Raw genomic sequence first — 144,179 nt, forward strand, 5'->3', positions numbered from 1 at the left:
CATATCATTAACATAGACTAGGATTACCAAAAACTCTCCTTCATGAGTTCTAGTAAACAAAGAATAGTCTTGTTTTGATTGTTGAAAATTCAAAGTTTTCAGAAATTTGCTCAACTCCTTGTTCCACTGTCGAGAAGCTTGTTTTAGCCCATATATAGACCTTTTAAGTCTGCACACTTCTCGTGCCTCAGCCTTAGTATAACCAGCAAGTGGAAGCATGTACACCTCTTCATCAATAAAACCATGCAAAAATGCATTGTTTACATCTAGTTGACATAAGTGCCAACCCGTCGTAGCAGCAAGAGCAATAACTGTTCTCACAGTGGCTAACTTAGCAACAGGAGAGAAAGTTTTAGTAAAATCTTCACCCTCAACTTGTTGATACCCAATGGCAACAAGTCTTGTTTTATACCTCTCTATAGAGCCATCTGGATTTAGTTTTATTTTGTAAACCCATATTTGGAACCTATAGCCTTCTTGTTCTCAGGAAGATGAGTAAGCTCCCATGTATCATTGTTTTCAAGAGCAGAAATCTCCTTTTTCATGGCAAGAACCCAGTTTTCATCATGTTTAGCTTGATTATAATTTTTTGGTTCAACAAGAGATGAACTCACAAAGAATGGACTAGAATCACTAGATGTAACAGAAGGAGGAATAGACATATGCCTGTGAGGTATATAACCACCTACAAAACCTTGCAAAGCAGTACAAGGTTTAATAATTCTGGCAGATTGCCTATGAGCAACATCAGAATGAACCTCATAATTAGTATTAGGACTAACTATGTGGTATAGTAGAAGTAGAATTATGTGAAAGGAGCAGATGTAGAAGGTGAATCATTATTAGCAAAAGAAGAAGTAGGAACAACATTATGTGTGATATTGGCAGAAAGATTAGGATGTGTCTGAGCAGGAGGAGAAAGGGGATGACTCTGAAAATGAACAGCAGGAGAAGATAGAAGAGAATTCTTATCAGAACAAGAATTTACAGTCTGATGTTCAGAGCCAAATTGAACCAGTTGAGTAGCAGGAGAAACTGAAGGAACAAATTGTGAATTATAAGAAGAATGAGACATTTTGTATGGAAAAATAGTTTCAAAGAAAACAACATCTCTTGATACATAAATAGTATGTGTATCAAGATCATAAAGCTTAAAAAGCTTTGTATCCAGAAGGATATCCAATGAACAAGCATCTTCTTGTTCTTGAATCAAATTTATCCTTCTTGACATGAGTGTTATATGCAAAGCAAAGAGAGCCAAAGACTCTAAGTGTATTATAAACAGGAAGAGAATGAAACATTACCTCAAAGGGAGTTTGCCAGTTCAAGACTTTACATAGAAGTTTATTGATTAAGTGAATTGCACTAAGAATACATTCTCCCCAAAACTTCTTGGGAAGTCCTGCTTGAAATCTCAAAGCCATGGCTATTTCAAGAAGACTCCTATGTTTCCTCTCAACCCTACCATTCTGTTGAGGAACATATGGAGCACTTTTTTCATGTAAAAATACTTGTGCTAGCAAATAGGTGTCTACATGATTCTTTGATAATCTCTGTCCCATTATCTGCTCTTATTCTTTTAACCTTCTTACTAATCTGTTTCCACCATAGACAAGAAATCTGCTACAACTTTTTCTACTTGCATCTTATTATGTAGAAGATAAGTCCAAGTGATTAAGAAAATAAGAAGCGCCATCCAAGCTTCTAACTCTATAAGCTCCCCATAAATCCATATGTATCAACTCAAAACATTCAAGAGCTCTGTTAGTATTCATAGTGAAAGGAAATTTATGATGTTTGGAATGATAGCAAACACTAGAATTATCACTACTACATTTTCTATCAAAGGCAATGGTTTAAAGATAGCTTACGCAACGGTTCTTTTAATACCGTTGCAATAGATGGGTCTATTGCAACGACCATTGCTAACTACATAATTGATTGGGCTACTGCAACGACTGAGTTATTGCCGTTGCATTAGATTGAGAAAATGCCCCTGTTAATCTTAAGTTACTTTGTTAAAATAGCTACTGCAACGGTAAGCGCCCAAATAATTTTAGTCTATTAATTTCCGACTTTTTGTTTACGAAATTTCAAAACTCAAACACACCGTCACACCCCTCTTTATCTAATTGCTCCATAAACTTCTGCTACAAAGTTCTCAAACCGGCGATTATGCAGCAAATAATCAATTTCTCTCTTCTCCAACTTCAAAATCCTTGTTCAGTTCCCCGCTTATCATCGCCAATTCGCCACTTCAAGACCTGTATAAAAATGGCGGAAAACAACAACCCACCAACTTAAAACCTAGATATCTTAGAACCCTCGACCAAAATCCAAAAGATTTAACACCATGAAAATGAAAGTGGCGTTGATTCTTTCTCCTTCTTCAAAGTTGAACCAATAAACCATTTTCTCTCTCCTCTACCTTCTCTTTCTCTCTCCTCTGTACTTTCCAGTGAACCACAACTTGGACGATGATCAGCGTCGAAGATTCGAAGGCGGTGTTTTCGCTGCTTACTTCAAAATAACGTTCTTTCAATGAAGTTATGGCAGATTTCAACTCTAAATTTCATTCGTATCTGCACTTCAAGATATGCACTGCTCTCGCTACTCTTATTGAGGTTTATCCCTCCTCTTGATTTTCAATTTTATTCAATATTGAGTTTGATTTGATTGCTTTTTTCAAGTCGTGCACTGTGATTTTCGGTTTTTGGTTTTGTCGTTGGAATTGTTCAACTTGATTAGGGTTTATGGAGTGTAATTTGGTTGGAGTTGATTTTGTTTGTGTTTCCAGTGAACTGAGGTATGATTTTAGTTAAGATGTGGTGATCTTTGTAATTAATTTGATTACACCACTCGACTCAAAATTTGACAGTTGCTAAGTATCAATTTAGTTTTATGTGATCAATTTCGAAGTCTGAACTCTGAAACGGTACTAAACTTTTAATTTTTCTCTCTTTCGATTAAATTTATCTTCTCTCTTTGCAAACCTAATTATGTTTGATTTCTTTATAAATATTTTAGGTCGTTGATGTTCTTCATCCTGGTCGCGCTAATGTCTCAAAGGTTTGATCTCCTAATATCTCGATCTTATTGTATTTTTTTTTGAAGATCAGTTTTTTTTCAATGAAATATTATGTAGTTTTGATTCATCGGTATTGCATGTTTGTTGATGATTATACTCGATTAACTGTGTTGAGATCGCATATATCTTGATATAATGATAAGTGATAAGTCTGATGCTCATTTGGATCATGTTTTATTACGCATATCGTTCATTGATTGAGAGTGAAAACATGTAATTGATGATTGTCTTATGTAATTTGCACAGATTTAGATTGTAATTTTTGTCAGTAATGTATCGTATGTATATGCTTACGACATTCATACTAGTGTCTGATGCTGGTGTATTCTCTCACATATGAAGTTTTCTGAGGATGCTATTTTTGAGTTATTGCTGTGTTGTTTTCTTGCTGGTTAGCTTCATGTGTTGTGGCTTCTCTGTTTGTTGATTAATCTTTTCGAAGAACGTTCATCGACTTGAATAGTTGAATGTGACTAATTGTTGTTGAAGCTTTTATCTTCTTTACTTCCTCTTTCCCATAATCCATGCAGCAGTCATTACGAATATTCATTATCATATAAGGAAAAAATAGTCATGTGAAATCATATTAGATTCATGTTAATATGTTGCTTCTAAATATCAACTTTTCAAAAGTTTGACCAATACATAATTGAAAATATCAATTAAAGGAGTGCATTATAGACTTTGAAATTTTAAATGTTGCAAGAATTATGGAACAGAGAAAGTATGTTTTTATTTTGTTCGTATTGTATGCGATTTCCCGTTTCAGCTTGAATCATACAGGCATGTGGATTTGATTAATCAAAGAGATATAGAGTGTGTGCATAAAGCATGCTCATCTTCCTTTACAGGGTTTCAAAAGTCATTTTTTTTTTCTGATGGCAACATTGCCTCTTAGTATTTTGATGTGTGAAGTTTTACTTTACTGCTCTCGCTAAGGAAGTTAATTTTTGTTGAACTATTTGATGATGCTCAGCTTGTGAAATGTCATGAATATATCTATCTATTATTTAAACGCTATGTTTGGTAATCAATTAGAAATGTTTGATTTTTGATTAATTCAATTATATATGTTTGATTTTGTAGGTGGTCCCAAAACAAGAAATGGAACACTATGTTTAATAAACTAGTTGCTTGTTAATTGGAAGGCATGGAAGCACTTTGGATGTAGAGTGATTTATTAGAGCCTTTTAGTATGTAGAAGTTCTATTGCGAATTTTGTTTAGTTATTAGTTAATAGACGTATATATATTTTGTAAGTTTTCCCATCGGCATGAATAATGTATGCATAAATTTTCTTTAGGATATAAAATTTCAAATTAAATTTATAAATATATAGTTTTATATATATTAATCTACTACTAGGCTATTACAGTATTACAGTTGCATTGGCTATGGAGGTGGTGCAATAGGTGTTAAAATGGCATAATATTCGTCATAAAGGCGTTGCAATAGCTATATGATAGTGTTGTAATATATAGAGAGGCGTTGCTATAGAAGCCAAAATGGGACTCAATATGAATATTAGGGTCGTTGCAATAGCTATCGAATGGCGTTGCTATAGATATAGAGGCGTTGCAATAGACCTTATAGATGACGCAACGACTCTTTATATCTATTGCAACGGCTTTGTGGTAGCCGTTGCAATAGGCCCCAAAAGTCGTTGCACTAGGCCTATTGCAACGCCTCCAAATGCAATGGTTCAAAACCGTTGCAATAGGTCTACTGCAACGACTTTTGGGCCTATTGCAACAATTTTTGTGCGTTGCCTTTGCCTTTTAATGTAGTAGTGTATATTCAATAAGACCCTTACACCATTCAGCATTAACATATATCATTTTTGACACTGAAGGGTGTCCTAATCTAGCATGAAGAAGATCTAGTTGATTCTTGGAATCAATCTTAGATTTAAGCATGCTAGTAGCTGTTTTATTTGGCAAACTATGAACATGTACATCACTATCATCACCATTATTGACATTTTTTTACTGTGTGGCAACCCACAAACTGATCAACATTACCTTCACCTGTTGTATTCTGAACAAAATAGTAGAGACCATGTGTCTTTTTGCCAGCACCAATGAGCATAGAACTAGAAGGGTCCTGGAAAACATACCCATTTCTAGTAAACTTGACTTGAATATCAGTTTGTTTAATCAACTTACCAATTGACAACAAGTTGTTCTAAATTCTTTGACTAACAATACATCAGATGACACCAATTTATCATTTAAAACCACATCTCTCATAACACCAACATGTAATTGAGTCCTATAAGGCAGTCCAACCTTAGTAGGTTTATTAGAGTATGTACAATGGGGCTCTCCAACTAGCTCTCCAAGGAGAGAAAAAATGGAGAGCCACCTCTTACCCAACAACGGGGCTTTTTGTAGTGTCTTGGATGTCTCTCCATGGAGACACTTTGCAAAGTGGTTCTTGGGGGAGATACATTTGGGGTTGAAGGAGAGATATCTCTCTAATATTTGGGGCCCACATGCTATTATAATTACTTAAGTTTTCTTTTCTTCTTACAACCATTTAATGATCTTTTTTATAAAAATAAAAAAAATGGTAATAATTACTATTCTAACAATTATAATTTTTCTTTATTTATAAAATGAGCCTAATATTGGATATATTTCATACACAAAATCTATTATCTTTATTTAATTTATGAAATTAAATATTAGCATTCAAAATTAATATTTTTTTAAAAAAAATTACACACTACATAAATTATGAAAAAGATTTTTTTTTGTAATTATATTTAATTTACATGAATAACTTTATTTATATAACTTTAATCATAATATAAAACGAGGTTCATTTATTGATATGGGGACCACAAAACAATAAAAAGTTGAATGGAGAGCTCTTTAAAGAGTTTTATTGTTGTTGGGTGTTTTTAGACATAGTTCTTGAGAGTACCTTGAAGAGAGAGTGTGGAGAGCTAGTTGGAGAGACACCAACCATTGTACATGTTCTTAAGAACTCTTTTGTTTGACAATATGATCTCATCATATGTCATGTGATCACAAGCTCCAGAGTCTACAATGCATACACATTCATTTTGCATCTTGCTCACAGTACAATTAAAAGAATAAGAAATTGTACCTGCAAAATTTGCGTAAGAACATGTTGCACCACTACCATCACCAACTTGTTGTTGCTTGTCTTTTATTGCTTTCATAACCTCTTGACAAATAGTGTTAAGCATTTCACTATTAACCATTTCAGTTGCACCAACTGAATCATCCAGAGGACTATCTTCTTCTTTATCAGCTGGAGAATGAACATTAGCAACAAACCTTCCTTCATGACTTCCATTAACCTGATACTTCCATTAACTTGATATCCTTTAGAAGCCTTAATTGAATTGTACCAATAAGGGTAACCAATGAGTTTAAAACATTGATCAGCAGTATGTCCTTTCCCTTTGCAATGATTACATAATTTGTGCATTTTGTCCTTCTTGAAATCTCTCCAATCCTTCCTTCCTTGCCCAATTCCATTACGAGATTTAGGAAACTGTCCAGTAAGACTGAGCAACCATTGCACTACTACTCATATCACTACTCTCCACAACAAGATTACTCATCTCCTTCTGTTTTTCTATCTGTTGAGTGATAGAGAAAACTCTATTTATGCTAGGCAGAGGATCCATTGACAATACATTAGTCACAGTACTATCAAATCCTCCATTCAAGCCTAACAAGAATTTCATCATCTTGTCTTCTTCTTCAAATTCAGCTATCTTTTTCAAAAACAAATAACTACACTTGCTCAAAGCACCACAATTAACATGAAGGAAAATATCTCAAGTTCTGCATTTCATCCCACAGCTTCTTTAATTTGCCATAATATGTGACAATAGTCATATTTTCTTGAGTGAGATTATTAATTTCTTTCTTTAACTGAAAGATTAATGGACCATTAGATTGTCCAAACCTTTCAGTTAACTCACGCCATAAATCCACAGCAGTGGTAATATATCCAAAATCATCAGCCAACTCAGTGTTCGTAGAACTTAAAATCCAGCTAACAACCATATAATAAGCTCGTTTCAATTTAGGATAATCTTTATGATTTTCAGCAGGTTTTAGTATTTCACCATTGATGAATCCTTCCTTGTTTTTAGCTATCAAAGCACGTTTTACATTTCTGCTCCAGCGAATAAAATTCGCACCATTAAAAACAGTCGCAACTAAGGATGATGTTGGATTATCAGAGTTAGCAACGGGCATCTACTAATCCGGAGAGAATATTGGCTATTATTAGAGACCACTCCTGCAGAGCTAGAACAGAGAAAAGAGATACCAAAGGATTAACAGGTTCGCGGAAAATGAAGTTGGAAGATGTTGGTCTGCGGTGCTTAGATTGGACAATAGGGGACAAGCATACAAGCAACGTACAAACAATAGTGGTTGATGGCGCATGGAAGAAAAATGTACGTTCAAATAAGTGGCAAGCAGCAATCGCATGGAAGAATCTAAATAATGAGCCGAAAGAGGAATCAGCAACGAAAATCTTCGCCAATTCAGCAGAACAAGCAGAAGCTTATGCGATTTCGAAAGCGATATCGGATATGGCTTGGAGAACCGCGGGTGTCATAATAAAAACAGACAGTGGAGAGGTCATCATGGCGTTGAAATGCAAGTACGGTACAAACAAAAACATAGACAACATCATAAGAGACATTCGGAGAATAACTAACGGTTTCATGTTTGTTTCTTGTATCAAAGTTAGTAGGGCAGAGGTGAAGTTAGCTCACAATCTTGCTATACAGGCAAGGAAAAGCTAATCTCCTCTTTTTTTTACTTGTTTTTCCCGTTGTCAAAAAAAAAAAACAAAAAAAAACAAAATAAGGATCAAAATTACCTCCACTAATCAATTGCGAAGAATTATTCACAGAAGTTTCACTTATATTAACATCTTCATGCGTTATTGTTATCACAATCAAGAATCAAATCAATTTGTAGAAAGAATTACTTAATTTTCGTTGCGAGATTTGTGCAAGAAATTTCGCAATTGCAAGAAATTTCGCAACAATTCACAACGAAACACCACAATTCGCAATTGCACGCCTAGCCCTAACTAAGAGAAACTGCGCTGGTAGTTCACGAAACCCTATAATCATCTTCTTTTCGATTCGCTCATCAATTGCTCGCCATAAGCGTCTTCTTCATCAGGTATGCCTTCTTCTCCTTTTTTTTCGTTCCAATTCTTCGAATTTCTCAATTCGCTCATCAATTGCTCCTTTTTTTTTTTTTCGTTCCAAGTCTTCGAATTTCGCTCACAAATTGCAAAGCTGCGAGAATTTGAGTTGTATAACGGAATTCTCTGAAATTTCAATAAAATTGTTCTTGTTTGCCATCCACTACAAGAAAAACAAGCATTGGCGATCATTTTTTACGACCAGACGGAATTCTCGTTGTAAAAGGTAACAATCAACGACCAGGTCCTACATTTGATCGCTATAGCTAAATATTAGTTGCGGCCTGGCTAAAATCTCGTCGTAGATATCAAATTCTCGTCGCAGAAACAACTAAAATGTCACCGAAATGAAAGCGGGATTTTTTTCGCGGGTGGAAATATTCTAAATTTTATTTACAATGACACAAATATTCTGAATTTCGTTATTCTTGACTCACCCAACTAATTTTAGAAGACTTTTTCCCAAAAAAAAAAAAAAAAACTAGTTTTAGAAGACTAAAATATTATTAAAACCTAATTAAAAAAACTTGAGAACTCACGCAAAACCCTTCGTCTTCCATACATTTCATTGCACAGTAACATTACACATCTCTCTGACTATGGCGGTTTCGGATTTTCTCAAGCAATCCGAATCTTGATGCATGGTGAAGTTTCATGAAAATTCTGTTTTTATCTCACAATTCAATTAGCTTTAGTCCAAATTCTCAATATTCTGGGTCGAAATCACATATTGCGGTTCAGTAGGAGTTCGAGAGCGTAATTTTTTTGTCGAATTCCGGTTCATCAGGTTTCAAAAGCATCAAAATTCTGGGCCGAATTGCCACTTGCGGTTCATCAGGAGTTCGAAAGCTTCCAATTTGCCCCAAGAATCTGATAATTTCAGCATCTTCCGAGTTTAGAGGTTTGATATTTCTCATTGATTATTTTTTTTTTCAAAATTGTGGATGTTTTGGATTTTTGGCTATGCAATTGAAATTTATGAAATCCCTCTGTTTCTGGTTGTCCGGTAACACGACATTGTATATATCTTAACACGGAAGAATCATTTCGTTAAATTTGTTTAGTTTCCATCGAAGATAGTTAAATCAAGAAGATTGTTGCGTAAAATTTTTGGGTCGAATTCCCAATATTGTTGGGTTGCTGCTTGTTTATTTTTTTTTTTGATTCAAGGGAGGCAAAGCCAAGGAAAAGAAAACAATACAAAAGAGAAAACCAGCTAGGTGGCAAAACAAAGCTACAGCAAAGAAGAACCACACTAAGGAGGTACCAGACGTGGGAAAGCCACGCCTTGGACATCCTCAGCTAGAATTCTAAACAATAAAGGATGGGGGTTATGTGGGTTGCTGCTTGTTTATGGGTTTGGGTTCATTAAATTTGCGTTTTGTTTTGTTGCAAATTTCGTCATTGAATGATGATCTCTGGACTATTGTTTTTATCCTTCCCACATTTCACCTTAAGGAGATCTTTGTTTAGCTCTTATAATCCTGTAGCAATCCCATTTGTTTATATTAGGGAGTAAGAGGTACAAGAAAAACTTCAAAGTTCAAACCAACCAAAGAATCCCTGAATTTTAGAGTGGGACTAATCAGACCGTTGAATGTTGATGTCTTTAGTAAACTGTCTTCAGTCTTGTGCACTAAGCTTCATTTTATTTTATTTGCTAACTCTATTGATTTGATTTTCATGTTAAGTTCCTTCAAAGAAAAGGAAAGAATGAAACAGAAAAAAGTTCACCAATGTTAATTTCCTCCATTGATAGTTGGCCTGCAATGATTTTGTCCCGTGCCTTTGCTTTGGGACTAACTACATCATTAACCATGCATCCAGAAAGAACAATTCATGGGAGCAAAACAAATATAAAAAAGGTCATTTGCTCACAAATAGAAGACAAGCTAAATAAATCAAAGATAGAACATTTTTTTTTTGGAAATTAAGTAAGGTTTATAGCTCAATCCACAAAAACAACCTAAAGCTAGCTAGATAAGCCAGCAAACACAACTAAAGTTGGACATGCCCAACATTACAACTCATTAATCCAACTACTATCATTATCTTTAACCTTAGCACTGAATGATTCTCTGCTTTACATTCATTTTGATATCCTGCACAGCCTTGCTAACTGTCATTACAACCTGATCCCACTGGGAAGAATTCCTATTTCTCCATATTACATAAACAGTAGCTGTAGTTGCAGCTAGTAGGACCATTTTCCTAGTCCTATTACCTTTATACCTATTCATAGTCCACCTGCAAAGCTGGATTAGGTTCCTTTGTCTCCATGGGATACCTAGCCAATGCAACACTTCAGACAGGCACAGTTCACTGAACTTACAATCAAACAGCAGGCGATTGATAGTTTCAGGATGCTGCTGGCAAAGCAAGCATTGGTCATTCACACACACATTCATTATCTTTGGCCTTTGTCTTGTTTTCAGTCTATCCTGAATAGCTAGCCACATAATCAGTCGATGTTTAGGTATAGTACACCTGTTCCAGACATATCTAGCCCACACCACTTGCATGTTGCCCCTCATCAAGAGCTGGTAGTATTGTTTAATGCTAAACTGGCCATTCATAAGCCATTGAACCCCATTTGTCTTCTCATTCATCAGGTTTTTAGCTTGACACACATACTTCCATGGCATGACTAGGGGATGTATAACTAGCCCAGTTTGACTCTTTAATGTAAACACCATGCACCCACTTCACCCATAGGTTATCTTATTTTTGAGCCACACCCCAGACAAGTTTGCTAAGAGCTACCATATTCCAAATTCTTGTGTCTCTAAAGCCCAGACCACCATCTTTTTTATATCTGCACAACTTTCCCCATGCTACTGCACCTGGCTTTGTATCATTATGGGTACCAGACCATAGAAAGCATCTACAGATTGAGTTGATCTCTTTCAGGATACTCTTAGGAATGATGAAGAGCTGTCCCCAGTAAGTGTGAATGCTCATGAGCACACTATTGACTAGTTGACACCTAGCTGCAAATGATAAGTGTCTAGTTCCCCAAATCTTTATTCTTATCATCATCTTCTCAACTAAGGCTTGGCAGTCCTTAGCCTTCAATTTTGATGTAGATATTGGCACTCCAAGGTATGTAAAAGGAAGTTGCCCAACTTTAAACCCACTAACCTCTGTCACTCTTTGAATGACCCCCTGAGTCATGCCAGTAAAGTAGACCTCAGATTTGTGCTTGTTAACCTCCAGCCCTGATGTGTGAGAGAATAGTTGGAGTCGTTGTAATAACATGTATATGGATTTGAAATCACCATGGCAAAACATTAAAAGATCATCTGCAAAGCAAAGATGCTTGAGATGTAAGTTTTTGCATTGAGAGTGGAATTTGAAACCTTCCAAGTCCTGTACATATGATAGTATTCTGTCTCGGTAATCCATACATAGAGCAAAAAGCAAGGGAGACATTGGGTCCCCTTGCCTGATACCCCTTTGAGCTTCGAAGAAACCAGTTGGCACACCATTCAGCATAAAGGAAAACCTAGGTGTTCTAACACATACCATAACCAATTCAATGAATTTCCTAGGGAAGCCCACTCCCTCTAGCATTTGCTATATGAACTCCCAATTGACTGAGTCATAAGCTTTCTTCAGAGCTATCTTCATCATGCATCCAGCTCTATTATTGCTTCTATTGTAGTGTTTAACCAAGTCTTGACAAATCAAGACATTATGGAGTATACTCCTGCCAGTATTGAAAGCTTCTTGATTGCTAGAAATAATCTCAGGAAGAATATTATTCAATCTCTCACTGATCAGCTTGGTAATACACTTGTAAATCATAGAGCAACAAGCAATAGGACGAAATTCACTCACATTTTCAGGAACTTTAACCTTTGGTATCAATGTTAAGGTTGTAACATTAATAACCTTCAGAAGCTTACCAGTCTTAAAGAAATCTAGCACAGCTTCACAGATTTCATCACATATCACCTCCCAGCAGTGCTTGAAAAAGCAGCTATTGAAGCCATCAATTCCTGGAGCCTTGTCATTAGGGATGCTAAACATCACTCTCTTGACATCCTCTTTTGTGAACTCAGCTAGCAGCATCCTATTGTGATCTTCAGTCACCAGCTTTCCTTTTTGCATGATAGCTTCCATGATAGCTTTCTTTTGCTCAACCCCAGTAAATAAGCTTTTATAAAAGTTGACAAAAGCTTCCTCTACTTGCTCTTTTTTATTCAGCCACTTGCCAGTCATGTCATGTATGGCATGAATTCTATTATGTCTTCTCCTAGCTTTGATAGCTTCGTAGAAAACTTTAGAATTTTCATCTCCACATTTTAGCCAACTCAGTTTAGCTTGCTGTTGAAGCTTAGTGTGAAGCATCTTCTGTGCTTGTTTGTATTGACTTTGAGCCTCTTTTTCTGCATTACAGAGACTAGAATCCCTAGGATTCTCATGCATGGCATCTTGAATTTCCACCAGCTTAGCTTTAGTGTTACTAACAGCTATCTCAGCATGCATCAGTCCATCCCTGATTTTTCATCCTTCTAAGAGCTAGCTTAATGTTCTTCAATTTCTGCACAACTCTGTACATAGCACATCCAAAAATCTGCTTCTCCCATTCCATTTTAACAATCACCATCAATTCTTCATGTTGACACCAGTAATTACAGAACCTAAAGGGTTTCTTTAAGCTCATATCACACTACTAGAAATAGAGTACTTTCTCAACACAATTGCCTCAACGCTTTACTTAAGTGTTAAATATAATCAATAAATCGCGTTTTTTCTCAACGCTTTTCTGTGTTGCAATATTTCTCATCACAGAAAAGCGTTGAGAATTATCACCACGTGCCTACCACATGATGTCAACCTAAACCCCGCCGCTATTTTCAAACTTTTTGATGAAAAAATAATTAAGTTGTCTCTCTTAACCGCGCGCGTATTAGGCGGTCACCACCACTAACCACCTAATAGTAGTGGATCGAATACTCCGATCGAGTGTGAGCACACTAATTCTCAACCGTAATCTCAGAGTTTGCAGCGTTAGTTCTTGAACTTGCTAAATTGGGGTGAGCAAATTGATCTTCATCTTCAAGGTTAATGGTTTACGAGCAAATTCTTCATATTCAAGGTTAATTCAAGCTGTTATTTGACGCAAATTCTGCAAATTACAGATGACAAATTCTGTAAATTGAAGCTGCTAATTGACGCAAACTCCATACTCGTTGATTTTCTTCTGCAAATTACTCAAGGTCAGTGATTTTGAGCAAATTCTTCATTGTTTGCTGTTTATGAAACGAAAAAAGTTCCAAATTAATCCAAACTCTCATTCAATTAGTTCCGACGAAGTTGTAAATTCGCTAATTTCCATATCTTCTTTTGTCCACGCAACACCTAAGTGAAATTCTTGGGAATTTTGTTGAAATTCAATGGGCTTTCTCTGAATTTATGTTATTTTTTGTTTCTAGGTTGTATTTGCACTACTTTTCAAATTCCGTAGGTTTGTGGGTACTTAAGTCAGTTTCTTGGGTATCTTACTGAAGAGGGGAAGGGTGGCAGAGGATAGGTTTGTGGGTACTTAAGTCAGTTTCAAAGGGATCTTGAGTGCATATAAGCCCCTTGTTACTTCTAGGGCATGTCTTGGCAAAATTCTATATTCTAGATGAATGTTCTTGAATATCACAATGGTGATGGATAGTACAGCGGGAGAGAATACTAAAGTTGTCTTTTCGATAGGTAAAGTTTCAAAAATCAATTGCTGGTTACACATAATGTGATGTTGATAGAAGATGGATAACTACTCCTTTTTCCAGTGTTCTTTTAGGTCCTACTCCCTGGTTCAAGTCCGTGATTTGATCTTATAGAGGATAAGTGCTTATCTGCTGTAGGGTTTGGATGGCTTCTATACTTTTTTTTTATCTTACTTGAGATGTCTTGGTTTGATGAGCTGTGATTGTAAATGTTAGAAGAGCAATAAGCCTCTTAAGAACTTATAATATGAAACTTTAACTAAATCAGATACTAATTGACTGAAATAAAGAGAGAGACGGACACACGGAGTAGGGATGTACCAGTATCATCAAGTATTATAGGAGGTTGACCTTTGTGAGGTATGGGTGTATCTGCATTACAGCAACATATACAGACCTTTGAGACTGATTTATCAGATGGAAGCTACTCATACTACTACCTGGATTTTGGAGTAGTTGACTGCTAAAGACGTCACAGCATAAGGAAGGGAACAAAGTTCTGGTAAACAGAACAGTGTGTTTTTTACTTGTTATTTTTAAGGGGTGAGGTGGGGGGAGGTTTGATGGATAAACACACAATGGTATGATATGCCCCTTGTTACTTCTAGGCAATGTCTTGGCAAAATTCTATATTCTAGATGAATGTTCTTGAATATCACAATGTGATGGACAGTACAGCGGAGAGAATACTAAAGTTGTCTTTTCGATAGGTAAAGTTTCAAAAATCAATTGCTGGTTACACATAATGTGATGTTGATAGAAGATGGATAACTACTCCTTTTTCCAGTGTTCTTTTAGGTCCTACTCCCTGGTTCAAGTCCGTGATTTGATCTAAGAGGATAAGTGCTTATCTGCTGTAGGGTTTAGATCGCTTCTTCTATACTTTTTTTTTTTATCTTACTTGAGATGTCTTGGTTTGATGAGCTGTGATTGTAAATGTTAGAAGAAAAGAACATGTCTGTCTCTGGAGGAGATAGTGCAACAAATCCACCTCGCCCACCCATAGTGATAACCTACAGTAGACGTGGCAAGAGGGGACCACAAGGAGAAAGAGAAGAGCAACGTTCACCTGCAAAACCGACTGAAATAGCAGAGAATAATCAGGGTATGGCAGGGAATATTCTGGAGTCCCAGGAATGAATGAGCTGGAGGGTGAGGTGTCCTTAGGAGCAGAAATCAGGAGACTTGGGAGAGCTATAAATAATAGAAGAGGGAAAGGGTTAAGGCATCCAGAAATTGAGTAATTACTAGAGTAATTAGGAGAGATCTTGGCCTCTCGAAAGCCCTGACTTATCTTGTAAACCTTGTTCTCTTAAATCAATCTATCTCTAATTCTGTGACAATTTTCTGTGCTTATTGCATTTGTTCTGTTAATTGTTAGTATACTGTGTTTGAGAAGGAAGGAGATCTGGTTTGTTACAGATATTGTGTATACAAAATTTTAGGCCATATATTGTGCATACAAAATTTTCTTGACATCTAAATGTTGAAAGGTAGAACATTAATTATTAGTTTACTTCAGATTAGACCTACAATTATTTTGTTTTAGTTTCTTTTGCTGCTGAGATTTTTATCTTCCTTTGTACCATTATGTTAAGTTATCTTTACTGCTGGTAGGTGTTGATTGCTCGCGAGTGCTATATTTCATTGTCCCAGAATAGTTGGATCTGCATTTAGTGTTTGTGTGATTGTGCCAGGTGAGTGCATCTTTTACTCTTAACATATGATGATATATACATGTGTAGTATAATAATATTTGATTCTAGGCACTTAAATGCTTACCTATGTTGAATTATAAGTCTTATTGTGGGTACTCTTACGAACATGATTACATATATTCCATAATACTATGATAGTTATTCTATGTATGCTTTGATTGTACTCTCTGTGAAATTCTTGATAGTTTATCATATATTCATGAGTATACAATGGTACTTTTGTTGCCCTCATAGTTATAATGGGACACATTCTTGGATGATAGATTCAGTTTGCATTGAATAGCTAATCTTATTTTTTTTCCTTTGTTTTTAATGTAGACATACCTATGAAAAAGCTTATATATAATTAGAGTTAGAATTAATGTATAAATAGTGGTAAAAAATAGGGATAAGCTCACACGTTCAAAATTATGATAGTATTTAATCTAACATGAACTTTTCGTTTTTATGATTCTTCGTATTATTGTTTTGTGTAGCCATGGATACGAATTGGATTAATTTACGAAATGATTATCCGGCTTTTTATAAAGTTCATGAATTTCATTGAGCTAGCTAAAGAGACTCTTATAGAAGGAAAAACTCGATGTCCATGTAGTAAGTGCAAGTTGCGTAAATGGTATACCGCGATGTAAGGGACATATTTTGTTAATTTCACAAGGAGTATAGGAATTGGATCTTTCACCGTAAAAATGATGAAACAAGTAGTACCCAAGGACCTCTTAGTAGCCAAGAAACGATAGTAGGTCGAGACGATATTCGGGGCTTGCTAAATGATGCATTTAGTGTTAGCATTCCACCATCCACTTCTCAACCTCAAGATCAATCTTTTGAAGAACCACATTTGGAGGAGGAAGTATTAGGCGACATGCATGAGGAGGATGATTTCCCTTCTGAGGTAGATACTGAACTTCCATCCTTCAATACCAAAGAAGAAGAAATCAAATATAAAAGACTAATCAGGATACACACACACTAGCATAGGTGTATGGTCATATTCACCCTCAGGAAGAATATGAACCTCAGCACTATCCTGTCCATCCACACTTGGTTAGCTAACACCCTATCAATTTTAGAAAAAACTCTTTTCTCTCCATCCTGTTTATTACACCAAGTGTAATATCTCCCTGTAGCTTTCACATCACTGATCTGACACTCAGTAATGCACTCCAGCATTGGTGTAAGCTCAGCTCTTCTTACACTACTACCAATCCTATCATCAGTATTAAAGTCTCCTAGGATTAGCCAGGCACCCACCATTCTTCTATTGATTTGTTTCAAGCCAGACCACAATTCACTCCTACTTTGTTGGTCATTAAAACCATAAACAAATGTGCACTCAAATCCAATAGCCCCTGTCTTTGGTTGTACCCAACAGTGGACAAACTGGCTATTCACAATTTTAATATCCACGGTAAAAGCATTAGGACACCATCCTATCATAATTCTGCCATTCTCATGACACTTCAGGTTGTGAGGAAAACACCACCCACTACAGACATTCATATACGTACTCCCTAGATTCTTCATTTTGACTCTAGTTTCTAGAAGACTAAATAACTTAATGTTGTGAGACTCAATAAACCTTCTCACTTCATTTTGTTTATTCCTGTTATTTAGCCCTCTAACGTTCCAAGCCATGATGTTATCCATCAGTGTTAGGGGTTATCACCCCCTGCCCTTTATCAACCAATTCCTCCACCATATCATCTTCCCCACTGTTTCCTTCCTTCCTGCATCTCCCTACTTTCATTTCTCCCCATCATACTAGTCTCTGCTTCCTCATTTAACACATGAAACGAGTTATGGGTTGGGATATTCGTTTCTTTTTGCCTCACATTCTTATGTCTCACCCCTATCTGCTGAAACCCATTTTTATCCTTCACAACTTCACCTTTCTTCACCCACATCTTCCTCCCTCCTTTATTCCTGCAATTCTCCAATTCATGCCTAAAGCCTTTGCACTGAGTACATTGAATGGGCCTCCATTCATATTCAACTTTTTGTTCCATCCTATTCCCATGTTCATTACAGAATACAATGCTATCAGGCAAAGTATCATTAATCCCTATTTCCTCCATAACTCTTGCAAAGTTCAATTTCTCCTTCTCTTTCGTTGCTTGATCCATTTTAATAACTTTACCCACCATACCAGCTATCTTAAACAAACTTCTCTCCCCCCAATATTTGAAAGGAAGCTGAGGAAGCTTAATCCAAATAGGCACATTTGAAACATCATCTTTATCCATATGGATCCCATAGCTTAGTGATCAATGGCTTTTGATGAAAAAACATGAATCCACTCGTCGTCACCTTAATACAAGATTCCAAGGAATCAAATCTCACAATGAATAAGCCTTTGCCCACCATAGCTATTTTATTAATGCCTAGTTTCCCCCAAACTCTTCTAAAGTATCCATCCATCACTGACAATGGTGGGTTAGCCCCCAATACAAAGCACACAACAGCAGATGACCAAAGATCCCATAGCTTAGTGATCAATGGCTTTTGATGAAAAAACATGAATCCACTCGTCGTCACCTTAATACAAGATTCCAAGGAATCAAATCTCACAATGAATAAGCCTTTGCCCACCATAGCTATTTTATTAATGCCTAGTTTCCCCCAAACTCTTCTAAAGTATCCATCCATCACTGACAATGGTGGGTTAGCCCCCAATACAAAGCACACAACAACAGATGACCAAAACTCTACTTCCTCCTGAATGTCATCAGAATCAATTTTCACAAGATTGGAAGAATTACTCACTTGGTTTTCTTGTTGATCCACATCCTCTACAAAGCCTTCTTGCAGTACCCATCTCTTTTTCACTACTCTGTATAACATTAAGCCATTCCGATAATACCGATTGTTCCCCCACGACCCCTTATTCTTCCCTTTCCCTTTTTGGGCACTCTTCCTAGCTCGCCCTCTTGCCATGGCTACACTGAGAAAACCAATGGAACAATGTTTTCTAGAGAGAAGGGAGAGTTTCTCGCAAAGATAGAACATTATTAAGCAAAGATTAACTGTGACTCACTCTAGTGATTAGCCTAATAGAATATATATCAAGAATCCCAGATTTGTTCGAGGAGTGAGAGTATCTTTGTTGCTACTAGATGATTGGAACTTCAAATTAGACTCCTCCATCTAACTGTAGAAGCTAGTCTGCTCCCATGAACTTATCAAAATAGCCCAAGTGAAGTAGATTATACACTTTCTCCAACTAAGTAGCTAAGTATTTACGACGAGGAGCAAAAACTGGTTGTAAACTTTTTAAGGACGAAGCCTTTTACGACGAGCGACGACCAGGCGCGTTTCTCGTCGTAAAAGGGCTTTTACGACAAGATTGGGCGTTTCAACAACGGGAAATCTCGTTGTAGATGCTTGTTTTTCTTGCAGTGATTGTCTTCTGCTTGTGTGCCTTTTGTAATTTGTCCCCAATTGTTGTTTTTTTTGATGAATTTTGTAAGTATCAATCTGTTTTTTCGAATTACAATAGGTTTTTGTTATATTTTAGGTTTTATTAATTAGAGATCACTGCCTCATATTATGTTCATGTGGATTTTTGTCAGAAAATATCAGTTGGTTAAAAATCTCAATTAATTACAAGATTTTGCTGGATGCACTTTTAGGCAGTATGGTAGTGTAGAAGATGAAAAGAACACTGATTTATTTATTTATAAATGCCAAATTTAGTGCAATGTTGAAAAGGCGTAATGTATTATGTATACCTGGCTACTGCTTTCCATGTGAGATCTGACCCATAATTGCCTCCCACAGGCTCATCTTCAATATGTTACTCCTTTGTCCGAGTTATTGCCATGTTAAAAGTGTAATTTAAACTGATAATATGACAATGTGATCCAATCAGGGGTAGTGTGCAGATTATTTTCATATATTAAATGGACAAGACACCCTATAATTTGCCAATATGTTGAAATTATAGTGTTGCTTTGTTTGGCTTCAATAATTCCCCTGTTGGTTTTAGACATGCATATTAAGCGTAAGCATATGAAATTGATTGAGAGAGATTCAGGGGTGCCTCTACCATGATTATGTTGAGAAAGTTTTGATGTATGGTGATATCTACGTAATGGGCACACATGATTATTATGATCTCTAGTTCTAGGTAGAGACTGGTTGTGACAATGCTTTTAGTATTCCCAGTTTTATTTGGTAGGATAAGTTTTTATATTAGAGGAAAAATTTGAACAACCTTTTGTAAATTATGAACCTTATAGTGTTCGTGTTTCTAGTCTAATTTATTTTCTGCTCGTGTTACCTATTTCTTTGGATATATTACATGTGCTAATTATAATTTTGGTCTTATTTTTCTTCTTTTGAAGGTACTCGAAAATAATAATAAAGGTCTAACAGATAGGACACTACTTGAGGTTTCAAATTGGCTACCATCATTGTTTTGCTAGATCTTAGTATTAGTTAGCTTTGTAAGGCTACAACTACATTTTTAGTGTGTTTTAATTTGTAATATTTTTAGAAACATATTAGTTATGAAGTATTATTAATGAACGTGTGTAGGGATTTTAATTGTATGAACTACGTTTATGATTTATCATTTATGATAATATATACAAAGTTCGAAGTATTTTTATGTAATCTTCAAGTTCCATTGTTGACTTTATATTATAAATTACTATATATTATATTACTGTGTTATTATATATTATTATTTGTTAATTATTTAGTCCATACAAAATCTAGACGCTTTTCCTTGTCAAGAACTTATGACAAATATAAGCATAATTTTCCATCCAATTTCTCTCAACACTAAAAGGCGTCGTGACTAATTGTAGTTGACGAAAAGCGTCTTGAATTAAGACACTTTAAAGTGTCTATGTCGACTGATTCTGCTCGGCGCTTTTTGGAAGTGTCGAGAGCAAATTTTTCGACGCTTTTAAGCGTCGCCAATTGAGCCAAAAAGCGTCTTCTGTATATGTAACTTCTTATGAATATACATGTAGCTACTAACTAAGTATTAATGGTTATAGACATGGCTGCTCCACCACCTATTCCTCTAGATTCCCCCTGGAGAGGAGTTGCCTCTTGTTTTGACCCCCGTTCGGATATCGCGATTGACGAGCTCCAGCTTGAGTACGTGGCGATGACCGTCGAGATATACAACACTGCTGTGGTTGACGCTGATCATGACTGGCCTCACCCTCCACTGTCCGAGATTGTATACCGGACCTTGCGCTATGATTTTCTTCACATCTTCAGGTGGGATACCCGGGCTTTCGACGAGATTTTTTTGCATGGATTCCATGCCCGACCTCAGGATGCGGGTACTACTGATCAGGTGTATTTCAGCCTCACCGATCATGTGAGCAGGGGCGTTCGCCCTTTGGCCATGCAGGGTCCCCCGCATGTGTTCATCAGCTGCACTTCTTCAGCCAGTTACACCCCGAGCGTCTCGGAGTATCGAAATGTTTTTCGATACGAGATATATGCTCCAGGTGGGATCAATGTGGCGGAGTCTCTCCCGGATTACGCTTTTCCTTCCCAGGACGAGGTGTCTTTTGTTCAGCACATCCATCCTTCTTACATCTTCTCGGCCCAGCTCTTCCGGCTACGTCCAGGACGGTGAGTAAATCTAAACTGTATTATTTTAGTTTTATCTCTATAATATAAAGGAATTCATGTGGCACCATGGTGTCCACATGAAATTCCAAATATGTCCTTGTAAGATAATATGATTAGCAAAATAGCATGTGGCAAAATGTAACTAATATTTTATACAAAATCAATAGCATGTTTCACGCCTGATGCTGTAGAATAGTAACAATAGCATGCATGTCCTGATTCTGAGCAACAAAATATTGACTTGCCTAATTTACAAAATACATAACTATATTTACGTATATTTAGCTAATCCTATAGTTGACATATATTTAAAATCAAATATTGCTACAATTAGTGAAGACTTGCTACAATCATGAAACCTTGAATAATATCTTCAAACAAAAATCCCACTTTTTATTGATGAATTTGGGATTTTATCAGAATATGCTATTATATTGCTTGAAAATCACATTTCCCTCCGGTGTTATTGCTTTTTCTCTCCCATGATATTCTAGGTTTTATTTATGTCTCCTAAAATTAACAACTTGTATATATATATATATATATATATATATATATTCCTCCAGGTCAATTTATAATTCCTCCTTCCCTCCCATTATATTTAACTTTATGGCTGGGTTTTGCTCCTATTTTTTTTGAAAGTATGAATTGTTTATCATTGTACAGAATCCTCCCATTTGCCACTAAGCTCATAATTATCCTCAGTTATTCAACGCTTGAAACGACGGTATGTGATTGCCTTTAATATGTGCTATTTTATTCTATTTTTATTATTTGCTAGATTGCTAATCTGTTGTGTAATCAGGTATTCCAGGCGGGAGCGGGTTGATGACATGCTGCACCTTAATGATGGATTCGACGCGGCCCCGATGTTTCAGAACTTCTTCCCCCGCTATTCAGTCCAAGTGTGTAATCGAGCATTACAAGTACAATATCACTAAAGGTAAAAAAAGTAAGCTAAAGTCAATATTGTAATCTTTTTTAATCTATTTGCTACTGTACGTAGTATAGTTTTAATGCAAGTAGGCTGGCATCCTTACTTAGCTTGCTGAAAAATTAAAGTTTATTCAGCTAATAAATACTCCGTAGTTGGTAACATCTATCTGATTTAGATTTCAGGTAGCATTATAGTATAGGTTTTATGAATATCTTACTGGACAAAAAAGGGTTTTAAATAAACTGAATCGACCTTTCATTTGAGTTGATAATTGAGCTTTTGTCTCCATTTTCTCCGATACCCCTGACATGTTAATTTTTTTTCCAATTCTTTTAGCTGTCATAAAGGTTTAACTTTATAAACTTCATAATCGAATTTCATGCTGGAGCCAAAAAAACTTCTGTGTTTGATGTACTCACCTTTTGTGGTAAATACATTTTTTGACCCTCATCTGTTCTCCTTATTGTGATAGAAGCCAATATAGCACTTGTTCATGTTGGACAATTTTTTCTGTATCAAGACATGCTACTTAGACCTTTGGTTAATTTAGTATTCTTGTTCTGCGAGATCGATTGTGGATCCTATCTGTCTTTAAAGTTCCAAGTAAAAGCGAAGATCTTAGATTTTGCCCTTTTGGCTGCTAACCAGCTAGGCTACAGCCTACAGTTGCATTCATCTTAATGAATTCATCTTCATACACCCTCATGAATGGAAGAAATTCTTTGTGCATAGGCTGTTGTGCTGGTATTTGGAAATTGCTTCCTCAAAGCAGCAGAAATCTTGATTTGGTTGCCTTGTTGGGTTTTCATACTTGTATTTGAACTTTGAAGGTCAGTTGGAAAAGATAACTTAGGTTGACTGGCTTTTATAGGTTTACTTGGTTTTATAGTTTATGAGGAAAGTGGAAAGTGGAAAAGCCAAGTAAAAATTGTCTGACTGGCTTTTATAGGTTTACTTGGCTTTTATAGGACTCATTTGATGTGGAATAATAGATGACAGATTTTCTAACTCATTTGATGTGGTAGGAAGGTTCAAGGCCACCGATACAGGAAAATTGCGTGCAGAATACAGTCGCCTCGTTGAAGGATTGGCTCAAAGGGGAAATTTATCGAGTATGTCATTACTTCGTAGACAATTTTCTCGAAGATGGTTTGTCGCCTTTTTCTGGTGGTGGCAATTTGTTTCAATATATTGAAATTTTTAACGCTTTTGCTATTACTTTTTTATTTTAGGTGGTGATACTTGGCTTTCCAACCCGGCTCTGCCTGATGATATCTTAAAAGAGGCGGTAGCAGGGAATATTCGCCGAGCAGAGCATTTTTTATCTGTTTTGCGTAGATTGGTGCAATATATCAAAGGCCGGTTACAAACTGATAATTTTAAAAAGGAGTCACCTGTTTCTTTTGTAGCATCCCTACATGCGCAAGCTGGACTTGACCAAAAAACCTTGAAATTCTGTTATGACCGCCTGCACTCCCTGATGTTGACCCTTGAAATAACTGATACAGATGAGTTCTCAAGTATTCACTTGCTATAAAGCCTGTATTTGAACGTTTCCAGACAGTTGTAATTACCTTTGGAACTCTGAGCCTATCGATCTGTACCTACGTCTTCTTAATTTTAATCCTGTAGTCAGTCGAAGTTTTACTATGTCCTTGACGAGGGAGTGCATATGTCCAATGGTCCTAACTCGTGGAAGGTGAATGCTTTAACTTGGATCTTCATCTTGCATCTGTTTGACTTTTTGATTGAACATTTTGTGATGATCTGACCCTATATTTCAATTTTGCTGACAGTATATTTGTCTTTGGTTAACATGTAAAGTTTCTACTCTTAACTCTTCACATATCTGTTTATATGTTTGTTTCAGTTATCAACTTCCAGTTAGCACGAAGTATGATATGAGAAGTGATCCTGGTGTTGGAAGAAACTATGGGAGACTATTTCTTCGTCAGTTATTCATATATGGATGCCATTGTTTATACTTGGAATGAAACTGGAATTCTAAAGGTACAAATGGTGTATTGGTGCATGAGCTCTTATTATTTTCACTCTTACATACTGATTATCATTTGCAATCTCGTTACTCCGCTTGTTTGCTTTATGCATTGATCTGTTGATACTGGTCACTGGATGTGTTTATACTGAGATGTCTGTGTTTGTCCCTTTGTGTTATACATTTAGTTGTATCTAGTGCTTACCACCATAGTAATTTTCTCATAATCCCTTTTTTTCTATTGCATTTGCTTTTAGGTATATCAAGTTCATATAGATTAGCTAGTTCATCAAGATTACCTGAAAATCCCAACATTTTGTTACAAACCCATGCATGAATTTGCAGTTTGCATAGTTAGTTCATACAGGCTGCCGAGAATCCTAAAGTTGTCCATTTATATACTAAATATTACCCTCTTACATGCTATATAGTTTAACAGAAAATGTAAACGGTTATCTGTTTGAATTACCTGAGTACCACCTTTGTTTCTCAACATTTTGCCCACTTTCCTTATTGGATAGTCTCTAGATAGTTTACCCATTTTCTTATATGAATACCTTTTCAGACAATTTTTTTCTTGTGACTTGCTATCTTTGAAACTAAATAATGAAAACCGTCACCTAATCATCATACTGCTTTAAAATGGACACTGATGTCTGATGGTAGTAAAGATCACCATTTTCCCTACATTTTCCCTTTACAAATGTAACTGATCTTTGAAATTGCTTTTTAAGGTGTTGTATCAGCAACTTTTAAGTAAGTGTTTATCCTGTTATAGAATCTAGAGGTAGGAGAAGCTTACAGTGACATACTTTTTTTATGATTGAATTTTGACATGTTTATTGCTTACTTCACTTGTATTATAGGGGAAAGGTAGCCGAAGGTATAGATTTTGATCGACATTATGGAAGACTAGTGATCATGTTTGGTGTTCCATTCCAGTACACTTTGAGCAAGTGAGTTGATATGTTCCCTTCTTCAGATAAACTTGCTATTGCTCTTGTACTTTTATTACTTCTGCCCTTGCAATTGCATGTTGCATATCTTTTTATTTTCTAACTTCCTAAAAATTTTTTTCCGATTCTGGATTAGAATACGAATCAGAGCCATAGTTCGTCAGTGAATGGATCTTTACATCTTAATACAGTATCTCAGTGTAAGCAGTGGTCAAATATGTTCCTATTTAACTATCTATATTGGTTAATGATGAGGACAATATTGAGAACAACGAAGCCCGCTCTCAGGGAAATTGAGAAATGGATTCATTTAACATCTTATTTGTCCATCGGTTTTTAGTTTATCTTGTTTACATGAGAAAGACTCCTAGCTGATATGCAAAGTCTCGTATTGGAACTAGTTTGTTTAGTAAGAAAATTTGTCGTCATTTGAGAGATATGAGGGGCCATTTGGTTTCAGGCCACCTAGGAAGGGAATCGAATTATTTGAACCCAGCTATGTTTCTTGCCATTTGTGTGATAGTTTTCTCCTAATTCATTTTCTTACCCCACTTTTTGGTAACTGGTTTATGCAAATCCTCTTTTCTGCATTCTCCTCCTCTCCTAGGCATTTCAGTGCCATTTTGAATCTCATGAGCTCTCTATCCAAATTAACTTTAGAGCTTTTGTATCGCACCCCCCTCTCTTTGCACTGATATGATATATGTCGGCACACCACCTCTGCTTACGCCTCCAACCACCAGTAAGCAACTAGACAACTTTCTCTTCCTCACATGCAAATGAAATATCCTTGACTTCTCTCGTTTTAGAATTACTGTGCACTTCTCCTAACATAAAAATGCCAAAGCAATCCCAAATTTACATCTGGAGCATGTGACATTAGCATTGATTTAATGTGGCCTAACACATGGCATAAGAGTGCCAGAGTTTACTGCTTTTCGGGCTTATAAAGCCCAAGTAGTCGACAATCAGCGTGGTCGCGATCGATAAAACAAACGATACAATACAATATTTTTGCTCAACTAAAATTAAGTCGTTTTTCTAGAATCCACTTCTCCCCCATACGACAAGTGAATAAAAAAATGGAAAAACTACCGTTAAAGCAGCCTAAGCGAGAGTTACAATATCCGATTTGCATCATGTCCCCTATTTCTTGAAAATATTCCATTACTGTTTGCTAATAGTAGTGAAATTCATGGTACAGAGTAAAAATAAAATCAAACTATTAATTGAATGAACCCATCCAATAAATTCAATTATCGAAGTATTCAGAGACTTTTTAGAGTTTGTATACAAACTATATTCTGCTTTCTTCACGACTATTGCTAACTACTAAGTAGTTAGATATTACCTCCCTTTAAATTCACGGCCCAATCAGTAACCAGTCCAATAGCAATGGCAAAGTTGCAGAATGTTCTTCCACTACTTACTAAAACGAAAATCTTTCTTTGAATCCTAGACGCAAGAGTTTATAGAGCTTTCACTTTTGAGAACCCCTAGATACTTGGAATCAAGTACATATCTAGAGACCTCTTTGTCTACTTCCCTTCAGCTGGCAGCGTTTGCTGCCACAAGAGAGGTGGTCAGTGGGTGGTACAGCGCTCCTGTTGATTGTCCTTGCCTATTTTGATACAGTTCTGGTGACTCAACTGTTTTGTGGCCTAACCTAAATTATTGGTCTTTGGGTTGAATAAAGAAGGTACAGTTCCACAAAATTGAAATTCCTGGGAAGTTCATATCCTAAAAAGGGTTTAAAATGATTGGTTGAGTGAGTAAGTTTCACTTAAGTAGAGGTTAGTAGGTAAGTCACTTTCTCCATTTTGTGGGAAGTTATTTTTTCTGTGTATTTGTCAATTAACAACTTTTAGCCTTTCACTTCCTCTGAATTTCATTTAATTCATCAAACTAGCACTTAATCTACTGTGATGAGAGGATGACAGTGTTGGGTTATACTTCATCTGGAAACTAGTTAACGCAACAAGTGCTTTTGGCGCGTATTTTTGAGGAAGTGATTTAACGGTGTAAATGAGCAATTAAAAGTTAGTTGTGTTAAAAGTGTTTTGATTAACTCTCTTTTACACCGTTAAATCTCCCCCTCAAAAGACGTGCGGAATATTTATATCAGTTTACGAAGAAAACATATATGTTGGTTAATTGCTTTTAAAAATCAGGGTTTAACTTGTGATTTTGACATGTATTACGTCTCAAACACTAATTGTAACTTGTAAGGTTTATAACCCAGTCATGGTCGCTCAATTATAATAATTGCAGTATTAAAATATCAAACTCGTTTGATAGCTTAGATGAAGATTTCGTCAACCTTTAATTTCAATTATGTCAGTTCAATTTAATTTTATAACTACAATTCAGTCAAGTTCAATCCAAAAGCACAGATTGTGACACATGTTAAACACATTTAAGTTAGATGAGTAAGTGTTAAAAGTTTAAGTTATCTAGAATAAATAGGTGTGCGTGTGCTTGTTGTGAAATAAGTAGCTTTGAAATTGACTAATAAATGGCATAGCCTCAGCAGGCAATTTGATTATGGCCTACTCACCTTCTAATCAGAATAGTGTGCAGTTGACCAGCACATACTATTGCCGGTTCTTGTCCGCGGAATTAAGCGCGACTAATAAAAGGTGGCACGTACCTTTTCAATGCAGGTAGTTTATTCCATGATCAAGGGATTTAGTTGAAATAACCTAATTTTTATTTTTGATGGCCATTTGATAGGCTGTCGTACACCCGTCAAAAATAATTCCTGCGAAACCTTCTAACAATGTAGTAGGGTAATTAGGGTCGAATCCACAAAGAGATGGCCGTTTTAATCTAGTTTATAGAGAAACTAAACAAGATCACAAATATTTGAATTAAAGTTCTAAACTAACCAAACTACTAAAATCAAAGTAAAAAGGATCTAGGGCAATGGTTCACCATGTTTTTAACTATAATCTATCAAAACATCATCAATAGTTCAATCAATCAGATATCTAGAGCACAGGTTAATCCTTGGTCAGGCATTAACGCTCTTAAATTAACATATGCTAGTACGGTCACTCAACATAATCAGATTTGCTAATTGTAGGTAAGCCTCTAAAGAGTACTATCTCTCGATCTATGACTCGATATTGACAATATTTAATCAAACAATTGATCAGATTGCAAGATTACTAATATAAACACTAATCAATTAGAAATAACAATGACTAATGAAACCATCAATAAACATCCATCAAGAATTATAGCATATAAACATGGATTCCCAAACCCTAGAAATAAAAATTACTCGATCATGAAATAAAGAATAAAAACTAAATCTAGAAAGAGAAAGGAAAACATAATTAAAAGAAATCAATGAAAGAGAGAGAATGAAATAATAAAACTAATGAATTGAAGAAGAACATGAAAAACTAGGGTTTAAAGTAAAGACTATAGAGAGAAGAAGATAGGAGAAAAACTAAAACTAAACCCTAAAGAATAATGTGAGGGGGGGGGGAGAGAAAGAATAAAAACCTATCTAAATAATATCTTTTAACCTAATATGACTAGGAAAGTAATTTATAAGATAAGGAAAGTCTTAAATAAATCATTAATAGGCGGATTAGTGATCCGCGCGTACGCGTGGCAGATTCCAGCAGAAACCGTGCAATCTTCCGGAAAACATAACTTCTTGACTAGAAGTCTCATCGGGGCGTGCCACCTATCGTTGGAAAGCTCTTCAAGTCTAGTTTCGAAATCTGCTGGAATTACGCGATTTTAAGAATCACATCAAAAGTTATGATCAGAAGAGTAGACGTGACTCTTTTTCACATTTCTTCGAATAATTTTCCGCTTCGTTTTTGCTCAAACTCATACTATGACATATCCATACGATCCTTATGCATTGTAGCTTCTTTCCAAGTGCTCCTAATCCTCAAGCTTAGCTAATCATACTCCAAATACGTTATCAATGCCTGAAATTCATCAAAAACAAGAAAACATACCGGATAGTAGTAGAAAAGCATAACTTAAGAATATAATGCAACAATGAACCTAAATATGGAACTAAATGCTCTAAAATGCAACCTAAATGAACCTAAAAACTATATATAAATATGACTTATCAAACTCCCCCAAGCTAAACTATTGCTTGTCCTCAAGCAATAAGACATAGACATCGGAAAAGTTAGACAATCTACAATATTGGACTACAACAGGGCTAAACACTCAATTGAGAACACGAGAGATATAATCACTACATAAACCAAGCATCGAAACAATCTCGAACAAAGCTGCATAGCATATCATGTATCGCAATCGACTTTCCAGTCATACCACAAACCATCTCTCCCAAACTGGATTTAACCAAACATGACAGACCTCACTATAGTTATGTGCACTCAAATTTCTCATGTGATTAAGGTTTAAATAATGATTCTCAACCTAAATCAGTCGACTCCGATGAAGCAAATACTCTTTAACTTTGACTTTTTGACTCACTTAATACTCAACAATACATTACATAATGACCAAGAGGGCTTTTAAGGGTTGTAATGGGGTTGAGGTTAAAGGTATGGAAATAATTTGGGAATTGTGGTGGAAAAACCAAGAAGGGGGAGCATCATATAACTGAAATAACCATAAAAGGTCATAACAACTCCATGTAACAACCAACAATCTCCAAATATAATCAACCACCTTTTTCACTTAAGAAATTCAATCATAACCCTTTTTAATTCACTTTATTCATAACTTTTTTTTTCCACTTCTTTTTCATCTCATTTTTCAACTTTTTGTGTGTTTCTTTTTTTTCAAACATTCATTTCAATTTTCAAGTTCACTAAACATATTTTTCATTCTTCTAACCAAAAATAAAGCATTTCAATCCAAACCAAAACTAATACTCGCTCCTCCAAGCTAGGCTTGGGACAAGAATCAAATGAGGCCAAGGCTTGTAATGTAGGTAACAATCAAACAAAGTCAGAAAAGGCTCAGCGGGGCTAAAAGGAAGGATAATATGAAAACAAGAATAATCTGGAGCTAAGATCATCAAATGAAACGCCTCAATCATATCAAAATGTATGCACTATCAAATATCAAGGAGTACCAAGTCAAAGTCAAGATCAATGCAACAACGAGGATAACTAATCAAACATGAAAGAACATAACTGACACAGATACGTCAGTTTATAGGCACAAAAGCTCACTTAGGTTAAGGTGTCTACATATATAGTAATGTTAAATCGAGTCAGAGAGAGATCAATCAATCTTACCACAAACAATCAGTTGTGAAACAATCGTGCTATGAAGTATCATGAACAAGATGAGTGACACTTAACAAATGTAGTAAAATATCAACAAGGTTCTCAAAAGTCTTAGCAGTAGTCCCATAGATGCAACTAAATGAGATGAAATCTAATATGAGATGAAATATGCTGATGCAACTAAGAAAGCAGTACAATTTTTTTGGTTACACGTAAACTTCCACTCTTAATAAGCAGTACAAACCGTGCAACATCCTACGAAAGCGATAAAATCTACGCTATGAAGCAATAAATGATAGAATATTCCTCCCCCAAGCTAAAATTTGCAGTGTCCTCACTGCAAGAAACAAGATTAGAGAAGGAACCAGAACTAACCCACGGGATCACCAAATCACCAACTTCACCCACCAAAAGCCACAACACACCACCAAGACCACACACAAACTCCAACAATCCAATAAACCAATAATTCTCGCGAAACCTTCTAACAATGTAGTAGGGTAAGTAGGGTCGAATCCACAGAGAGATGGTGGTTTTAATCTAGTTTATAGAGAAACTAAACAAGATCACAAATATTTGAATTAAAGTTCTAAACTAATCAAACTACGAAAATCAAAGTAAAAAGGATCTAGGGCAATGGTTCACCATGTTTTTAACTATAATCTATCAAAACATCATCAATAGTTCAATCAATCAGATATCTAGTGCACAGGTTAATCCTTAGTCAGGCATTAACGCTCTCAAATCAACATATGCTAGTACGGTCGCTCAACATAATCAGATTTGCTAATTGTAGGTAAGCCTATAAAGAGTACTATCTCTCGATATATGACTCGATATTGACAATATTTAATCAAACAATTGATCAGATTGCAAGATTACTAATATAAACACTAATCAATTAGAAATAACAATGACGAATGAAACCATCAATAAACATCCATCAAGAGTTATAGCATATAAACATGGATTCCCAAACCTTAAAATTAAAAATTACTCAATCATGAAATAAAGAATAAAAACTACATCTAGAAAGAGAAAGGAAAACATAATTAAAAGAAATCAATGAAAGGGAGAGAATGAAACAATAAAACTAATGGATTGAAGAAGAACATGAAAAACTAGGGTTTAAACTAAAGACTATAGAGAGAAGAAGATAGGAGAAAAACTAAAACTAAACCCTAAAGAATAACGTGAAAGGGGGGGGGGGAGAGTGAGAAAGAATAAAAACCTATCTAAATAATATGACTAGGAAAGTAATTTACAAGATAAGGAAAGTCTTAAATAAATCATTAATAGGCGGATTAGTGATCCGCGCGTACGCGTGGCAGATTCCAGCAGAAACAGTGCAATCTTCCGGAAAACATAACTTCTTGACTAGAAGTCTCCTCGGGGCGTGCCACCTATCGTTAGAAAGCTCTTCAAGTCTAGTTTCGAAATCTGCTGGAATTACGCGATTTTAAGAATCACATCAAAAGTTATGATCAGAAGAGTAGACGTGACTCTTTTTCACATTTCTTCGAATAATTTTCCGCTTCGTTTTTGCTCAAACTCGTACTATGACATATCCATACGATCCTTATCATTGTAGCTTCTTTTCAAGTGGTCCTAATCCTCAAGCTTGGCTAAACATACTCCAAATACGTTATCAATGCTTGAAATTAATCAAAAACAAGAAAACATACCGGATAGTAGTAGAAAAGCATAACTTAAGAATATAATGCAACAATGAACCTAAATATGAAACTAAATGCTCTAAAATGCAACCTCAATGAATCTAAAAACTATATATAAATATGACTTATCACCATTGTCATTTATGTGTCCATGAAGTGAACCCAAACATATTAATTAACTGCGAAACAAGCTTCAACAATAATTTGGAAATTGTAATATCAATTTGTCATAATTTCATTATCTTTTGCAAAACACATTAAGCTTGCTTTTGTATGTAAGGAGTTGTATAAAACATTCTATGATTCTCTCCTCTTCTAAATTTAAGCTTTCCCCTGGCTATATTAATATCTCACCAAGAAACTCACAAGCAATCGATTCTCATTCAACAAGAATGCACTACTGTACCGTAACAAGTCTAGCTATCCCGCCCTCTTCCATTTAACTTTCTAAAGAGGGTACACGTACTCCCATAAATAAGTAAAATTTGAAGCAAAGATGTCCGGTCTACTAAACAGTACAGTGACTCCTCTCATCAACCACTTTAGCATCTGAAGCTACAGTTGCACTCGCACCTAAATCTGATGATTTTACTCATCGTTCATCTAATCTGCCCGATCCTACTCCGAGGACCATTGTCATCATTTCATAAATCTTGTTTCCTGAGTTAACAGGGCTGTCAGGCTGTAATCATCATGCATATCATGTTAATCACAAGAAACTGCAACACAAGCTTTGATTCACTATTTGTAAGGTTATTTAGCAACTCATAGTGAAACCACTGGATACGATGGCCTTTTCATACAGGAGGTCGACAACTTTTTAGCCTCGGTGCTCTCCGGTGCATCACTACAAGCAGCCTATGCATCAAAATTGAAATCAAGCCCGTCAATTATAGACAACATGTAAAGTTAAGATATCACTAATTGCAAGATGAGGCCACCAAATCTAATATATAATAGATATGAATATAATAGATGAGACCACCACTCAATTAGCATACCTCTCCATGTTTGCCAGACCATCGAAACATCCCTGAAACGAGCACACAAGGGGATGAGGCAAGACGGGTTGAGATGAGACTTAAACCTTTGCGACCTTACCACCAAGCCATTGCTTCATCCAATCACACAAAATATTGAATTCCTGGGGGAAGATTGCCACTATATGGGAAGTATTCAACAAAAGCAAGATCAACAGCCCGATACTTGAAAAATTTCTTACCAAGTTTTAGGTCTTCCCCGCTGATATCAACAAACATCTTCTCGTTATATGTGTGTAGGTTTTGGATAGCAATTTCACCTATAGGCTCAATTAAGAATAGAACTTGTCCGGTGATTACCAATGAGAACAAATGCTACAATGTTTGCAAAACATCAAACAAATTCGGTAAAACAATAAGGTAGAAGTATCATATATTTTATAATATCAGGGATCAAATCAACAATTCTGTTCATGAATATTCCGATTATATACTGGAATTAGCTTCTCCCAAGTCCCAACAAATTGGGTACAAGTTTTTTGTCATACGATCACTCTAATTATCAGAGCCAGATACATTTAAAACAGAGGTAAAACATACCTTATGCAGGGCCCTTTTGTGACTTCTCCAAGAATGGAGTTGTATATGCACTTTTGAGGCTGTATGTTGCTAAGTAGCAAATAGCGTTCTGGTTCTCACACATATTTTCAACATAATCATCTAAACTTATAACATCCTCCTTTTTGATGAGGCTAAAGCGCAGTAGAGGTGTGATTCGTCTGTGATTTCTAGTGTCCTCTATACATCTGAGTTTTACAAACTTCCCAAAGTTTATCCCAAAATCTTTTGTAGTCCTAAAACATTCACAAAATAGTTTGAGAGAAACCTTCTTAGAAAAGGGGGAAACTCATCATTTGTATATAGCTAACCTCTTTATTTTCGCTCTCAGATAACTCTTGAATCGTGTCGAATGTTTTTCTTACTAGCCTTTTTCTCATGAATCTTACCTGCATCAACAGAAGATTAAAATCAGACCCAATAACAGTACAACATTTTGAAAGGATGGATAATACAAATAGAAGATGAAAACATCAATAAAAAATAAACATGGACAAACTGGGAAGTAGGACTTACGATTCTGCTTTCTTGAAAAAGATCTCGGGATACATTAAGCGGAGGATCATTTGAATACCACACCATTTACAAAGCTCATACTGTAAAGCAGATACGACAAGGCAACCAACAAAGAGTACTCGGACACGTAGTCTGCAAGCATGTAATTGTTGATAAATTGAGAGCAACAGTAGAAATCCTATAACACTTGAAATCAATTATGCACAAATTCACTGTCTGATGTTAATCAGACTAGGCCATTAGTGTCACATTGACGGAATAGGCTCAGCAGCCAAGAAATGTTATTAATTCACAATAAATTGTCAAGAGTCAACACCCATGTAGGAGCATCAAGTATAGTCCAAATACCCAAGCATAGAATTTGGTTTAGTTCCCAAAGAATGAGTTTCAGGGATAAGAATGATAATCTAATCGATATTAGACCAAAACAATTTATTAAAAGTGTCTAGTAACCTTTCCATCAAAAATAAATAAATTAAAATATAAAGTGTCTAGAAACCTTGAACTACTGCCTTTAACCAAAATTTCAATCCAAACATACAGGTACAAACAAGACTAATGACTATGATAATTGAAAACAGCAATCACAAAAAAATTTTTTCCACCTTGCAATACTACTACCAAATGTAATACTCCCTCCGTTACATTTTATTGGCAACATTTGCCATTTTGGTTGGTACACGATATTGGCAACATTTCCCCTTCTTTCTATTTTCGGCAATTTTTTTTCAATAAAATTACAAGAATGGTGTTACTATATACAATTAACCATATTTTCACAACACATTAAACATATACAACAACAAATTAAACATTTACCCCAACCCCACTAATCTAACCCCAAAACCATTAATCATCACCCAACACCCCAACCACCCAGCCTTCAACCACCCAGCCACCTCCCACTACCTATACACCACCTAGCCAACCACCATCAAATTTATTAAACATGGCATCACTTGATGAAAAAATAATTAATGTCAAGAACCCACTTATGAGATTTATTATGTCATCATGCAACCGAAATCAAGTTATGTATACTCTCATTTTAACCTATTTAACCATTTTTAATGTTTATTCAAAAAAGATCAGATCAAATCAGATTCGAAAATTAATACGAAGTATTTGAAGAAAAAATTAATAAGTTGTCTTCGGAATAATCTCCGTGATGCCAATTTTAATAGAATCCACAATTACCTATCTGCGACTAGAAAGGCAGAGTAAAATCCAACACCAAATTGTCCAATCAAACCATTATGAGCACCAAGATCTTGGTTTTCCTGCAAATGAGTGATATATATTGAGATTAATACTAATTAAGGAAAGAAAGGGAAGATTAATCTTATTTATAATGTGTTTCTGTCTAGAAATTAAGGTTGATGGTCAATGCTGAGCAGGTTTCTGATTCGAGCTGAGTTGGTTATCTGTTCACCGGAATTCTGCAAAACACGTAAAACTACCCCGGGGGTTGTTCCGGGATCACCCCTCCGACGCTCAAGTCAGTTGATGATTGAGGTAGAGAGAGAGTCAAGAGTGAGAAACTCAGATTAGTTAGGTGAAAATTGAATACCTTTGCCTTGATGGGACAAGGAATATTTATAGTGGTGAGAACCCATAGGAAAAGACCTTTTTGATAAGACATTTTCCCTAGAGATTGGCAAGATTGCCCTTTCTGGGATGATTCCTGTGGGACCCCTAGGATGCCCAAAAAAGGGCTGAGGGCCATGTCATGATAGGTGGGATCCACGAAGCTTATGTGGATTCTTAACTGGACTAAGTGGGCCCCAACATTTAGCCCCACGCCAAGAAGGGGTATAGGAGCCGTCCGACCAGATGATGCCCCTTCGTGGCGTAATTGTCCATGTTCTGGCCGACCGGATTGATGTGGGCCTTTTTCCACGTTCGAAGGGGATGAAGAGAGACCTGGTCGGGCAAGTGCCGACTAAGTCTTGGTAAGACCGACATGCTTCTTGTTATTTCCCTAGGAACACTACAAGAGGGGGGGTGAATTGTAGGTGTAGAAATAAACGTAACTTTTTGCGGAAATTAAAACTTAAACGAATAAACAAGCTAAAGGAACACAAGGGATTTTTACGAGGAAAAACTTCTTGGGCCCAACAAGAAGAAACAACCTCGACCACTAGGGATTTTAAACTCAACACTTTCACTAATTAGGCCAAACAACTCTGTTACAACCTAACTCTAACTCGAGCCCTACCTTGAGTTCCTAAACTCAAGTTCCTGAACCACTGTTCCCTTAACAGCAGTTCCTCTCAACTTCACTCGAAGTTTTCTCACACATACAAGCTTCACTCAAAGCCTTTCTCTTACAGAACTTCACTCAAAGTCCCTACCCCAAAAACCAAAATACAATTGATCGAAATAAGCTTAGTGGAATTAGAGTAAGAAGGCAAAGAACAAATGGCTATTATGAGAGAATGAAGGCACTGACACTTAATAAGTTAAACTCACTTAATTACTTAGTCAGACACATTTGGAACTTATCTAGACTTCTATATTTATAGTGTTAATCATGAAGAACGTGGGATAATGTTAGAGTACACGTTTTAATCCATTTACCCATGATGTTCCTTCCCCTAAGGAACACGTTTTTCATCATGTCCCATGATCCCATGAACTATAAATGAACGTGGATAAAATGCAGCCATTACTCCTAAATAATAGGAGTTCCTTCAACATTATCCGAAAATCAGTTTTTATAAACTCTTTTTATCTTTAAATCTGAATTTTAATCTTTAAGAAAATAATATCTTTTAGATAAATCTTTCTAACAACCGGATATTTATTTTCTTATTTTCCGAAAAATAATATCTTTTCAAAACAGATTTTCTTTTTAATAAACTGATTTTATCATTTGAAATTAGAAATAACTAATTTCCTATAATCTAGGCATGACTTACTCCATTATCTTTTAACCGTTACACGCCTAAGTCTAGTTCCTTATATTAGTTCAGTTCCTTTAACATATTTAAAGTGCCACTTGAGTTTGTTCCTTACGAGGAACAAACGCTTCATTCTCAAATATTCTGCCACAGTTCCTTACCATTCTTTCTTTGTTCCTTTACATTGGAACTAGAAAATAAAACGCCTAGCTTCTATTATTCTTGATCCAATGCTTGCTCCAGTATCAACATAGAAACTTCTTTACTTAGCCTTTGAAATCCTCTCTTGACTTCTTCATTGACTTTGTATTCTCCCAGTTCCTTGCATTGATACCTTAGACACCATACACTTAAATAATTCATTAGTTCACTACTTAGTTTGTTCCTTTGTTTCTTTGTCATTATCAAAACTAGGGTTCAACAATTTCCCCTTTTTGATGATGACAACAAAGGTACAAACTAAGGAAAATAACAAATAATATAAGTGAATGAAAATAAAAACATAAAGAAGAAAATGAAAAATAAAACACAATTATATGAGTAACTGAAGTTTTGATTTTTCATTTACCTTAACCTATTTTTGATTTTTCATTTACCTTATCCATTTTTTAATTTTTTTAATTTTTTTTCATTTTTTTTTAAGTTTATGTACAGTTTGTTCCTTAAATCCTTTTCCCCCTTTGTCATCCTCAAAAAGAATAGACTCTGCATGAATTGATGAATTGATTTAACACCTTAAGACCAATATGCAAGCACCATTAGTGGTTAAGTTAGAAAATCAAAGAGTAAACTTGCTCAAACATCAATCACATAATACTAGCCATTCCAAGGAAGAAATTATGCAAAGCATTTAGAAACATAGACAATATAGCAAAAGTCATTGATTATATAGCACTTGTTCCATAACAAAACAAAGAAAGAAAAGAAAAAGAAGAAACAAAAGTTGTGTTCCTTGATGAAAGAAACAGGAACAACAAAACAATAAAAGAAACTAAGAAAGGGAAGGGGAATGGTGTTCCTCTACAACTTCTTCTTCAACCACATCCTCCAACTTTTTCATCACCACCCCATGATTAGTCAACCTGTTCCTTCAGCTCCTCCAAAGTACGAGCCATAGTGTCCATCTTCTTTTGCTGCGCAACCACGGTATCACTCAATTTCTTCATAAGACTTAGTATAGTATCAGTTTTGGCATCCAAAGTCCAATGAAGATGATTGTAAAATTTTATCATATGTTGTGCAGGAAGGCAGACTTCATTAACCCAGTTAGTGTCATCCGGATTTTCCTGTTCCTTACCTTGGAACTAGAGGCAGATGGGGGATGTTGTGAAGGAACTGGGGAGGTTTGAGTGGAAGGCTCATCTGTTCCAGGAATGGAAACAGAAGGTGAAGGGTGATAAATGGGAGGAAGAAATGGTGGTGTGGGTGGAAGAGTTGTGGAGGTGGAAGCAAAAGGATTTGGTCCTTTTATTTCATCCTTCAACTGCTCAAAACTTGAAGGAACAGAGAAGGACGAAGGTGAAATGGAGGGTATTTTTGTGAAAGGAACAGAGAGTTTGGGAGATGGTGGAGGTAGTGGTTCCTTGAGAGTGAGGGTACCTGTTCCTCATTATCCGAAAGGACTAAAGGAGAGTCCTCATTGGAAGGAACAGGAACAGGAGCAATTTTTCGACGAGTGCTCTTTCTCACTCTCAAAGGAACAGAGGGTTTAGGCTTAGTGGCAATGTGTTTGCGCCTCTTAGGTTTTGTTCCTCCGGTTAGGAACAGGACAGTTATCCAAATTACATCATTTCTCTTCTAAATCAGTTGAGGCAGTTTTCTTTTTCCTGAGGAACTGGAACCATTTTCCTTGAATGAGAACACCTTCTTGGACAGACAAGCCAAGTCCATTTAGGGTCTTCTCATTCAAGATGTTCCCTTGTTTGATCCTATGGTGGTCCAACCGAAAGTCTTACTTCAAAAGTGATGAAGTAAAGAAGTTATAGGCACCGTACCAATCACAAATGTGTTCTCAATACAGTGAGTTAAATGTTGAATGAAGAGGGAAGGGAAATTGATTTGTATGTGTGGTCTAAGCAAAACATGTAACACATATCCAAGAGACCCACTTCATTCCTCTTTTCAGTTCGAGGAATGAGTGCTCTCCAAACCAAGTTAAACATACTTTGTGAAGGGGAGAGAGTAGGTTATGGTTAATTTGTTTTGGCCAGCTGTTCCTCCAAAATATTCTAAATTTTTCTTGAGGAAAATTCGGAAAGGAAACAGTTCCTTTCCTTTTAAAATACAAATCAGTTCCTTTGCAAGGAACTTCCCATACTTTGCTTAAAGTTGCTTGATTAAACCTTATTTTCTTGCCTCTAACTTCAGTTGTGCAAGTTCCATTAGTATTAACAAAATTTGCACAAAACTCGTCCATAGCTAGAGGAACAAGAGCATTATTAAAGGCGAATTCAAACAAGAATTCCATGCCTTGTTCCTTTAGAATGGTGTTAATTCTAGAAATTCAATTTTATTTGCCCATTCTAAATCGACGCAAAACCCAAGACATACCTAGATTCACTTCGTTCGACCCTTTTCTTGGAAGACGAAGAAACAGTTCCTTTGGAAGGAACAGGTGCAGTTTCTTCTTCTTCCCCCTGAGATTGTTCCGGGGTTTCTTCTTCATCATCTTCCCCAATCAATTTTCTTCTTCTATGCTCCTTCTAGGAGATTCTAATTGCTGTTCCTCTATGGGGTTTTCTTGAATTATGTCGGTTTCAAGGGTTTTAGTTGGAGATGAAGAAATTTCCATTTTTGAAGTGTCGGTTGTTTTTGGTGTTGGAAAAGGTGAGTTTCTTGAAGTTTTTGCCATGATTTATGAAGGTTTGGAGGTTTTTATGGAGTATCAAAGGGTGTGATGAGGTTTCGGATTTGGTGAAGATGAAGCGTTTGAGAGGAACACGGTTTCTTAGATGAATTGAAGAAGGAAGTTTTGCATGTAATAGTAATTATGACACGCGGGAAAGAAAGAAATAAAGAAAAAAAAATAAAAATAAAAATAAAAGAAAGAAAACGAAAAGAATAAAAAGAACCAAGATTTAATTAAACTGGTTCCCCTTATTTTTGGGATTTTATCGGATTTTTCGGATTTTTATGAATTTTAATTTTTGAAAGAAAATAAATGCTAAGGAACTTGTGCTATAGGAACAACTAATGCTACATTCAATATCCTTCATACTATGCATGTTTCTTGACCTTAGGAACAGTAAGGGGAGTATTATGTGACATTTGTGAGTTGTTTAGTTTCTTTGACTTCATGGTTTTGTTTTCAACATTCCAATTTGCAATGGTCTTAGGCAATTAAACACAATTATTTTTAGCACACAAAGTCACTCAAATTGATTCAAACATGGGGGAATTGACATAGGAACAATCACTTAATTTTTATTAAGCCTAACTCAAGCCTTAATTTTTTATATCTATCTCTTTGCAAAGGCTTAGTTAGGATATCAGCAATCTGATAATCAGTTTGACAAAACTCAAGTTTGATCAAACCTTTTTCGACATTTTCTCTTAAAAAGTGATGTCTAATATGTATATGCTTTACTCTAGAATGATGCACTGGATCTTTAGATATACTTATAGCACTTGTATTGTCACAATAAATAGGAACACATTCAAAGTTTATTCCATAGTCACTAAGTTGTTGTTTTATCCAAAGCATTTGAGAGCAACATGCAGCAGCAGCTACATATTCTGCTTCAGCAGTGGATAAAGCAACTGTGTTTTGTTTCTTGGTACTCCAAGAAACTAAACTATGACCAAGGAATTGTGCCATACCTGAGGTGCTTTTCCTATTAACAAGATCTCCAGCATAATCTGCATCTGCATATCCTTTTAGTTCGAATGTATCACTTCTTGGATAGTAGAGTCCAAGATCATCTGTTCCTTTAAGGTATCTAAGAATTCTCTTCACAGCAGTGAGGTGAGACTCCTTTGGATTTGCTTGAAATCTAGCACACAAACCAACACTGAAAGCTATGTCTGGACGACTAGCAGTTAGATACAAAAGTGAACCAATCATTCCTCTTAATTTTGTTTGATCAACACTTGTTCCTATGGAGTCTTCATCTAATCTAGTTGAAGTTCCCATAGGAGTGTGATTTCTTTGAATTTTCGAGGCCATATTTCTTTAATAGTTCCTTTATGTATTTTTGTTGGTGAACAATTATACCTTTTTCAGTTTGTTTGATTTGTAGTCCAAGAAAGAAATTTAACTCCCATCATACTCATTTCAAATTCATTGCTCATGAGATTGAGAATTCTTTGCACAATGTTTCATTAGTAGCTCCGAATATGATGTCATCAACATATATTTGAACAAGCAAAATATCAGTTCCTTTAGATTTTAGGAACAAGGTTTTATCAACCTTTCCTCTTTTAAAGTTTTTTCTAAAAGGAACTTAGATAATCTCTCATACCATGATCTAGGTGCTTGTTTTAACCCATAAAGAGCTTTATCAAGCTTGTAGACATGATTTGGGAGATTGTTATTTTGAAACCAGGGGGTTGTTCAACATATACATCTTCGTTTAGATAGCCATTTAAAAATGCACACTTAACATCCATTTGATATAATTTAAATCCCATGTAAGCAGCAAATGCAATTAAGATTCTAATGGCTTCTAATCTAGCTACAGGAGCAAAGGTTTCTTCATAATCAATTCCTTCTTGTTGGTTATAACCTTTTACTACAAGTCTAGCTTTGTTTCTTACAATGGTTCCATATTCATCTAGTTTGTTTCTAAACACCCATTTTAAGCCAATTACTTTTTGTTGTTTAGATGAAGGAACTAGATGCCATACCTTGTTTCTTTCAAACTCATTTAATTCAGCTTGCATTGCAATAATCCAATCAGAGTCAGTTAAGGCTTCTTCATGATTTCTTGGTTCCATCATTGATAGGAACGCATGAAATGCACAAAAGTTCCTTAACTGAGATCTAGTTTGCGTACCTTTGGATATGTCGTGATTATGAGTTCCACAGGATGTGACTTTTGTAATCTCCAAGGTTTTGGTTGAAACTCTCTTATAGGAACATGTTGTTCCTCATGAGTTCCTTGAGTGGATGAGGAACTCTGCTCAGTTGTTCCTCTGTTAGCCTCGGTGGACTCAGTTCCTTCATTTAGAGGAACAGGAGATCTTCTCCTCCTTGAGGAACAGGAATTCATTGATCTCATATTTTCGAATTCCTCGTTCCTTTCCTCTTTCACTTCTTCTTCTTCTTGTGAATCTGTGTTCCTTGACTAGGTTGCGCTAACCCTATCTCATAGTCATCAACCTGATATGCTTGGATTATGTTTGTCAGATTCATCAAAGATTACATGAATCTTTCTTCAACACACATAGTTCTCTTGTTATATACTCTATAAGCTTTACTATGTGAGGAGTATCCTAAAAATGTTGCTTCATCACTCCTTGCATCAAATTTTCCAAGATTATCTTTTCCATTATTATGCACATAACATTTGCATCCAAATGTTCTAAAGTAGGTGATATTTGGTTTCTTTCCAAAGTAAAGTTCATAAGGAGTTTTATTAATGATAGGTCTCATCATGGCACGATTAATTAGATTTGAAAGAGGACCTTACTTGTTTACCTCGTGCACATGCATCACATACTTGATCAATCTGAAATTTTATAGATGGTAATCCTAAAACAAGGTCTTTTGATCTAAGTTTCTCAAGTAATGAAAAGCTAGCATGTCCTAGACGCTTGTGCCATAGAAGTGAATCATCTTCAATAACACTAAGACAAGTTAAATTGATTTGAGGAACAAGGTCTAGATCCACAATGTATGTGTTCCCTTTCCTTGTTCCTTCCAACATAACCTTCTTAGTTTTAATGTTGATGATTAGGCATTTTTCTTTATCAAATTTTACAGTATTTCCTTTGTCACAGAATTGAGAAATGCTCAATAGATTATGTTTTAGACCTTCAACTAAAAATACATTTTCAATGGAGTGTAATGGTGACTTACCAACCTTACCCATAGCAACAATGTTACCTTTCTTATTATCACCAAATGTTACACTGCCACCTTCATAGGTTGTGAGTGAGAGAAACTTCGTTTTGTCTCCTGTCATGTGTTTGGAACAACCACTGTCGAGATACCAAGTGTTGTTCCCCCTCACTCCAACCTGCAAAAATCAACTAGTTGTTAGTTGAAGGAACCCCATCTTTCGTGGGTTCCTGTTCTTGACTAGGATTTGTTTTGACAACCCATTTTTCTTCACTTATTGTCACATTTTTCCCAATCATCTCAGATTTTAATTGACATTGATTTATGTAATGACCTACCTTGCCACAATACATACAGAACTTATCACTAGGTAGATCAACATATTTCTTTGTCTTGTTCCTTTTCTTGTAGTTTTCAAAACCAAGACCTTCCTTCCTTTTGGTCTGTGCTTTCTCAATCCACTTAGGAACTTTCATGATTTTGCCTCTGTTCCTTGCGACAACCAGTTCCTTTTTAAGATTACAGATCTGTTCCTTTAAAACATTTTTCTCTTTATTTATTTTTTCAATCTCAGATCTGTATCCTTTCAAAGGGGTTGATCTTATATCAAAGGAACTCAGAACAGGGACAAATTCCTTCAAGTGTGAAATTTCTAAATTAATTAGATAATTTTCATTTTTCAAACTCTCATAACATTCTTTGATTTTTAAGTTTTTATCAAACAAATCAAAAAATCTAGTTTCGACATCAGTTCTCATTTTCTAAGCCATTCTATGTGTTCCTTGCAAACCTTTAAGGCTTGTTCCGTTTGTTCACGTTTTTCACGTTCATCTCTACATTCAAGAATTGCATCATAAAGAAGATCATATATTTCAGTCCTAGTTTTACCATCTAGTTCTGATTCAAGTCCATGTTGACTTACCTCAATGTTTTCTTCATCTTCTTTTTCGTCGATGTTTGCCATAAGGCAAAGGTTTGCTGTTTCTTCAGTTGGTTGTTCCTCTTCATCTTCCGTCTCTGAATCTCCCCAAGCAGCTATCATAGCTTTGCGCACATTTGCCTTAGAGAAAGGTGTTTTTGATTCTTTGTTCCTTTCAGCAAAGCGTTCCTTGTTCCTTTCTTTGGTTTTGTCGTTTTCCCAAAGAGGACATTCTTTGATGAAGTGATCTGTACTTCCACATTTATGACAAGCAGCTTTGTTAAAAAATTTCTTAGTTTTACCTTTGAAGTTTCCGTTCTTCATGTTCCTGTACATCTTTCGAAATTTTCGAACCATGAGGGCTGCTTCTTCTTCTTCAGAGTCCGAATCATCTTCATCATCTGCTTTGAGAGCAATTGATTTTGATTTGGAGCTTTCACCATATTCAGTATCAAGGTGAAGCTCATGAGTCATAAGTGACCCTGCCAGCTGTTCTAAGTTGAACTTAGTGAAGTCTTTTGTTTCTTGAAGAGCCGTGACTTTAGCCATCCATCTATCCTTAGGAAGACTCCTAAGAACTTTTCGAACCTGTTCCTCAGATGAAATAAACTTTCCAAGAGAAGCCAACTCATTTATAATGTTAGTAAAACGAGTAAACATGTCTCGGATGCTTTCTTTGGATTTCATGCAGAACAGTTCATATTGATTCATAAGTAAATCAATTTTCGATCTTTTAACTTCATTAGTTCCTTCGTGGGTTACTTCTAGTAAATCCCATATTTGCTTTGCGGATTTGCATCCCATGATCCTATTATGTTCATGGGGTCCAAGTCCACAATGCAATAGTTTAATAGCCATGGCATTTACTTCCATTTTTTCAAAATCAGATTTATCATAATCAGAGAGGGGTTTAAGAGTTACCCATTTTTGTCATTTGTAGTTGTGACTTCGAAATCACCAACTTCAATGACTCTCCATACCTGATAGTTTTCAGCCTTGATGAATATCTCCATGCGGTTCTTCCAATAGTTGTAGTACTTCCCATTGAACATAGGAGGCCTTTGAGTGGAATAACCTTCTTCAAGTTTCTCGGTGGTATTCATTGTTCCTTGGATCTTTTCCTCAATAGGGTTTCCTATCTTACGTGAGTTCTAGCTCTGATACCAATTGTTATTTCCCTAGGAACACTATAAGAGGGGGGGTGAATTGTAGGTGTAGAAATAAACGTAACTTTTTGCGAAATTAAAACTTAAACGAATAAACAAGCTAAAGGAACACAAGGGATTTTTACGAGGAAAAACTTCTTGGGCCCAACAAGAAGAAACAACCTCGACCACTAGGGATTTTAAACTCAACACTTTCACTAATTAGGCCAAACAACTCTGTTACAACCTAACTCTAACTCGAGCCCTACCTTGAATTCCTAAACTCAAGTTCCTGAACCACTGTTCCCTTAACAGCAGTTCCTCTAACTTCACTCGAAGTTTTCTCACACATACAAGCTTCACTCAAAGCCTTTCTCTTACAGAACTTCACTCAAAGTTCCCTTACCCCAAAAACCAAAATACAATTGATCGAAATAAGCTTAGTGGAATTAGAGTAAGAAGGCAAAGAACAAATGGCTATTATGAGAGAATGAAGGCACTGACACTTAATAAGTTAAACTCACTTAATTACTTAGTCAGACACACTTTGGAACTTATCTAGACTTCTATATTTATAGTGGTAATCATGAAGAACGTGGGAGTAATGTTAGAGTACACGTTTTAATCCATTTACCCATGATGTTCCTTCCCCTAAGGAACACGTTTTTCATCATGTCCCATGATCCCATGAACTATAAATGAACGTGGATAAAATGCAGCCATTACTCCTAAATAATAGGAGTTCCTTCAACATTATCCGAAAATCAGTTTTTATAAACTCTTTTTATCTTTAAATCTGAATTTTTAAACTTTAAGAAAATAATATCTTTGAAATAATATCTTTCTAACAACCGGATAATTATTTTCTTATTTTCCGAAAAAATAATATCTTTTCAAAACAGATTTTCTTTTTATAAAACTGATTTTATCATTTGAAATTAGAAATAACTAATTTCCTATAATCTAGGCATGACTTACTCCATTATCATTTAACCGTTACACGCCTAAGTCTAGTTCCTTATATTAGTTCAGTTCCTTTAACATAATTACTAAGTGCCATTGAGTTTGTTCCTTACTGAGGAACAAACGCTTCATTCTCAAATATTCTGCCACAGTTCCTTACCATTCTTTCCTTGTTCCTTTACATTGGAACTAGAAAATAAAACGCCTAGCTTCTATTATTCTTGATCCAATGCTTGCTCCAGTATCAACATAGAAACTTCTTTACTTAGCCTTTGAAATCCTCTCTTGACTTCTTCATCGACTTTGTATTCTCCCAGTTCCTTGCATTGATACCTTAGACACCATACACTTAAATAATTCATTAGTTCACTACTTAGTTTGTTCCTTTGTTTCTTTGTCATTATCAAAACTAGGGTTCAACACTTCTTGGCCAGGTGAAGAAATCGAGTGGATGCCTCCCTTGGATGCCTGGTCCCAGAGTGATCGACCGGATATATTAGGGGAGGGGATTTGCTCGGCTGAAGGGGACCTGGTGAGACAGGGAGTGAGGGTGCCCCATGCTGACCGACCAGGTGCTAGGTTGCCGGGCGCTGCTGGAAAAGGGGCTAACGAGTCCTGGAGAGGTTGACCAGGTACCTCATAGTACTTAGTTTATTTGGCTAAGTGAAGCAGGCTTGAAGAGACCTGGTTGGACAGGGAGCTAGGGAGCCCCATGTTGACCGACCAGGTTCTAGGTTGCCGGGCGCTGCTGGAAAAGGGGCTAACGAGTCCTGGAGAGGCTGACCAGGTACCTCATAGTACTTAGTTTATTTGGCTAAGTGAAGGAGGCTTGAAGAGACCTGGTTGGACATGGAGCTAGGGAGCCCCATGTTGACCGACTAGGTTCTATATTACCGGGCGCTGCTCGGACAGGGGCTAACAAGCCCTGGAGAGGCCGACCAGGTACCTCCTAGCACTTAGCTTATTTGGCTAAGTGAAGGAGACTCGAAGAGACCTGGTCGGACAGGGAGCTAGGGAGCCTCATGTTGACCGACCAGGTTCTATATTTTCGGGCACTGCTCGGAATAGAGGTGTCAATCTGGGTCACTGGCTGGGTTTGGGTTGACCCAAGCTGGGTCGGAATGATTTGGGTCGGAATAATCTGGGTGACACTGTGTCATGGGTCGGAACTGGGTGGGTCGGGTGAACTCGATATCGAAATAACTTGGGTCGGAATAATTCGGCTTTCGGAATTACTTGGGTCGGAAGAAATCGGTTTTGGGTCGAAAGAAATCGAAATCAGAATAACTTGGGTTGGAAGAAATCGGATTTTGGAATTACTTGGGTCGGAAGAAATCGGCTTGCGGGTTACTTGGGTCGGAAGAAATCGATATCGGAATAACTTGGGTCGGAATAATTCAGCTTTCGGAATTACTTGGGTCAGAAGAAATCGGTTTTCAGGTTACGCATGTTGGAAGAAATCGAAATCGGAATAACTTGGGTCGGAAGAAATCGGGTTTCAGAATTACTTGGGTCGAAAGAAATCGGCTTTCGGGTTACTTGGATCGGAAGAAATCGATATCGGAATAACTTGGGTTGGAATAATGCGGCTTTCGGAATTACTTGGGTCGGAATAAATCGGCTTTCGGGTTACTTGGGTCGAAAGAAATCGATATCGGAATAACTTGGGTCGGAATTACTTGGAACGACTAAATATCGAACCGGCGGCTCCATGGCGTATTGATTTGGGTCGAGATTGTTATGAACTTATAACATGTGGTATTGTGATATTGTGGTATAGATTATAGTCATTATACTTTATACTTATAGTGGTATATTATATTCCCTCCGTTTCATATTAATCTACACACTTTGACATTTTACACTATTCACAAATTACACTTTGACCCACTTTTGTGATTTATACGTGAATAAAAACATAGTCATGTGGGATCTTGTTAGATTCGTCTTAATATGTATTTTATTAATATGTACTTTTTATAATTTTTACAAATACAAAACTAAAGATATATGTGCCCGAAGTTTTAAATTGGCATGCGTGAAAAGTGTAAGTGTGTAGATTAAAATGAAACGGAGGGAGTAGTAATCTGTAATTATACTGATATTGTGAATTGTGATTGAGTCATTGTGAATTTTTTAATAATACATTGAATCATTAATAGTTTGATAATTATATTACTAATTTAAAATGTTACTAAAGTAAGACTTATAACTTATAAGTTATACTTATATTATTGGGCCATTCACCATTATTGGCTATTGGTAATTGGCCTCTTGCCTAAGTTACTAAGTATCGCTCATAAGTTATTTACTTATTTAGTTATTTTCATTCATGATTGCATATGTATTCAAGTAACAAGTAACAACTAACATCTAACAAGTAACAAGTAACAAGTAACAAGTAACAACTAACAACCATAAGGATTATTGATTATAGACTTATAGTGTTTGGGTTAATAGACAATTAAACTTAAACATTTTGTTAGTTAGTGACTTACTCACTCTCAAGTCTGAATTAGTTATTATATAGCAACAAAAAGAGTTATAGGTTGACATTAAATCATTAATGAAAGCATCTTAATTCGTAATTATAAAATTGTTCGACTTTTCATCGTTCATGGAACAACTTAACAAGTAACAATGATCAATGTTAATTACTTAATCGAATATGTCATATGAAGATGATACATAATCATACACTATATCAATAAAGGATGAAGATGAAATATTGAAGCTGTGCAAGTAGATCATAGTCAATAATCAGAATGAAATAATCATGTCATTGTATCAGTAGAGGAGTAGAGGATGAAACATTGATGTAAATTATGATCAGTATGTAATTTTTTGTTTATTAGTTATGATTAACCTAACTTGTTGAGTATTAGGGAATGCTGTAATGGCCTAATGTTGTAATGATTAACCTAAATTTTTTGTTTAGGGTGTACTAGTTGCTGCTTTTGTAATGGATGTAATGGATGTTGGAAACTTGGAAAGGGCCAAGTGTTAATGAAAGTATGAAACAGAATTTTATTTGGCAGTTTTTGTTCAATTTTTTTTTATTTTCTTTTTGTTTGTCGAATACTTTAGTTCTGATTTTATTTATTTTATTTTATTTATTAAATACGAAGTATTTAAGTTAGCTCTAAAACAACATGTTATAATTTACATATAAACTCTTAAAATATTGTAATTTCTAAACATAACCAAATATAAATGGGTTGGAAATGTACATAATGATTAATACAATTCAACCATGGCTTAAATGCATGTCTAACAACAGAAACTATGTGTTCCATCTCCGCCTAATCGAGTACTACTCGAAAGATTAATGTACTTGTCGGAAAAAATGTGTTCCATCGATATTTAATAAAAAAGAAATATAAAACTTCAAATAAATGGTAATCTTATACGTCTTCGGTCTTGCACCCCAAAAACAAATAAATGGTGTTGGGTCGGGTTTACTTGGGTCGGAATGGCATCGAGTCGGGTTTAGTTGGGTCGGGTGCTAACAGGGTTGGGTCGAAATTGGGTCGGTGATAGCTAGGTTGGGTCACAACTGGGTCGGTGATAGCTGGGTTGGGTCACAACTGGGTCGGTGATAGCTGCTTTGGGTCACAACTGGGTTGGGTGGTAACTGGGTTGGGTGATAACTGGGTGGGTTTAACTGGGTCATTGGCGGGTGAAGTTGGGTGCGGGTTATTTTGGGTCGGAAACAGGTTAGGTCTGGGTCGTTATTCACGGGTGCAACTGGGTACAGGTAAAACTGGGTCGGCCCAACTCAGGTTGGGTTACTAATTCCACGGGTTAAACTGGGCACGGGTGAACACTAGATCGGAATGGGTCGGCTTTCCAACCGACCACTCTCGGCTCAGAACAGGTTGGGTCTGGGTCGCATGCGGGTTCACCCGTGGGTCGGCCCAGTTTTTGACACCTCTGGCTCGGACAGGGGCTAACAAGCCATGGAGAGGCCGACCAGGTACCTCCTAGCACTTAGCTTATTTGGCTAAGTGAAGGAGACTTGAAGAGACCTGATCGGACAGGGAGCCCCATGTTGACCGACCAGGTTCTATATTGTCGGGCGCTGCTCGGACAGGGGTTAACAAGCCCTGGAGAGGCCGACCAGGTACCTCCTAACACTTAGCTTATTTGGCTAAGTGAAGGAGACTTGAAGAGACCTGGTTGGACAGGGAGCTAGGGAGCCCCATGTTGACGACCAAGTTCTATATTGCAGGGCGCTGCTCGGAGAGGGGCTAATAAACCCTGGAGAGGCCGACCAGGTACTTCCTAGCACTTAGTTTATTTTGGCTAAGTGAAGGAGGATTGAATTGACCTGCTTGGGCAGGGAGCTAGGGAGCCCCATGTTGACCGACCGGGTTATGTATTGTCGGGCGCTGCTCGGATAGGGGCTAACAAGCCTTGGAGAGGCCGACCAGGTACCTCCTAGCACTTAGCTTATTTGGCTAAGTGAAGGAGACTTGAAGAGACCTGGCCAGACAAGGAGCTAGGGAGCCCCATGTTGACCAACCAGGTTCTATATTGTCGGACGCTGCTCGGACAGGGGCTAACGAGCCCTGGAGAGGCCGATCATGTACTTCCTAGCACTTAGTTTATTTGGCTAAGTGAAGGAGGTTTGAAGAGACTTGGCCGGGCAGGGAGCTAGGGAGCCCCATGTTGACCGACCAGGCTCTATATTGCCGGACGCTGCTCGGACAGGGGCTAACAAGCCCTAGAGAGGCCGACCAGATACCTCCTAGCACTTAGTTTATTTGGCTAAGTGAAGGAGACTTGAAGAGGTTGTCTTCTTGTCCGACCAGCATTCTTAATGGTGTCTTAATGGGACCATCGTTGTGAACGAGCAGGTAACATTAAGCTGGGCATCTTAGTGGAGCTTGCCACATGGCATTTGTCAGCTGGGTGGTTGAGCTGGATGGAGTTTCCCAAAAGCCTTGATGTTTCAACTTTCATGGGCCGCCTTTTCGAGGCGGAAACAGTGCCATTTGGAGGCATTTAACAGGCCCTTGAAGGGTCGCATCCCGAGGCACGCCTATATATTTGTACGGAGAGGAGAGAGAAATCATTTGTGCAATTTCTCAAACTTTGGCATTCTCTTTCTCTCTTTAAAAGCTCTCGCTTCTCTCTAACTTTTCAGCAACTTCTCCAGTTCAGTCGTCCGACTAGGTACGCTTTTGTTTCTTTATCTTTTTCGCTTTTTCTTTTAATAACCTCGGCCGACTCCCTTGTCCATAAATAATGGGAGAATCTTCCGAGTCGGTGACACCTCCGACCTCACCTCCATATAATTTGTCCGAGGAGGTGAGGGGGATGGGAATAACGTTGTGTCGACCCTAATAAGTTGCCCCGACCCTTCGACCGTTCCCGACGCGGTTCTGCTCCTGAGCCCCTCATCGTCAGTAGAGGAAGAGGCCGAGGGCACTGTTCCCTTGCATTGGGAAGTGTCCATGGCCTTTCCTTCCAAAGCTAGTTACTTAGACAAATACATTGATGATGGTGTAGTGAGAATTACCATGTCGGATGGCGAAGGAGAAACATCCACTTCTGGCCGACCAGAGTATCCAGATCTGGATCCCAAGGGGGGGGGGGGTCTGCGGTCAAAGTTTCCCCTGCCTTCGCTGATGAAGGCTCTTCTTGACGATCCGAGGGGACAAGCGACAAGGTTCCAAATAAGGGACCCTTACCTGCTAGTCCGACCGGAGGCCTTTCATACTGTTCTAACTCCTCCCCCGGGCTGTACTGTTGTGTACTACAAGTCCATGGGGATGGGTCTTCGGTTTCCCCTAACTTCCTTTGTCAAAGACCTGTTGAATGCGTACAACTTGACGATCAGTCAGATTTCTCCGAACTCCTGGGGGGAATAGTTGCTGTTCAGGTAATTTGTGCAATGTTGAGCGTCCGACCTACCCTCATTCTGTGGCGCCATATGTTCAAATCGGTTGAAATGATGGCGGGGGAAAACGATCCTGGTTGGTGGTATTTTCAGGCCCGACAGCGATACAAGGCGGTGCTCGACCTATCCACATCACAGAAAGGGTTCAGGAGGGAGTTCGTCTTTATATTTTTGGAGGAGACTGGGGGATCCCGACTGTCCGACCGGATATGGAGCCCAATTTCGAATTGAACTTTAGGGTGCCTGAATTTTCCGGTGAAGAGGCGATCGCCGCTTGCTATATGCAGACGGAATCAAAAATATTCCAAGGGGGAGAAGTTTATATGGCTAGCAACTGGTTGCCGAGCTGCCGTTTGTTTAAAAATGAGCATCTCCTCTCTGCTGTGGGACTGAGTCGGACGTTCCCCAAGGGTAATTTGGCCGAGGGGGTTTCATTTTTAACTGTTCTTGTGATTTCATTGCTGACGCTAACACTTCTCTTTTTGCAGCCTCTTCCTTAGCTTATTTACTTGAATCCGACCAAGACATGGCAGATAAGTTGAACAACGCAGCTGTGAGGGCAGGTCAGCTTAGGCCGAACTGAAGGCGAAGAAGCTTAGTGTTCCTCCGACTCCTAAGGTAGATTTCTCCCTCTTTGACGGCTTTGCCAGCTCTTTTTATACCCGACTGACTCCTTCTGCTTGCAGGATCCTTCGAAACCCAAGGCTTCAAAAAAGAGGAAGGAGAGGGCCCCTGAGAAGGTGGCTCAGACTGAGAAGGCGGTGGCTAAGGCCCAAGCCGAGAGGGCTAAGAAAACAAGGTCTGTGGAGGTGAACAGCCCGCGGCCTGAGGAGCGAGCCGAGCAGATCTAGGAGACTCACATATCCCTCCACTCTGACGACTTCCGTCCTTTTGGAAGTCCCCAGTACACCCCCGCTACTCCTCGTCGGGGGCCGACCGACGACCCGGAGGAGATTAGCTTAGTTTAGGCGAAGTCCTTCTCCGAATAGGATAGCCACGGGTTAGACACCCGTTGGACTAATGGCGTGGACTACCAGTTCAGCCCTGCTGATCAGGAATACATCAACGCCACGAGCGGGGGTCCGGAGTCCGACGACCTGTTTCGCTGTTGGATCGAGGTGAGCCCCAACCCTTCTGAACTTGTTTGTTTGTTGTTGTTTCTTTAAGTTGCTAACTGTTGCTCGTTTCAGTTCTCTGCTCGGCTGGCTAATGTGGCCACGAACAGGGTTCGCTTGGCCGACGAGGTGGCGGATCTGAGGCGAAGGGCAAAAAGCACTTCGATGCGCTCCACGCTGCGAAGGAGGGCCAAAGGATAGCCGAGGCTAATCTCGCCAACATCGAGAGGTGCATCAAACAGGACCAAGAGGAGTTCCAGAAAGAGCGGGACCAATGGGCTCTAGACAAGGCCGGGCTGATTAAGGCCAGGGAGGATGCTGAGTTGGCCAAGCTAGCAACTGAGAAACAGACAGTCGATGCACTGAGAAAGTGGCCGACCTGATGGCCAAATTGGCCGAGGTGGAGAAGCGCCCGAAGATCGAGGGCGAATGGTTTGCGGTCTGGAAGGAGTCAAAGGCCTGCGAGACCTTCGTCAACCAGGTCGGCTCGGCTTCCCAAAAGATGGGGCAGGACGATGCCTTAAAGCGGATGAAGGGGGCCCTGGCTAAGTCACATCCGTCTTTCTCCTGGGCCGAGGCCATGGCTAGCCACAAGGCTGTGCAAGACGCTGAAGATCAAGCCCTTCTCGCCGTGCTGAATATTGCCTTGTCGGAGGGTTCTGAGGAGGCTGTGGAGGTCGAATATGCCGAAGAGGAGGCCAATGGAGAGGACCAGCAGCCTGGGGTGGCGAGGTCCGAGGAGCTCACTAGGAGCACTAATGAGCAGACCGACCCCCCTGTTGCTTAGGCTTTGCTTGTACTTAGCTTTTGTTTTGCATTAGTTGGCCTTGGTAGTACCAGGCCTTAGCTTGTAACCAAACTTTTTGAATGGAATGAAACTATGATTTGCTTATACTCTTGTTTTGTCCGACCGACTTGGAATTTGTTAATTTGTTAAGCTTTCGTTATTTTGTTTTATTTTGCCGGACTGGTTAAGTCATGTTTTGAATGTGCGCAAATTAAAATTGAACTTTGACAAACAAATTTGACTGGTTATGTCTTGGCCGACTGGCTAAGTCATTAATATATCTGACTTGAAATGGTCCGAGTAATTACATGCCACATATTTGGCCAATTACAGTTATATGCCCCGATTGCAATTGAAAAACTTAGACATAGAACTTCTTGAGAATGTCTGCATTCCATGGCCGAGTAAGTGGGATTCCTTCAGGATTCTCTAGTCGGAATGTGTCGGGTTTGACGATCTCTATGACTCTATAAGGGCCATCCCAGTTAGCCCCCAGCTTCCCCTTGAGGTGTGAGAGTCTTGTTGCCTCGACTTTTCTCACAACCCAGTCGCCGAGCTGGATGGGCCTTGCCTTTACTCGGCGGTTGAATTGCCGAGTCACCCTCTGGTTGTAACGAATTGATCTTAATAGGGCATTACCCCTTGTTTTTGGTAATAGATCCAGATTGATAGGCTTTTCTTCCTCATTTTTCTCAAAGTCGTAGAAGGTTATCCAAGGTGAGGGGATGCCGACCTACACAGGGAGAACCCCTTCACTGCCATATACCAGACCGAACGGGGAATAGCCAGTAGCTTCTTTAGTGGTTGTCCGAGCTGACCAGAGTACCCCCGGCAAATCATCTACCCAAGCTCCCTTTGCTGCTTCTAAGGATTTTTTGATGCCTTTGAGCACTATCTTGTTGGCAGATTCAGCTTGGCCATTGGTTTGCGGTCGGGAGACTACCGAGAACCTAGTTTGTATGCCGAAGCGAGCACAATATTCCCGAGTGGGTCCGCTGTTGAACCGCCTGCCGTTATCGGGCACTAGGGCTCTAGGTACCCCAAATCTGGTGAAGATATTTTTCCATATGAACGCTTGCACCTATTTGTCAGTGATGGTGGCCAGTGGCTCGGCTTCTGTCCACTTGGTAAAATAGTATATGGCCACTATTAAGAATTTACGCTGACCCGAGGCCGGGGGAAGGGGACCGAGTAGGTCCATGCCCCATTTGTCGAATGGAAGAACAACTTGTATTGAAGTGAGGGGGGTGGCTGGAGATCTCGGGATGTCCGAGTGGATTTGGCAAGAGGGGCTCCTCTTTACCAGTTCTTGGGCATCTGCTTTGAGAGTGGGCCAGGAGTACCCTGCCCTCAGAGCTTTTCCAGCTATGGTTCGTCCGCCCTGATGGCTACCACACGCCCCTTGGTGTATCTCCCTTAGGATGTAGTTTCCCTCTTCAGGAGTTACACACTTCATAAGTGGTTGAGTGTATGATTTTTTGTAGAGGTACTCATCATGCCATAGGAACCAACCTGCTCGGTGCTTGATTCTATCAGCTTCTTTAGCCTCTTCTGGGAGTGCCCCATCCCTCAAGTATCTGACCACCTCATCCATCAAGGTGGATGTCCGATCCAGAGACAGTTGCTCTTTAGCATTTATGCTATGCTGGTGGAGTACCTCCCACATAATTGTCCGAGGGGCTGACCCTTCTGCGGAGCAGGCCATGCGTGCTAGGGCGTCGGCTTGCTGGTTTTCCGATCTGGGTATATGGCTGATGCGAAAGTGAGAGAGGTTTTCGACGAATTCCTGGGTTTTGGCCAAGTACATCCGCATAGTCTGTTGTGAGAGAGCTTTTCGACGAATTCCGAAAGTGAGACCTCGACCGCTGTAGCCCCTTCCAAAATGCAGAGCTGGAGCCCCAGGATGAGAGCCTTATACTCCGCTTCATTATTAGACCCTAGAAATTCAAATTTGATAGCGTACTCCAGTTTCACTCCGACAAGGGGTTTGAGCACCAATCCTGCCCCGCAACCTGACTTAGTAGAGGAACCGTCCGCAAACAGTTCCCACTCCTGTCTTTGACTGTCCGGGGGTCGGGTTGTACATTCGGTTATGAAATCAGCTAAGGTTTGGGCTTTTATTGCCCTTTTGGGCTCATATTCTAAACCAAAGTCAGCTAGTTGGTCGGCCCAGTCCGTCATCCGACTGGAGTGGTTTCTGCTTTCAATGACTTTGTGGAGGGGTTGTCCGGTGAGGACTTTACTCTAATGTGCCTGAAAGTAAGGCTTGAGTTTTCGACTAGCCATGACGAGGGTGAAGACCATTTTCTCCACTTCGCTGTATTTTGCTTCTGCCCCTCGGAAGGCATGGCTAATGAAATAGATTGGGTGTTGCGCCCCTTCCCTTTCAGCTACCAGTATTGCGCTGAGCGCATACTCTGATACTGCCAAGTATCCCCGGCAAGGGGGGACATGAGTTTCGGAAGAGTTGATAGGTGTTGTTTGAGGGAGGTGAAGGCTTGTTCGGCTTCTTCATCCCATGTGAAATCCTTTCTCTTAAGAGCCTTGAAGAAGAATAAGCTCTTATCGGCCAACCGGGATAAGAAACGTCCGAGTGCAGCTAAGCAGCCGGTGAGGCGCTGCACTTCTCGAACATTCCGAGGAGACTTCATTTCAAGCACAGCCTTGATTTTATTGGGATTGGCCTCGATGCCCCTCTCATCCACAAAAAATCCGAGGCACTTTCCCCCTTTTACCCCGAATACGCATTTTTTGGGGTTGAGCATCATGCGGTATTTTCTTAACGTGCTCCACGTCTCCTTGAGGTCGGATGGATGATCTGAGTGGGCCTTGCTTTTGACTATCATGTCGTCCACGTACACTTCTATGTTTCGACACAACTGATCACTGAAAATTTTGTTAACTATTCGCTGGTAGGTGGCCCCTGCATTTTTCAAGCCGAATGACATCATCTTGTAACAATGAGCCCCTTGAGGGGGTGGTGAAGGCAGTATGTACTCGGTCGTGCTCTGCCATCGGAATCTGATGGTAGCCTGCATTAGCATCCATGAAGCTCAGGAGGGCGTGGCCAGCTGTAGAGTCGATCAGCCTATCGATTTCAGGGAGAGGGTGGTTATCCTTTGGACAGGTCTTGTTCAGGTCTGTGAAATCCACGCACATGTGCCAAGCTCCGCTTGGCTTCTTGACCAGCACAACGTTGGCCAACCATTCCGAGTACTGACACTCCTCTATGAATCCTGCCTCGAGGAACTTTTTAACTTCGACCGCCGCTGCCTTGCACCTTTCTGGGCCTTGGTGCCTTAACTTTTGTTTGACCGGCTTGTATCCTTCTTTGATGTTGAGCTCGTGCCACATAATATTAGGATCAAAGCCGGGCATTTCTGAAGCTTCATAGGCGAACACGTCTTGGTATTCTCTGAGCACCTCCACCACTTGTGCCCTTGTTTCAGGATCTAGGGCTTTGCCTACTCTCACAATCCGACCGGGTTCTCCCCCGATCACTACTTCTTCATCTTCCTCAGCTGGCTGAGGTAGCTCCTATTGTTTGGGGTTCTCAGTGATGTATACTCCAAGGCTTTTCGGTGAACCTTCTCTTTTCCTCTTATTCGAGTCCTCTTGGACGTCGATTTCAGCTCTGTTTTTCAAGCTATAAACATAGCATTCTCTTCCGACCTGCTGATCCCCCTGTATCTTCCCAACTTTTCCATCATCAGTTTCGAACTGCATAAGCAGTTGGTATGTAGAAATAGCGGTCTTCGTTCGGTTCAGAGTGGGTCGCCCCATTATTATGTTGTATGGTAAGGGGATGTCAACCACCAAGAAGTCAATTGGTAGGCTTCTTCCCTTGCCCTTTTCACCCATCCGAGTGGGTAGCTTAATAGAGCCGACCGGATGTACCGAGTTTTCCTGAGTGGATGATCGAGGGGTGTGACATCCCTTTCGCTATACTTCAGCTTCTTCAGACACTCTAGTGTGATGATATCGGCTGACGACCCACTGTCGACCAACAAACGCTTCACTCTGGTGTGGGCGACCTTGACCTCGATGACCAGGGGGTCATCATGAGGTACACTTACCAACCGACCGGACTCCCCGATAGTCATGACGGGGCAATCCGCCCGGCCTTGCTGGACATCCAGCACTTGATCTTTGAGGTTTTGGAGGTGGGCTTTTCTGGCTCGGCCGGTTAGGCCTCCTGAAGCGAAGCCGCCTGCAATGACTCCTATGAATCCCTCCGTATCTCCGTTGTTAGACTGACCGACCTTCCGCTTCCCCTTCTCTTCGCTGGAGTGCTTGAGGTAGCGGTTCAGTTTACCCTGGTCGGCCAAGTTATCTAACCCTTTCTTCAGTTCTCTGCAATCCTTTGTGGTATGACCACATTCTCGGTGGTACTCGCACCATTGGCTCTTGTCTCGTCGATAGGCAGAAGTCCGAATAGGAGAAGGATGAGGGAGCATAGACTTGTTCTTGATATCTAAGTAAATTGCTCGTCGATTCTTGTTGAAACGGGGATTGTTTGCATGATCTGTAAAGTGATCCGACCTACCGCCTGTTTTTTGTTGCTTGGGCTGATCCCTATGACTTCCCTCTTCTTTTCTCTTCTTGCCACCGTCTTCCGAGTGGCGGCAGATGTCTGCCGCTTGGATAAACCTCTAAGCTTTCGTCATGGCTTTGGAGAAGGTTTTGACCTCACTTTCAGCCAACGTCCACCTGAGCCGACCAGGCTGTAACCCAGACATGAGGGCAGCGAAAGCTACTTCGTCCTGCAGGTCAGACACCTTCAGGGATTCTTCATTAAATCGTTTGATATAGTTGGCTAGACTTTTCGTTCTTTTCTTGTTTGACCCCCATAAGATGAAGGTTCGTTTTATTTTGCCTCTTCCCGGCTACGAACAGATTGGTAAACATGTCCTCGAGTACCGCGAAGTCAGTGATGATTCCGGCGGGTAACTCTTGAAACTAATTTAGCGCGAGCCCCTTCAGCGTGGTTGGGAAGAATCGGCACCACGTGGCCTCACAGCTGGTCTGCATGCTCATTTGAGCCTTGTAAGTAGCCATATGATCCTCCGGGTCGGTGAACTGCTCGATCAGAGGTGTTTTGATTTTTCCCTGGGTAGGGGTATCTACGATTTCCCGGCTGAACGGGGTCATAAATTTCAGGCTCCCATTGCCTAACCTTAGGGGCTTAGAGTGTGCCGAGTCACCTTGCCCCTCCCACTGAGCTGCTTTTCGATCTAGGAGCTGGCGGGCATCATACCCTTGACTGCGGCGCTTCTCGTTGAGGAAGTGCCTAGCATCTTCTGGCTTACGACGAGGGTCCCCCCTCGGCGACTTGGAGGCATGAGTTTCTTATCTGAGAGCGGATTCGCGACGAGCTGACCTCTCCCTAGGGGGAGGGCGCTCATCCTGCCTTGACGGTTCCCTCTAGGACCGATTAGGCTCCTTGGTTGCTAACCTTTGCCGGTTAGGCTGCCACGAGCAGAACGAGGGTGGTGCTCTTCCCTTTGAGAGCGTCCCAAGACATTATTGTCCCGCTGTTGAAGGGTGTTGTTGAAGTTGTTCTGACCTTGCCCCGAATGGAGGGTGGTCAGCATTTGCATGAGGCTTTGTTGTAGGGTCTGCTGCAGCTGAGCTGCTATGTGAGCTATGTCGGTTGTAAACAGCGGTTGGGGGTCAACATGTTGTATTTCCCGAGAGGGGGATTGTCAGTTCTCTTGGGACAATTCTAGGTTAGGATCCATTGTTTGAATGGTAGGAGACCGTGTTCAAGCTGACCTCCTATGGTGTGAGGGTGAGGGTGAGGGTTCCCTTTCGGACCTCTGGGGTTAAGCAGAGGGTTTGTTACGAGTGTTCTTTGATGGTGCCATAACTGCTATTGCTGAACGACACTGGGGTTTAAGTTCTGAGTAGCAATCGAGCTTTACTGAGTGGTGGCGAAATAACTTTTTGTACTATCCCCACAGACGGCGCGAAACTGTTTTTGCCTAAAAATTAAGGTTGATGGTCAATGCTGAGCAGGTTTCTAATCCGAGCTGAGCTGGTTATCTGTTCACCGGAATCCTGCAAAACACGTAAAACTACCTCGGGGGTTGTTCCGGGATTTCCCCTCCGACGCTCAAGTTTGTTGATGATTGAGGTAGAGAGAGAGTCTAGAGTGAGAAACTCAGATTAGTTAGGTAAGAATCGAATACCTTTGACTTGATGGGACAAGGGATATTTATAGTGGTGAGAACCCCTAGGAAAAGACCTTTTTGATAAGACAGTTTCCCTAGGGATTGGCAAGATTGCCCTTTCTGGGATGATTCTTGTGGGACCCCTAGGGTGCCCAAAAAAGGGCTGAGGCCCATGTCATGATAAGTGGGACCCACGAAGCTTATGTGGATGCTTAGCTGGACTAAGTGGGCCCAAACATCATGCACAATTTTTTAAATTATAATTTGCAAATATATCACAAGGTTTCAAGCACCTTCAATGACTTAGGAACTTCAAAGTGCCACTCTTGTGCAAAGCTTTCCAAGCAATCAATAAGCTTTATTTTTTACAATTGACCAAAATTGAAAATATCATTTTATTACTCTTCATAACCGAATATTGTTGTTACTATTAATGGCTAGATAAACAATAGGGTTTTATATATTAGAAAGTGATGGATTAAGTACAATAAATGGTGCTTTCGAGTTCCGACGCCTAATTTAGTTAGACAAATTAGAGTCATGGAGAATTCGTGATTAGTTGAGGCAAAATTAGCAGTTCAATATATCGAAATTTCCATAGTTGGAAGAAAAAATGCATACAGAGTATTAAATGCCAGATGTTCAGTTCCACATGTACAAAAGATCCCAAAGATTCAGTTGTTATTGTATCAAGAGCAAAGAAAGGATTATTTCAATATGAATATAACTATTGAATTAGTTAAACTACAGGCACTTTTACGGCCCGTTTGGTAAGAGGTTATAAATGGTGGGAATGGTAATGCATTATAGTGTAAATTTGTGCTAGAAATCCAATGTCATTACCAATGGTAATGCTACTTAATACAAGATATCCATTTTCTTCCTAAAATCTCATTACTATCCATTACCACTTGGGAAGGTGGTATTAGGTGGTAATGAAAATTTATAAAGGAAAATCATGTTTTGTGATAAAGTTTCATTCCCATGGTTATCGACATGTGAAAATCTTTACACATTTACACTAAATTTCATTACCATTACCACTATTTATAACCACTAACCAAACGGACCGTTAGCGCATTAGAATATTAGATATAAAAAAACATGCTTATTTATTTTGATGAACCTTAACCATTAACAACATAGGTTGGCAACTTGGCAGCACCATCCTACATATGCATGACTAAAAGTAAGTTTATTTGATACCAAAGAAACTTCATACAACTAAAGTTAATGAGCAAGGAAGGCCCAATCTGAATTTGCTTTATTCATCATAGGCGCATGACATGATTCTAAACCCAACTCAGAAACCAGTACTGTGCAAAATATACCTAATTTGGCCTCTGAGGTCGAGTTGAGGCTCATTTGATTTCTCAGTCATAAAATAGAAATTACAGTTTAGAACCTAAACTGTTTTTAAGATCCACTTCTTTTACTTGCGTAAGTAAAATAAAAGTTATAGAATAAGCACAGATAAGTGACTTAAAACAGACTGTAATTATGTGGAACCAGTCTCAAACTTCTAAAGAACTCTAATACAATGAAAAACACAAGGACAGATTGCAATTTGCTTAAGAGTTAATGTGTGACATAGTCCATTCTCAAACGCTGATTGATGCGCTTCACAAGGCACAGAACTTTCTATGCAATTTTAACCCAGCCATTACCGGTCCAACCTGCTTTCCATGTTTTGGGCGAGATATCTCCACGTCCCCAGCAATTGTAAGGCACTATGCCGCGTAAAGAAGGCCAGTTGACGGGAACAATCTCCCCGGGACCATCGATTATGTAGCTGTCGTCGGGTTCACGAGGGTTATAATGTAGGAGCACATAAGACTTGTCTTTGAAAAGGTAGACTTGATTGGACTTGTGCGAGGCAAAGGCAGCTCCAATGTCACTTGAGAAGATGGTATCCCGCAAGCATGGAAAAGCATCAGTTATGAGACCACTGGCGAGGAGCTTCCGCTTGGAGTAGTTAAGGAGAACATATCGTGAGCCTTGAAAAAGATAAGCTTCATCAACAACTGTGGATTCAAAGGCAGCGTCGAAAACAACATGCTCTAGCTCACCCAGGCAGGGAAACATTCTCAAGGTCGGCCTTTTGGCTTTGACCTTTATTAGATCACTTGTTCGGGTGTCTAAATCATACCTTATCTTGGCACACTGTGTGGCCGAAAACAAAAATGCTTCATTGACACCATGGCAACCAAAAGCAGCATCAACTCCATAATCGGAAAAACCAGAGGAGTAAAGGGAGGGGAAGCCATCGCAAACCAAGAGAGGGCCTTTGACTAGGCAATCATTCCCTGGTGTTTCGGGATCATACTTGATTACAAAATAATCGTTCTGCAGGAATATAAACACTTCATTATCACGCATTGATCGGAATGCCGCATTAACATAGTACTCCATATACTTTTCTTTGTTAAGTAAGGCCAACAGTTCTTCACGGTCACGCCGCCGTGGTCCCAAATCACGGATGCTTGCTTCTCCCTTTTCGGCATTCGTATTATCAGCATCTCTTTTCACCCTTTTATGATTTGGATTTGTATCACCAGTGTTGCTCTCATCATCCCTTTTCACCCCTTTATCAACTGCTGCACTTCTTCTCTTCTCATCCATAATGAAACTTCCTCTTGTAATTAGGGATTCGTCCTACAAGTTAGAGGATTTGTACAACTCGATTCACCATTATATTATATATAAAGAAACCCCCATCAGATAACAAACACAAATCAATCCCTCGTATGACTATTCGATAAATGAAATCAAATTCAACATATATTAGATAGATAATCCCAGATTCTAATGCGAAAAACCAATCAATTCTTCGAATTACAAACAGTTAGGGTTTTGAGACTTAGAACAAAAACGAGACAAGATTACCCCCATTTTATCTTTAGTTTGCATCAACAGCTATTAACAGTGACTTTAGAATTTCGGTAAAAACATTTTAAATTCTAGCAAGCAAATCTAGCATAATAAGAACTGTAATTGTAGCGTTTTGATGATTTCAACTGCGGCAATAACAATAGAAAAAGCAAAAACAAAAATTAGGTTAAAAATTTAGCAAGCTTACCATGATTCGATGAAGAAATTAAACCGAAATTGCAATTTCCTTGAATAATTTCGGAAGTTCACGAATCAATCGAGTTAAGCCAGACCGAATAGGCGACTAATGAATTCGCAATACCAGCCCCTTCTTATGACATACGACTACTCCGTTTTTTCTTTTTCTCTTCTTTCTTCTTGAAAATTCTATTGTGCTCTAGGGAGCCCGGTGCAGACCATATACCCAGTAAATTTGTTCCATTTTCGATGAGTAAATATTCGTTCATTTTGAGCATATTTTTCAGCAAAAAAATATGTTCTAGTTTTCGTAAAAAATGTTCTATTTTCAATAAAAAAATGTTCTATTTCAACAAATGTTCGTTTTAAGCTTATTTTTCAGCAAAAAATATGTTATATATTTTGTGAATCTGTTTTATTTTCGATAAGCAAATGTTCAATTTTAAAAAAATGTTCTTTTAGAACTTATTTTTCACCAAAAAATATGTTTTATTTTCACTAGAAATATGTTCTGTATTTGATAAGCATATGTTCTGTTTAAGTAATTGAATTCTAGTAATGTTCCACTTCAACCAAAAATGTTCATTTTCGTATTTGGATTCTGGTAATGTTCCACTTCAACAGTAAAATGTTCTTTTTCATAAATGAATTCTTGTAATGTTCCATTTCGACAATAAAATGTTCGTTTTCGTAAATATATTTTGTAACGTTCCACTTCAACAGTAAAATATTCGTTTTCGTATTCGTAAATGTTCGTTTTCTTATTCGTAAATGTTCTATTTTGTATTGTGGGAGCACACTTCTCATTGTGCTACCGGGAGCACAATGCACGCATTACTTTCTTCTTGCGTTTTTTCTTTTTCCTTTTCTCTATTTTGTTTATAAAAAAATAAAAAATAAAGCTGGACCGCCTCTGACAAATGTGCGAACCTCTTCTAGTTGTTGCTCATCAGTTAAAATAAAAAATTAAATGAAAATGAAAACAAATCCAATGGTTCCTTGGAGACTCAAACCAAGAATCAAAACAATGCGATGCTCAACCTACTTAAAATGGCGGATATGCAAACTAAAAGAATGTCTATAGTTAGGAGTCATATAGCCAATGTAAAAGAGGCTAGGCTAGCGTGGGTCTCTCAAACTTCGTACCCCATCTCGAAGCCAACCCTCCCTAACTAGTCGAAAACTTCTATGAATGTGCACCAATTGACAACCTAAATTGAACAGTCGACCAAGTGACACAAATCTTATATCTAAACTCCTTTTCACTTCAACTCAACCCCCGAAGGTCAAGGGACTTGCGAGATGTAACGTATAGGCTAAGGCGAAGGTAGGAAAATTATTTTGGCAAATGTGGTGCTCAAAACTATATGGTACAAACATATGTCATGAGTGGGGAAAAATAAAAAACCACACCAAAGATCATCTCCGAACGCCAAATGCAACTCTAAACCATTCTACCAAAACAAAACATCTCTCAATTAAAAACATTGATCACTAAGAATTTATTCTACTTATGAACAACTTTAACCTTCCTTTTTTTCTCTTTTTCTTTCTTACTAGTGGTTAGATCGCACGCGTTGCGCGCGTTAGGCTATGAGTAGCTAGATTAGTGTAGATGTTGGTAAAATAGCATACACGTATTTACACTAATAACATGTTAATGGCTTCCTATGTTAGCATTCTTATTTATGCAACCTATTTTGGACAAATCAGATAATACATAAAAAAGTGATTCCTTATGTTATCCAAGATATTATAGTCAAAGTATCTTGATGAAGGTAATTGTATTTACGATAGTAATCTAGTGAATGTAGTAACATGATAAATTTTGTTCAAGTTTTTCTTGTTCATAGCTACTATTATGTAGCTATCCCCCGTCTTAAAATGTAAGGCAAACGCAATATTCAAGGTCGAACTGCGACCATTAATTACGTACTCTTGATTTATATTGATAATAAAATAAAAAGAAAACAAGATTACTGTAGCAATTTTCAAATTGAATCTAATGGCATAACATGTACTTTAATATAACATGCATCACAAGGCCGGGCTGATTAAGGCCAGGGAGGATGCAGAGTTGGCCAAGCTAACGACTGAGAAACAGACAGCCGATGCGCTGAGCAAAGTGGCCGACCTGATGGCCAAATTGGCCGAGGTGGAGAAGCGCCCGAAGATCGAGGGCGAATGGTTTACGGCCTGGAAGGAGTCCAAGGCCTGCGAGACCTTCGTCAACCAGGTCGGCTCGGGTGCGCAAAAGATGGGGCAGGATGATGCCTTAAAGCGGATGAAGGGGGTCCTGGCTAAGTCCCATTCGTCTTTCTCGTGGGCCGAGGCCATGGCTAGCTACAAGGCTGTGCAGGACGCTGAAGATCAAGCCCTTCTCGCCGAGATGAATATTGCCTTGTCGGAGGGTTCTGAGGAGGTTGAGGTCGAAGATGCCGAGGAGGAGGCCGATGGAGAGGACCAGCAGCCTGGGGTGGGGAGGTCCGAGGAGCTCACTAGGAGCACTAATGAGCAGACCGACCCCTCTGTTGCTTAGGCTTTGCTTGTACTTAGCTTTTGTTTTGCATTAGTTGGCCTTGTAGTACCAGGCCTTAGCTTGTAACCAAACTTTTTGAATGTAATGAAACTATAATTTGCTTATACTCTTGTTTTGTCCAACCGACTTGGAGTTTGTTAATTTGCAAGCTTTCGTTATTTTGTTTTATTTTGCCGAACTGGTTAAGTCATGTTTTGAATGTGGGCAAATTAAAATTGAACTTTGACAAACAAATTTGACTGGTTATGTCTTGGCCGACTAGCTAAGTCATTAATATATCTGACCTGAAATGGTCCGAGCAATTACATGCCACATATTTGGCCAATTACACTTATATTCCCCGATTGCAATTGACAAACTTAGACATAAAACTTCTTGAGGTTGTCTGCATTCCATAGCCGAGAAACTGGGATTCCTTCAGAATTCTCCAGTCGGAATGTGCCATGTTTGACGATCTATGTGACTCTATAAGGGTTATCCCAGTTATCCCCCAGCTTCCCTTTGAGGTGTGAGAGTCCTGTTGCCTCAACTTTTCTCACAACCCAGTCGCCGAGCTGGACGGGCCTTGCCTTTACTCGACGGTTGAATTGCCGAGTCACCCTCTGCTTGTAACGAATTGATCTTAATAGGGCATTGTCCCTTGTTTCTGGTAATATATCCAGATTGATAGGCTTTTCTTCCTCATTTTTCTCAAAGTCGTAGAAGGTTATCCGAGGTGAGGGGATGCCGACCTCCACAGGGAGAAATGCTTCACTGCCATATACCAGATCGAACGGGGAAGAAACAGTAGCTTCTTTAGTGGTTGTCCGAGCTGACTAGAGTACCCCTGGAAAATCATCGATCTACCCAAGCTCCCTTTGCTGCTTTTAAGGATTTTTTGATGCCTTTGAGCACTATCTTGTTGGCAGATTCAGCTTGGCCATTGGTTTGCGGTCGAGGGACTGCCGAGAACCTGGTTTGTATGCCGAAGCGAGCACAATATTCCTGAGTTGGCCCGCTATTGAACTGCCTGCCGTTATCTAACACTATACCCCAAATCTGGTAATGATATTTTTCCATATGAACGCTTGCACCTGTTTGTCAATGATGGTGGCCGGTGGCTTGGCTTCTGTCCACTTGGTAAAATAGTATATGGCCACTATTAAGAATTTACGCTGACCCGAGGTCGGGGGAAAGAGACCGAGTAGGTCCATGCACCATTTATCGAATGGAAGAACAACTTGTATTGAAGTGAGGGGGGGTGGCTGGAGATCTCGGGATGTCTGAGTGGATTTGGCAAGAGGGGCACCTCTTTACCAGTTCTTGGGCATCTGCTTTGAGAGTGGGCCAGTAGTACCTTGCCCTCGGAGCTTTTCCTACTATGGTCCGTCCGCCCTGATGGCTACCACACGCCCCTTGGTGTATCTCCCTTAGGATGTAGTTTCCCTCTTCAGGAGTTACAGACTTCAGAAGTGGATGAGTGTATGATTTTTTGTAGAGGTGCTCATCATACCATAGGAACCAACCTGCTCGGTGCTTGATTCTCTCAGCTTCCTTAGCCTCTTCTGAGAGTGCCCCATCCCTCAAGTATCTAACCACCTCATCCATCCAGGTGGACGTCCAATCTAGAGACAACTGCTCTTTAGCATTTATGCTGCGCTGGTGGAGTACCTCCCACATAATTGTCCGAGGGGCTGACCCTTCTGTGGAGCTGGCCATTCGTGCTAGGGCATCGACTTGCTGGTTTTCCGAGCTGGGTATATGGCTGATGCGAAAGTGAGAGAGCTTTTCGACGAATTCCTGGGTTTTGGCCAAGTACATCCGCATATCGTATTCTCCCAAGACCTGAACCACTATGAGCTGGGAATCCGACCGAGCCTCGATCGCTATAGCCCCTGCCAAAATGCAGAGCTGGAGCCCCAGGATGAGAGCCTCATACTCCGCTTGATTATTAAACCCCAGAAATTCAAATTTGATAGCTACTCCATTTTCTCTCCGACAGGCGGTTTGAGCACCAATCCTGCCCCGCAACCTGACTTAGTAGAGGAACCATCCACAAACAGTTCCCACTCCTCTCTTTGACAGACCGGAGGTCGGGTTGTACATTTTGTTATGAAATCAGCTAAGGTTTGGGCTTTTATTGCCCTTTTAAGCTCATATTCCAAACCAAAGTCAGCTATTTGGTCGGCCCAGTCCGTCATTGATGAGTGATATTTATATCACAAATATCACTCTAAACCTCTCATTTATCCCTATATTTAACCTTTATTTTGTATTTTACCCCTTTTATATGTTTGTTTTGCTTAAATTGCACCTTTTTGTTTTACTAGTTGTTTTTAGATATGTCTTTGTTTTATTTTTCAAGTTACTTTTTACATTGTTTTCTTGGTTCTTTATAGGTCCAATTAAAATATACTTTTAATTTCATCTATAAAAGCCAAAGGAATGCACAAATGTGGAGTAAACCATGAATGATAAAAGGGACGGAGGCAAATGGAAGTTGAAGAAGCAAGGTTCACAAGATGGTCCACTTTGAACGACCATATCTTCCATACTACACATCATTTTTCAGTGATTCAAATTGGAGAGTAAAATTTGGCTCGTTATCTTTCCAACGATAGGTCACATGCTTGATTTGCATTAAAAACGAGAAAAGTTATGGTCATTTGAAGTTGAGTTGTTTGCCTAGTTTTCTTAGGAGCGCCCGCTCCCTTTTTCAAAGGAGTGCCCGCTCTTTGTTTTTTGGAGCTCCCGCTCCCTGGTCGCTCCAACTTTCTGTCTTGCCCAGTTACTATTGGAGTGCCCGCTCCTATTTACAAAGGAGCACCCGCTCCTTTCCAATTTTCCGGATAGCTCTGTTTTTTTCGCGACTCTTTAATGATGTAATAGTTGGACCTATAAGTAAGACTCATCCCTATTCATGAAGGGTAACCTAATTTTGAAGGAGGATTAGCCTCCATTTGTCTTAGATTAGGATTTTAAGTGAGAAAAATCTCAAAACCTAGAGAGAGAAAAGGGAGAGAACTCAAAAAGAGGTTGACGATTGTAGATTCAAGGGTGACACTTGTATTGGAACTTTCAACCATTAATCAATGAGTATTTCTTACTCTATCTCCTCTTTTATTGTTTTATTTTAGTTGCTTTTCTTAAATTAGTTGTTCATGATTAGTTTAATTATTTATGATTTATTCTATTTAGTTTAATGTTAGATTAATGATTATTATCATGTTATCAAAGTTTAATTTCTCTAAAGTCCTCATTTTTGTATTTATGGAGTAGTTTGTTGGTTAAAGTTTGGGTGAAAACCCAACCATGATTAAATTGGGCATTTGAGATTGGATTTAGAGATTTGCATGATTAAATTATTGCTTGTTTAGCTCTTCTAATCTATGTTGCATTCTCTTTGATCACTTGAATGTCGTTAGATGGAGTTGATTGATTTAGGTTGGCATGAGAGTGTAACCTATTGATTTCTATTATTGACTTGAGTTACTTTGAACCTCGAGATATGTTAGTAATTGATGAGAGTCCTTATTTAATGTATGTCTTTGAGGATTTCTCCGCCTATGAGAGTAGGATGGGAGTTGTGTGTTGGGTCAACAACTAATTCAAGTAGTGTTCATGTATTATCTCTATGTTTGATATTCTTATGCCTATTTCATGATTAGTTGGTGTTTAATCCCATCTCCTAACTTTAGTTATCTTTGATATTTAGCTTTTTCGTAGTTCTTAGTTGGTTATTGACAATTTCCGACTTGATTCCGGCCTAGCTTATTGTTTTATCAATACATTTTGGTGTTCCTTAGTCCCTGTGAATTTCGACCCTTACTTATAACTTTACCTAGTTAGTGATTTAGTTAGGTTTTGTTTGACCTTAGGAGATTAGTAACGACCTAGTTTTTCCTATGGCAGTCATCCGACTGGAGTGGTTTATGCTTTCATTGACTTTGCGGAGGGGTTGTCCGGTGAGGACTTTAATCTGATGTGCCTAAATGTAAGGCTTGAGTTTTCGACTAGCCATGACGAGGGCGACGATCATTTTTTCCACTTCGCTGTATTTTGCTTCTGCCCCTCGTAAGGCATGGCTAATGAAATAGAATGGGTGTTGCGCCCCTTCCCTTTCAGCTACCAGTACTGCGCTGAGCGCATACTCTGATACTGCTAAGTATATGAACAATGTTTCCCCCGGCAAGGGGGACATGAGTTTCGGAAGAGTTGATAGGTGTTGTTTGAGGGAGGTGAAGGCCTGTTCGGCTTCTTCATCCCATGTGAATTCCTTTCTCTTAAGAGCCTTGAAGAAGAATAAGCTCTTGTCGGCCGACCGGGATAGGAAACGTCCGAGTGCAGCTAAGCAGCCAGGCGCTGAACTTCTCGAACATCCCGAGGAGACTTCATTTCGAGCACAACCTTGATTTTATCGGGATTGGCCTCGATGCCCCTCTCATCCATAAGAAATCCGAGGCACTTTCCCCATTTTACTCCGAATACGCATTTTTTTGGGGTTGAGCATCATGCGGTATTTTCTTAACGTGCTCAACGTCTCCTTGAGGTCGGACGGATGATATGAGTGGGCCTTGCTTTTGACTATCATGTCGTCCACGTACACTTCTATCTTCCCACCCAACTAATCACTGAAAATTCTGTTAACTGTTCGCTAGTAGGTGGCCCCTGCATTTTTCAAGCCGAATGGCATCATCTTGTAACAATAAACCCCTTGAGGGGTGATGAAGGCAGTATGTACTCGGTCGTGCTCTACCATCGGAATCTGATGGTAGGCTGCATTAGCATCCATGAAGCTCAGGAGGGCGTGGCCAGCTGTAGAGTCGATCAGCCTATCGATTTCAGGGAGAGGGTGGTTTTCCTTTGGACAGGCCTTGTTCAGGTCTGTGAAATCCACGCACATGCGCCAAGCTCCACTCGGCTTCTTGACCAGCACAACGTTGGCCAACCATTCCGAGTACTGACACTCCTCTATGAATCCTGCCTCGAGGAGCTTTTTAACTTCGACCGCCGCTGCCTTGCACCTTTCTGGGCCTTGGTGCCTTAGCTTTTGTTTGACCGGCTTGTATCCTTCTTTGATGTTGAGCTCGTGGCACATAATTTTAGGATCAAGGCTGGGCATTTCTGAAGCTTCATAGGCGAACACATCTTGGTATTCTCTTAGCACCTCCACCACTTGTGCTCTTGTTTCAGGATCTAGCGCTTTGCCTACTCTCACAATCCGACCAGGTTCTCCCCCGATCACTACTTCTTCATCTTCCTCAGCTGGCTGAGGTCACTCGTATTGTTTGGGGTTCTCAGTGATGTATACCCCAAGGCTTTTCGGTGAACCTTCTCTTTTCCTCTTATTCGAGTCCTCTTGGACGTCGATTTCAGCTCTGTTTTTCAAGCTATTAACATATCATTCTCTTCCAACCTGCTGATCCCCCTGTATCTTCCCAACTTTTACATCATCAGTTTTGAACTACATAATTAGTTGGTATGTAGAAATAGCGGCCTTCGTTCGATTCAGAGTGGGTCGCCGCATTATTATGTTGTATGGTAAGGGGATGTCAACCACCCAGAAGTCAATTGGTAGGCTTCTTCCCTTGCCCTTTTCACCCATCCGAGTGGGTAGCTTAATAGAGCCGACCGAATGTACCGAGTTTCCCCGAAAGCCTATGAGTGGATGATCGAGGGGTGTGACATCCCTTTCGCTATGCTTCAGCTTCTTTAGACACTCTAGTGTGATGATATCGGCTGACGACCCACTGTCGACCAACACACGCTTCACTCTGGTGTTGGCCACCTTGAGCTCGATGACCAGGGGGTCATCATGAGGTACACTTACCGACCGACTGGACTCCCCGAAAGTCATGATGGGGCAATCCAACCGGCCTTGCTGGACATCCAGCACTTGATGTTTGAGGTTTTGGAGGTGGGCTTTCTGGCTCGGCCGGTTAGGCCTCCTGAAGCGAAGCCGCCTGCAATGACTCCTATGAATCCCTCCGTATCACTATAAGAAAATAGGTTTTGGGCGACGAAATTGAAACTCAAAGGCGACAAAACAAAATGTTGTAGCCCATAGTTGAAAACAAGGGCAACGAGCTGTATTTGTAGCCGTTAGTGTACATTATGGGCGACTAAATTCATTATTGTTGCCCAAATTTATATTTGGGCAACGAGATCAGTTTTGGGTTGCCCATTACCAAGATTAGGCGACGAAAGTTTATATTTTGTTGCTCTTATGTAGCAAATTGGCCATTTCAAATTATATTTCGTCGCACAAAGCCAAACGAAAATCGCGAAAAAGAACACGCTAATATGTTTCCACGAAATCACGTTGTATTTCACTTGTTCAACACATCAACTGCTCATCTCACAAACTCACACACACCCACTTCACTTCGCCGAACTCTCTCTTCCATCTTTTCCGGTGAATTGCTGCTGCTTCCGGCGACTTGATCTTGCTTCCGGCGACTTGGTGCTGCTTCCGGTGAGTTCATAACGGTTTTCAGGTGACGTTTCTTTAGTTAATTATGGGGAAAATTGGATTTGTGGATAATTCGATTGAATAACGAATTTATGCTCTACAGTTTACCCTAACTTGTTTTATTATGGTAGGTGGTGAGTCGGGTGGAGGTCAGTGGCGAGGCTGGCGGCAATTTTGGCGTCAAGGTACTCACGAATCAAACTCTATTGGTTACCTATATTTGATTGATTTCTGGGTTACTATTTCCCCTGAATGATGTTTAATTATCGAAGTGATTTTCTACAATTTCTTAGATTTCTGGGTTACTTCAGTATTCAATTCCCTCATTGTTATGAAATTTTGGGTCAAAGCACAACTTTGAGAGGTTAAATGATATTACCTTCCCCCAATTCTGATGTATTATGGGGTATTTGAGATCGAATTGCGTATAATATCATTACCTTTATGAGTCTTTATGAGGTTAAAAGAGTATGATCATTAGGGAGACAGTAAGCACGTTCTTGCTTCGGCTACCAGAGTCGTTACAAATCTTGTATCATATCTAACAAACTAACAGGCAGTTCATAAAATATTCAATTTATGCAAGTCTATAAGGAGTCAGAGAAAGGATGAATGTTAAAGCAATGGATGTTTGGTTTACATATTTCAGCAGCCCCAAAGATAAAGTAATAAAGTATAATTAAAGATCAGAATAAACAAAATTTAATATACGACATCAATCGATAACATAACATGCTAAACAAAAGAAGAATATCCGATTTTTTTATCTTGGCAAACAGGGAATAACAGATTTTTTCTTTTTACCAGAGGAGAATAACATATATACGTATAACTGATGGCAATATCATGATCATGTACTTACAGGAACTTGCTTAATCTCTGCAGTAGGGCTTCGTGCAGACTTAAACATATAATACAGTTGATTATACTTCTAATCACCTGAATGTGGGGCTTTGGAGATAAGGGCTCTGGATATATACATATATACAGTGGATTAGACTAGTGCAGACGTAAACATATAATACAATGCAAACTAGTGCAGACTTAAACATAATCAAGGCCAAAAAGATCGCCTTATAAAAAGAAATTACATTAGTTGTCTTGACTATTGAAGTACTCTAGGAACATGCATGACTCCATCAGTATTCCAATACCTAAACCTTCCCAGATTATATAAGAATCTCATAACTTACATATTTATCAAAATATTTTATGAGGACAAAAATAACATCTATCTATAACTCAGTTTAGTATATATTGTGAATTTGTGATAATGTTTGCAAAGCCGCACTTATATGTCATATGTCACATGGATTTGTATCAATTCATACGAAAGTTAAAATGAGAAGAGAATATGAACAGTTGGTGACATAGTAGACCCGTGTGTGAGTGGCACGGGTATTAGCTCATGCTCATGCACCTTTGTGATTAACTCCAATTGAACTCAAATCTTTATTTCGTCAATTTTAATGAGATTTATAACAACTATTTCCTTAGTTTCTTGTTTGTAACAAGTACATCTCCCCTCTTATTATATGATTATCAGATTCTGGATGAGTGGATTCTATCACCATTCACCATATTAGTTAATAGTTAGTATTCAAGTCAAGGACTTACAGTTTTGTAATTTGTTCCTGATTAGAGATGGCAGTGGATCCCGGACCCGACCCAGATCCGTGGACCCAAATCCGTTTTTTCGGGTCTGGATCCTAAAATTATGGACCTGTTGGATCCGGGTCAGATCCGGGTCCACTTGTCAGATCACGGATCCGGGTCCGGATCTCTACAATAAACCCGGATCCGCAGATCCGTTTTAATAAAGGCCTTCCTAAATTTCAAACCTGGTTGAAAAAACCCTAAGCTTTAAAACCCGAAGACCCCAACCCCCTACCCTCTTATCCGCCCCTCCTCTATCCCTCGTCAGTCCTCATCCTCTCTCTCTATCTCTCTCTCCTCATCCTCTCTGATTTTTAGTATGGGTTGACTAACCTCATGAAAAGCCGTTGAAGGGTATTGATTTGTTCACTAGCTAGCTGTTTTTTCATTTATGTACAATCATGAACTTACCTCAAATACTTGCGAGTAATGAATGGAAAACTGACTGTATGCTTACTGAGACTGTGAAGCGCAATCCAGAGGGCTACCATGGAATTTTTCTGGGTACCCAATGTAATTTCCAGAGCTAGAGGGGAACCATGTGTAATTTCCCTTTTTTTTATTTATGGGCCCTTTGTTCTATGTATTTTCTTAGTGCTACTCGTTGAAGTTTGGCATCTTTTAATTAGTGTACAGTTTTCCTTTCTTCTCTGGTCATTTTGTAAGTGCCAGTGTACAAAATATTCTGTTTACAAATCTCTTTTCTTCTCGGTTTTATTTTTATTTTGTTGTTCTTTCGATTTTGTTGCTGCAATTGTGAAGTATAATTTGAAATAATTTGTTGATTGCAATTGTGGTATTGTTTGTGTGAATTTGTTCATTTCAATTTTGTGATAAAGTTGGTAAATTGTTAAAAAACCAAGTAGAATAGTATGGATCCGTTTTGAACCCGTTTTGGACCCGAATCCGCAGGATCCATCGGATCTGGATCTGGGTCCAACATTTTCAGACGCACTGGATCGGGGTCGGATCTGGATCCGGGTCCATCTGGACCCGGACCAGATCCGACCTGTTGCCATCCCTATTCCTGATGGAGTCATGCATGTTCCTAGAATACTTCAATAGTTAAGACAACTTAAGAAGAAATAGGAGGTAAGACAGAAACTGACTTGCCAAAACTAATTTTTTTTGCATTTAATTACCTAAGCTAGTAAGTTTGGAGATATTTTTTTTCTAATTTAATAAGAGACATCTTTTGTTTTTCTTTCTTAAGGTTTTTTTCTTACTCGATTGAAAGAATGAATACTGATCGGAGTTGGATGAATCATAGTGGGATAAAGGATAGGCGAAAACCGGGGTATAAAGCAGGGGTCGATGAGTTTCTAGAGTTTGATTTCAAAGAAAAAAGTGATGAAACATTGTTGAAATGACCCTGTGTGAAATGTAGATTGCTTTTTGCCCAAAATCGAAAAGCAATGCAAATTCACTTACTAGCAGGGAAAAAAAATGCGGTCGCGGTCGCGTTCGCGATAACGGTCACGTTTTCGCGGGAACGGCCCGTAACGGTCAAATAGAACGTTTCGCGGCCGTCGCGGCGTGAATTTTTTGGAAAAATTCACTTAGGTGGCAATTTCATTTTGTTTTATGTATTTTCACTTTATATTGTGTCTAATAGTATTATAAACATTGTTTGGGATATTTACAAATATATTTTAAACTTATTTTTTTATTTAATTTGGTGTTTGTAGTGTTGTTATTCACTATAAGGCTTATTAATCGATAAGTAAACTGGATAATGCTTTCATTTGTAAAAATAAACCTTTGTTTTTACAGATGGAGGAGAAAATTAATTTAAAAGATCTGGGAAAATGGACAAGCTTTGAATTCTTGAATAGATGGAGGAGAAAAATAAAGTTTTAGAAAATTACAGTTGTAAAAGAAATTACTGTGAAAAAAAGGTTTTATAAAAGAAAAGTGAAAAAAGAGAAAACTCATGCACGTGATAACCATAGACTGCATCTCTTTTGTTTGACCAACTAGTACGGCCTATGGAGTAATAAAACAGAAAAAGGAAAAAAAAAAGAAGAGAGAGAAGGAGAAAAGAACGATATATGAGTTTCTCAGCAAACTTACCTGAGAAACTCTCACCGGCAGATATGGTGCCAAAGCCGACCGGACATCTCTTGCCGGCATATTCTACCTTGACAGACGACGTAGTGGCTGTCAATTGCATCCCTCTGTGTCACGCATATTAGGGTTTCTATGAAGGTGGGATATAATTTAGGGTTTAAAAGAAGTATTTCAAAGAAATTAATTGAGGGGTTTTGATCGAAATTGAGATTTAATGATCAGGTAAGATTTAAATTTTCAGTTTAAGTTAGATCTAATGATCATGAGCCTCTTTTCTCTTTCACTTCTTCTTCCTTTATCTTTTTTTCAAATATAACGGGCGTTCTTATATAAAACCCGTTACAGAACGGCATTCCACCGTTACAGAACGGCGTCGCGGCGAGTTTCGTGTGAATTTTAATTCCCGCCGTTATAACGGTGTTTCTCGGAACGGTGGGTCTGAAATCCGTTACAGAACGGCCGTTCTGTAACGGAACGGACGAGATTTTGATCTATGCTTACTAGTACATGGTATCGATAATGGTTACAATCCATGGGTGAGTCACGGAGAATCAGTTGAGCTTGAAGGCGAAACAGATGTGGTTTCAGATAACGAGGAAAATGAAACAGAATTGCCTTTTGACGACATGGCTCCATTAATTTTTGAAGCGACAAATGCATGGAATTCAACTACTTCTTCTGTGCTCGATGATAATGGAAACAATAGAGAGTTAGACAATCAAAATATCCTAAGGAGTTAATGACATTAGTAGAAGATATGGAGGCCGAGTTGTTTCCAGGGTGTACCACATTCAAAAGATTAGAGTTTATTATCTCATTGCTACACAATAAAGTTAGCAACAAATGGAGTGATAAACCATTTTCAATGTTATTGAAGACCTTGCATAGGGCTTTTAATTATGACAAGAATTTTCCTGCAAATGCTTATGAAGCAAAAAAATACACAAAAGCACTGGGGTTAGATTATGTAAAGATTGATGCTTGTGTTAACCATTGTATTTTGTTTCGAAAGAATTTGCAAGAAGAAAAATGTCCTAAATGTCTGCTCTAGATGGAAGGAGAAAGTCTGCAAGGTGGTGATGAGTATTCAGATGGCGAGGATGTCCAAAAGACAACTCGAGTTCCTCAACTGTTCTTGCGTCATTTCTCCTTAATTCCACGACTACAAAGGATGTTATATCTTCCAAGTTAGCAAGCATATGCGATGGCATAAAGATGATAGAAGATGATGGATAATGAGACACCCCGCAGATTCAGAAGCATGGAAGTCTTTGAACAAAACATTTTCAGACTTTGCTAAAGATGTACGTAATGTACGATTGGGTTTATCTAGTGATGGGTTTAATCCTGGGGCTAACATGAGTAGTAGATATAGTATTTGGCCAGTGATGTTGGTGCCACAATCTACCCCCTTGGATGTGCTGAAGAGTGATAATATGATATTATCTTATTAATTCCTGGCCTAAATCTCCAGGAGATGATATAGATGTATTTTTGCAACCTCTAGTAGATGAACTTAATGAACTGTCGGAGTTTGGGGTAAAAACTTTTGATGCATATGCGAAAGAGACTTTTAATATGCGAGTGGTGTTGTTATGGACCATTAATGACTTTCCAGCTTATGCCAATCTGTTTGGTTGGTGTACCAAAGGGGCCCTTGTATGCTCTAATTGTCATTTAGACACAAAATCTCATTATTTGAAGCATGGACACAAATATTGCTATAAAGAACATCGAAGGTGGCTACCAATCGATCACAAATGGAGGCTTAATAGGAGCTCCTTTGGTGGTAAGGTACAAAGGGGTCCTCCTCCAGTTCCTCTAACGGGGTTTGATGTTTTGGAACAATTAAATGGATACTCAAATTTGGAGTTTGGAAAAGCTTCTAAGGGAAAACGCAAGAGAGGTGAAAGATATATCGTGCATCAATGGAAAAAACGTAGCGTCTTTTTCCAGTTACCTTATTGGAGACATCTCTTGGTTCGAAACAACTTGGATGTGATGCATGTGGAAAAGAATGTTTGTGAAAGTATATTTGGCACAATGCTTGATTTACCGGGAAAAAATAAGGACTCCTTAAATGCCCGACTAGACTTAGTAGACATGAAAATGCACGATAAACTACGTCCAAAGTCACTTGGGAATGATAAATGGCAAGTCCCACCAGCACCTTACAACTTGACTTTGAATGAAAGGAGAAAAATAGTCACATTTCTATCCAAATTAGCTTTTCCAGACGCTTATTCATAAACATTTCAAGGTGTGTCTCCTTGCAGACGGAAGGTATGGGATTGAAAACTCATGATTTTCACGTTTTCATGCAAGACTTACTAACACCTGCCTTCCAAGGTGTTTTAGATGAGAATGTTCTAATGCCTTTACAAGAACTCAGTCTGTTTTTCAAGCAATTGTGTTCTAAAACCTTAAAGGTAGCAGAATTAGAGAAGATTGAAATGAATATAGCAATCACCTTATGTAAGCTGGAGCGCATATTCATTCCTGCCTTCTTTGATGTGATGATACATCTCCTGATTCACTTGGCAACCGAAGCTAGAATGGTCGGTCCTGTACATTATCGTTGGATGTATCGTTTTGAAAGGTAAGTTTTTAGTAGTTATGAATATCATAGGATTGTATACATGTAGTATGTTTTACGAATTTTTCTCTTTTAGGGCAATGCGAACGTTCAAATCATTCGTGCGGAACAAAGCTCACCCAGAAGCTTCAATTGCTAACGGGTACATTGAAATGGAGTGTCTGACATTTTGCTCGAGATATATGTCTAAGATCGAGACGTTACACAATCGTCCAGATTGAAATGATGACATTAACCATCCTCAATCTTGTAACTTGTGCGTCTTGTCTAAAATAGGCAAGCCTTTAGGGAAGGGAAGTCTAACAGAAATGACTGCTAAGGAGAGTCGAGAAGCTCAACTTTATGTCATGTTTAATTGTGATGAATTAAAACCTTTATTGACGTAAGTGTGATTCTATTTGTAATGCATAAGGATTTTTTTTCATTAATAGAACTAATTAGTTGCTTACATTCTTATGTCTAGTGAATATGAGCATGCACCAATTTCTCAAAGGATTGACCTTTGCAAGTGGTTTGAAGATAGAGTAAGTGAACACATTAGTTTTATTTTTGTATCTTTTTTGTTGTTTCCGTGGTTAGCTAAGAATGATATGTAGATTACAAAGCTATGGAAAGAAAGAGATCCAAGAGTTACCGAAGAATTATTGTGTTTAGCACGAGGACCGATGAAAGGTGTTGTCACTTTTGATGGATACGTCATTAACGGGTTTAGATTTCACACCAAAAAGCGGCAAAGAAATCGAAAAACTCAAAATAGTGGCGTAGTCGTGAAAGGGGACGAGGAAAGTGGGCAAAAGGATTTCTATGGGGTTTTAGAGAATTGTGCTAGAGTATGATGCTCTTAAGAATCGAACTAGTCCCAATATCGTGTTGTTTAAGTGTAAGTGGTTTAATGTGTTCGACGAGGGAAAAGGGATTAAAAAGGGTAATTTAGGAGCAGTGCTTATTAATGTAACTCAGAGGTTAAAAACCAATGAGTCATTTGCATTAGCTTGTCAAATTGAACAAGTTTTTTATGTACCATGTCATAATGAGCCATAATGGAGATTTGTTATTAAGGCAAATCCAAGGAACTTTTTTGATTTCCCTAAGACGAAGAAACTGAAGAAATTGAATCATTATGGAACATGTGCACAATCTGTAACCAATACGAAGATGTTCAAGATGAGGATATTCCAATAGTGAGAAATGATGTTGAATATAACTTGGTTGAGGCTCATATAGAAGAAGATTTGATGAATAAAGTGGATAATGAACATGAGGAGGATGAAGATGATGAAGAGATCGAAGAAAGTGAAGATGATTTTTCGGACACAGATGAACCTACCTTGCATGATTTTTACAATTCTTTTGAAGACGAGGGGTCTCAAAGTGATAGTTCTAGTAATTCATCTACTAGCAATTGAGTAATGGTATATTTTATCGTATACACTCTAAAAATTATGTTTTAACCTTTAATTTTATAATTTTAAGTAACCTTTAAGTTTACTTTATTATTACCAATTTACTATTTTGATAATAGCAAATTTTTTGCTTATTTTCCAGTGTTTGAAGAGTTGCGATAGTAAGAGTTTCGTCAATTCTAGGAGGAGCCAGATTCAGGGATTATACTAAAGCTCTATATCTTTTTGTTTAATTTACATTTTAGCAAATATCGAGATACCATATTTTTGTGACCATTTGTGTTTTTTTTTTCTGTGACTATTTTTGTTTGTCTGAGACATAAAAATATTGGTAGTTGATTGCAGATTATAGTTCAAAGTTCGGATAATTTATCTTTGTGTTTTTACTTGTTTGAACTATACGAAAAGATATAACTTGGATTTGTATACTCCTTGTACTTTGATATGTATATGTATTTCTATTACTATATTTCAATAATAACATTTCAAATTGGTAAGCATTTGTTCATCTTCTTTCTCTTACAAATGTATTATGTTATATATCTTCTCTGTCTTTTCATGTAAAGTCAACTAACTTTTTCTATAGGAAAATGTCAATCGTCTCAACATCAGCCGAACAAAATCAACCTAATGATGAACCACTAAAGCTTACTTACCGTCAGCAACGAAGACTTGACCAAGATGAGCTTCGACAAAAATATCCTGATCGTAAGAGGCGTGGGCCTACTAGGGGAATGAAATATTACACTAGAAGGCCAAGAAGTACTGAAGAAAAAGTCACAGTCAGTTTCAGGATGAGGTTCGACGTATGATCGGTGAAAAGGCAGATGAATTTCTATGTGATTGTAGCAAGTGGGTAATGGAATTTTGTCCCCTAAATACTAAGTATGTCTATCTTTACTCTATTTTATTATTTATAGTGTTCCTTATGCGTAAAAGACATCTCTAAGCTTTGTAATGAATGAAATTCTTTGATAGGAATTGGGCTAAAATGGACCCTGATAAGAAGCAAAGGTTATATGACAGGATCTTTGTAAGTCATTGATGAATTATGTACAATTCTAAAACGATTCCTCTCGTAACATAGAATGATGTTTGCTGGAATTTAATTCATTTATCATTTATGGTGTCAGGGAAAGTATAATTTACCTGAAAAGGTTGGTGGAGAGGATATTTGTTGACCCTTGAGTTTTGAAGATGACCTAACCACAAAAGACATAGTATATTTTATTTTATGTTGTTGCAAGGTAATTCATGCTCGAGCTAAGAGAATACTTGATTGAAGATTAAAGCGGAGAATTAATCAAGATCAAAGTAAAGATGTTCGAGAAGTGAAGAATCAAGCATGGAATGAAGATTAGAATACATTAGGGTATTTATTAATCTTCTTGTTAAGGTTGAGAGTAATAGCTTTATTAAGTTCGTGGTGAATTCTCAAAGGAACTTGGTTCTGTTCCCATAAAAGGAACAGACCTGGCACTATAGGAACAAGGCTTAGGAACAAGACTTAATAATTAGGGAACAAGACTTTAAAACTAACTTAGGAACTACTAAGTGACTTATATTGTGCGCCTAAGGTAATTGTGTGCCCAATATAGTTGTTAGAGTTTTTTTTAGGGATAATTTGACTAAGATCCATAATTTTAGGAAGTTAGTTTAAGTTTGTTAGGAAAAGATTTTAAATAGATTTTCTGATTTTCAAATCTTATCTTTTTAAAATATATATTTTATCTTTTATATTTTATTTAAAAAGATTTAGTTTTCGAAAATATATTATTTCCGGTTTTTAAATTGTTTCGGATTTTTCGAAATACAAAACTGTTTTCCGGTTTTTATAAAAGATTTGAAAAAGATATTTTTCCTAAAAACTAGCTAAAGGATTTTTATTTATTTCCTAAATTCTAGCTTACACGCCTAAATGATTTACTGCTTCAAGTTTATGGAGTTAGTGGATTTAGTGGCCTAAGTTAATTATCCTTCAAGTATTTAATTAAATTAAATAAGATTAATTATTCTCCAAGTTTGCAAAACCACGTATTGTTACTGCTTCTATGAAGTGAAGTAATGGATTAGTGGATGATGTACATGACTTAGAATAAATAATTTAATTTAATTAATTAATTAGAAATCATGGAGAACATGTGATAATGGTCTAAGTTAGTGGAAATCATGTCTTGTCTTAAAGGTCTATAAATAGGCGCCTAATTCACTGAAAAATTGTCTGACTTAGTAAAAATGTGTCTGACTTAGTTAATTTGTCTTAAGTTATCTAAAGTGTCAGTGCCTTTCCTTAAGAGAATTCATACTTACATTAATCGAGTTTTATTACTCTTCCATTGTTTTACAAAGTGTATTTTTGAGAAAAAGGGTTTGAGTGAACTCTTGTAAGTGTGAGAAAGCTTTGAGTGAAGCAAGAGAAAGAGAAAGAGAAAGGAACTTCGAGTGAAGTTTGAGAGAAAACGTCAGTTGTTGGGAACTTGTTGGGAACTTGAGTTGAGTGACTTAAGTTGAGAATCGAGAGAAAAGTAATAGGTTGTAATCAGAGTTGTTTTGGCCTATTATAGTGGAAAGTTGTTTAAAATCCCTTGTGGTCGAGGTTGTTTCTTCCTACTAGGCCTAGGAAGTTTTTCCTCGTAAAATCTCTCGTGTTCCCATTGTTTGTTCCCAAGTTTACTTTTAATTCCGCAAAAAGTAGTGCTTATTCTCTCACTATAATTCACCCCCCTCTTATAGTGCTCATATTATACAACAATTGGTATCAGAGCGGGAACTCTAATATTCAGGAAACCCTGTTGAGTTCAAGATCTTGAAAAATATGAATACTAGAGAGAAACTGGAAGAAGGGTACTCTACGCAGAGGCCACCAATGTTCAATGGTAAGTTTTACACTTACTGGAAGAACAGAATGGAGATCTTTATCAAAGCCGACAATTACCAGGTATGGAGAGTCATAGAGGTAGGTGATTTTGAAGTCACTACCACTAATGACAAGAATGAGGTAATTCCTAAATCTATATCTGATTTTGATAAAGCTGATTTCGAAAAGATGGAAATTAATGCTCTTGCTATAAAATTGCTTCATTGTGGTCTTGGTCCTCATGAACACAATCGTGTCATGGGATGTAAAACCGCAAAACAAATTTGGGATCTTCTTGAAGTCACTCATGAAGGTACGAGTGAAGTTAAGAGATCAAAAATAGATCTTTTGATGAACCAATATGAACTTTTTCAAATGAAATCAAAAGAGTCTATCCAAGACATGTTTACACGCTTTACTAATATAATTAATGAGCTAACATCTCTTGGTAAAGTGATTACATCTGAGGAACAGGTACGAAAGGTCCTAAGGAGCCTTCCTAGGGATCGTTGGATGGCTAAGGTAACTGCCTTGCAGGAAACTAAGGACTTTACTAAGTTCAATTTGGAACAACTTGCTGGTTCCCTCATGACTCATGAGTTGCAATTGGACAATGAAATGGAGATATGTCCAAGAAAAGTCGATTGCCTTAAAAGCTGATGAAAGTGAAGGCTCAGAAACAGATGAAGAAGAATCTGCTCTCATGGTCCGAAAATTCAAAAGAATGTTTAGGAACATGAAGAAAGGTGATTACAAAGGTAAGAATAAGAAATATTCTAACAAACTTGTTTGTCATAAGTGTGGCAGTTCTGAGCACTTCATCAAGGATTGTCCCCAATGGGAACAAGAAAAAGGCAAAGGAAGGGAACAGAGCAGAGATAGGAACAAAGAATACAAAAACTCCTATACTCGATCTGACATGAAGAAAGCTATGGTTGCTGCATGGGGAGACTCTGACTCTGAGGAAGAAGATGATCCTCAACCAAATGAGGAGACTGCAAACTTCTGTCTTATGGCTCTTGACAATTCCGAATCTGATGAAGAGATTGAATCTCTTGAGGCAAGTCTAGACACCATCAAAACTCGTCTTAATTCTTTAAGTAAAGAAAAATTATTTGAGTTTATTGTTGACGCTGTAAATGATTGCAAAGATGAAACCATTAAACTAAAACAATGTCAAAATGCTTTAAGTGTAGCAAAGGAACATACCTCTTGGCTTAAAAGTGTTCGGTTGATATTGAGAAAAGATTTTTCGAATTGTTTGACAAAAATCTTAAATTAAAAGAGGATTTCGAAAATCTTAAAAATGAGAACTACTTGTTGAGCCTTGAGTTGTCACAACTAAAAGAGTTTGTTCCTGAAGTAAGTTCATTTGACATTAAGTCAGTTCCCTTGCAAAGTTTCAAATCTGAAATAAACGAATTGAAAAATCATGTTTCATTTTTGGAAATTGAAAATAAGGAACTTGAAGGGGAACTGCACCAAATGAGAAATGAAAAGAAAATGCTACCTATTCCAAACTGGATTAAGAACCCTCAAACAAAACGAACTGAAGGTCTTGGTTTTAATCACAAAAAGAAATTTGAAAAACCTAAAAAGAGAGTTGATTTACCAAGTGATAAAGTTTGTATGTTTTGTGGGAACACTGGTCATTTTAGGAACTCTTGTCCTAAAAGACTTGGCCGCATCAATGAGAACTTGGAAACAAGTAAAGTAATTTGGAAAAAGAAATCTATTGTTCCTGAAGGAAAGGAACCCAAGAAAGATTGGGTTCCTAACTCTAACAATTAGTTTTCTTGCAGGTTGGAGTGAGGGGGAACAACACATGGTACCTAGACAGTGGTTGTTCTAAGCATATGACTGGAGATAAATCAAGATTTCTCTCACTCTCAGCCTACAATGGTGGAAGTGTGACTTTTGGTGACAACAAGAAAGGTAACATAGTTGCCATGGGCAAAGTTGGTAAGTCATCGTCACATTCCATAGAAAATGTTTTCTAGTTGATGGATTAAAGCATAACTTGTTAAGTATTTCCCAATTCTGTGATAGAGGGAACTGTGTGAAGTTTAATAGTGAAAAATGTTTGATAGTCAACAATAGCACAAAGGATATCATTTTGGAAGGAACAAGGAAAGGGAACACATATGTTGTGGATCTCAACCTTGTTCCCAAAAACAAATTCACATGCCTTAGTGTTATTGATGATGATTCATTCTTATGGCACAAGCGTCTAGGTCATGCTAGCTTTTCCTTGCTTGACAAACTGCGTTCTAAAGAACTAGTTTTAGGTTTACCCTCTACTAAGTTTCATTTAGATCATGTGTGTGATGCATGCGCAAAAGGCAAGCATGTTAGGTCCTCTTTCAAGTCCAAAATGTGGTGAGTACCACAAGACCTTTAGAGTTAATACATATGGATTTATGTGGACCTATGAGGATACAAAGGGAAGTGGAAAGAAATATGTGTTAGTAATTGTAGATGACTTCTCTAGATTTACTTGGGTTATTTTTCTTTCTAGCAAGGACGAGACTTATGATGAGTTCCTTGTCTTTGCAAAGAAAGTACAAAATTTGAGTGGTCATAAGTTACTTCACCTTAGATCCGACCATGGTAAAGAGTTTGAAAATTATAAGTTCGATGACTTTAGCAGAGACAATGGATTAGATCACAATTTCTCAGCCCCTAGAACACCTCAACAAAATGGTGTTGTTGAAAGGAAGAATAGAACACTAGAAGAGATGGCTAGGACTATGTTGATAGCTAGTGGACTTCCTAAAAACTTTTGGGCAGAAGCTGTGAATACTGCTTGTCACATTATAAATCGAGCCATGGTAAGACCTTTATTAAATAAAACGCCCTATGAGCTGTATTTTGGTAAAAAGCCCAATATTACATATTTCAGAACATTTGGATGTAAATGTTTTGTTCATAATAATGGGAAACAAAATATTGGAAAATTTGATGCTAGAAGTGAAGAAGCTATTCTTAGGATATTCTTCTAGTAGCAAGGCTTATAGAGTGTATAATAAAAGGTCTATGTGTGTAGAAGAAAGTGTGCATGTTATTTTTGATGAAACAGATAAATTTGATGCAAGCACACAGGTTGAAGATGACTTCGAAATAGGATTGACAAAAGACCTAAGTCTTATTGATGAGACTTTGGAAGACGAAGTCATGGGAACAAAGCCAAGGGAACAACATCCTGTTCCTGTTCCCAATGAGGAAGAAGAGGAACTAAGTGATGATGCACTAGTGAATGAATCCACTATTGTTGAACCTGGTTCCCAAGTACAGGAAATGAAGATGATCAAGGAAACCAAGTTTCCATCCAGGATTTCCAACCAAAGCCTTGGAAAACTCATCGTTCCCATCCTGTGGAACTAATAATCAGTGACATAAATAAGGGAACTCAAACGAGATCTCAATTGAAAAACTTTTGTGCTTTTCATGCTTTTCTTTCTATGTTGGAACCTAGGAATCATGAAGAAGCTCTCACTGATGCTGATTGGATCGTAGCAATGCAGGATGAACTTCATCAATTTGAAAGAAACAAAGTTTGGCACCTTGAACCTAAGCCTAAACATAACAAGGTTATTGGTTTAAAGTGGGTGTTTCGAAACAAATTAGATGAGTTCGGAACTATCATAAGAAACAAGGCCAGGTTAGTTGTGAAAGGATACAATCAACAGGAAGGCATTGATTATGAAGAAACTTTTGCTCCAGTTGCAAGATTGGAAGCAATTAGAATCTTCATAGCTTTTGCTGCCTTCATGGGTTTCAAATTGTATCAAATGGATGTAAAATGTGCTTTTCTAAATGGTTATCTTAATGAGGAGGTATTTGTAGAACAACCTCCAGGTTTTGAAAATAAAGAATTTCCTAATCATGTCTTTAAGCTTGACAAAGCTCTTTATGGGTTAAAGCAAGCTCCAAGAGCATGGTATGAAAGACTTTCTAAGTTCCTTCTTGAAAATGAGTTTAAAAGAGGAAAATTGGATCGAACCTTGTTTTTAAAATCAAAAGGAAAACATTTATTAGTTGTTCAAATATATGTTGATGATATTATATTTGGTGCTACTAATGAATCTTTGTGCAAGGACTTTGCTAATCTCATGAGTAAAGAATTTGAAATGAGTATGATGGGTGAGCTCAACTTCTTCTTGGGGTTGCAAATCAAGCAAACAGAAGAAGGAATCTACATCATCAACAAAAGTACATAAAGGAACTATTGAAAAAGTATGGTTTGGAAGCATCCAAAGTTAATCATACACCTATGGGAATCTCAACCAGATTGGATGAAGATTCTATAGGAACAAGTGTGGATCAAACCAAATATCGAGGTATGATTGGCTCATTACTATATCTAACTGCAAGTCGTCCTGATATTGCTTTCAGTGTAGGATTATGTGCAAGGTTTCAAGCCAATCCAAAGGAATCTCATCTCACAGCTGTGAAGAGAATCCTAAGATACCTCAAGGGAACAGATGATTTAAGCCTATTCTATTCGAGGAGTGATACCTTTGAATTAAAGGATTTGCGGATGCTGACTATGCAGGAGATCTGGTCAATAGAAAGAGTACATCAGGTATGGTTCAGTTCCTTAGTCATAGTTTAGTTTCTTGGAGCACCAAGAAGCAAAACACAGTTGCTTTATCTACAGCAGAGGCTGAATATGTTGCAGCAGCAGCATGTTGTTCCCAAATGCTATGGATAAAACAACAACTACGTGACTATGGAATCTACTTTGAATGTGTTCCCATCTATTGTGATAATACTAGTGCTATTAGTATTTCTAAAGATCCCGTCCACCATTCAAGAGTCAAACACATCCATATTAGGCATCACTTTCTGAAAGATAATGTTGAAAAGGGTCTTATTAAAATGGAATTCTGTGAGACTGAACGTCAAATTGCAGATATCTTGACAAAACCCTTAAATAGAGATAGGTTTGAGAAATTGAGACTTGAACTTGGCTTAATCAAATTGAAATGATTGCTACATTATTCCCCTTTGTGTTAATTCTTTGGCATTATGTCTGATGTGCATTTTTGATGTTTTTATTTGCTTAAATACATCACAATTCTTATATGATTATTTCATATGTATAAGTAAAAATGTCTGAAAACTGCTCACCAATGTCCAATAATATTCCCCTTATTGTTCATAGGACAATTCTATGCCTTAAGTGATAACAAAGGATTAAAAGAATTAATGGAGTTCCAAAGTAGCAAAATTTCATTGTTCCATTCACTGTTCCCAAACGCTGTTCCAATTCCCAGCGTATTAGATTATTTTTTTTCTTTCAAAATTCGAAAAACCAAAAATATTTGTTCAGATTTTATTTCCTAAAAATCTGATTTTTCCTTATATCTCTCAAGTTAGTTGAAGATATTTTTTTGGATATTTTTTTAAACACGTGTAAATACACGGTTTTATGTTCTTCTTTCCTTAAAACAAAACAAATTTTTTTCCTTCTCATAAAACCGAAAATTACTCCACAAAACATGACTACCAAAAACACTCATCACTCTCTCTCCTCCCACAAAGCCGAAAAACCCTCTCCTTCATCCTCTAAAATTGAATCACCAACACCCATGGATATTTCTCCCAATTCTTCATCAAGAATTCTAAGGAAAAGGAAGAAACAAGAAGAATCGGTTGAAATGGAGGTTGAAGAAGCTCATGCAACTAGTGAGGGGGAATCAGATGTTCCCGAGAGAGGAACAACTCGGGTTGTTCGAAAAAATTCCACGGCAACTAGGTATGTGCATGGACTTTTTATTGATGTTTCTTGGTGCAAAAGAGTAAACTTTCGTCAATTACTTAATATGATTAAGTTTCAAGGTTGGGAAAATCTTTTTGTGAAATGTTATGGAAATAGTTTGATTCCTAAATTGATGGACGAATTTTGTGAAAACTTTTCCATGGATGAAGAAGGAAATTGTTCCACCTTGGTGAAAGGAACTCAAATTGATTTTAATGCTAAAATTTTGGGTAAACTGCTTGGTGTTCCCGTGAGAGGAACAGATGTTTATTTCAAGAAACAACGTGGTTCATATCCATTTTCGGACATTTCCTTTGATCAATTGATTGTTAAGTATGGTGGTCAAAAGGGAAAAACCTTTTGTTGATCATAATCTTCTTTCCCCTTATCACAAAATTTTGTTTCACATCCTCAAGAAAGCTTTATTGCCTCGCTTTCCAAACGTGCTCAAGTTAGCATGTTGGATTTAATTTACATTCATTGTCTTGCTTCTCACAAACACATAAACTTTCCTTCCTTAATGATTCAACATTTGAGTCATTGCATTGAAAATGGATTTGTTGTTGGCTATGGAGCCTTAGTAACCGAAATTCTACTTAAGTTTAAAGTGAAAATTTCGGGAACTCAGTCCAAAAGTGTGTCCACGGGAAATATGTTGAATGTGCGTGCCTTGAATAACTTAAATGTTTGTGTTGTGAATGGAGAAGTTATTAAGGGACGTGCTAATCTTGATGATGATGAGGATGATGATATGTGGATGATGAAGTGGAAGAAGAAGAAGAAGAAAAAGAAGTTGAAGAGAAGAAAATGAAAACGAAAGAAAAAGAAAGAAAATAAAAAGAAAAGAAAAATCAAAAGAAAGAAAATTGAAAAAGAAAAAGAAGAAACTAAGAAGAAAGGGAAGAAGGTGGTTGATGAGGTGGTGAAACCGGTTATGAAGAGCACTAGAGCTAGTCAAAGGGTTCAAAATATGAAAGTGCTTAATTTTCCTATCTTGATGCCGAAGAAAGTTGTGAGGAAGATGAAGTAAAGGTGATTGATAGGGAAGATTATGAATCTAACCTACCTCCTTCTAGGGAACCGACTCCTGTTCCCATGGAAACCAATCCTCCTTTTCCTCCATCTCCACAAAAATCTGCCTCACCCTCTACCCTAGCACCACAAGATGATTCTATCCCTCCCTCTACCTCAAAACCCTCCTGTTCTGTTCCTAAAGCTAAGGAAACAGTTGGTGTTCCCATTCTAGAGGAACAACCTGCTGTTCCCAAACCTAAGGAACAAACCGCAAACCCCAAGCCTTCTCAAGCTCCCTCGCTTTCTCAAAATCCTACCATTGGTTCTACATATACTCTAGCTCATGCTAGAAGGTTGGATTCTTTGTTTTCCTTGGTTATGGGTCATTCGGAAGCAATGATGGAGTTTGCTACGGAAGCTAAGGATTTAAATGGGTTGGTAAAAGGGGTTATGAGCAAAGTTGACAAAGCCTTGGATGGACAACAAGAGATAATGGCTCGGCTTGGTGAACTTTCTTCCCCCATTCAAGCTATGAACTCAGATTGTTGAAGTTGGAAGAATTGTGCTCAAGGGAAATGATACAATGGCCGAAAATCATCAAGAAGTGATGGCAAAGCTTCATGATGTGGTGGAAGAAGTAGAACAACCTCCCTCTCCCAAATACATAAACTTTTCTCATTTAGCTTGTTTTATTTTGTGTGGGAACATGAACTTTGTTTAATATTTGTCTTTTCTATCCTTCTCCTTTAATCATGCTACAATGGAACTTCTTGGTTTGCTTAATTCTAAGTTTGATCTTTTTGCATGTGTGCGTCTAAATGAATGGCTAATATTCTTGGATTGCGGTTTTTGAGAGTTGAATGCTTTATTTGCTTATACTAACCAACTTATTTCTTACAAGTTTGGTGGTGTGATGTGTTTAGTGAATAATATTCATCTTTTGAAATCGTGGACTATGTTTTTGAAGATGCCAAAGGGGGAAAGATAAGGCAAATCAGAGTAAAGTAAATTTTTTTGTCATGAATTATGTTCTCATATTTCGACTTTACAAAATAAAATAACGAGTCTATAATACTTAATTTAACTTGGTTACATACTTTGTTAAAATTATATGACTTATATATATTTTTTTTAGTATATGCCTTTTGTTGCCATCTTCAAAAAGGGGGAAATTGTTGACCCTTGAGTTTTGAAGATGACCTAACCACAAAAGACATAGTATATTTTATTTATGTTGTTGCAAGGTAATTCATGCTCGAGCTAAGAGAATACTTGATTGAAGATTAAAGCGGAGAATTAATCAAGATCGAAGTAAAGATGTTCGAGAAATGAAGAATCAAGCATGGAATGAAGATTAGAATACATTAGGGTATTTATTAATCTTCTTGTTAAGGTTGAGTAATAGCTTTATTAAGTTCGTGGTGAATTCTCAAAGGAACTTGGTTCTGTTCCCATGAAAGGAACAGACCTGGCACTATAGGAACAAGGCTTAGGAACAAGACTTAATAATTAGGGAACAAGACTTTAAAACTAATTTAGGAACTCTAAGTGACTAATATTGTGCGCCTAAGTAATTGTGTGCCCAATATAGTTGTTAGAGTTTTTAGGGATAATTTGACTAAGATCCATAATTTTAGGAAGTTAGTTTAAGTTTGTTAGGAAAAGATTTTAAATAGATTTTCTGATTTTAAAATAACTGATTTTCAAATCTTATCTTTTTAAAATATATATTTATCTTTTATATTTTATTTAAAAGATTTAGTTTTCGAAAATATATTATTTCCGGTTTTTAAATGTTTCGGATTTTTCGAAATACAAACTGTTTTCCGGTTTTATAAAAGATTTTGAAAAAGATATTTTTTCCTAAAAACTAGCTAAAAGATTTTATTTATTTATTTCCTAAATTCTAGCTTACACGCCTAAATGATTTACTGCTTCAAGTTTATGGAGTTAGTGGATTTAGTGGCAAAGTTAATTATCCTCCAAGTATTTAATTAAATTAAATAAGATTAATTATTCTCCAAGTTTGCAAAACCACGTATATTGTTACTGCTTCTATGAAGTGAAGTAATGGATTAGTGGATGATGTACATGACTTAGAATAAATAATTTAATTTAATTAATTAATTAAAATCATGGAGAACATGTGATAATGGTCTAAGTTAGTGGAAATCATGTCTTGTCTTAAAGTCTATAAATAGGCGCCTAATTCATTGAGAAAATTGTGTCTGACTATAGTAATAATGTGTCTGACTTAGTTAATTTGTCTTAAGTTATCTAAAGTGTCAGTGCCTTTCCTTAAGAGAATTCATACTTACATTAATCGAGTTTTATTACTCTTCCATTGTTTACAAAGTGTATTTTTGAGAAAAAGGGTTTGAGTGAACTCTTGTAAGTGTGAGAAAGCTTTGAGTGAAGCAAGAGAAAAGAGAAAAGAGAAAGAAACTTCGAGTGAAGTTTGAGAGAAAACGTCAGTTGTTGGGAACTGTCGTTGGGAACTTGAGTTGAGTGACTTAAGTTGAGAATCGAGAGAAAAGTAATAGGTTGTAATCAGAGTTGTTTTGGCCTATTATAGTGGAAAGTTGTTTAAAATCCCTTGTGGTCGAGGTTGTTTCTTCCTACTAGGCCTAGGAAGTTTTTCCTCGTAAAATCTCTCGTGTTCCCATTGTTTGTTCCCAAGTTTACTTTTAATTCCGCAAAAAGTAGTGCTTATTCTCTCACTATAATTCACCCCCCCTCTTATAGTGCTCATATTATACAACAATATTGTTGACGCATTGAGTTTTCAATGCTCGTCTTTGTATAGACATTGGAGATATAGGCTCAAGGAAAGATTCTTATAAAGGCTACACAAAGTCACAAGCAAGACGCAACAGACCCTTGACTATTGATGAAGACCAATGGGATTGGTTGATTGACAATCATTGGAGTACTGAAAAACAAGAGGTTAATTCCTTTCTCATGTTATCAGTTTACTTATCAAATTTGCTAGATTGTTTTTCATTTACTAAAAAGCAACTATTGGTATGACGCGTTCCATCAAATATTTACTAAAATTGTTTCTCATTTACTGAGATTTGGTTCTAATTGATTACTTTCACATGCACATGTAGCATATTAGCAAAATTAATACGGATAACAAGCTAAAGTTGACTGAAACACCAGCCAATGGTTCAAGATCTACAGCAAGAATAATGCATGACATGGTCGGTAATTTTTGTTGTCTGTAATTCTCGCTTTCTTTATTATATGATGTACCATATGTTTCTTTTGGTAAATATATAATCATTTGTTATATTATATGTAGATGAATGAGCCACCCGTTTTTCCGACACAAGATCTTGAAGGATCATCCGAACTCGTTCAAGTGGAGCATGAACCCCTATCTATGTTAGATTATTTGAGAAGACCAAAAAGTAAGGTTATTCAACTATGTTAGAATATTGCATTTATATTCCTTCATTCATTCCTTTCTTTTCTCCTGTTCCAATCTCAGGGTTTTCTTGTTAATTCTGCCTTTAATGAACTGTTCTTTATCTCCTGTTGATATAAAGATGTGACAGAATGGAGTGTCTCTGCTGTCTTGTTGTATATGATACAAGGTGATGCATTTGTTTCAAAATTATCTCGTGGATGATAATGTTATATCCTTTTAGAAGTGTATCTGCTGTCTCTGCTGTCTTGCTTGTTAGCATTCTTGACTGACATTTTATAATAACAGAGTGATTCACCTCGTATGTTGATTACAGTTAATAAAAGGTTGATTAAGTGTATCTAAGGCAGCATGTAACCTGCAATTTGGTTCAAAAGTATGATCCACCAGTAATGTTTTGTTGCGAAGCCTGGAATGGAAGTTACCTCAAAAAGCCTGGCTGACTTTTTACCCAGGTCTGAAGTGTCTTTGTTAGAACTTTAGTTACTGGCAATCCCAGCTTTAGCGATTTACCAACCTGAAAATAGGTACCCCTGTATGAACAAAACAAGTTAGAAGCAATTCCATACAAGGAAACCAACAAATTAAATGGAGTGCCAGAAGCAACTGATCATTGAAAGAATTAATGATCATCCGCAAGGTGTAGCCATGAATTCCGAGGACACTACCACATCAAACTTTTTTAGCATACTTAATAAAGGAGGGATTGTTTTCCTAAAGTGTAGTCATCAATTGATGGTCTAGAGATGTCATTATGTGTTGAAAGTAAATTTCTCATGAGCCCTCATCGTGAATGTTTAATATTGAATTGTCTATCATATCTTTCAATATCTATGCCCTGTTGACCCACCTAAGTATAAAAGGGGGAAGGGAGGCAAAGATAAGGAGAGAGGGCTTTTTTAGTTCAGTTTAGGATTCACAGAGTGACCAGGTATAAATAAATAGAGGGTCACAAGGCATTAAGGGGGTTATAGGCTTATAGCATACTTTGATTAATTTTCTATTCCTCGATGGCTGCAAACAGTGAAAGGTTAGTTTAATAAGCTAACTGTTAGCTATTTAAGTAGGCTTGCAACTTCGTCAGAAGCAACAAAGTGGGGCTGGGAAGAAGGCCAGCGACTACATCAGAGTGAAGTTGTCTACGATTTACCCCTTGCTTTACAGAGATTGTTATGAACTGACTAAATGACTAGATTCCCCCGGAACGCTAGCTAAGCTATTACTAATACTATTGGTACTACACAAATTATATAACAGGAATATCTTACTTGAGTGTACATTCCCCGTCAGAATAATAGAACCAAAAAGTAAAAGTAACCACCCATATTATATGGAAGCAACCAAGCCAGTTTTTGCTACCATAAACACTCAACCAAAGATGAGAAACTAAATGCCTTAGGAACACATCAACTGTGACAAATTTGAGATGTCTGTTATATGCCCTTTATAGCCGAAAAACTAACAGAAATTCTACAACTAAATATTTGTGCAGTACCCTACAGTACAAGAAAGATTGTGAGTTGTAAACTGTGAATTTTGTTTTCTTATTGAATTGCATTTTCTGGTTAATCATGAATGAGCATTATAAGGCCCAGATGAGGGGTGTCGGGCATCTTTTGCTTTTGTAAAGCCTCTATCTCAAGGCCTATATTTGTGTGTTTGTGCTTGACCCCGTGTTCCCCCCTGCCAAATTGCTAGTAAAAATACACTAGCCTCCACTTGGAAAGAATGCAATACTCATGAGTCACATAGATGTATTTCCCAATTAAGAAGTGGACAATTTTTTTCTGAATATAGGAAGTAGTTCTTTCTCCATCCTAAGATAGGAAGTCAAATAGTTTAGGCTTGTCTTGAAATGTGTTACTTTGAACAACCATCATCAAATCTCTTAAAAAGGGGAAGGAATGGAAGAAAAGAAAGCAAGTTTTGCCATCTTTGTGGACTTGCTGCTTGTGAAGCTGCTGTATTATCCGTGTGTATTTTGTCCAATTATGTGAGCAAACACGCATTTACATATGCATGCGTACCCACACACGTAAGGGGAGGGACTCTTTCGTTTAGTAAAGACTGAGAAAGCAAGTAATAATGGAACTTATATTTATCATGGTTTGGTTATATAGGAGATAATATTTTTGGGTCAAGCACGCCTGATGCAGCTGAATCTCTGAAAGCAATGTGTCAGGCTGCTATGAACTCAGTAAACTTAACTCAATCAAGTAAATGCTAAGAAAATAGGTAAAATAGTAAGTTTTATTCATTAAATCACTATGAATGCACCCATTATAACCACCCCCTGCAGACCCCCTCAACTGCCACCACCACCTGCAGATGCTCCCCCTTGCTGCCACCACCCCCTGCAGACCCCCCCTGCTGCCACCACCCCCTGCAGATGCTCCTCCTACTGCCACCAACCCCCTGCAGACCCCCCTACAGTGAATTGACATGCTTGTAATTTCTGAGTTGTAAACTGTGCATGTTGTTTTCTTATTGAATTGCATTTTCTGGTTAATCATGAATGTGCTAGGCATAAAAATAAGGATGGGACTGCGTGCTGGGAACCGATTGCTGAAAAAAATTATGAGGAACTCAAAAAACTTCATGAAACTTAGATTCAGGACATGGTGAGGATACACTCAATGTGAAAGATTCTTACATTAAAGCTTTGAAACGTAAATCTGGGTATGTGAGAGGACTTGGTCCTGGAGCTCGACCACCAAAAAAAAAGGTAAAACTGGAGAGAACAATGAACGATTGTCTACCCAAGTTGACACTCTTGCTGTATCAAACGAGGAACTTAGAGTATCAAACGAACAACTTAAAGCATCTAATGAAGAGTTCAAGGCATCCAATGAAGAGCTTAGAGCTGAATTTTCTAAACTGAACAAAGAAGCTATTGAACGTGAAAAGAAAATGAGAGAAGATATGCTGAAACTGTTTCAGGACATGAGGTATAAGTTTTTTAGCTTATTAATTATTATACTCGTTGCTCAAGCTACCATACTTCTGGGTAAATCTTTTTGGAGTTGAAAGTTCTGGAAACTGCACTAAGGAATGCAGAGGAAATGAATTAAAAAGAAAAAGAGAACCAATTTGATGCTAATACACATGTGCCCTTTTAGTTAAGGGATTCTCATTTGATGCTGGTTTCTGGTGTTTGATGCTTTACTGTTGCATCAATTCATAACATATTTAGTTAAATGTTGTTTCATATCATCTGCTAAAAAAATATTCAGCAAAGATGGACCTACATTTCTTTTGGATGATTCTACTTGAAGTTTCGTTGCAATTGTAGTTAATACTTGTTATATTAGTGCACCTATATATTTTTTTTTAGGAAGAAAGAGTAAAAAGATCATTATCCCCCCCCCCCCATTTTTTAATCATAGGGGTATCTAATTATAATGTCTTTTTATTTTATCAGGAACAATGGGTCGTGACTATTTTCCGAAATTAGTAGAGGAAAGCTATGATAAGGCTTGGATTGTGTGAATTTCTTCGTAGATTATGAGTATTGCTAATTAGTTTTTTTTAGATTTACATTGAATTATTCAAGTTACATCGAATGTCAAATTTGAAGATTATTTTGTTGTACTCCGATTATATACAATTTGTTATTCCACGAATACTTCTTCTATTATCTCATACTTTTGTTTTTAATAGGTTCATCTAATATATATGAACAGGAAAAAAGCTTATAGATTACACGATAACAATAATCCGTAGTCCATACCAATTTGGGAAACAAAATAGGGTTCACACATTGTCATTTCACTTTAACGCGTGATTGAAAAATATGTACAACAATTCGTAGCCTAAAGTATTTTGGGCGACGAAACTGGTGTTGCCCAAGACATTACGTATGTAAGACTACAATCTATAATGGGCGACAAAAAACAGTAATAGTTGCACAAAATTAAGTAGTATGGGCAACGATTTAAGAAACTCGTTGCCCAATTGTCTCCATAAATGTGCAACGGATAAGAGGCTCGTAGCACGAAAGACCATTATGGGTAACGAATGTAACTTGACGCCCAAAGATGTGGTTTGTGCGAAGATCACAATTTTCGACGCACAAAATACAATGGGCTTCGAACCTAAGACGACGAAATTGGCGCGAAAAAATCTCGTTGCCCAAACCTTTGTGCAACGAAATTGTCCCATTGGGCGACGACTATTTTCGTCGCCCAAAACCTATTTTCTTGTAGTGTATCTCCGCTGTTAGACTGACCGACCTTCCGCTTCCCCTTCTCTTCGCTGGAGTGCTTGAGGTAGCGGTTCAGCTTACCCTGGTCGGCCAAGTTATCCAACCCTTTATTCAGTTCTCTGCAATCCTTTGTGTTATGACCACATTCTCGGTGGTACTCGCACCACTGGCTCTTATCTCGTCGATAGGCAGAACTTCGAATAGGAGGAGGATGAGGGAGCATAGACTTGTTCTTGATATATAAGTAAATTTCTCGCCGATTCCTGTTGAAACGGGGATCGTTTCCATGATCTGTAAAGCGATCCGACCCACCGCCTGTTTTTGTTGCTTGGGCTGATCCCTATGACTGCCCTCTTCTTTTCTCTTCTTGCCCCCGTCTTCCGAGTGGCGGCAGATGTCTGCCACTTGGATAAACCTCTGAGCTTTCGTCATGGCTTCGGAGAACGTTTTGACCTCACTTTCAGCCAACGTCCACCTGAGTCGGCTAGACTTTCGTTCTTTTCTTGTTTGACCCCCATAAGATGAAGGCTCGTTTTATTTTGCCTCTTCCTGGCTACAAACTGATGGGTAAACATGTCCTCGAGTACCGTGAAGTCAGTGATGATTCCAGCAGGTAACTCTTGAAACCAATTCAGCGCGCCCCCTTCAGCGTGGTGGGGAAGAATCGGCACCACGTGGCCTCACAGCTGGTCTGCACGCTAATTTGAGCCTTGTAAGTAGTCATATGATCCTCCGGGTCGGTTAGGCCCGCGAACTGCTCGATCATAGGTGTTTTGATTTTTCCCTGGGTAGGGGTATCTATGATTTCCCGGCTGAACGGGGTCATAAATTTCAGGCTCCCATTGCCTAACCTCAGGGGCTTAGAGTGTGCCGAGTCACCTTGCCCCTCCCGCTGAGCTGCTTTTCGATCTAGGAGCTGGCGGGCATCATACCCTTGACTGTGGCGCTTCTCGTTGAGGAAGTGCCTAGCATCTTCCGGCTTGCGATGAGGGTCCCCCCCTCGACGACTTGGAGGCATGAGTTTCTTGTCTGAAAGCGGATTCACAACGAGCTGACCTCTCCCTAGGGGGAGGGCGCTCATCCTGCCTTGACGGTTCCCTCTGGGATCGACTAGGCTCCTTGGTTGCTGACCTTTGCCGGTTAGGCTGGCCACGAGCGGAACGAGGGTCGTGCTCTTCCCTTTGAGAGCGTCCCAAGACATTATTGTCCCGCTGTTGAAGGGTGTTGTTGAAGTTGCTCTAACCTTGCCCCTGATGGAGGGTGGTCAGCATTTGCATGAGGCTTTGTTGTAGGGTCTGCTGCAGCTGAGCTGCTATGTGAGCTATGTCGGTTGTAAATAGCGGTTGGGGGTCAACATGTCGTATTTCCCGAGAGGGGGATTGGCGGTTCTCTTGGGACAATTCCAGGTTAGGATCCATTGTCTAAACGGTAGGAGACCGTGTTCGAGCTGACCTCCTATGGTGTGAGGGTGAGGGTTCCCTTTCGGACCTCTGGGGCTGAGCAGAGGGTTTGTTACGAGTGTTCTTTGATGGTGCCATTGCTGAACGACACTGGGGTTTAAGTTCTGAGTAGCAATCGAGCTTTACTGAGTGGTGGCGAAATAACTTTTTGTACTATCCCCACAGACGGCGCGAAACTGTTTCTGCCTAAAAATTAAGGTTGATGGTCAATGCTGAGCAGGTTTCTAATCCGAGCTGAGCTGGTTATCTGTTCACCGGAATCCTGCAAAACACGTAAAACTACCCCGGGGGTTGTTCCGGGATTTCCCCTCCGACGCTCAAGTTTGTTGATGATTGAGGTAGAGAGAGAGTCTAGAGTGAGAAACTCAGATTAGTTAGGTAAGAATTGAATACCTTTGCCTTGATGGGACAAGGGATATTTATAGTGGTGAGAACCCCTAGGAAAAGACCTTTTTGATAAGACAGTTTCCCTAGGGATTGGCAAGATTGCCCTTTCTGGGATGACTCCTGTGGGACCCCTAGGGTGCCCAAAAAAGGGCTGAGGGTCATGTCATGATAAGTGGGACCCACGAAGCTTATGTGGATGCTTAGCTGGACTAAGTGGGCCCAAACATCATGCACAATTTTTTAAATTATAATTTGCAAATATATCACAAGGTTTCAAGCACCTTCAATGACTTAGGAACTTCAAAGTGCCACTCTTGTGCAAATCTTTCCAAGCAATCAATAAGCTTTATTTTTTACAATTGACCAAAATTGAAAATATCATTTTATTACTCTTCATAACTGAATATTGTTGTTACTATTAATGGCTAGATAAACAATAGGGTTTTATATATTAGAAAGTGATGGATTAAGTACAATAAATGGTGCTTTCGAGTTCCGACGCCTAATTTAGTTAGACAAATTAGAGTCATGGAGAATTCGTGATTAGTGGAGGCAAAATTAGCGATTCAATATATCGAAATTTCCGTAGTTGGAAGAAAAAATGCATACAGAGTATTAAATGCCAGATGTTCAGCTCCACATGTACAAAAGATCCCAAAGATTCAGTTGTTATTGTATCAAGAGCAAAGAAAGGATTATTTCAATATGAATATAACTATTGAATTAGTTAAACTACAGGCACTTTTACGGCCCGTTTGGTAAGAGGTTATAAATGGTGGGAATGGTAATGCATTATAGTGTAAATTTGTGCTAGAAATCCAATGTCATTACCAATGGTAATGCTACTTAATCACAAGATATCCATTTTCTTCCTAAAATCTCATTACTATCCATTACCACTTGGGAAGGTGGTATTAGGTGGTAATGAAAATTTATAAAGGAAAATCATGTTTTGTGATAAAGTTTCATTCCCATGGTTATGGACATGTGAAAATCTTTACACATTTACACTAAATTTCATTACCATTACCACTATTTATAACCACTAACCAAACGGACCGTTAGCTCATTAGAATATTAGATAAAAAAAACATGCTTATTTATTTTGATGAACCTTAACCATTAACAACATAGGTTGGCAACTTGGCGGCACCATCCTACATATGCATGACTAAAAGTAAGTTTATTTGATACCAAAGAAACTTCATACAACTAAAGTTAATGAGCAAGGAAGGCCCAATCTGAATCTGCTTTATTCATCATAGGCGCATGACATGATTCTAAACCCAACTCAGAAACAAGTACTGTGCAAAATATACCTAATTTGGCCTCTGAGGTCGAGTTAAGGCTCATTTGATTTCTCAGTCACAAAATAGAAATTACAGTTTAGAACCTAAACTGTTTTTAAGATCCACTTCTTTTACTTGCGTAAGTAAAATAAAAGTTATAGAATAAGCACAGATAAGTGACTTAAAACATACTGTAATTATGTGGAACCAGTCTCAAACTTCTAAAGAACTCTAATACAATGAAAAACACAAGGACAGATTGCAATTTGCTTAAGAGTTAATGTGTGACATAGTCCATTCTCAAACGCTGATTGATGCGCTTCACAAGGCACAGAACTTTCTATGCAATTTTAACCCAGCCATTACCGGTCCAACCTGCTTTCCATGTTTTGGGCGAGATATCTCCACGTCCCCAGCAATTGTAAGGCACTATGCCGCGTAAAGAAGGCCAGTTGACGGGAACAATCTCCCCGGGACCATCGATTATGTAGCTGTCGTCGGGTTCACGAGGGTTATAGTGTAGGAGCACATAAGACTTGTCTTTGAAAAGGTAGACTTGATTGGACTTGTGCGAGGCAAAGGCAGCTCCAATGTCACTTGAGAAGATGGTATCCCGCAAGCATGGAAAAGCATCAGTTATGAGACCACTGGCGAGGAGCTTCCGCTTGGAGTAGTTAAGGAGAACATATCGTGAGCCTTGAAAAAGATAAGCTTCATCAACAACTGTTGATTCAAAGGCAGCGTCGAAAACAACATGCTCTAGCTCACCCAGGCAGGGAAACATTCTCAAGGTCGGCCTTTTGGCTTTGACCTTTATTAGATCACCTGTTCGGGTGTCTAAATCATACCTTATCTTGGCACACTGTGTGGCCGAAAACAAAAATGCTTCATTGACACCATGGCAACCAAAAGCAGCATTAACTCCATAATTGGAAAAACCAGAGGAGTAAAGGGAGGGGAAGCCATCGCAAACCAAGAGAGGGCCTTTGACTAGGCAATCATTCCCTGGTGTTTCGGGATCATACTTGATTACAAAATAATCGTTCTGCAGGAATATAAACACTTCATTATCACGCATTGATCGGAATGCCGCATTAACATAGTACTCCATATACTTTTCTTTGTTAAGTAAGGCCAACAGTTCTTCACGGTCACGCCGCCGTGGTCTCAAATCACGGATGCTTGCTTCTCCCTTTTCGGCATTCGTATTATCAGCATCTCTTTTCACCCTTTTATGATTTGGATTTGTATCACCAGTGTTGCTCTCATCATCCCTTTTCACCCCTTTATCAACTGCTGCGCTTCTTCTCTTCTCATCCATAATGAAACTTCCTCTTGTAATTAGGGATTCGTCCTACAAGTTAGAGGATTTGTACAACTCGATTCACCATTATATTATCTCTATTATATAAGGGAAGGGGGGAGCAATGGTGTCCTCTTTTGAAATGCCTATTTTGCCCCCCTTCCCTTTCTAAATTATAAAAGGAATGTCAAAATCAAAATCGGCACCCAAAGAAAACTACCTAAAATAAATTTACAACACTCACTCACAAATCACTTAAAGGAAGAAACTTTACAATTCACCCATACAATTGAGAAAATCACGTTATAAAAATCACGCAAATCACTCAAATAATCAGAAAACTTTATTAAAACTTAAAATTAACATACAACCTAAAACTAGCTAGTAACTTATAACGTCAATACATAAAAAAATATTTACAAAAAATTATTTACAAATCACTATTCTCAAGAACCATTCACAATTAATGGTGGGTCATGATAAAAAATAGAGGTGTATTTGTAGTGAAATCAGAATTTAGAAATTAGACAAGGAATAAAATTATTTACTTTTTTATAGTGTTTCCTATATATAATGAAACTTTTGCATATATTTGGACCTAATTTTTTCTATTATATAATAGCGATTAATTATCAAGGTAAAAAGGTTTATGTAAAATATCATTCAAGAATTAAAGTACAACATATCTCTATTCTATAAGGGAAGGGGGGAGCTATGGTGTCCCCGAATGAAGAGACTATGTTACCTTCTTCCCATTCTAAATTACAGATTCACTTACAAATCAAAGGGGGTTCAAACAAAAATATCAAAAATATTTATAACAATCACTCACAAGTCAACTAAAATCATAAAATTGCATAATTTACGTTATGCAAATCACTAAAATGAGGAAACTTTACAAAAACTTAAAAATTCACTTACAAACTACAACCCATGAAAAAATTGACTTGAAATCAAACTACCAAAGTGTTTACTTTCTTTACACTTTATGAAGTATTGCACTTAATTCAAAATCAACTAAAAAATTATAATATTAGAAATCATAAATAAATTCAATAAAATTTCTATTTTGTTCATAGAATTAACTTTGAAAAAGTAAAAAAAAAAAAAAAAAAAAAAAAAAATGGTGAGAGATTTAAGTGACAGAAACTAAATCAATCAAATTTTGCAACTAAAAACAATTATAATTCGTATGTCTAATGTTCAAATTTTGACTCTTATGCCGAAAAAATTCGAGTTTCTGTTTCGAAAAAAAATTCAAGCACGCATCGCGTGCAAAAAATTCTAGTATATAAATAAATAAAGAAACCCCCATCAGATAACAAACACAAATCAATCCCTCGTATGGACTATTCGATAAATGAAATCAAATTCAACATATATTAGATAGATAATCCCAGATTCTAATGCGAAAAACCAATCAATTCTTCGAATTACAAACAGTTAGGGTTTTGAGACTTAGAACAAAAACGAGACAAGATTACCCCCATTTTATCTTTAGTTTGCATCAACAGCTATTAACAGTGACTTTAGAATTTCGGTAAGAACATTTCAAATTCTAGCAAGCAAATCTAGCATAATAAGAACTGTAATTGTAGCGTTTTGATGATTTCAACTGTAGCAATAACAATAGAAAAAGCAAAAACAAAAATTAGGTTAAAAATTTAGCAAGCTTACCATGATTCGATGAAGAAATTAAACCGAAATTGCAATTTCCTTGAATAAGTTCGAAAGTTCACGAATCAATCGAGTTAAGCCAGACCGAATAGGCGACTAATGAATTCGCAATACCAGCCCCTTCTTATAACATACGACTACTCCGTTTATTCTTTTTCCCTTCTTTCTTCTTGAAAATTCTATTGTGCTCCAGGGAGCACGGTGCACACCATGCACCCAGTAAATTTGTTCCATTTTTGATGAGTAAATATTCTATTTTAATAAATATTCATTTTAAGCATATTTTTCAGCAAAAAAATATGTTCTAGTTTTCGTAAAAAATGTTGTATTTTCAATAAACAAATGTTCTATTTCAACAAATATTCGTTTTAAGCTTATTTTTCAACAAAAAAGTATGTTCTATATTTTGCGAATCTATTTTATTTTCGATAAGCAAATGTTCAATAGTTGGGACTTGGGAGTCACATAGCCAATGTCAAAGAGGCTATGCTAGCGTGAGCCTCTCAAACTTCGCACCCCATCTCGGAGGCAATCCTCCCTAACTAGTCAAAAACTTCTATATATGAAAGTGAACCAATTGACAACTTAAATTGAACGATCGACCAAGTGACCCAAATCTTAGATCTAAACTCCTTTCGACTTCAACTCAACCCCCCCAGGGTCAAGGGACTTGCGGGATGTAACGTATAGGCTAAGGCGAATGTAGGAAAAATGTTCTAGCAAATGTGGTGCTCAAAACTGTTGCAATAATGTTGGGGGTGGTGGTTGATGTGTTGTTGCGGTGGGAATGATGGGTGGCGGTGCTTGTGAAGTGACTCGGTGGATTCCGGATTTTTGAAAGGTGGTGGTTGAAGTGACTGACAAAGATAGCGGTGGTAGTGGAGATGGGAGACGAATGTTTCTGGTGGTGGTTTCGTCGGTTCGAAGTTGTGGGTTGTGGGTTTGCCAGTTCGAAGTGGTTGGGTTAAGGTCGATGTTGAGATCAAAGTGGCTGGGTGAGTGGGTGGTGGTTGGGTTCGAAGTAGTTGGGTGGTTAGGTTCATCAATTTGTCGGTTCAGAGCGGTTGGGTCGGTGGGTTCGTCGGATAGCATGTTCGAAGTGGTTTGGTGGTGGCTAGTTAAGGTCATGGTTGGGTGGTGGTTGAAATCAATTTGGGTGGAAGTAATTAATTGGTTAATGTATTAACATTAATTTATTGAAATCTGATCAAATTCAATAACTCATTTAAGGTTACAAAGTAATGGCAAAAGTTGTAATTCTGTTGTAGTTTTTTTTAGCAAATATGGAAAACATCAAAAATTTTGAATTTTTTTGTTATACTCAGTTTTAGAAACTGTTGAAATTTTTGTGTTACAGAGGGAGTACAATAAATGTTCTTTAAGTACAGAATTACGGAGCCCTTGCGCTCAGTACTGTTATGCTCCAAATTAGCCAAAGTTTCCTATTTTGCTCCTCTAACACTTTGTTCCATGCGCTCCTCGTCTTTCCACAATTGGTTGTTGAAACATGACCAATGCTCTGACTCCCTACAAAAGAGAATCTCAAAGAAGTCAAGTTGGACAAAGTTCCTTGAAAGCTCAATTATAATATGGACAAACTACCCGAAAACTGTCATTCACAACTAAAGAAGAGAAAAGATTAGAGAAGAAGAAAAATTAAAGAACAACTAACTAAAATATAGAAGAAAATGTAAGAAACACTAAAGAAAGGTGCTCTATGAGTGAAATAAATATCACTCATCAACTTCCCCCAAGTTTGAACATTTGCTTGTCCTCAAACAAACATCCAAGGCACACAAGAGAAAACCAATAAGGTGCTCTACGACTGTATTGACGGCTTCTCCTTGTTTCAGGAAAGAACTAGACCCTTAGTGAACTTCCCTAGTCATGACACCGATGCAACTACAAATGCGAATGAATATGCATGTCCTAACTTCATGGTCATTGTGGGAGCTATTTTTGTCTAGGTGTGCTATTAATCGAATTAAAGCCTAAGTGTAGCTTTTTCTCGAGACCGTTGGAATTCCGAGTCAAGCTAGAATTCTAAGTGGATCGAATAATTAACCAGGTGACCACTTTTTATTTTTAAACCGATTTTATTCCCTACTCCGGTTTAGGGGGACTAATCGGTTTAATTGAACCGATCGATGTCCTATATATTGAAATTATTGCAATTGGCTTCATAACTGGTCTACGTTACCTAGAGAACAGGTCTGGGGCAAATCACTTACTTTACCGAATTATTTCCGCATATTTAATAGATTTTGTGATAGCACATATTAATTATATTTAATTGTGACTTTAATGTGATCTATCATAGATTGCACATTAATAATTGGGTAATCACTTTGATTAAAATATAATTTTGATTATTATTTATCCTAGTTGTCACTTAGAACAAAAGCATCCAAAATAAATAAAAGCGGAAAAATAAATTTTTAAGCGTACAACGCGTAGACCGATCGGGACAAACCGGCTATAATGATGGCAAAATATAATAAAACATAAGTAAATCATAATTAAGGCATGATTAATACATAATTAAAGCATAATTATAATGATTAAGCATAAGTAAGCAAAACAAGCACAATTAAAGGGGAAATTGGGCCAAACTAAGTTGCTGGCCTAATTGAATTAATGAGTGGTCTAACCTAACCTAAGAGATCAAATTTGCAATTGGGCCAAGGCCAAAATCATTTTAAGTGGTCTAATGTCCATTTTATTAGCGAAAAGCCGAAAATTAGGGTTTTTAGGAAAAACTAGTCAAAGAAAAATTAAGAGAGGGAATTCTACCAGTCAATTGACACCCAATTCTTGACTCAAGGTATCTGGAAACATAGGAAATATTGTGTCCAAAGGGAGAATTTTTTAAGGCATAAGGGTCTGTTCTCCCCAGCTTATTTTTAGTTCAGTTCAGTTCAGCTCTCTTCAATTCAGTTCAGTTCAGTTCAGTTCAGCTCCAATCAGTTCAGCTCATTTCAGTTCAGTTCAGTTCAGCTCCATTCTTTTATAACTATTTTGTTAAATATTATTATTATGTCGGTAAAATTTATTTTAATAATTACTCTTATTATTATTATTATTATTTATTTTTATATTATTACTATTAAGTATTATTATTATTATTATTTCTATATATTATTTTGTTTATTATAGCTTTACTCATTATTATTAGTATTATTATTAGGAGGAACATGGTTTAGGTCAAAGCGCAAATAACCCACGTTTTTTAGCCCATAAACCAATCAAATCGCGTCAAAACGGTTTGATGCAATTTTCGCGGTCCAATCCAATCATTATTTTTAATTACTAAATATTATTATATTATTAAATCTAATTATTAAAATAGTAATATTAATTTACTTCTTAGATATTATTGTTATTCTATAATCATCATCAAGTATTAATATATTAATACAAATAATATAAAATAATTATTATTAATTATTATTATTATTAATAATTTATGATAATTAATATTATTTATTTATAACTCTCATTTAAAAATATCCAAAATACTATTATTATTATTATTATTCATTATTATTACTTATTATTATAATTAATTATTATTTAATATTCATATTATTATTGTTTAAATATTATTTATATATTTATTACAATAAATTTAATTCAATTCAATTTAATTCAATTCAATTCAATTCAATTCAGTTCAGTTCAGTTCAGTTCAGTTCAATTCAGCTCTCTTCAGTTCAGCTCTCTTCAGTTCAATTCGGTTAAGTTCAGTTCAGCTCCAATCAGTTCAGTTCAGCTGTTTCATGTCGAAGAGAACAGTCCCTAAAAGTACATCTAATGATTTTTACAAAAATACCATAAAAACTAACCAGTTTTGGGAGGGAATTTATTTGACGGACCTAAACCTTCATTTGAGCTAATTTTTGGAAACAACACACAAGAAACTTCCTGGAACATGCCATAGTTTCGTTATGATTTTAGTGATTTTTATAAAAACTCTAGCAGATTTTCTGGAATAGCTTATAGAAATCACCTAGGGCAAAATATTAGCCCATAAATCATACCAAAAATATTGGAAGCATGTTATAGTTCCTATAACATTGTTTCCAAAAATTATGGCCTCTTGATGAACATGAAAGTTTTAGACTATTTTTAGCCAGTTCTGACCCAATTTGCAAAAAAAAAAAAAAAAAAAAATCATAACTCGAAAACTAGATTGCTATAAATCATAAGAAAAATACTTAATAATTCTTGACATCACCGGAACATTTTTTTTCAAAATATTGGCTCATTTCAGTGAGCCGTTTTTGAATTAAAAATAAAACAGTAGCCAAAATAAGCTTTTGGGCCATGTTTAATAAACAAAACAATCACACGCATGTTTATGGAAAAATCATGAGAAAAATACACATGACACACATATATTACAGTAGGTTATGTTCAAATATTAGCTTATTTGAACACTTAAACTACCCATATTAATATTTAGATTAAAAATCACACACACAAAATGAAAAACTTTAAATAAAAAACGTTGGAAAAAAATGATGTTTGAGATGTTGGGGGATAGAAATAATCATGGTAATGATTATTTCATCCCCAAGTACTCACTTTTGGTGAGGTACTACGTTTTTAAAGACTTTGCATAATAAAAATCAAGTCTTTGTTTGTTAAAAACTATTAAAAACAATTTATTTATAAAAAGAACAAACTTTATAAAGATTTTGATTAGTTCATAATAATGCATTATTTTACCCTTATATATTAGTCATTTGAATAGATTTTATAGTTATATATATGAGATATTAGTGAGACTTATTAATATATACTTATTTTTCATAATTATCTATTTTTTATATATATTGAACTCTAATTGTTTTTATTTTATCTAAATTTATCTTAGGTGTCGACTCGTGAGAAATAAAGATGATTTCAAGAGCAAATATACAAGTGTGAGGCCCAAACAATACGAGATGAAGAAAATATTAGCCAAAGTCTCATATTAATCAATATCATTATCTAAAGCAAAATGATAAATCCTACGTGTCAAGCTCACAATCACCGAGCAATTCTAGAGCATGAGGAATGTAAAACTCTCATCTAGGGCGTTCACGTAGGATTTGCCTAGGTGAAATCCAAAAATTATAATATTTCGGAAATTTAATTGCCTTAATTAGGGGTGATTTGAGGTAATTATTGATGATTAGCGTAAATTGTGGAATAAAAAAGGCAAGGTCGTTTTTATAATCTCCAATTATGTTTAAATTTGGCCGAAAATTTTGGAACTTCACTCCATATGGAAACAAGCAATTACAATCTTCAATCATGTGCAAGTTGATCACCTAAATCAAAATCATTCCTAATTTGAATGGCGTGATTTTAGGGATTGATTCAATCAAGCTTTAATATGAAAATTCGTAATTTAATGATATTTTATTAATTTTTTAAAAAAAATCGAGTAAAAAACAATCTTTATTTTGCACTATAAATACCCTAATCATATTTGCATTGCACTACAACATCAAAATTCATAAACCCTAAACATGTTTTCATATATATATCATTTGAGAAAAAAAAAATATGTCAAGCATCATTCACGGTTTGCAACAACATCCAATTTTCTGTAGAAGGTGAATTCGTCGCAACATCGAATGGGAATATCAATTAGTAATTCATGACTTGCGTGAATGAAATAGTGTATCATATCTCAAGTGGTTGCTTAACATTTTTTTTTTTTTTTTGGCAATTCAAAATATTTATTGATAACCAAAAAAAGGGTAAAATACACCACATCAACCCCAAGGGAAAAGAAAGCAAAGCTGAGTCCCCTTACCTTCTAGGAAGGGCCTGGGACAGAAACCAAGCAAACATCCCCTACGAGAACAACTACACAGAAGCTACCTTACCAAACCATAAACTTCCTAGTACAATCATTACATCGACTAGCAACTCTAAAACATATTTGCCTAAAATTAGCAACTGTATCTAACATAAGGCCCCCAAAGATCTTGGCATTTCTTTGAAGCCAGATTTGATACATAGTTTCAGCAAACAGCATGCAGTAGAGTTGAGCTTTAGCTCCACTTCTCTTGCTCTTCAGTGCCACAATATTGATTTCCTCAGTTAAGGTTCTGACAGTCACTACTTCATTGAGCTGTTGTTGACAGGCATTCCAGATTGCCCTGGAGAAGGGACATTCAAAGAAAAGATGGGATATACTCTCACTAGCTTCATTACATAAAGGACAATGATCATCATTTATAATGCCCCATGTAAACAACCTATCTTTAGTAGCCAACCTCCCATGTAGGATCAGCCAAGTAACAAATAAAGCTTTAGGAGTTGCTTTATTATTACAGACTACCCTCTTCCAGTAAACATGCTCATAATCTCCTAACATGACTTTGTAAACCTTCTTGATTGAGAATTCATGCTGCTGTAACATGGAAGTGATCTGCAGCTCTTGGAAAATTGCTCTACTCTCCAAAATCTTCTTCATAGACCATGATAATCTATTAGGGACTACCATGGAATGAATATCATGATGCTTAATATAATACTCATGAAGCCACTTTATCCACAACCTGTCTTGCTTTTGACACACAGCCCAATGATGTTTAGCCACTGCAGCTTTATTCCAGATGGCAAGATTTTTGATGTTGAGCCCCCCACAGCTCTTAGGAAGGCACAAGGTTTCCCAAGCTATAGGAGCTTTCCTTGTATATGAGTCTTGACCAGTCCATAGGAAAGTTCTGCAGATACTCTGGACTTCCTTCAGCACTTTCTTAGGCAAAAGAAAGATCTGACACCAGTACAATTGGAAGCCATGAAGTATGGATTGGATTAACTGGACTCTTGCAGCATAAGATAACTTCTTCACATTCCAAGACCTTACCCTAGCCACTGTTTTCTCAATCAAAGGCCTACATTCATTATAGAATAGCTTCCTGGTGGTGAGAGGGACCCCTAAATATTTGAAGGGAAAACACCCAGGGGCATATTAACAACAGACTGAAGAATAGTCCTTTGAGTCTCATAACCCCTCCAATATGAGATGGCTTTTGTCCAGATTTGCTTCGAGCCCTGAAGCTTGAGAGAATTGGAAAAAGCATCATAGATAAGTTGTAAGGAGCTTGATCAGCTTTAGCAAACATCAATAGGTCATCAGCAAACATCAAATGGGTGATGTTTAACTTTTTGCACCTTGGATGGAACTTGAACCTAGGAATCGTTTTTAATATCCCTAGACATCTTGAAAGATACTCCATCCCTATAGCAAAGAGAAATGGAGACATTGGGTCCCCTTGTCTCAATCCCTTCCTAGCATTAAAGGGCTTACAAGGGCTACCATTAATGAGAATAGAAAAGAAACAGTTGAAACACACATCATAACCCATTTCACAAATGTTGAAGGGAAGCCCACTTCATTCATAACAGTTTCCAAGAAGGACCATTCAATTGAATCATAGGCCTTCTTCAAATCAACTTTCAGCATACACCTTGGAGAGATATGCCTATGATTATATCCTTTAATAAGCTCAGTTGCAAGTAAAATATTGTCTGAAATATTTCTACCAGGCATGAACCCAGCTTGACTTAAATCAACCACACTTCCAATCATATCCTTCATTCTGCTAGTCAAGATTTTAGATATTATCTTGTACTAACTGTGCAACAGGCAATAGGCCTAAAATCCTTAACAAGAGAAGGGTTAGGGTCTTAGGAATGAGTGTAACAAGAGTACAATTGATTTCAGGCAACAGACCCCTGAATTAAGAATTGCAAACAGCGACATACTCATTTTAACAACAGCCAAGCTTTTTTAAAGAAGTGGCTATTGAATCCATCAATACCTGGAGCTTTGTCATCATCATGGCCCATAGAGCTGCTTCAATTTCCTGTACTGTAAGGAAGGTGAGCAAGTTTGCATCCCTAGCTTGAACTTGAGGCCCCTTCTCAATAAAGGAATGTCAACTGATGGAAGGCTTGGAGCTGCTGAGCCTAGGCTAGATAAAATTGGATGACTTCAGATTCAATTGCTTCATTAGTTGTTAGCTTTTCACCATTGCATTGAATAAAACTTCAATGTTATTCTGCATATACCTCTCTTTATAGCATTGAAGAAGATTGAGAGTTAGAGTCACCAATTTCAACCACTGGATTCTTGATTTTTGCCTTAAAGCATTCTTCCACATTTAGGAATTTTTGCAGATTCAGGATACAATCTTTCTCTTGTTGAAAGCTGATACAGTGTGGGAGCTCTGTAATTGTGATTGAACTCTCTGCAAATCCTCCCTGATATTATCAATTCTAAGCTACAAGTTGGAGAATTCAGCTTTATGTAACTCCTTAAGCCTCCTTTTAACACATTGAGCTTATCCACACTCTTCAGCCTATCCTCCTCTCTTCCATGCATATGCCATTGGTCTCTAACTATCTGAAGGAACTCACATGTTCAGCCATGTAGTTAAAGAATTTAAATGGTTTACCCTTTGTTGCACCCTGTGAGAGGTTTGGAACAGCAAGGGAGAGTGATCAGACAAACCCGAATTCATGTAATCCACCACCACATGAGGAAACTTAGTTATCCAGTAGGAATTCACTAAGCCCTATCTATTCTGCTCTGATTCTAGTACCTCAGTACCTTTATTGGACCATGAAAAGTAATGCCCACATGATTTCATTTCAATGAGATTAGATGAATCCAGGAGATGCTGCAAGTCCTGGGTTTCATAGTTAGAAACTGGGGCTCCATTTTCTCTATCTCCAGTAGAGAGAATAGAATTGAAATCACCCATTATACACCATGGTTCCTGTATAGATTGACCCAAATTGCCAATATCCAACCAAAGGCTCTTCCTATCTTCCACTGTATGCAAACCATAGACAATTGTGAGATACCACTGATCACCTGTGTATTTATCTTCAACCTACAGTGCATCAATTGCACATTTTTTAGAAGAATTTGGATTGAAACATAGCAGGGCTCCAAGCAAACCAAATTCTCCCCTACTTGAAGCTTCATAGTTGTGTTCCCACCTCCAATCATTACCTAATTTCTTCAAAATTCTATCTTTATTGTGACTTTTAACTCTAGTTTCTAGTAAAGCCATGATAGAAACCTTCTGCTGCTTCATGAACTTCTTTATTTCCCCTACTTTGAGCGGGCTATTTAACCCCCTAACATTCCAAGCACACACAATCATTATCCTGGTGTAAGGGTGAATGACTACTCCCAGCTCATCCACATTTGAATTACTACCCCAGGTCTTACTGTCTCAAGCACATCTTTGCCCTTCTGGCCTCTAGTGACTATATTCCACATTGGACTGGTGGATCAGTCCTCAGAGTCTCTCCTCCCCTCCTCACTGCCACACTACTCATAGTATCCTTCTCTTCAATGTGTGCAGTAGCTACAACTGCTTCAGTCACCTCCTTATACTCCATTGTATTCTCTGCTGCCTGAACCACTTCAACCCCAGCTTCCTCAGCAATCACAGTCATGCTAGGTTGAACAATCTTAGGCACCCATTTTTGAGTAGGTCTAGTGCCTTCTTTCCCCATATTAGCCTTCTTCTTAAGACAATCATGTCCTATAGAATTGCATTTGGAACAAAAGGCAGGCGCCCACTCAAAATGGACTTTTTGTTCACATATTCTTCCTGACCCATCTTCTATTGTCACCACTTTAGTTAACTCTTTAGTAACATCAACTTCAATGAGCATCCTTGCAAAAGTAATCCTCTGCTGATGAGTTGTGCATTCATCAGCAAACAAAGGAACCCTAATCATGCTACCAATCCTACTCAGGGATTCAGCCCCCCAATAATTCAGAGGCAGATTGTACAGTCTCACCCACAGAGGAACAACCCTTAAAACTTCAGCTTGGAAATCAAAATCAGGGGTCCAAGCCTTTACAATCATAGGTCTACTATTAATCATGTGAGGCCCAGCATATAAAATCTCATTTCTATCATCAACAGAAGCAAATTTAACAATAAAGTAACCTTTGTCATGAAGAAAAATTCTAGGTTTACTTACATGGTTCCATTGCTGTTCAATAAATCTAGTGAGAGTCCCAATAGAAGGAGTCTGACCCACAACATATAAGATTATAGCAGAGGACCAGGTTTCTGTCAGTTTATCAACTTCTATTTGGTCTAGCTTAGCCACTTTTTTACCTTCCTTCACCACCGGAGGGATAAATTTGAGAGAAGCTCCTTTAGATGTGAGAGTTTTGCCAGCAGCAACCTCTGCCCATTTTGTTGCAGGAGCTACCTTCTCTGTAACATTTCCCTCATTTCTGTTGATAGGACCATCTGTACATCCTTCTTCAGTAATCTTTTCCTTCTCCGAACTTATCGACCCCTGAATCTCACTACTACTTCGAGCTTCCTGTGGCACAGTTGGATGTATCACCACTTCTTCAACCTCTTTATGAACCCTATCATCAAGAACTACTGGATTCTTCTCCTTTGTCACCATCATTGGCGTGCTTCTATGAGCTTTAAAAGCTTCATTAATGGCATCAATCGCTGCTTGCATCGCAGGGGAAGAATGGCCAGTACCTCCTTGAGTTACTGTTCCATTGCCCTGAAGACCTTGAGTAACCTTATTCACCTCACTACTTTTATGAACTGGTGTGTCCTTTCTAATCTCAGATTGTGGAGAAAGCTGAGGTTTTTTCCGGCGTCCCATCGGTGGTCGGCAATAGCTAGCGTACACCCTACGCTATCGCTTTAACACCATAGAGAGAAAAAACCCTATGCTTAACATTTTTGCATGGGATTGCATTAGAGTTTTTTTGTAATGTTTACCATTATTTGTCATCTTATTTTTGTCGTGATTGTAACATAATTTGTCATTAGTTTCCTCTATATCATTCTTTTTATATTTATATAATATATTATGGTTATAGTTTTATTTTCTGGAAAGATATTATGGTCATAGTTAATTTGTATGAAATAGTGTAAACGACATATTAGAAAGCTAAAGAATTTACAGTTTTTTATTATTATTATTATTACATCCCCATTATTGTTATAAAAAAAAGAGGTGATCTCGAATTTTGATTGATTTCTTTCCCAATCTTTTCCTTTACTTTTTAAGTTAATCTACCAATCAAAGCCATAAAATCAACGTAAAAATTAGTTTAGTTTACAAACTAATGTAGAATCACATAATTTCGAGTACTAATTGCGTTTTAAATATTCACTACATACTATTTTTGCACGAGATTGCATTAAAGTTTTTTGTAACAATGTCTAACATTATTTGTCATCTTTATTTTTGCCGTGATTGTAATACAATTTGTTAGATCGCACTATCTATATTATTATCTAAAGCAAAATGAAAAAGCATACGTGTTAAGCTCACAATTACCGAGGAATGTAAAACTCTTATCTACGGTGTCCACATAGGATTTAGCCTTTGGTGAATCCGAAATTTAAAAGTTTTCGAAAATGATTTCCGTTAATTATGGATGATTTGCGTTAATTATGGAATAAAAAAGGTAAGTTATATCATGATCTCCAATCCCATTCAAATTTAGTCGAAAAATATTCACTCTCATATTGTTATAATTTCGGATTTCCCTTATATGGTAATGAAATTAATATATCAATCATGCATGATTTATGTTAATTGACAATCAATCCCATATTGATTAATTTTCGGATTTCTTAATAAGTGAAATATGGTAATGAAAATAATTTCTCAATCATCCTTGATTTATGCCTATGTGAATGTTAATTGCCAATCAATCATGATTTCGAATTTTGAATTACCAATTAACCTTACTATCCGAATTTCTTAAAAGAAACCGTATCTATGTGAATAATGACACATGACATTTTTTTTCTCTAAAATCAGTGTCCAACTAGGATTACTCGCCACGTGTCATGCATTTCCTATATACTTTGTCCAAAATTTTTAATGACTTCCCTAAATGATTCAAAATTCAATCAATTAGAATCTTCAATCATATGCAAGTTGATCACTTAATTCAAAATCATATATAAATTAGAAGACTTGATTTTAGGGATTGATTTAATCAATATTTAATAAGGAATTTTAGATATTTTATAATTTTAGGAATTAACCCTCCTTAAATCCTGCTTATGACAATAAATCACAATTTTAATTAAATCATGTGCAAGTTGATCACCTAAATCTCAATCATTCCTAAATTGCAAAACTTGATTTTAGGGATTGATTCAATCAATCTTTAACATAGAAATTCGTGATTTTCGATAAGGTTATTACTTTTTTTTTTCAATAAAACGAGTAAAAAACCAGATTGAATTTTGCACTATAAATACCCTAATCATATTTGCATTGCACTACAACATCAAAATACATAAATCCTAAACACCTTCCCCTATATCCGGCTACCTTAAATTTTCTTCACGTGATTTTTGATAAATTAGTAAATTAGTAATTGTATTACACCCAAGTAAAATCCTAAATCCTACGTGACAAGCTCATACTCCCTTCGTTTCCTAAAGATATTCCCTCTTTCCGTTTAAGGGTGTTTCCAAAAGATCTTCCCTCTTTTGCTTTATTCCTTATTTGGCAAAACAAATTTCCCTATTTACCCTCTCATGTCACTATTATATGGTCCACCATTACATTATTAATTCAATTTTACTCCCTTTCTCTCTCCTACTTTAACCCCTTTTTATTTGTTTATATATCTTAACCCCTTTCTCTCTCCTACTTTACTCACACCATGCGCCACACAACTTGATTTTCCTTGGTATCTGTAGGAATAGTAAGTGGGAAGATCTTTAGGAAACGGAGGGAGTATTAGCCAAGTAATTTTAGAGCACAACCAAAGCAAGCCTATCAAATATGGTGTCCACATGGCATTATGTATATGGATTCTCGAAATTGTTATGTTTGGGGTAAAAAAACGTTAATTGCGTTAATTATGGTACAAATGAAGCAATTAGTATCATGATCCCCGTATCATGCTTATGTCAATCAATTACAATCTTTAAAATATGTAGATGCTTAAATCATGTGCAAGTTGATCACCTAAATCAAAATTATTCCTAATTTGAAAAACTTGATTTTAGGGATTGATTTTTGACACTTTATTATTTACGGTTTTCATATGATAAATAGAAAAATCGAGTCATATATTAAGTTAACTTTTATGATTTATTTAGAGATTATTTAGGGATTGATTTTGACAATTTATTAAAAAAAACCGAGACACAATTTTACACTTTATTATCATAATCAACATGTTCAAGCAAAAAGATGATGAACAATTATATTTCTATGTATATCTAATGGTTGTTATTAATGCACCTTCAAACTTGAACATTGTCATTTTAGAATTGATTAATAAAAGTCGGATTTTATCATGATTTTATGCAAATTTTGCATTTCCATAAATTTTGTTATGTAAATGTTTGTGTATTTTGCTATGATCAAACCATAATTATGTTATTTTTGAGACTATGATAAGATTATTAGATGTAAGTGTACATTCAATATTTTGTTAGTGCATGATAATTTCTAATAATTGTATATCCAAAAGATGACAATAAAAAAGGTAGAATTTTTTACGACGCCTTAAATAAGGTTTTAAACGTTATATATCTCATATATGTCGAATAATTGAATGATGGACATTTCTAAGATTCGTTTTTGTGTCAAAAATATTTATGAATTGCTATAGAAATGGTGAACGCTATAGAAATGGCGGTAAAATATAAGTATAATTGAATTGTTGTAATATATAGATATATATTAAGAGATAATGAACTGTAACGCCCCGACCTCTAATCATCGTGGTTAAGTTAATTAATCGATTATTAGCAGCGGAACCTAGATAGTCGGCGCGTTACCGCCGTACTTTCCATAAGGAAAATACAAGGCGACATAAAAACATAAACTTAAACATCTTATAACATGAAGCATCACGTAGATCTAATATTAGTCTTGATTAATAGAGACTGAGTTACTAATCAGAGTTTTGACATAAACTTAAATAAAAACGATGAGAGTCTATATAATCTAGATATTAAGTAAATCCTCACTGCTATGCCATCCCGTTACCACCATCGGTACCTAAAACATAAAACAAACCGTCGTGAGCCGAGGCTCGGTAACATACTACTCTAACATCGTAAATTCATTTCACATCATTTTAGTTAAAAACAGGAAGGAGAGAATGAGTAAAATATTTCACAAATATATCATAGTAGGTTACATTATCTTCTTTATCATGTTCATCATCATATATCTTTTACTTTGGTAACTTGGCAAATATCGCATATCACATATCACATATAGGGACGTCTCCCTAAACAAATGGATGACACTCTCGGTGTCCGAATATTGCCAGAAAGGCAGTCACAAATGGATGACACTCTCGGTGTCCAAATATTGCCAGAAAGGCGGCCACAAATGGATGACACTCTTGGTGTCCAAATATTGCCAGAAAGGCGGTCATATCATAGGTGACATTTTCTATGCCCACATACTTGCCAAGAACCATCATTCACTTTACTTTATCATGTTTCAAATATCATAGTTACATTACATCGTTATAATCATAATCATGAAACATCATTAAACCATAGCATTATTATACTCATATTTTCGTAACATCGAAGTCGTTTCATTTCATCGAAAATCATCATATTCGTAAAACCTTTCATATACCACAATCCATAAATCAACAACATAGTGCGAAATACCATAAAACATCATTCGAAAGGGATTGTGGGTGTTAGCAGTAGACGTTACCTGGATTCCTGCTTAATAACCTTGTTAGCCGGGGGAGGCTTGTAATATCCTTTATCTTCCTTAATCTATTCAAGAATAATTTTATTAATGAACGTTTCGTTATTTAGCTTTTAAGCCTAAATATTAGTTAGCGCTTATTAAGGTCATAACGGTTATTATAACGTTGTAAAGGTCTCCTTAAAGCTCATTATTTCTTAATTGTTAATAACTTTTAATTAAGGTGACTCTTTAGCAACTAATTAATGAAATAACTCATTTAGCTATATTTTTAGAAATTATCGAAACATTAAAGTTATATTACTACATATTATATAACCCTTCAAAACATAACATTATTCTAGTTCATAGTTAATAACTAATTAGTCATCCATTAATAAATTAATTAAGTTTAAAGTTATAATGAATCCACTAACATTATTTTAATATTATGTAGTCATTTAAAAACTAACAAGTTAAGTAACTAATTATTATGAGTGAAGATAAGTATTAGTGAAGTACTCCTAACTTAAACTCAATTATAACAATAAGGTTAATGAATTAGTTCTAATTAGTTTTAGTTACCTCAAGCAACTTAGTTATAAGGAATCATAGCCCAAACATAGTTTTAGTAAATAAGTTAGGTGGTTTAATGAAACTAACTAAATCAGTCCACTAAAGCTCAATATATTAAAACAACAAGAATAACTTAGATGATTTAGCTAAGTAAATCAGATTATAAGCCCAACATTATACTTAACTTAATAAATTAAATCAATATAACTTAATAGATCAGAATACTAAATCAGCTTTACTTTCACTCAATTTGTCCATCTAATACTAAATAGCTTAGCTAATACAATTAAAAGTCAGATTTGAGCCCAACTAAGGAACATGCAACACGTGCATTGAGTTGGTTTACTAAAGCAAATCAGTTTTCAGGCCCAATTACACTAACTAACAAAGGGTACAAGTGAACTATCATTAAAGTACTTGAAAATCTCTTTCAAAAAAAAAAAAAAGTACTTGAAAATCAGTTTTAAGAGGGAAAATGAAAATAAAAGAGGTGGTATACCTCTGCTATGTTGAGCAGGGACGAAAACACAGGTTGGACGAACTCCGGCGAGCGACGCAGATGACGGCGCGGGATGCCGGCGGTGGGAACAGACCAGCGACGGCCGTCGATATTTGGAGCTCCGGCGGCGGCAGAACGACAGGAGCAGCGAGCAGCAGTAGCAACGTGTGAAGAGGAGCGACGAGAGAGAGCACGAGGAGGAGAGAGAGTGCGCGAGATGTAGGTGAAGCTCCGGCGAGCTGTAGGTGGTCGGCGAGTGCCGCAACAATGATCGGCGTATGTCTTGCGTCGCGCGAGCTGGCGGCAGCTTGTGGTGGTGCTGGTGTGAGATCCGAAATAGGGGAGAGAGAGAAGGAATGAGAGGAGAAGAAATTCTTTGTGATTTCTTGTGGTTTTAAGTTTTGTAATTGAAACTCATTTCTTCTGTGTATTTATGGATAGATTTTTGGAGACAAAGGTTGAAGGTGGAAGGATGATGATTGTTGGTTTTGTTGATAGGAAGCTAGGAGAGGGGACAAGTAGGAGATAGGGGGAGATGGTAGGTGATTAATGGTGGTTCAATTAAGGGAAATCAGTGTAGGGGGGAAAAGAGGTGGGTGGTGGGTGTTGACCGTGGATTTGGGGGGTTTCTTTTTTTTTTTTTTTATTAATTTGCTTAAACTTGGTTGGTTCCTTTGTTGTAATAAAAGTGACTAACTTAGGTGTTATTAGTAATCTTACTTTTCAATTACAATATTTAATAGAATTAGTTAGTTTATTTAAAAGCTCAAAATAAAATAATTCATAATTAGACTTACTTAACTAAAACAATTATTAAGTGAACGATTTAACTTTCTTAATTATTTATTTAAACATGTTTAAAATTTTGGAATATTACATCCTTACCCCCTTAGAAAAAGTTTCGTCCGCGAAACTTACATAGCATTGTCAAAAGGATAAAATCATGCATTCATAAACTTGAACATTAATACATAAGATTTCAGAACATAATTAAAACATCAAAGTCATCTATTCAAACAAGTGAGGGTATTTTGTTTCATCTGATCTTCTACTTCCCAAGTGGCTTCGGATGACGTGTGATTAGCCCATAAAATCTTAACCATAGGAATTACTTTGCTTCTAAGTTGCTTTTCCCTACGATCAAGAATTTCAATCGGTTTCTCTTCATAAGTCAAATCCTTCCTTAGCTGCAAAGGCTCGTGTCTGATCACATGGCTAGGGTCTGGTATATACTTTCGCAACATCGACACGTGGAAAACATTATGAACTTTATCCAATCTGTCGGAACGCCAAGCGATAAGCTACTTCGTTGACTCGATCCAAAATCTCATATGGACCAATGTACCTCGGACTTAGCTTACCAGTTTGACCAAATCTCATAATCCCTTAGTAGGCAAATTTTCAAGAAAACATGATCACCTACTTCGAACTCCAATGGTCTCCTTCGACGGTCCGCATAACTTTTTGCTGTTTTGTGCAGCTTCTATCCTGGCTTGAATAATCTTACTTTTTCAGTTGTTTCTTGTATCAAGTCAGGTCCAATTATTCGTGCTTCATCAATGTCACTCCAACACAGGGGTGTTCTACATCTTCTTCCATAAAGTGCTTCATATGGTGCCATTTGGATGCTAGCTTGATAGTGTTGTTGTAAGAAAACTCAACCAATGGCAAGTATTTCTCCAACTTCCTTGAAAATCCAAATACATGCTCTCAACATATCTTCGAGAGTCTGAATGGTCCTTTCTGTTTGACCATCTGTTGCTGGATGAAAAGCGGTACTAAAATCCAGTTTCGTACCAAGTGCCTTTTGTAATTCCTTCCAAAACTTTGCTTGGAATCTCGAATCACGATCTGACACAATAGAACTTGGCACTCCATGCAATCTGACAATTGTGCTCATATATAACTCAGCTAGCTTATCCAAACTCCAATTATTTCTAATGGCTAAGAAATGTGCGGATTTTGTCAGTCTATCCACAATGACCCATATAGAGTTCATTCCTCGAAATGATGGTGGCAACCCCATGATAAAATCCATAGAAATTGAATCCCATTTCCATGCAGGAACATCTAATGGTTGCAACAATCCTGCAGGTCTCTGATGTTCGATCTTTATCCTTTGACAAGTCAGACATCTTGACACAAATTCTGCAACTTCTTGCTTCATATTGCTCCACCAGAAGGTCTGCTTTAAATCCTTGTACAACTTGTTTCCTCAGGTGAACAGAAAAAGGACTGTTGTGAGCTTCTTCCAGAATTCTCTTTTTCAATGCCTCCTTATCTGGAACACATGTTCTACCCTGAAATCTCAACGTGCCATCATCTTGGATCACAAATCCCGGTGATTTTCCCTTCTTCACATCACTCTTTATCTTTTGCAACTCCAAGTCTCCATCTTGCGCCTCTTTTATTTCTTCCAAAAAGTCGGCCTCAACTCCAATGCGTACAACTGTGCTTCTATTTTGGTTGCATGATCTCCACTTTCATCTTCATCAAATCATCATTGATTTCTTTCGGCAAGGTTAAGGTTGTGTTTAGGTAGGATTTGCGGCTTAGAGCATCAGCTACGACATTAGCTTTGCCTGGGGATATAGGATCTCGACATCATAATCCTTTAGGAGTTCAAGCCATCTACGTTGCCTCAAGTTCAATTCCTTTTGGGTAAAATGTATTTAAGGCTTTTGTGGTCGGTGAAGATCTTACACGGAACACCATAGAGATAGTGTCTCCATATTTTGAGAGCAAACACAACTGCGGCTAGTTCAAGGTCATGGTTGGGTAGTTTTGTTCATGAGGCTTGAGTTGACGGGAAGCATATGCTATAACTTTATCATTCTGCATCAACACACACCTAATCCATGCTTAGAGGCATCGCTATAACAACAAATCCATCAGTTCCAGAAGGGAGAGTAAGAACGGAGCAGTAGTGAGACGCTTCTTCAACTCTTGAAAAGCTGCTTCACATTCATCACTCCATACAAACTTAACCGTCTTCTTTACCAATCGAGTTATAGGCATGGCTATCTTGGAGAAATCTTGGACAAATCTTCTATAATATCCAGCTAAACCCATAAAACTCCGAACTTCAGGAACATTAGTGGGTCTAGGCCATTCCATGATAGCTCTTATCTTTTGTGGATCAACCGAGACTCCAGTATCTGAAATGATGTGCCCTAGAAAGGCAACTTCTTTCAACCAGAACTCACATTTCTTCAACTTTGCATACAACTTCCTTTCTCTCAACACTTCTAACACCTTCCTCAAATGTTCTTCATGCTCATCAAGTTTCTTGAAAACACCAAGATATCATCGATGAATACAACCACAAACTTATCGAGGTATGATTTAAATACTCGGTTCATCAGATCCATGAAGACAGCAGGGGCATTGGTTAACCCAAATGGCATTACTGTGAATTCATAATGACCATATCGGGTCCTGAAAGCGGTTTTTGAAATATCTTCTGGCTTTATGCGGAGTTGATGATATCCGGATCTTAAATCAATCTTGGAGAAGATAGTTGCACCTCGAAGTTGGTCGAAAAAGATCATCAATACGAGGCAATGGATATTTATTCTTGATGGTGATCTTGTTCAACTCTCGATAATCAATGCATAACCTCATGCTTCCATCTTTCTTCTTGACAAATAGAACTGGTGCACCCCATGGCGACACACTAGGTCGAATATACCCCTTCTCGAGTAATTCATCTAGTTGCTTTTTCAGTTCTTGTAACTCAGCAGGTGCCATTCGATAAGGTGCCTTGGAGATAGGAGCAGATCCAGGAACGAGGTCAATGCTGAAATCTATCTCTCTTTCTGGTGGCATGCCAGGTATCTCTTCCGGAAATACATCAGGGTACTCACAAACTATGGGAATATCGGATAACAGGGTTCAGGTTTGGTTAGGTCTACCACACTACATAGGTACCATAATGACCCTTTGAAAGTAACTTAAGGCTTTCAAGGATGAGATGATTTCAGGTTTGGGCTTGGACTTTTCTTCTTCGATAAGAAACCTTACACCCATCTGGCTTCATGAGGGTTATTTCATGGTTAAGGCAATTTATGTCCGCTTTGTACTTCGACAACCAATTCATTCCCAATATCACATCAAAGTCGGTTAATTCAAATTGAATGAGGTCTACTTGAAATTCACATCCTCCTATAGAATAGGACAATTTCTATACATGACATCACATAAGATGGATTCACCATTAGGGATGGTGACAGACATGGCAGAAATTCAGAGCATGGTTTTGCATTCAAGCTTCTAGAAAATGCAGTAGATATAAACGAATGGGAAGCTCCAGAATCAAAAAGGACATAAGCAGGTACAGAGTTGACAGGAAAAGTACCAGTAATAACGGTGTCATCAGCCTCAGCTTCTTCTTTCTGCATCATGAACACTCGTCCGGCTTGTGGAGGTCCACGTGGAGGGTTTTTGTTGGCATTATTACTTGCATTCCTACCATAACCATAGTTCTGAGAATTGTTCCTTTGCACTGGCCCACGTTATTAGTGTTTTCATTCATCCTTTCCAAAGTCGGGCAATTCTTAATCATATGGCCCATCTTACCACACCACTAGCACTGATCGGTTCCTGCTCGACATTCTCTGGCTAGATGGCCCCATCTGTTGCACCTGGTGCAATGAGCAACTGTCCTTTGACCATTATTGTTTCTTGAGAACCCTGTGTTCTGCTTCTTGAAAACATTGCTTATTGGAACTTCTTGACCTTTACCTTTTCTTTTTCCATTCTCATAAACATCCTTTCGCAGCTTCATTTTCCTTTCAACATTGATAGCTCGATCATATAGCTCTTGATAGGACTTACTCATGTTTGCAGCAAGCCTTTCTTGAAGGTCCAGATTCAAACCTCCTTCAAATCGATTCATCCTTTGACGATCCGTAGACACCAGATCAGGAGCAAATCGAGCTAACTCATTGAATTTCACAGCATATTCCAGAACTGACATACCCCTTTGCCTCAGATGGATAAACTCAGATTCCATCTGGAGTTGCAGAGACTGAGGGTAAAATGGTTTCTCATAGCCTCCTTTAAACCTTCCCATCCAAATCCAGGTTGATTCTGCATCTCTCTAGCAGTCTTCCACCACAGATCAGCTTGCCCTTTTAAGTAGAATACAGCAAAGTTAACTTTCCACTTGTCTGGACACTGGGTGGCATCAAAGAGTTTCTCCATGCCATTCAACCATTCCTCGAACTCGTGGGGTCAGGTTTTCCATCATAAGTAGGCGGCTTGTGAGCAGAAAACCTTTTGAACATATTGGAGCATTCTTCCTGCTCCGTCTTGGCCCTTGGTCGGTTTCCTTGCAAGAATTCCATCATCAGCTTCATTATATCCACCTGATTTCCGTTAGCATTTTCAGTCGTTTCTTCGAAAACAGGGTCACTTCGCAAGGTATCTAGCCTTTGCCTCATTTTCTCAAGTGTGACTTCAGGCCCATGGGTTCCACTTCCTCCATTAGTAGGTCCACTTCCACTTGTTGCCATGTTCTAAAACATCACATATTCCATGTGCATAACATGTTAAGCGAGGCATGACTATCATCGTAAAAATAATATAAAAATATTCCCTTCCCGATCCTAACACTCACACTCATTTTCATTTTTAAACACTTATTAACTACACCATTTAGTTTTCATATTATTATATTATATAAACCTATACTTATGGTGATGACTCGTTTTACTAGATTACTTTACATTTATTACTAATTTAAGTAAAACCTTTGAGATTTTACTTGAGGTCGAGAACCGTTGCTCTGATACCAACCTGTAACGCCCCGACCTCTAATCATCGTGGTTAAGTTAATTAATTCGATTATTAGCAGCGGAACCTAGATAGTCGGCGGTTACCGCCGTACTTTCCATAAGGAAAATACAAGGCGACATAAAAACATAAACTTAAACATCTTATAACATGAAGCATAACTTAGATCCAACATTAGTCTTGATTAATAGAGACTTAGTTACTAATCAGAGTTTTGACATAAACTTAAATTAAAACCATGAGAGTCTATATAATCTAGATATTAAGTAAATCCTCACTGCTACGCCATCCCGTTATCACCATCGGTACCTAAAACATAAAACAAAACGTCGTGAGCCGAGCGCGTAACATACTACTCTAACATCGTAAATTCATTTCACATCATTTTAGTTAAAAACAGGAAGGAGAGAATAAGTAAAACATTTCACAATATATCATAGTAGGTTACATTATCTTCTTTATCATGTTCATCATCATATATCTTTTACTTGGAAATTGGCAAATATCGCATATCACATATCGCATATAGGGACGTCTCCCTAAACAAATGGATGACACTCTCGGTGTCCAAATATTGCCAGAAAGGCAGTCACAAATGGATGACACTCTCGGTGTCCAAATATTGCCAGAAAGGCGGCCACAAATGGATGACACTCTCGGTGTCCAAATATTGCCAGAAAGGCGGTCACATCATAGGTGACATTTTCTATGCCCACATACTTGCCAAGAACCATCTTTCACTTTACTTTATCATGTTTCAAATATCATAGTTACATTACATCATTATAATCATAGTCATGAAACATCATTAAACCATACCATTATTATACTCATATTTTCGTAACATCGAAGTCGTTTCATTTCATCGAAAATCATCATATTCGTAAAACCTTTCATATCCCACAATCCATAAATCAACAACATAGTGCGAAATACCATAAAACATCATTCGAAAGGGATTGTGGGTGTTAGCAGTAGACGTTACCTGAATTCCTGCTTAATAACCTTGATAGCAGGGGGGAGGCTTGTAATATCCTTTATCTTCCTTAATCTATTCAAGAATAGTTTTTATTAATGAACGTTTCGTTATTTAGCTTTCAAGTCTAAATATTAGTTAGCGCTTATTAAGGTCATAACGGTATTATAAGTGTAAAGGTCTCCTTAAAGGCCATTATTTCTTAATCGTTAATAACTTTTTAATTAAGGTGACTCTTTAACAACTAATTAATGAAATAACTCATTTAGCTATATTTTTAGAATTATCGAAACATTAAAGTTATATTACTACATATTATATAACCTTTCGAAACTAACATTATTCTAGTTCATAGTTAATAACTAATTAGTTCATTAATAAATTAATTAAGTTTAAAGTTATAATAATCCACTAACATTATTTTAATATTATTTAGTCATTTAAAACTAACAAGCAAGTAACTAATTATTATGAGTGAAGTAAGTATTAGTGAAGTACTCTAACTTAAACTCAATTATAACAACAAGGTTAATGAATTAGTTTAATTAGTTTTAGTTACCTCAAGCACTTCGTTATAAGGAATCATAGCCCAAAATAGTTTTAGTAAATAAGTTAGGTGGTTTAATGAAACTAACTAAATCAGTCCACTAAAGCTCAATATATTAAAAAAAACATTAACTTAGATGATTTAGCTAAGTAAATCAGATTATAAGCCCAACATTATACTTAACTTAATAAATTAAATCAATATAATTTAATAGAATACTAAATCAGCTTTAGTTTAACTCAATTTGTCCATCTAATACTAAATAGCTTAGCTAATACAATTAAAAGTCAGATTTGAGCCCAACTAAGGAACATGCAACACTTGCATTGAGTTGGTTTACTAAAGCAAATCAGTATTCAGGCCCAATTACACTAACTAACAAAGGGTACAAGTAGAGCTGTCAGTTTGGTTAATGAACTGTTGGTTGAACTGAACAAACTGAAATTTAAACTGAATTAAACTGAACTTGGAGTAACTTTAACTGAAATCAACTGAAAAATGCTAAACTGAAACTGAAATAAACTGTAAATGAAAAACCAGAACTGAACTGCAACTGAACTGAAACAAACTGTAACTGAAAATAACTAGGAAAAACTGAAAAGTTGATCAATCAACTGAACTGAACTCAACGGAATATTTAACTGAATTAACTGAACTGATTCAAATTGAAACTGAACTGATTCAAATTAAAACTGAAACTGAACTGAACTAAAACTGATTCAAACTGAACTTTTTAAAACTAGTTTTAAATTGTACACGAATCGAATTCACATATTAGCCAAATTCATGATAGTACCTCCAATTCACATAGAAACACAGAAAATGAACCCACACTGTGTCAGCCTTTAATATAGTTGAGCGTCAAAATAAAGCATCGCCCATGCTTTAATTTTCAACGCTCAAAATTAGGAGATAAATTATCTTTTGACGCTAGGTTTGTCGCTCTATTAGTGACGCACATGACACCTTGAGCCCACCAGCAACAACACATAGGGCATCAGACAATAACCAATGTGCGACGCATATGCTTGTACATTGATAGAATAGGTTGTGTCGGATTATGTCCAACATCCGACGCAAATCACGATTATTTTATTATAAAAAATATAAAGTTACAAATTTATATAGAATTTATTAGTTTATCAATGTAAATACCACTTATGTTTGATTCTGCACATAATTTATTAGTGTTACTATCAAAAATGTATTACAAACCACTATTCAATTTCAAATGAGAGAAAAAAATATGTAAAATAGATACAAATAAATTACATTTTTGCATAAGTAAAAAAAAAATGTAAAACCAAACTGAATCTAGAACAATGAGAAATAAATTGGGCAGACGATGATTGTCGACGTTTGCAATGAACTTGAATAGGAAGAAGGCTTCGAGAAGAAGCAAATCCGGATTTGAAAACCAACAAAAAGAATTTCAGAATGGAAAATTTAAAAGAAAATACTAGATCTGAAAAATAAACCCTAGACTAGGACAAATGCCATAAAAATAAACAAAAAATCAGATATAAGAAAAACGAAATGATATTATTTTCAATTGCACGAAAATGAAAAAACTAACATTCAGATAAGAAAAATAAAACAAAAAATGAAAATGGAAAAGCAAGCAAATCAGATATAGAAAATGAAAGGGAAATTCTATGTTGTACACCCGAATTTTTGCGTTTCACACATTGTACCCTCTCGTTTTGGGACTTACACACTATATCCTTTAAGTACTTGTAATCTACACGTGATGCCTTAATGAGTGTTTTAATTCTAACTTTTGTTAACAGCTACTTAAACCGCTAATTAACCTCCTAACTCAACCCCCTAATTAATTTAGCCCCTAATTAACCCCCGGATTGAACCCCATCCAATTTTCACCACCCACTGCCCCGCCTCCACAACCGCCACCACTGAACTCAATCACACACCCCCACCCCCCACCAGCAACCTTACCCACCTCCATCACCGGTACCTTAGCCGCCCCTGCCCCACCCACCATCCACCTACGAACCACCCCCAACCACAAACCACTAAAACTACCAGACCACCCAAACACCACTAATACCACCAAAAACCACCGAAATTCAGAACTGAAAGTCTGAAACCACCAAATCCACCAGTAAACCACCGAAAACCACAACCAAAACCAACTCGAAACTCAACCGAAAACTTAGCCACAATCACAATCACAAGAAAACCCAGCCTCGAAATTCAAACGAAAACCCATAAAATCAAACCAAATCAAACGAAAACCCACAAAATCAAACCAAATCAGACTTATAAAATCAACCAAATTTAGGATCCACAAAACAAACAAACTCGAAAATCAAGCCCACTGAATAAGAAGATCAAAAATCAAACCTATAAAATAAGAAATTTAAAATCGAAATCTAAAAATGGTGTTGGTGGTATTTTCGGTGGATTAGTAGTGTTTTTGGTGGTCGTCGGTGGTGATTTCGGCTGATAAAAATGCAGCAAATATCTTCTAGAGCAATTGAGAAAGTGGATGTGATAAAATTATAGTGTAAAATATCAAATCTTCACCACCAAAATCAAGTACAAAATGGAAGATCAGTGGCAACATCAAAAAAGTGAACTCACTCTTTCTTTTCGATCCATCTTCTGTTTCCTCTTTGTGAAACCCTCTTTCGTTTTCCTCTTCTTTCCACTCGAACGGCGCCGGTGAAATTGCGAAGACCAGCAGCGGACAATGACGCGTAAGAGAATGCTGAGATTCAATGGTGTACGTGAAGATGGAAGAGGAATGAGGAAGATGAAGAGGGAGGCTGTGAGGAACGAGTATGAGAGAAAAGACAAAAGAGGGAGGGTTTAGGGATAGGGAGGGATTCAATGGTTAGATTTTGATCTTTTCAAATCAATGGTATTAATTCATAATCCATGACATTATTTTTTGACCAATGAGAATTAAGAATGTCCAATTACATGGATTGCTAACTTAATCAATGGTTGGATTCTCATCTTTCTAAAAACAATGGCCTAAACTACTAATAAACTATTATTGTATTCTGATATTATTTTAATTTGAGTATTGTAAATTTCTAATTCTAATATTATTAGTTTAGTAGCTTTAAAAATTAATAATGTTATTATAACTTAATAGAAATTATAAACTTTCAAAATTAAATTATTAGCATTATTGATTTTTAAGAAATTATTATTCTAAATTTATAAATTAGAAATATGTGAACATGTTACATGCGGTGTAGGGATTAATTTAATACTAACATGTAAGACGTAACATAATAATAGTTAACCTACTACTACTACTTGTATATGAATTTAACTTGTTTCAATTCAAATTAGATGTTTTGAGTTTCTATATGAATTTAACTTAAAGACGATTAACTTAAATGAAGCATTGTTATATTGAACCAATCTATTGAGTTATATTGTTCTACATCTGTTGCAACTGAATTAGATGCTTTCGGTTCCGAAATGAATTCAACTTAAAGATGATTAATTTAAGTAGAATACTATTATTATCTTGAAATATACTTAGGGTACTATTTAAATAGATGTTTTGAGTTTCAATATGAATTTAACGTATAGAAGATTAACTTAAATGGAGTACTGTTATATTAACCAATCTACTGAGTTACATCATTCTACATTTGTTGCAACTGAATTAGATGCTTTCGGTTCCAATAACATTGATACACTTAAGTAGAGTACTGTCATTATCTTGAATTAGTTTATCGACTTACATTGATACACTCATTCCAATAACAACATGTTTCAATTTAAGTGAACGTTTTGAGTTTCAATTACTTTATCGACTTACGTTGATACATTCATCTAATATAATATTAATTGTAATTTCTTTTAGTTTGGCTAAGATACGTGAGTTTCAAATTGAATATAACTCGTTAATGATTAACTTAAATGGAGTATTGTTATCTTGATTTCACTTATCGATTCACATAGATACCTTGAGCTAATCCATAATCAACTTATTTTACGTCGATTATAGACTTTCAATTTTCAAATGCATAGAGCTTAATGACTAATATAGATATATTAATCCATTGAACTAATACACTAAGAGTAAGACATTAATATAATCAACTTTTTAAAACGTATAACTCGTCTTTTGAGAAAGTTTATAATAATTTATATTGATATGAGACGTCCTTTTTAAACCAAATATGATATGATTTGCATACAACTAAAAGTTTGAATACCGACTTACATAAATTTGTCTTATTCCAAATCATATATATTAGTAATAAAGTACACTTTTACCGATGTCACTTTCATTCACGTTTTTATGAAGTACAACTGTTTTTTTGAGGCAATTGTGGAAGGGTCGACAACACTTATTTGTTGCATTAATTTTTAACCGGACCCGAAAAAAACACTTGGCCAAAATCGACATGAAGCTCAATTTTTCCCGAACAAATACAAGAGTGTGATTAACTTCTACCCGAACCGATGAGATTATCGTCGAAGTTATGTGGTTTTCGTCAATAATTGAAATAAACCGAAACAAAACTGAAAATAACCGCAACAAATTCTAACTGCTATTGATTCAACCGTTGGTTGGTTTAACTGTTTGGTTAAAACTGATTTAAACTGCAACTGAACTGAACTGAAAATGGAAAGGAAAAAAACTGAATTAAACTGAACTGAAAAGTTTGTTAACTGAACTGTTAATTATTTCAACTGATACAAATTGAACTGATATCAACTGAACTGTTTGGTTATAACCATAACTGAACTGTTGAACTGAATTGACACCTCTAGGTACAAGTGAACTATCATTAAAGTACTTGAAAATCAGTTTTAAGAGGGAAAATGAAAATAAAAGAGGTGGTATACCTCTGCTCTGTTGAGCAGTGACGAAAACACAGGTCGGACGAACTCCGGCGAGCGGCGCAGATGGCGGCGCGGGATGCCGGCGGTGGGAACAGACCAGCGACGGCCGTCGATATTTGGAGCTCCGGCGGCGGCAGAACGACAGGAGCAGCGAGCAGCAGTAGCAGCGTGTGAAGAGGAGCGACGAGAGAGAGCACGAGGAGGAGAGAGAGTGCGCGAGATGTAGGTGAAGCTCCGGCGAGCTGTAGGTGGTCGGCGAGTGCCGCAACAATGATCGGCGTATGTCTTGCGTCGCGCGAGCTGGCGGCAGCTTGTGGTGGTGCTGGTGTGAGATCCGAAATAGGGGAGAGAGAGAAGGAATGAGAGGAGAAGAAATTCTTTGTGATTTCTTGTGGTTTTAAGTTTTGTAATTGAAACTCATTTCTTCTGTGTATTTATGGATAGATTTTTGGAGACAAAGGTTGAAGGTGGAAGGATGATGATTGTTGGTTTTGTTGATAGGAAGCTAGGAGAGGGGACAAGTAGGAGATAGGGGGAGATGGTAGGTGATTAATGGTGGTTCAATTAAGGGAAATCAGTGTAGGGGGGAAAAGAGGTGGGTGGTGGGTGTTGACCGTGGATTTGGGGGGTTTCTTTTTTTTCTTTTTTATTAATTTGCTTAAACTTGGTTGGTTTCCTTTGTTGTAATAAAAGTGACTAACTTAGGTGTTATTAGTAATCTTACTTTTCAATTACAATATTTAATAGAATTAGTTAGTTTATTTAAAAGCTCAAAAATAAAATAATTCATAATTAGACTTACTTAACTAAGACAATTATTAAGTGAACGATTTAACTTTCTTAATTATTTATTTAAACATGTTTAAAATTTTGGAATATTACATGAACGCTATAGAATTAATTTATATTTTAATTTGTTGATGTATATTTTTTGTCTAGATTATAAATTGTTTTTTTTGTCTAGATTATAATTTTTTTTTGGCTACACCTACTAATAAATATTCTAGATTATAAATTATTTGTTTGGCTACATCAGATCCTACTAATAATTTTCGGTGATAAGATATTTTTTAGGAGTTTTCTATTGGATACTCCTGTATTTTTTACTTACTAATTTTTGTTCTACATAGTTTCCTTCAACTTTTTAAATTATACTACACCGCTAGCGTTGAAGTATGTAAAAAGATACTCGCTTTGTTTTCTTTTGTTGTTCCTATTTGGAATCGGGGAAGAAACAAATTCAACTCAATAAATGGGTAAGATTCTAATATTTTAAATAAAATTAAATTTAACTAAAAATAACGATTTTAGCCTTTTGAGTTACTGAATGTTAAGCAACCAATGACACAAAATAGGAACAACATATTGAAATCTAATGAGAAATTTCATTCAAAAATTATACTTTTTATGGAAAGATTTAAAATAGGAACAACATATTGAAATTTCTCAATGGGAAATACAAGAACAACAAAAGAAAATGGATGAATTATGTTGTTTTAGTCTCATAGTTATTGTTCAGAATATTGTCTATAAATCAGAGTTACAACTTTAAATTGAAAATGATGAAACTCTACTATAATAAAACATTGTAAAAAAAATCTAATAAAGGTCCAAAAAACTATGGCCTTGGGCCTTTAGCTCCATAGCTTACACTTAATATTTTTTTACAATTAGCAACTAAATATACATACAGAAAACAAAACACAAGACTCCTATGATAACGATTGTAATTTTAAGTTCGGATAGGTACTCAAGTAAAAGTCTGTTAAAATTTTATGCTTATCCAAGTTGCAGTTTTAATAGTACAAAGCAAAGACTAGATTGTTTATCTAGAAAAATGAAATTTATCCTCAATTGAGGAGAGAAAATGTAGTAGTTTATCCTATGCCTTCATCTTCTTTTCTAGCATCAACAAATCTATTATCAACGTGCAAAAGGAAGCCAGAGAGGAGCAATTGGAGACGAAGTGGTTGCATGATTGAGTCCCAATATTGTGAATGACAATTTTAATTTATCTGATGCTCAAAGTAAAGGAATGGGTAGAGGAAAGACTTTCGAAATCAACTTTTTTAAAAAATGGTTAGTCACATTATGCACTATAACTAGGCTTAAACAATCAAAATATGATTTTTGAAATATGATGTTATATGACTATACTCAATATTATTTATTTGCAAAACTTGCGGCTATGATTTAAGCAAATTTGTCAGACGCTTTTTTTTTTAAACAAAATATCGTGAGTCAACGAAAATTATAATTGTACAACGTGCAAGTCATAAGCATATTCTATTCTTTCTCACAACAAGATCGTAACATCTAAATCACAAGTTATTATTTTGAAATGTAGATATAATTGTTCTCATGAAGTTCTCAAAGTATAAAAATATTGACTATAGTTAATGATATTGATGGTAATATGTAAAAAGTATTTCATATTGCCAATTCAAAAGTATTGAACTAAAATTTCATATATCAAGTCCAATTTACGAAAATTATAGTTGTAGTATGGGTCATAAGTCAGTTTTAATTATTCTTAATATAAGATCATAAAATATAAATCACAAGCTATTAGTTTTCAAATTTAGATAGAGTTGTTCTCATAGAGTTCTCAAGTCCAAAAACATTGACTATAATCAATGACATTATGGTAATATGTAAAAACTATTTTTCTTCTCTACAATATCCATTCACTTTTATTTCAAGGTCTAGAATTTTAAAATTTTAATATAATTTTATCTTAATACTCCGTATCTGTTAAACATATCGTATAATATATGCCTAAACCCATTAAATTTGTTAATGATATGTTACAAAAAATTGATGAGCAAAGTGATATGAGATCAAACTATTTTTCTTCTCTACAATATCCATTCACTTTTATTTCAAGGTCCAGAATTTTAAAATTTTAATATAATTTTATCTTAATACTCCGTATCTGTTAAAACATATCGTATAATATATGCCTAAACCCATTCAATTTGTTAATGATATGTTACAAAAAATTGATGAGCAAAGTGATATGATATCTTTTAAAAGGCGCAACAAAATATGTTTTTACCTATAATAGGTAAAATTGAATTCAATTATAGTATGTATTAGCCTAGATAACAAACTGATTTATTTTCATGATTGATTGATCACCTATATACTATCAAAATTGATTCCCTGATTATTCTTAGAAATAATTTGATCATGTAACTTAGTGTTAGTTGTGGGTTTCACACTAGCTTTGTTTAACAATCACAATACTAAGAAAAATTAGTCTAAAAGTCAATCAATCAATTATGAAAATAATTGCATTTAGTGTTGTCAACCTGTTTTTCATATAATCAATATTTTAGGGAGATTTATTTAAGGGGTAAAATTAAATGATTGAAAACTAATACCTTCATATTTGATGTGTAAATGCAGATAAACACCAAATAAACATATAAGATCAAATAACTGCAGGTTAACAAAAATAAGATTTGATATACATAAAAAAAAAATTAATAAGTTAAAATAAAGTTCACTAAGTTTGGTTAAATTTAGATAAGTTTAATCAATTAAGTTCAGAAAAGTTAAAATAATTTTAGATAAGTTGACAAAAAAAAGAACAATACAAATTTATACTTACCACGAGAATTTAAATGATAGAAAGGTTATTCAAAAACAACTAACTATCATCATCTATCTATATCTAAAGTAAAATCATAAATCCTACGTGGCAAGCTCATGTTCATGTTCATGATCTCATATGAGATTTTGGAAATCAAGCATATCCTATTTATATGAAGTATATGTGATTGACGTTAATTATGATTAAAATTACGCAATTAAAATATCAAATTCATATAATTCTGTCCGAAATTTATAATTTTCATATTTATTACATTTCGAAATTTTAAAATCCCAAATAAAAATGACAATGAATATAAATTATCAATCTTAATTTGCCAATGTTGATGGTAATTGTCAATCAATCATTCAATTTAAATTAGTGACATTCACCATAAACTAAAGCCTCACATTGCATGACAAAATGATGAGATAATGGATCTACATGCCACATGTAAGTGTGTAAATTGAATGCCAGATATAACTCTCTTGCATTCTTCCTTGCTAATCAATTAGCGCAGCAAATCAACTGTATAAAAATTCTTCCTTTCCATAACTTAATGATTTATCCCTTGATTTTCGGCTATCAAAGAAGCAACAACTTCTTTTTGTAGCTTCTTTTTATTTGTTATAATCATTCTTTGGAGTATATCATTAAGAATTTTTTAAAAGAAGAAGCATGCATTAGAATTTTAAAAACAATCACGCAACATATATAACTAAGAGTTTCTAGATCGAAAAATGTTCTATGATGGGAGAAGGCAGATTATTATAATAAAAATAAGAGAAATAAAAAATCTTTCATGATTGAAGTAATAGTAAACTATTTGTTTCATATTTAATTATGTACTACTTTGTTGCGGGCAAGGCCGGTTTTGGGCCTGTGCAAGCTGCCCAATTGCACACGGCCCCAAAATTTCAGGGGCCCAAAAAAAAGAAGTAAAAAACACTTCATCTTCCTTTAGTCCCGTCAGATATGCTATTCCATTTTTCAACCTTCCATTAATGACTAAATTAGACTCAATTTCCCAGATTCTTCTCCTCCAATTGCAAATTTCCATAAAAGTTAAGATTTTCAATATTCTATTATGCTGAAACTATCATTAATTTCCTTACTTCACCAAAGTTTCCTACACTTTCAATCTTTCCCCTTTCTCTCTCCATCAAGAGCCAAGAATTACAGTCAATGAAAAGATCAAATTACGATTTTTTTTATGTCAAACGGCTAAATTTTACAACCTCTATGTATATCCATCCAATCTCAATAATTTCTCAAACAATCGTTGTACGAGTCAGAATTGCAGTTGGAAAAAAAATCAGATTCATCTGAAGTACTCTCCAAGTCTCCAATTCTCTATACTCCAATCTGAGCAATTTCAAGACTCCAATTGCATCACCAGATAATTTTCAGAAAATACCAGATTTTTGTTTGAAACTGTTCAATAATTTAGAGGTAGACTTCACTCTTCGCATGTAGTTTTCTGTTCTTATCATTCATTAGTGTGTAATTTTTTTTTTCTGTTTGATCGATTAAGCATGGTGTAATTTCGGGTATGATTAGGTGAGCAAGTTTCTGAATTGGTGGCCAATTTATATTATACATGCATTTAGTTTTTCCATATTAGATATTTAAAGATAATTATTTTTAGCAAATGTTGATGGATGAGTAGTGAGAGTGTTATTCTAACTTTTGTTTTTTGTTTTTAGTTTGCCATAGATGAAATGAAAGGGGAATATGAAATGAGAATGCTCTTGTCAGCTACACTTAACACATAGTTTTGCAATAACGATCTATTTTTCTATACAATCAGAATCGCACATTTTTTGTATTAGGGCCTCATTTTAAAGATTGAACAGGGCCCCCAAAATGTTTAAGACAACCCTGGTTGTGGGTACAAGTATTTATGAGAGTAGAAAAAATAATAGATATTTGGGAGTTATAGGTAAGAAGATATATGAAAAAAAGGTAGTATTGGCAATTTTTGGTGATTCATGATTACTTAATAAAGAAATGTATCAAAATAACGTGAAAGGTTTTTAGATTCCTTTGAGCTAGCAAGGAAGGAACAATTTACCACATATATGTCAGTTTTCTTACAGATATTCTATGCGTTTTGTATAATTATATAGATTGGCAGAAACTGTAGATAAAGTAAGAGAGACATAAGGAGATCATTTGGGTAAATTATTTGTATTACATATGGACTCAAAATAATTATTTTGAAATCATGATAGAATAATGTAAAAATAATTGGGTATAATTTAATCGGTACATTCTATACGATATTCTATGATATTTATCATTTTTTCATAAATAAAGTATAATAATATTTTAAAATTAGGAGCAATATTGATAATAAATTGGCCTTTATCCATTTGAGGCATTAGGAAAGCATATAACTTCCTACTTATGTGATTATAAACTAAATCTAACAAAAATATTAATTTTGATTATATTATTGAACACACGATCTTGCCTTTTTAGTACCAAGGATTTTATATTATCCAAAATTATGTTATAATTTATATGATGATTGGAATGTAACATATTAGTTAATAATAAATTTTACTATAATGTTTGAAAATAAAAAATATACTACTTAATGGAGAATTCAACTCTAGAAGGATATATATACAAAGCTCAATCTATATGATATAATGAGGAAAGCCAGGGAAGGATGTATCATCATATAGATTGAACTTCGTTTATTGAGCAAAGCCAAGTTCCAAATTATGCAAAAAACAAAAATCACATGGTTGGCCTAATGCAATGGTGGTGCAAGACAACAAGATATGGAGGTGAGAGGGTTTGTACGTATAGCGGGAACAAAAGTGGCTCAATGGTTGAGTACGAGATATATGGTCAAATTGTGTGATCTAATCTATCCTTTAAATGAAGTAGTAGGTCAGGCGAAAAAATTCAATCAATTTTATTAAGATTAATAATGGGGTCACGTGATCCACAATGATATTAACTACATCAACTGCTAAACACACAGGTCATAAGCCATTTTCAAAGTAAATAAATACATTATTATAAAACTTTAAATCACAAGATACTATTTCTACAATGATTTAGGAAAAACAACATAAAATCTTAAATTTATGGAACAAAATTTTTCGTACAATTTGCACATGTCTAATAGCAAATTAAAATTTACATTTATGTATATACTTATTTTTTATTCCTAACTAACTTTTATATCATCTATTTGATAGATGAACTGACTTAAATAGTTTCACCCTGGTTTTAGGGGAAATAACATAAATCTTAAATTTATTAAAAATAAAAAAATCTCCATGTAGTTGCATACGGGTATAAAATTAAAATCATGAATAAGTGGACAACTACCAGTGGGTGGCCAAATATGATGCATCGGTGGTGCAAGAAGGTAGAATAAAGACTTCCATAAGTGGTTGCTGAAGCCGACGTATGGCTGAATGTTATTGGTGGTGCGAATTGTGATTTAATCTTAGACTGTATCAGAAGTAATAGATAGAGCAAATACTGCTTCTATCAACTTTAATATATATATATATATATATATATAGGTGGGTCATGTGATCCACCATGGCATTAACTAATATGTTACGTTCCAATCATCATATATATAGGCGGGTCATGTGATCCACCACCACCATCCCCTTCTTCTCTCCTCTGTTTTCTTTATTTTTTCTGATTTTTTTTTTAAAAAAGGGGAGGCGTCCATGGGCCACTGGTTGAGGCGTCCATGGCAGGCGCTCCACCACATGGTGAGGTGCCTGCCATGGACGCCTTCACCAGTGGTGGGGCGTCCATGGTGGACGCCTCCCCTTCTTTTTTAAAAAAAACAAATTCAGAAAAAAGGAGCCTCACCATGTGGTGGAGCGTCTGACATTGACGCCTCCACCAGTGGTGAGGCGTCCATGGTGGACGCTCCCCTTTTTTTTAAAAAAAAAAATTCAGATCTGTCAATGAAGAAACAGAGAGACTTTTCCTCTGATTACATATTTAAATGTGAATTGGGTTTTCTAGGTACTTGTTAAAGAAGATGGTAGATAAGAAGAAAAGGTTAAACGATATGATACAGACATTTAAATTATGGATGGTGATCTTCCATGGTTCCACTTTTCCAGTGATGATTATCAGATGATGTATAAAGGAGAAGTTAAAACTATGTTGTGGTTTGTGGACTAGTATGTCTGTGGGATTATGGCGGTGTGGTGCGGCTGCAGTAATGGTGCGGCAGCGGTGGGGCGGCGACGGTGGTGTGAAGGTGTGTTCTACCGGTGTCCAATGGTGATGTGGGAGAAGAGGGAGAAAAGTGAATGTAAAAGGAGGAAAATATGAAAATGAAAAAAATACGTATATTATACGTATTTAGGGTGTTACTAGAAAATTCTAGGGCATCGTTTAGCAAATGAGTATATGGGTGCAATTCCATACGTAACATGATCGGTATAAGTGTATTCAGATATATACAGTTTCATATAGATTGGTAATTAGTATCACAAGAGCAAAATAAGCTAGTCTATGTGGATTTATAATCGTAGGACAATCCAAATCCGAATTATATATGGCGATAATGGACGTAGTAACACCAACGATAAATCGATAGTATATCTGTAGTAATCATAACAATTATATCCTAGATAATTGTATTTAATACAACATGTTTTATTCCACGTGTGTCGGTGTGTATGTTAGGTGATAGACTTGTTTGGAACAAAAGAAGGCTTTATTATTTTTCGTTTTAAGGAATAGGCCCAAACTGTATCAAGAATAAAAAAGCCAACAAGAAGCCCATACTCTCTAGCTCATTCGTACTAACTATGCAAAATAAACCTTTGTTATATATTCATATCATTTTAAATTTTATCATCGTTAGTTAATAATCCCTTTAAAGATCTATTTGATATTTTCTGATCATTATATGGAATGGAAAAAATGCGCCGTATCCAAAGTTGAGTACTTTTATGCTTGATTATATTAATATAAGTATATATAAGGACTAATACACCCTAATTCTACAAAATGTATTTCCATTGAGAATTGAGTTAATAGTAGAGAAATCATCGATTGTTAAGGTTATGTAGGTTAATAAGCAAAAGAACAAAGAACTTTTTGTATTGTAGTGTTCGATTGACATAGGTTATTACTGCAAAACTACTATTAGTGGGTATATTTAAGAAAATTATGTTTCTTATCTTCTGAATTAATCTACTTGGAACCATCATTTTAATCTTTATTAGAAATTATTAGAAATAATATAATTAAGAGAGTAGTTCATCCTCTTTTGAAGAGAATGTACTTTATTGCATCTTCCTAAGGACGGAGGAAGTAGTAGATATGTTTTGTGATGAGTTGGAGGGAGCGATTTGTGGTTGATCATATAGACGATGAAGTAGATATGATAGAATATAAATATATCCTTATACTTTATTTGTATTTTTTTTCTCCATCCGTTTAAAAATACATGTAACTCTTTTTTTTAAAACACTTACCAAGACATAATTTTAACAAATAACTAGTTTTTAGGCCCGGGCTACGCTCCGGGTACTTATATTGTTCATCTAATAATAATTTAATTTTAAAATGATTACACCATATATCACTTGGTGTAGTGGTAAATGTATCTTAATTCTTATTAATATGTCATTTGTTCCTTTGAACTTCATCTCCTAATTTGGATTCTCGACAACAACAATAAGATCTGATTAGCATCAAGAATAATTTATAACGCTGCCCCATTAACTACGAAGTAGAGGACTCTAATGATCATGGTAAATTTTGAAAGGAGAGATGGAGGAAGGGAATGACTGCAAAAAAAGAAATCAAATAAGAAAAATAAACTTTATGGCTAAAAGTAGGCATTAAGTGCCACATTACTAATTGCAATACATATCTATAATTTTGTGGAAACATGAATCACTAAAAGATGTTAGATTAGATGGTAAATCTTTGGAAATCCTTACTTGAGGTCAGGTGTTCAAGTCCAAGCTTCAACATATATATTTTTTAAAATAATGATCACATGACTTAATTACTAATTGCAATACATATCTTTAATTTTGTGGAAACATGAATCATTAAAAGATGTTAGATTAGATGGTAAATCTTTGGAAATCCTTACTTGAGGTCAGGTGTTCAAGTCCAAGCTTCAGCATATATATTTTTCAAAATAATGATCACATGACTTATTCTTGGTTAAGACACGTGGGAAATTGACAGATTGAGGGTGCCACATGGCACATAGACTTTGCATTAGAAATTTGAGGAGAGTGCCACGTGGCATCTAGGCATTTTTTCGCACGCCTTTTAATATATATGTATAGATGTATAGATATTTATATGCTATATATTTGAAAAGTATATTCCAAGATGAATCCAAGAAGATCCCAAATGACTACATTTTTCTCTATATATAAATAACAATTAATGGTCAAAGCGAGTTTCATTAATAATACCAAAACTCAATATGTTATCTGAAAAAAAAATGGAGGTAGTACTTGTTACTTTTTAGATTACCAAAACAACCAATTAGGAATCCATTGTAGTAGAATAACAACACTAACACCACTACCACCATCACTACCCTATTACTACTACCACCACTAACACCACCACCACCACTACTACCACCACCACCACCACCACCATCACTACTACTACTACTACTACCCCACACCACCACTACTACGCCTCCTACTGCTACTGCTCCTCCTACGATCACTCATATTCGTATTACCACTCCTACTACTCCTACTCCTACTCCTACTCCTACTCCTACTCCTCTTGTTACTCTCACTCCTCCTACTCCTGCATCTGTTACCCCTGCTCCTGCTCTTGCGACCACTGTTGCTCCCACTACTGCTGCTACCATCGCTGCTACCGCTGCGGCTACCATCGCTGCCACCCACCACAACCACCACTACCACCACCCGCTACCACCACTACCACCACTTGCTAGCACCACCATTACCACCACCACCACTACCCACCACCACTACCACCACGACAACCACCACTACCACAACCACCAGCAACCACCACTACCACAACCACTAGCAACCACCACCACCACCACTACCCACTATCACTATTACCACCACCACCACCACTACCCACTATCACTACTACCACCACCACTACCCACTACCACCACCATCACCACCACTGCCCACTACCACCACCATCATCACCACCACTACCACTACTATCACCACCACTACCCACCACCACCACTACCGCTACTACCACTACCACTACTGCCACCACTACCACCACTCCTAATCATACTCCTACTACCACAACCACCACTCCTATTACTAAGCATCATATTACTACCACTCCTACTACGCCTCCTATTACTACCACTCCTACTACCACTACTACCACTCATCCTACTATTACTCCTATTACCATTCCTCCTCCTCCTCCTACTACTACTCTTACTCCTGCTATTATCACTACTACTACCACTCCTGCTATTATCACTACTACCACCACTCCTGCTACTACCACTTATATTCCCATTCACTCCTACTACCGCTGCCGCTTCTACTACCACTACCGCTAGTACCACCACTATCACTACCACCGCAACTACCACTGCCACAATTCCTACTACTACCACCACCACCGCTACCACCACCACCATCACCACCGCTACCACTACCACCACTGCTACCACAACTACAACCACCGCTACCACCACCACCATCACCACCGCTACCACTACCACCACTGCTACCACAACTACAACCACCGCTACCAACATCATGACCACCACTACCACCACCAGTCCACCACTACTACCACGACAACTACTACCACCACGACCACCACTACCACTACCAACAACACCCAAAACCACCACCGTTGCCACTACCACTACCACCACCACCACCACCATCACTACCATCTCGACTACCATCACTACCACGAGTACAAACAAAGCTCCCTCAAACCCTTATACATCATAAATTCCAACTTTCAAGCCTTGTCGTAGTGGGCTTGTGGTGCATCAATGAACCATGACTAGGGAGTGTTTGCGGTTTGGGTTGGTGTTGTTTGGGATGTAACTCAACCCAAACCGCAAATATACAATTTGAGAATTTTCAAACCCAAACCGCACCACACTTTTGCCCAAACTTAACCGCGCAAAATAATTTAGTGCGGTTTGGTTTGCGGTTTAACTATTTAATCCTCCGCGACATTAATTTGGTAATCTAAGAGTAAAAGAAAATTGTTAATAAGAATCCAATAGATATGAAGTTGACTTCATAATTAAACATAAATAATGATTTATCAAAAGTGTTAAAATTCTTTACATCAATTTCTTTTTTCAATTTTATACTTGTATGCCACCTTGTCAAGTGTATTATTATTATTATTTTTTAAAAAACATAAAATTGCGTTTGCGGTGCGATTTTGGTTTACAAAAATTAAAACTCAACCCAAACCGCAAACCGCGGTTTGCTTGAAACCATAATCCAAATCGCAATTTTAAAACCAAAAACCAACCCAAACCGCAAAAAAACGATTTGGGTTGTGATTTGGTGCAGTCCAGAACGCACTCTGAACCGCCCTACATGACTATGGGAAACCTAATTGCAACATCCAGAACCAACAAACAAAAGTTGAACTATAGAATTGTTGGGAAAGTAAACAAGTACGATAGCAAGGTAACAACATACATCAGATTCTAGAAGAACAAAAACCAACACACAGGTGTATGTATCCAAAAACCCTAAGCCTCTCTCTTCTCTCTCTACCCTAACCACAAAACCCTAGCCACAAAACCCCGCCGCAGCAGGCTCGCTGGTGGCCGCACGTCGCCGGCGAGCCTGCTGCTTGTCTTTTTCGTGTTCGTCGGTTAGTGGCTTCGTTGGCTTTCCCTTCGTCGCCGGTTTTTTGTTCGTGTTTTGGGCTTCTCTGTTCACAGGTCAGGTCCGTCGCCGCCGTGTGTAGCTTCATGTCGCCGCCAGTTCGGGTCTTCCGCCTCCCCCCTCCCCAGTCGCGTCAGTCAGGTCTCCTTCCCCTTCCCTTGCTTTCGTTTGTTGGGTTAGTATTTGTTCTTTGTTTCCGCCGCTAATGTTAGCGGTTAGTGTCGTTATTTTAGTTTTGTCGTGGCTCTTAATCCTGTTTTTCCCTGTTCCTTCGTCGGGCTTCCCTTCTCCTCCCCTGTTTTAGTTAGTCGGGCCTCCCCTCCCCATTCCCCTCCTAAGTTCGAATGGTTTAGTTGTGTAATCACCCCATCCCCTGTTCGAGGTTTTCGTCGAATTCCTTATTCCTTGTTGTGG

The 144,179-nt window shown here is 37.1% G+C and overlaps 3 protein-coding genes, 2 long non-coding RNA genes and 1 pseudogene across 9 annotated transcripts; 3 read left to right on the forward strand and 3 right to left on the reverse strand.

The window, feature by feature from the left end:
• Positions 1-8,659: 8,659 nt before the first annotated feature.
• On the forward strand, positions 8,660-25,335 carry LOC109136296 (uncharacterized). 5 transcript variants are annotated; one of them, XR_008967827.1, is made up of 10 exons: positions 8,660-9,203; positions 13,450-13,527; positions 15,643-15,722; positions 20,753-21,344; positions 22,011-22,071; positions 22,150-22,296; positions 23,311-23,393; positions 23,514-23,980; positions 24,152-24,291; positions 25,144-25,335. It is a non-coding gene; the product is annotated as an uncharacterized LOC109136296 (long non-coding RNA). The 5 variants fall into 5 exon arrangements; XR_008967825.1 differs by having other exon boundaries at positions 22,150-22,287; positions 23,307-23,393; XR_008967826.1 differs by having other exon boundaries at positions 22,150-22,287.
• Positions 25,336-32,744: 7,409 nt separating this feature from the next.
• Positions 32,745-52,135, reverse strand: LOC109136292 (heat shock protein 90-5, chloroplastic-like; annotated as a pseudogene).
• Positions 52,136-61,604: 9,469 nt separating this feature from the next.
• Positions 61,605-63,395, reverse strand: LOC104905816 (albumin-2). Its single transcript, XM_010694453.4, has 2 exons — positions 63,257-63,395; positions 61,605-62,832 (listed from the first exon to the last, which is right to left on the reverse strand). The coding sequence occupies exons 1-2, from the start codon at positions 63,257-63,259 to the stop codon at positions 61,819-61,821; spliced, it is 1,017 nt and encodes a 338-aa protein (XP_010692755.2). The 5' UTR covers positions 63,260-63,395; the 3' UTR covers positions 61,605-61,818.
• A 13,802-nt stretch (positions 63,396-77,197) lies between these two features.
• Positions 77,198-79,394, forward strand: LOC130589636 (uncharacterized). Its single transcript, XM_057391048.1, has 7 exons — positions 77,198-77,336; positions 77,437-78,115; positions 78,223-78,561; positions 78,635-78,717; positions 78,835-78,940; positions 79,022-79,082; positions 79,155-79,394. The coding sequence occupies exons 1-7, from the start codon at positions 77,198-77,200 to the stop codon at positions 79,392-79,394; spliced, it is 1,647 nt and encodes a 548-aa protein (XP_057247031.1).
• A 15,696-nt stretch (positions 79,395-95,090) lies between these two features.
• Positions 95,091-96,650, forward strand: LOC109136295 (uncharacterized). Its single transcript, XR_002041163.3, has 2 exons — positions 95,091-95,977; positions 96,451-96,650. It is a non-coding gene; the product is annotated as an uncharacterized LOC109136295 (long non-coding RNA).
• Positions 96,651-100,463: 3,813 nt separating this feature from the next.
• LOC104905815 (albumin-2) lies at positions 100,464-103,460 on the reverse strand. The gene is made up of 2 exons (XM_010694452.4): positions 103,350-103,460; positions 100,464-101,723 (listed from the first exon to the last, which is right to left on the reverse strand). Exons 1-2 carry the CDS (start codon positions 103,350-103,352, stop codon positions 100,710-100,712), a joined length of 1,017 nt encoding a protein of 338 aa, XP_010692754.2. The 5' UTR covers positions 103,353-103,460; the 3' UTR covers positions 100,464-100,709.
• Positions 103,461-144,179: the final 40,719 nt, after the last annotated feature.

Source organism: Beta vulgaris, chromosome 1, assembly GCF_026745355.1.
Source record: "Beta vulgaris subsp. vulgaris cultivar EL10 chromosome 1, EL10.2, whole genome shotgun sequence".
Taxonomy (NCBI): domain Eukaryota; kingdom Viridiplantae; phylum Streptophyta; class Magnoliopsida; order Caryophyllales; family Amaranthaceae; genus Beta; species Beta vulgaris.

What these genes read in the sequence shown, in the direction of transcription:
- LOC130589636 (XM_057391048.1), top strand. Translation starts at nt 77,198, where the DNA reads ATGAGACACCCCGCAGATTCAGAAGCATGGAAGTCTTTGAACAAAACA. An exon ending in CGGGTACATTGAAATGGAGT is followed by an intron (nt 78,718 to 78,834) that starts GTCTGACATTTT and finishes TGTCTAAAATAG; the next exon opens with GCAAGCCTTTAGGGAAGGGA. An exon ending in GAATTAAAACCTTTATTGAC is followed by an intron (nt 78,941 to 79,021) that starts GTAAGTGTGATT and finishes TCTTATGTCTAG; the next exon opens with TGAATATGAGCATGCACCAA.